General features: G+C 37.1%; 1 protein-coding gene across 1 annotated transcript; it reads left to right on the top strand.

Annotated features, from left to right (window-relative positions):
* Positions 1 to 57,243: 57,243 nt before the first annotated feature.
* On the top strand, positions 57,244 to 140,908 carry LIG6 (DNA LIGASE 6). Its single transcript, XM_090013151.1, has 20 exons — positions 57,244 to 59,935; positions 60,081 to 60,198; positions 60,343 to 60,424; positions 63,815 to 63,917; positions 64,024 to 64,120; positions 65,737 to 65,839; positions 67,999 to 68,115; positions 90,752 to 90,799; positions 92,777 to 92,874; positions 92,975 to 93,040; positions 94,465 to 94,624; positions 95,845 to 95,952; positions 96,362 to 96,411; positions 135,688 to 135,722; positions 135,827 to 135,888; positions 136,020 to 136,181; positions 136,282 to 136,370; positions 136,473 to 136,572; positions 138,897 to 139,014; positions 140,263 to 140,908. The coding sequence occupies exons 1-20, from the start codon at positions 57,244 to 57,246 to the stop codon at positions 140,451 to 140,453; spliced, it is 4,599 nt and encodes a 1,532-aa protein (XP_089869277.1). The 3' UTR covers positions 140,454 to 140,908.
* Positions 140,909 to 144,179: the final 3,271 nt, after the last annotated feature.

Genomic DNA, 144,179 nt, shown 5'->3' with positions numbered 1-144,179 from the left:
ATACTTTGCAATTATATTTAACGGCCAAAAAATCTCATTGTTATAGATCAATAATGATGACAGTTATGTCATCGTTATAGGGTTTTAGTCTATAATGATGATAACTATGTCACCGTTATAGAGTTTACAAAAAGTGTTTGACGAGACCTTTTCATATTTCTCTCGCTCTACGATCTCTCTCTCTCTAACCCTCCACCCGCCTCACCACCGTCAGATCATCGATTGCCTCCACCCGATGCCAGATTTTGGCCACCCTCCATAAAGCCATTGTCAGCCATCCCCTTCCTCTGATCTAGCTGCTCCTTCCCTCACTGAATCCCTCTGTCTCTCTAACCCTCCACTCGTTAGACCATCTTCATAGGTATTTTTTATATTTTTTAATTTCATGCTTGATTTTAGTTAGAATTTTATGGTTTTATTTTTTATAATTAGTATATCTGTGGGTGATGTTTGTTAGAATTTAGGGTTTTAGGTTTTTTGGGGTGTGTTTCAAAATGTAGGATCTCAAATCCAAAATTTTATGGACCAAGCAGAAAATTGTGAAATTAGGCTATTTTGGGGATCTCAAATCTGAGGATATGAGACCTCCCATTCGCCTGAAGGTCAAATATAGAGCAAGCCTTGTTTTTATATGCTTTTGTGCTGCTTAGTGACTAGATTTAGATTGATAGATCTTACTCTTTAATGAAGTGTCAAGGAGGTGGCCACTAGGGGTGGCAATCGTGTCGGGTTGGCGGGTGGACCCGACGGGTTGGCGGGTCAGCATACCTCAACCCGAACCTGACCCGTTTATTAAACGGGTCGGTTGTGGCAAACACAAACCTGACCCATTTAATAAACAGGTAACCGACACGACCTGCCAACCCATTTAATAAATGGGTTGGGTCGGGTTCGCGGGTTCTCAGGTTCGCAGGTTGCGTTGACGGGTCGAGTTGACGATTTGGCAGACGAGTTGGCGGGTTGACCCACCCGCCTAACCCGTTTATTAAATGGGTCAGCCGGGTTGGCATAACCCTAACATGAACCCGACCTGTTTAATAAAAGGGTTAAGCGGATCGACCCGTTTATTAAACGGGTTTGTTTTTTCCAAACCCAAACCCAAACCCGCCTAAGAGGCAGGTTGGCGGGTCAGGTTTTGTCACCCCTAGTGGCCACTAATCTAGTTAGGAGGTATCTCATAACATAACCAATTTAAAGGGTCATTACGAGTTTGAAATCTGCACACATCTCTCACTGCAAGGTTGAAGCTAGATGTACTCCATAGTGGGCAAGGGGGGGCAAGGGTCCTATGTGGAAGGATGCTGAGTCAACCAATTGTCTTCTAAAAACAAAAAGTTCAGTTTTACCCAGCTATTAGAAGAAAAAAAAAGAAATCAAATTTTTTCATTGTGAACACCCCAAATTTTTTAAAATCTTTTAAATATTCCCCTTTTGCCCCTGACCCCATTATTTTGGGTAATTGAGTCACTTTTGAATCTGAATTCCATTTTATTTCTCAAGTTTTATTGAAATTAAATCCATTTTATATATCTGACTCAATTTCGGATCTGTATCCAGATAAGAGATCCAAATTTGAGCTTCGTTGTCCAATTTTAAACCAAATTCTCAAAATTACCAAAATAACCTTTTTAAAAGGGCTCAGACACTTCGTCCGGTATCCGTTTGGATCCATCGCGTTATATTTCTCGATTCGAGGTTTAAAACTCGAATATTTTCTCAAAACTTGGGTCCAAACCCATTTTTTTCCAAAAATAGCTCAGAAAACCCTTCCTTTTTAAATATTTTTAAAAATTTTGCAAAATTATTTTAAACTCCTTAGTTTTTAGAATTTCATTCCAAAAAATACAAATTATATAAAAAATGAAGAAAAGAAGAAAATATATATACATAGAAAAAATAGTTTTTTTAAAGAATCACTTTTCAAAAAAACTCGTAAAGGAACCGCCTCTCTGTAAAAACCTGAAAATAAGAAGGCCCCCTTTGAAAATTGTTTTTTTAGGGTTTTCGGTAAAGACCTTTCGTAAAAGAAGATGGGCCTCTTCTCTCTCTCTCTCTCTTTCGAGAATCCTCTCGAACCCCCTTTCTTCCAGGAAGCTTCCACCGCCTTCTCCCCCCTCTCGCCCAATCATCCATGGTTTTCCCTAAGCCCTCTCGCCCGAACTCCAACATGAGCTTTTCCATAGCTGCCGCCCATCACCAACCGAACCCCCATCAACCCTTGATCCCCAACGGCTCGACCCCTCTCGATTCTGCTTCTTCTTCTTTAAAAAGGGATCGCAAGGGCAGGCTTCAGCACCCGTTTTCACCCTACCACCGCACCTCCTTTTTCACAAATCGTGTTTCACCCCTTCATTTTCTTCACGCTTCTTCTCTGATTCTCCTCAAGTAGCAGTGAAAGACCGATTACCGCAGCCATCGCAGGTAAGTAATCGTGCTTTTCCGTCTTTTGATCCTCTGCAAAGAACCCCCTCTCCTTTTCATTCTTTTATCCATGGATTTCTCTAAGTTTCAACGAATATCCAGACTTTGATTTCCTCTCTGTCCTCTTTCACCATCTATTTATACATCATCCTTCACTTGCTCTTTTAATTTCTAGAGTTTATTTATGTTTCAAGTTTGCAGTGGGTTTTTAGATTTCATCTAATATCTTTTCTTATTGATGACCGGCGATGCCTCGCAATGGCATCGCCGATTCATCTGTTTTAAAAATAAATTTCATTTACCTTACCTTTTCTCCTTTGATTTTCCTCTGATTTACTATAATTTTCTCTTGTCTTCACTCCCAGAAATACACTACTGGTGGCGTTGAGTTGCCTGTGCAACGTCAACCCACCCTGTGCAACAGCAAAAGAATTCCCCAATTCTCACAATCTTGTTCTTTTTCTTTCCTTACTATTGAGTTTCAGAAGTTTATGTGCATTATCATCCTGCGCATTATAGTTTTGATAAGTGTTTTTTTCTTCTTTTTTCTCTTTTCTCCTTTCTTTTCATTTCTTGTGATATTTTGTTCTATGATTCCTATCTCCAAGAGGCCATTCATGGAGTGGCCTGCATCTTAGAAGATCATTAGTCATGTAGCTTATGTTTAGAAGATAATTAGTTATTCACAGGAGGTCGGCTTGACTCCCAGTTTTAAACACCATCCTTATTAATTTGGTTGGGGGGGGGGGTCATCATGAAATCGAAAGTTGATTGTCTCTCACTGGAGTAAATAATCTTCTGGTTATCTGATTAGCGTATCTGGGCATGTAAATAGAGATAGTGGTAAGTCCATTTTCCAATTCGTTGAGTTTTTTTTTTTAGTCGTTAGATGTTTGATGTTTACATTAGAACCAGAATCACTGAAGCTAAGCTCAGTCCAGGTGCCAATCGGATCCATCAGAGTAGAAGTATACATAATGACTACTTGAAATATCATGGACATTCTTTAGATTGAGACCGCATGTTAATAAATAAATTTCCTGCTCGAGACACGACATTTTCAATATACCTAAATGGATAAGATTCCATTAGTGAATATAAGGCTTCTTGGTTTCAATATGGTGCTGCTAGTTCGTGGATGATGGTATGTCTCTAAACCAAGCTGCTTATTTCTTTCTCTTGCTTATGCTTTATTGACAGATCGCCCATCATTTGTCTCCTTTGGGGCCCTGTTTCTGTCAAAAATTCTATGTGTTCTATCCTAACATGATCCATTATGATGGAGTGAATGTTCGATATGTTTTTTTTTTCTGTACATGAAATCCTCCGTCTGATGCACTTAATGCTCATTATATATGTTTTGCATATTGTCTTCATATTTATTTACTTCATTGCACTGTCACTTACTCCCCTTTACCTCACCATAGCACAGTCCAACAAATATCACCATCTGTCACCCTGTATATATACCCATTCATCATGCGTTACAGATTCTGAGATGGGGCATCAGTTAATTTCATTTTCCAGAGATAAATTCATAGCGACGCTTGATGGGCATTGCTATTAACTGTTAGAAAATCTTTTCCTTATGCTTGTAAAACAGGTGATTCCCCATTGCTTAAAAGAATTTGAATGTTTTACTGTGGAATCGTACTCCACATACTTTCGAGTTATCGTAAGCTCGTATCTGTTATAGTATTATCACAACTACATGGTCAGTGCTGTGTGAACTCATTGGGAATCCGACTGTCAATAATGCTGGAATAAGGAGATGCAGGTATGTATCAACTGCGAATTTCAATAAGAAATACATATCCTGGAGGTTTTGCCCCCTTGGAAAGTATGGGTGGAGTTACTGCGATCGATTGTTGGGGATTGTTTGCCCCATTTCTTGTCAATGTTATATGATTATCCGCAGTTATATTCAGGAAATCTTGACAAGTCAGTGTGTAAATGAGAATCTTCAAAATATGTTCCTTATAACTTTCCAATCTCACTGGAGGTGTTCGTCCTGTTAAAAATGTTTATCAGAGTGTTGTATCTGAGGCTGCAAGGAAAATTACTTTGAGGGTTCTTCTCCAAGTCCCATGAAAGGCCCGAACCTTCCTGAGCATTCAATGGCAATTGATGATTGAAAAGGAGGGGCTGCGTACAGGTGGGGATTCGTAAGGCTGGCTCTTTTCCATCCACCTCCTCTGAAATTTAATATGTTCTGTTTATGAATGACTTGATCGATGTAAGGTAAATCCCCACTTTGTGAGATTTTATCTTAAAATTCATTATAATTCATCATGAATATATTAGTAATGTTGCTATATTGAGCCTCATCTGTTGTTTACATTGCTTACCATATTGTCATGCCACGCCAATGTTTCATCTGTGTGTTGGTTTGTCTTTCATATATACATTTTTACATTTAGTTAAACCACATACTTGCATTTTCTGCAAGTTACACAGTTCACTATAGCTATGCATCCACTGTTATCTCTGCATGTCATATGCAGCCCACAGGTTGCCACATCTCTCTCATTTCCCTGCGTATATTGTATCACTACAGCAACACGTACATTCCACTATGTGTCACCTGCTAAAGTCTACCTTGTTGGGGTTGACAAAGCCAGGAGGCCGAGATTAGCATTCAAAGGCCACTCGTTAGGGATAAATGATCCATCACTTACCTGCTAGCTGGCGCTATGAGGGATTGATCTCAGAGTTTGAATGGCCAAGTGGTCTGAAGTCTGATGACTCGAAAAGGTGATGCAAGACAGAATGCTCACATTACATAACTTGCTAGCAAGAAGATCATTGGCTGATAAACTTTGGGACGCTGTGTGTTACTTGCCTATGAATGGACTCACAATACAATGGCATTGATTCATAATCGCATCTATCATGCTCGTTGTTTCTGTTACATTCATCTCCTGTAGGTCACTTTCATGTCAGGATATGCCAAAGTTGCATAATTTTGATAGAAGCAATATGTAGTTTATCCACAATTCTGCAGTAGCACCCACTTCACCTTCATTTACTCATAAATGCTGAAATGATCCCTTTCATTGTACCTTATCCTTACTTGCACACGTCACAACACCATCAACCTTGCATTATTGGCTATTAGTGAATATCTCATAAATATTTATGTTAGACAGGTAGCATTGATATAGCAAAGGAGACTGTCACGCAGCTCAAAGTTTTCCAGCATAAGGGAAACGCATCAAAGGAAGCCTTCCATTAAACATTCGAGATGAGCATCACCTCCAGTACATTATTTTGGGCCTTCTTTAGCTTATTACGTCTTTGATTTCATCTTGGTAGTTCATTACATTCATTGTTTCTATTGATCTGATAAATCACAACTTTGTTCCTTCTTTTGTATAAGTCTCATTCAAATTCTACTTTCCATGTATTTCCTCTCTGTAGGCTGTTATTGTTCATTTTATTTTGTGGGTCTGTTTCTGTTGTGTTCATGTATTTAGGATAAGTATTTATGAATCTGGGATAAACATTATCCGCAATAACTAGTTTGACAGAAAAAAGAGAGTTCAGATTTACAGCTCAAATTTAAAGAAATCGATATCATGATGAATTATGAGGAAAACAGGTTGATGTATCTAGAGGTATTAGCTGACCCACTTCACTCAACCTCCTAGCTGCACGTATGTCTATGTCACTCATTCTCACAGAACCACTTTACATTGTATATCTCCTTCCTTGTTGTATTTCTTCTTCATCAACACCTATTTTGCCTATACATCATGTGTAATATATACATATGTATATATATATATATGATTATACATATATATCTACATATATATATAGATATGTACGTATACATGAATATAAGTATATATATCACTTCCCATCTTCTTCATCATATACATCTTGACATATGAGTATTTTACCATTGACATCTATATACAATTTTCTTCTATTTTCATATTAATCAAGTGTTTTTTTTTGCAGAAGAATATGAGGAAAAGATCATTACTTGGAGTTGTGAATTCAATTTTATGTGTTGTAATAGTTAGATCTTAATAAAAATTCTACATTTACAAGTCTTAGATTAGAATGAATGAGCATTATAAATACCATGAATTACTTGTTCTCGTATTTTTTTTTTTGCCTTTATTTTTCAAAATCTCACAATGGTGAAACACGAATGACACGAGCACCATTTCGTAAGAGGTAATCTATCCTAAGCTGATGATTTACATCAATGGCTTTAGTCAAGATGTAAACAAAACTTAGGATTTTTATCTTTTATAAAATAACATTAGATTCACACTGGATCCTCTTAAAAAATCATCATGTTTTCAAATATTTCCTTCTTTTATCAGATTTTAATTTAAAATTAATTCAATATAGATATCAATGGCCATAGTCGGGATATATTGAGAATTAATTTCATTTTAAACTCTATAAAAGCACTCAAATGTATTTTATTCTTCATTTTGAATTCAGATATGATTATTATATAATACATTCAATGACCATAGTCAAGGATGTATTATATCTTCAATCTTATTTTAATTCATTTAAAGAATGGAATAACTTTTCAAAAATTCAATTTCAAGTTCTTTAAATTCATTCATCATTTAGAATAGAATTGCATCATATTTCAAAAATTCCTTTTTCAAAATTTCAAGTGATTCTTTTCTTCATTTCTCAGATTAAATCTTATTTTCATTTCTCAAGATTCGACATTCGATTTCAAAGTATAATTTGACTTTGAAATTTCAAATTCATTTCAAAAACTTCAAAATTTTCAAATCAAATTTCAAAGTTCCAATCAACTTCGAAATTCCAAATTCAAGTTTCAAATTTGAAGTCCAATTTGACATTCATTTGTATATCCCAAAATTCAAATTCTAAATCAAAATCAAACTTCAAAGTTTAATTTAAACTTTGAAGTTTCTAATCCATCTTCTGATTTCAAAATTCAAAATCAAGTTTATCTCCTTCAAAATCAAAGTTTGAGATTAATTTTGCATCTCAAAGCTTAAACCTTTCCTAAGTTTTAAATTCAATCTGGGTTTTCAAAACCCAGATCCATCTTCAAAAGTCTCATTTGGACTTTCAGAATCCAAATCCAAAGTTAGATCCTAATCCCAACTTGGATCCAGATTTTCAAGTACAATCTCTACTTTTGGATCTCAGACTCCAGATCCAATCCCCATTTAGGATTCTAGATCCAGAATCCAACTTCACCTTGGATCTCAGACTTTAGATCCAAAATTCATTTTAGGATCCAGAATCCAATCTCATCTTGGATCTCAGACTTCAAATCCAATTCCATTTTAGGATCCAGAATCCAATTCCATTTTGGATCTCAGACTTCAGATCTAATTCCATTTTAGGATCTCAGATCTCAGATCCAAATTCCATTTAGGATCCAGAATTCAAATTCCATCTTAAATTCCAGATTTCAAATCCAAATCTACCTTGGATTCCAGATCTTGGATCCAATTCCATTTAAAACTCAAAATTCAACTTCATCATTGGATCTCAGATTTTGGAATCAATTCCCATTTAGGATTCTAAATCCAGAATTAAATTTCATCTTGGATTTCAACTCTATTTAGGATCCAGACTTTGGATTCAAATTACATCCTGATTTCAAATTTTAAATTCAATTCCATTTCAAATTTTATCTCTAAGTTCAAAGTCCATCTTCTGACTTTGAAATTTCCTTCCTTTTCCTTTTTTCAAATCATTCTTTCCCAATTCAAAGATTTATTTTCCTAGCTCTGATTATTTCAAAGACTTAGAACTTCAAATCCGTGATCTATCTCAAGTTCTAAGTTAGATTCAATCATTTCTTCACTCCATTATCAGGTTCATCTCAGAACACTTGAAGATTTTCAAAACAATTTTTTTGAAAAGAGCATACATCCTTGCATTGAACAAGCAAGATTTTGTGTGCACTTAGACTTAGAATAAATTCTTAGATACTATTTAGGCAAAGCAAAAGGCACAAATTCGATCCTTGGTTCGATTACCCCTGGTAAAGGCGCCATGAACGGTCGAACCTTGTACCGACGAGCGAATCCCGTCTCTCCATTTTCCCGCAATATATCTCAAAACGGAGGCGAGTAATTTTTTAAATATTTTTCAAATCAAGGTCAAGTGAGACCCCGCAAAAGAGTTCCTCTTCTCTCTTCTTTTCTTTTCTCTTCTCTCTTCTTTTCTATCTTTTCATTTCTCCCCTCAAAAAGGAGAAATAGAGGTCAGAAAGGAAAAGGAAAAGGAAGAGAGAGAAACCACAAGAGAAGAAAAATTTTGCGATGATCACAGTTTTGGCGATCGTGATGGGACTTATCTTTGTTCGGTCGGATATATGCCTTTGCTTTGCTTTAATATTATCTAAGTCTTTATTCTATAAATGTGAGCTTTATTTCCATGCAAACCTTAGGAGCTTAGACTCTGTCCTAAGCTGACATCATTGCATATAGGATTTAAGTATGGTTTGGTAGGACCATATTGAGGAGATTATTCCATGTTCACATTAGATTTAGTTCTAAAATAAACTCTCCTCAATTTTAGGGATTGAATGTAAACAATGTATGCAAGTGTATGCTTCTTTTTATTTAAATTTTATCTCTTTAGGACTTGCATTAGAGCTTTCTGGTTTTATCTGCATGTTGAACATGTTTTTGAAAACATCCCTACCTATATTTTCCTAGTCTTCACATTGTTGGGTTGTCTCACTGAACCATAGTTCGGGAGAGAGCCTCACAACTGGACCACTTATTTGGGTTCGCGCCCCCCTACCATGTACCGAAGGGCCATAGTCCGAGGTATATCGGTAGGTGCTCAAGGAAGCCTTTACATTAGAACCGGAGAGATATTTTTATGCCACGTACTTCGAGCTTCGACTTGAGTATATCGACATACCTTGATTGGAATCAGATAATATAAATCTTAGAATTAGGATTAAGGTCCTATCAGCCATTTCAAATATTGCATTTATAGTCAGCTTTAGGGAGCGTTGTTTCTGCGTCCTTTTTTGTATATCTGTGATTGTATGATATTTTATATCTTCCTTATATTTTCTAAAACACTAGGTATATATTTCAAAATTTCCTCTTTGTTTTTAAAACCCAGGTGTATTTTCCTTTCTCTTCTTCTTCTAAATTTCTTCAAATTTTTTCTGGTCCTGCCTGCAAGTTCTTCAAATTTTAAATCTTTTCCATTTATTCTCAAATTTCATTTTTTCTCTTATTTTTCTTCTGATTTTATATTCTTGTTTATAGTCTCTTTTCGTCAAGAGATATTCTTTTCAAAATAGCATTTTCTTCGTGTGTTTAGTTGGTTACTCTCCCTCGTAGAGTAAACAACGCAATTGTCACAAATTTCGTGGCGACTCAATCCCTAGTAATGGGATACAAATTTTTTTAACAAGATTTCATCATAATCCTTTCTCTTGTCAAAACTTCTCCAAAAAATTTCTTCGGTCTAAAAACCTCCACTTTCTTCTACAGAGAGCGCTGATATTCAATAATGGTTCAGACCAGAGCTGGAAAAGAAACAGTTCCTCAACACAGCGACAGTGAGACAGAAGGAATAGACTCTCCTAAATCGGTCAGAGGATAGGGTCAGAACAAAGGAGATGACATTGACCCCGCTATGTATGGTATGTTCCAAAAGATGATGGTGAGGATGATATCGGAGCAAGCCGAGGCCAATCTGAAAGAGGTTGTTCCTAAAAGCAAGCTGAGGAAGAAACCTGTAAAAAAGCAAGTCAAAATCATCAGAAAGAAGGTTCAGCCAGACATCACTTCTGAGAAATCAGAGTCAGTCGAGGAAGAATCAGAAGAGGAAGAGCAGATTGTCTACAAATAGTATCCTCTGAGGCAGTCCGTAAAGATAGCTGCAGAAGAGTCTAAATCCGTCAACAAGCTCAAGTCTGGGATTCCAGCAGAGGACTCGATGAGTAAGCAAATGAAGGAAATGAATCGAGCAATCAAGGACATTCAAGCCAAGAGTAAGGGCAAGCAGACCTACACTGGCGAAGATTTTTACGATGGTCTAGATGAGGACGATAACCTGGAGAATCTTCCTCGCAAGTTTCTCAAATTTGACGGGACTGGCAACCCTAAAGCTCACTTAGCCACCTTTTATGCAGAATGTTGCCACTTCAGAAAGGATAACAGGGCTTTATTCATTTGCTTTCCCCGCAGTTCGGAGGGTGTAGCGGTCAGGTGGTATGCTGACCACATCAATCCTATCGAACTACGAGAGTTCGATAAGGTAGTCAATTTATTCATTGAGCGCTTCTTATTCAATACTGAGGCTTCACCTACGCTCAATCACCTTTACAACCTGAAGCAAGGTGAGACTGAAAGAGCAGGAGATTTCATTCATAGGTGGAGAAGCACATGTATTAAGATGAAGGTACCCATTCCCGAGGAACATGCATTGCAAATAATCCTCAACAATTTCTCTCAGCCCCTGAGAAGCCTCATTGCCACTTCTACGGCAAAATCCTTTATCAAATTGATTGAGCGAGCCGAATAGCTCGAGGCAGAAATAGAAAGCGGGCTTTACGAGGGCATGCCTCTGGCCAAAAACATCCAAGACCAGAAGAAGAAAGCGCAATTCACTCATGCAGTTGATACCTCTGACAATGATCATGGCAGCAGTAAAAGAGGCCAGAACCACGGCGCAGCTCAAAGGGAGAAGTCTTCCAAGCAGAATGACAAGCCGTCTCAGTCTAACTTTCCGCAAAAAGAAAAAATAAAGCGCGAAGGTTGGAGTAATGATCGTGAGTTCACTCCTCTGAAGCAAACGCTCAAAGAAGCCCTTGAATTCATGCTTACCAAAGGGTTGGTGAAACTCCCAAAAGTCACAAATCCTCCCATAGTTATGGGAAGATTCATGAATCAGTTCTGTAAGTTCCATCGAGCAGTGGGGCATGACACCAATCACTGCTTCGTCTTCAAAAATATTGTTCAGGATTGCGTTGACAAAAGTCTCTTTATTGAAGACGAAGAGGAAGACGAGCTAGCCGTCATGACCAAGCCTCTCCCGGGCTACTTAGAAGACTGAAGATGCCAGAATTTTTCTACTTTCCTCCCCTTTTGTCAGTCACCTTGTAGAGAGCCAGTCAGCCCAATCCTTTTGTGATCTTTTGGTCAAAGTACTTGTAAATATTTCAGTCCTTTGTTATCAGTTTTGCTCATCAATGGAATGTCAATTTTCCTTCATATCTTTAATATCAAAATACTTCCTTCCTCTGCCACATAGAGGCATTTGTTTTTCAAAATTTATATTTCAAAAATCTCTTCATCGGCTTCTATCAAAACCGCATTTTAATTCCTATTCTTTTCAGAATACAGGACCAATCATGACATCATTCATGAGAGATGATATTACCTATGAGGGTTTTTCAAAAATCATGAAATTTTGAAAGTCTTCATAAACAAAAAGTTCAAATATTCTTTTATCCAACTTTTGTCAAAGATCAGCCCTCATGTTGATCATAGTTTTCAAAAATAGGTTTTGAATCATTGCATTAAAAGATCAACCCTCGTGTTGATCATATTTTCTGAAAAATTGATTTTAAACCATTGCATTCAAAGATCAACCCTTGTGTTGGTCTTATCTTCCAAAATGGGTTTCAAATCATTATATTCAAAGATCAACCCTTGTATTGATATTATTATCAATTTCAAATTGTTATTTTCAGAAATCAAATCTATTGTTGATCTTCTTTTCTCTAAAAAATTGATTTCAAAGCATTTCCTTCAAAAATTGACCCTCATGATGATCTCTCATGTCTGATTCCCTTTCAGAGATTCAGTCCTCGCGCTAATCATTCTTCTTGCGGTTGATTTTTCTTCCCAAAAATGACTTCTCACTTACCTTTTAAATGAACATTTTTTCTTCTTTCAAGATCCTATATGCAGGCAAGATCAAAAAAATTCATTTTTCTCAAATCTTACAAATTTTCAGTTAATTTTGCTATCTTTATCAGTTTCGTTCAATTTGTTCATATTTTTATCAAATTTACATCAATTTTATCAAATTTTATCAAGTTTTATCAATTTTTTTTGAAATTTTATTAAATTTTATCAACTCTGTACCCTTTCAGGTTAAGGGACAAACCTGATGCCTCGTTTCAATGAGGTATTCCTATCTCCTGTTACCCTTTCAGGTTAAGGGATAAAACCTGACCCTTGTTGTCTGAGGTTTTCCCCATTCAGAATAAGGGATAATCCTGACACCCCCCCACAGAAGCAACAAGGCTATCTGTGAGCATTTTTTTCAAAAATAAAATTATCATAAATTTATTCGATTTTCCCCACTTTTCATAAATTTTATTCTTTACCCTTTCAGGTTAAGGGATAAACCTGATGCCTCTTTCCCATGAGGTATTCCTTTCCCCTTTCAGGTTAAGGGATAAACCTGAACCTCGGCCTTCGAGGTATTTTCTTTTTTTCCCTTTCATGTTAAGATGAACCTGAACCTCGTTTATCGAGACACTTCTCCTTCTTCCTTCAGGATAAGGGATAATCCTGAAGTATTTTATCATAAAATTTTCCACCAATTTTACCAAGTTTTCATCAGACTTTCGTCAGTCTTTATCAATTTTTATTCATTGTCAATTTTTGCCAAATTTATTGATTCTTTATCAATTTTTATCAATTTTATTTGATGCTTTGTCAATCTTTTTGAACCTTTTCGTTATTAAATTTTTATTAATTTTATTCTTCATCAACTCTTATCACTTTTTGTCAAAATTTATTTCCTTTTTCCTCTTCAGGATACGGGATAATCCTAAAAACCCCGACAATTATTCTCACTTCAATTTCCAAATGTCTTGAAGATGCCCTCCTCTTCCGACTCTCGGTCAGAAAAGCCAAAGCTCGTGCGGGTATAATTTCAAAATCCAGTACTCATACTGGGGCATTTCTTGAAAAACCCAGTGCTCGCACTGATACATTTAGCGCTCGTGCTAGTGTTTGGCTGACCGATCGATTAGACCCTCAGGTTCAGTCTTTGCACTAACCATTCATCAAAAATCAAAGCTCTAAATCCAATTTTGACCTTCGGATTATTCAAATCTCAATTTCAAACCTTCAGGTTACAATCTTTTCTAAATTTTCCTTAATTTTTGTCAATCTTTTCATTAATTTCTATCCCTTCTCATCAACTCTCCTTTGAGATTCAAGTTTCGACTCGAACTTTTAACTTTTTCCTTAAGATTCGAGCCCTGACTCGAACTTTTCAGCTTTCCTTTAAAGATTTGAGTTTTTAACTCAAGCCTTCTTTTCTTCAAAATCTAAAACTTTTCAGTTTTCCTTAGAGATTCGAGCCCTGACTCAAACTTTCCTGCTTTCCTTCGAAGATTTGAGTTTTTAACTCGAGCCTTCTTTCCTTCAAAATCTAAAACTTTCCAGTTTTCCTTTGAGATTCGAGCCCTGACTCGAACTTTTTTGCTTTCCTTTGAAGATTTGAGTTTTAACTCGAGTTTTCTTTCCTTCAAAATCTAAAACTTCCCAGTTTTCCTTTGAGATTCGAGCCTCGACTCGAACAATCCAGCTTTCCTTTGAATATTTGAGTTTCGACTCGAATTTTCTTTCCTTTAAAAATATGAATTAATCTAGTTTCCTTTGAAGATTTGGGTTTCAACCTGAATTTTCTCTCCTTAGCAATCAAACATCCTAGCTTTCCTTCGAAGGCTCGAGTTTTTAACTCGAATTTTCCTGTTTTCCTTGTAGAATCTGAGTCTTGATTCGAATGGTCTTTCAAAACCAGGCTTCGAGTTAGGCCTACCTTCAAAATCCAGTTTTATGCCAAGCTTGCCTTCAGAACTTTAAATTTATATTTTCAGCCTCGTGTCGGATTTTTCTAGAATCCCACTGATGTGGCAAAATTGGATATTAAGCAAAGGTTTCATCATCAAGGATTTCAAGAAGATCTTGCCAAATTGCCATAAAATAGTTGTTGATCTCAAAGCTTTTATCACATAAAGAATTTCCTCAAATCTCCTTAGTATTCCTTCCAAAAGGGTGAAGCTTTTGTGAAAAAAGGCTCAAACTTCAAATTTTCTGTTGGTCAACCAAGAGGATGAAGAAAAATTCTCGATATGACTGGCGAAGGAAAATTCAATGACGTTGAAAAGCTATAAGTGAGCTGATATTGATCATAACCATGGCACATTCTTAAAGATTATTCTTTGGCAGTAAGACAGTGGAAATATCATGTGCAGTAAAAAGAACCTACCAAATCCATATCTCCTCAGTCATTTGAGTTGTAATCAAATATCCGCAAAAGAGATCTCTCAATTGTCGTCAAGATGAAGACGAATATGCAAGCTAGACCCCCGAGGCCAAAGAAGATTAAGATCATCTTCGAGATGAAGGAGTTTGTGACGAATCCTTCCAGGGAAATTTAGATCACCGTCGAGATGAAGGCGAGTGTGATGAACCTACCGAGAAACTTTAAAAGATATTTGATTTCTGCTATCATCTAAAGACCTTTTTAGAACCGATGTCATCAAACCTAATCCCTGAGAAAGAAAAAAAGAAGGATCGGAACATCTCCAAGATGAAGGAGTTTGTGACGTACCCTTCCCCGAAGAAAGAGAAAAAGTCAGGACATCTCCAAAATGAAAGGATGATGTAAAAAGCCCAAGAAAGCTCCATGACTCAAAAGAGTGCGAAAAGATCATCATGGGAAAATGCCCAGGATATCAAACTGCCCAAACTATCAAGAATCCTCTTTATCTATGTGAAATTATTCTATCAATATCTTTTTCATTCAAACGCTTTTATGAAGCTAAGAATATTCCCTCTCTTTTCATATCAAGGAAATTGATAGCTTCCTTGAAGACAATCAACAACAATAATTTGGCTTTGATTCTGGATTCTATAGAGTTAACCGAGTTGGGGGTAATACTCTAGGTGGAAGAGGAAACACTTTTTCAAGAACGGCTTGCTTTTAAATTACCTTGAATCAACTACAATTAATATCACTTTGGCAATATTTTCCAGCTTTCTTGATAAGAAGTAAGAACTTGACATCCGTTTTGACATATCTTGGTGTTGCCTTCTCTGTCTTTCGCTTTGATCGAAAGATTCGCCTTCTCCTTGATAAAAGGATTGCCTTCTCCGTCTTTCGCTTTGATCGAAAGATTCGCCTTCTCCTTCCTAAAGGATCGCCTTCTCCGTCTTTCGCTTTGATCGAAAGATTTGCCTTCTCCTTGATAACAGGATCATCTTCTCCGTCTTTCGCTTTGATCGAAAGATTCACCTTCTCCTTGATAAAAGGATTGCCTTCTTCATCTTTCGCTTTGATCGAAAGATTCACCTTCTCCTTGATAAAAGGATTGCCTTCTCCGTCTTTTGCTTTGATCGAAAGATTCGCCTTCTGTTATCATCGCAAAATTTTTTTCCTCCCTTGCGAGAGAAACGAATTTGCGAGTTAAACTCGACCAAAGTTTTGAAAATTGTTTTGAAAATTTACTCGCCTCCGTTTTGAAAATTTGCGGGAAAATTCCATGGAATGGGATCCGCCTGTCGGTACGAGGTTCAACCGTTCATGGCGCCTTTACCAGGGGTAATTGAACCAAGGACCAATTATGTGCTTTAACTTGACTCAAATATCTAAATTATGCTCTATTTTTCCTAGAATGCACAAAGAATCAGGCTTGTGCTATGAAATTTTGAAAAATGCAAGTTTGAGAAATTATGATGTTTGCTTTGGAAAATTGAAATGCATTTAGAAAAGGACTGGAAAATGCTTGAAAATGGAATTCCTCGAAAAATCATTGAATTTTATTGAAAATCAGAAATTTGCATTGGAAAGTGATTTCTCAGGAAAATTTGAACTTTAGAAAAACGATTTTGAAATTTGGAATTGCTTTTCTGAGAAAATGGATTTGAGAATTCTGAGAAAATCTAAGAAATTCATTGGAAAATGACTTTTGAAATGGAAAATGAATTCTCAAGAAAACTGGAAAATATGAGAAAATGAATTTCTGAAAACTTGGGATTTTGAAATTTGAGAATTTGAAAACATAGGAAAATCTTGATTTGAACTTGGGAAATGCTTTGAAATGTCATTTGAAAACTTAGGATTTTGAGAAAACTAGATCCTGAGAAAGACTTGGAAATTCTTGAGAAAACTGAATTTTCTGAAATTGAAATTGGAAAATGAGTTTGAAAATAATGCAATTTGAATGATATGAATGAATGAATGAATGAATATGAATTTAAAAAGATAATTTCATTGAGGAATTGGGAAATCTTTTTGAAACTTTGAGAAATGCAGTGCATTTTTGAAGTTAGCCTAAGAGTGTAGGCTGAATGTGGCTAATATGAAGATCATAAATCTTGGTTTTCTTCGTATTATGACTATGGTCATAAATATGAATTCCACCGAGTTTATAAACTCCATAAGAGCTTGTGCACGTGCCATTCGTGTAAACCATAGTGAATTTGAAATAATGTGCATGAATCATACATCACATATTGAAATTTGCATAAATTAAACTATATGCAATGCAACCCTATTCTAAGCAGAAAAGTAACTCTTATTCCAAATTATTACATTTGAGGTTACATTGAATTGAAATAAAATAAAATAAAATAAAAATAAAAGCTAAGTCTTCTTCTTGAATGTTCCTGCAAAACTAGAAAACAAGGTTAGCAAAAAAATGTAGGTTTTTCTGAATTTATCCGAAAATATGGGAAATTATCGGATATTATTCAGATATAAACCCAAATTCATACCCCCTTTGATATAAACATGATAAATAATGAATAAATTTCAAAAATAAACTTGAAAATTCGAAATTGGGGTCAAAATGACCAAAATACCCCTGATGACCATGAAATCAGGGTTTTCTAAAAGAATTTTTGGAATTTTTAAAATCAAATGAAATAAATCAAACATAATATGATGATATACATGAAATTTATGAAATTAGAAATTGAAATTTCGAAATTATGGTCAAAATGACCAAAATACCCCCGACAACAAGACTATGGCCTTGAAACCAGGGTTTTCTGAAATAAATTTTGCAAAAATGGAAAATGTGAAATGCCAATGACATTGAAATTAACCCTAATATGATTCTACATGCTCATGTACATGATAAAAACCCTAAAATGGCGAAAATAACATAAAATATCAAATTTAACCTGATTTTCGCTTGATTTTCGCTTTTGAATTTAAAGATAAACTAGCACATGGAGCAAATGAACTTGGAATTAAGCCAAATTTGGCATGGACACCTAAAATAACCCTAAAAACAGAATGGAGCTCGAAAATCTAATTTTTTTGTATTTTTAAATATGAAAATTCAAATAAAAACCCTAAATTTTGTGATTTTTACCTAAAATGTTGATTCTAAAGGCGATTTAGGATATCAAACTTCCATACAAATTTCCCAAATTTTATGGGGTGACATAGGACAGTAAGGAAAGGATTTTTGCATTTTACACTTTCTGGTTTTGACCTATGGTCGGAGCTGTGCCACTCCGGCAAGTCGGATCGGAATCCGGCGACTAGTAAATGAAGGAAACAGACAGGTTTTGGTAGAAAATGTAGGAAAAATAGTAAACAGATGGGGAAAAGGCTGAAATTGTGGGAAAATGTTCCTGACAAATAGGGTAAAATGTTATCTTTTGACACCATTGGGATTCGAGTTACGGTTTATAAAAGGTCACACTGTTATCAAAGACCTAAATCTCTGGAATTTCGGGATATTGAAATCTGTCAGACAGAAATGTAAATTTTGGGAAAAATACTGAAACAGTTAACAAAATTCCCAAATTTTTAGAAATGACATAACACTATGTGAATAACAACTTTCATTTTGAAAGTTTTTGCAGACGGGCTATAGATTGAACGGATTTGGTGAATTAAGGTCTGTCTATACCCTGACGGAGGAAAATCAAGATTTTCCCAAGTGTCTGAGAAATTCGATTTTTTTCAGAGGTCAAAAATAACTGGAAAAACCTCAAAAATTCCCGATCACTAGTAGATTCAATTATAAATCTATTGTGATTTTTGGAGGATGATCTGAATCTCCCACAAGGGTGGTGCCGGAGGTTTTTGTCTGCTAAAGCGCAAACTGGAAGTTCCAGAAATGCAGAATCCCGGTTTAGGATTTGATTTATTTGAGAAGGTTTTGAAATCCAAATCATACTGGGTTTTTTTCAAGGTATCAACAACAACCATGTAAATCCATGATAAAATTTTCAAGATTTATCATAAAGAATTCTTATGTAAAATAATGGATATACGGATAGAATACTAACTTAACTTTAATGAAATCAGAATAACACCTAAGCAAAACATAAATCTAACTAGCATGATGTTTAAAGTATGTAACTAATCATGGAAAATAACGAAAATAAAACAAAAAGTAAGCAGGGGATATGAACCATTTTTTTTATGTTGGCCGTAGAGATGAGGGATTCCATCCATAGAACGGATGGATCATATCATCCGGTAGCACTTTTATTGAAATATCATATATTTAAACAAATAAATATTGATGAAATGGGAGTCATACCTTGGATTCCACCTTGTAACGGATAGATTGACTGCAGCCTTGAACCTTGCTGGAAGAAAGTATTTTTGAGATGGGTTGTAGCTAATGGAGGGTGTTGTTGGTGCTTTGAAGGAGCTGGATGCTTGCTTGAATTGAAGGTGGGTTGCACCTTGTAGACGTTTCAATGGAGCTAGAACCGGGGTTGAATAATGGTGGTGGCCGGAGTCGTGGCTGCTGCAACCAGATGGAGCTACTTCATAGTTGGAGCCGAAGGGATGGCAGCCATGGCTGAATGGAATGCAAGAGAGAGAGAGAGAGAGAGAGATTAGAAGAGGTGAGTGAGAAAAGAGGCAGCCGTATGAGTCTCCTCTTTTATCTTTTGGACTTAGGGCTTAATTGATTCTATACTTAGGTCTTTCTAGGTTTAATGAAAAGAAAGCTCAAAGAGGTTTACGTGAATGGCTGGGCAAGAGGGAAAGGAAGGGAGGAAGGAAGGGAAGAAGGAAAGAAGAGAGGGAAGAAAAGAAAGGAAAGAAAGAAGAAAAAGAAAAGGAAAGAAAGGAAGAAGAAAGGGAAAGAGAAAGGGAAAAAGAAAAAGGAAAGGAAGGAAAGGAGAGGGGGTTGGAGGTTTGGGTGACCACCTTGTGGGTCCCACCTTAGGAAGAATAACATAATAATAAAAAAAATAAAAAAAATAAAATAAAACAAACAACAAAAAATAAAGAAAAAGATAATTTTTTTTCTTTTCTTATAAATTAAAATAAGAGAATGCAAATGGATGGGCCATCTCAGAGCGGGTCCAAATTTTGATTTTGAAATTCATTTTGACGATTAGAGGGGTAAAATAGTCTTTTCAAAAAGTTTCCAGACGAAACGAGCTATTTTTGGCAGTTTTTGAAACGAGCTCGGATTTTGAAGTTCAATACTCCGTTGCGAAGCAAATTCAGTGTAGAATTTGAAAATTTGATTTTAAAAGAAATCCAGATTGTTTTTCTCGAGAAAATATTTCCAAACGAAACGAGCTATTTTTGGCAGTTTTTGAAACGAGCTCGGATTTTGAAGTTCAATAGCTCATTGCGAAGCAAATCCAGTGTAGAATTTGAAAATTTGATTTTAAAAGAAATCCAGATTATTTTTCTCGAGAAAATATTTCCAAACGAAATGAGCTATTTTTGGCAATTTTTTAAACGAGCTCGGATTTTGAAGTTCAATAGCTCATTGCGAAGCAAATCCAGTGTAAAATTTGAAATTTTGATTTTGAAAGAAATCCACATTATTTTTCTTGAGAAAATATTTCCAAGTTTAGACTCCCGGGGTGAAAATGTCAATTTTGGAAACCCGAGGTTTGAAATTGATTTCTGAAAACTTTTAAAACTCAATCTGGATTGAAATTTATAAAACTGGAGTTCTGGACTTCGAAAATGAAATGAAATGTGATGAAATGTTATGAAATGCTGAGAAATGATATGAAATAATGAGAAATGACATGAAATGTTATGCGAAATGCTAACCTTGAATAAAGAATTTTGGATGTCAGACCCCGATTGACACTTGTATCAGTTTAAAAAGCATTAAAATTGATAAAATTTGCAAAATAGCTCAAGAAATGGTTTTTGGGACTCTACTGGGTCACAATGACACTGAAAATTGGGGTTCGAGCTGGATTGAACTGAGATGAGCTAGATTGAGTTGGGTTTTAGAGTTTCAGAACTCAAATGAACTGACCAGGCACTGACTCAACTGACCTTTCCGACTGAATTTTCAAGAAAAGCTGTCATTTTTAGAGAAATGGTACAGAATGGTCACTGGAGTGAAGTGAATTATGAACTTGAGCTGGCTTTGAGTTGAAACAAAGGTCAGTAATACTGAGGTGAACTAAAATCGATGCTCAAACACTAGCTCAACTGACTAAACTTGGCTCAATTTCAGCTAAAAGAGCTGAAATGGACTAAAATGGGCTCCTGGACACTTAGAAATGATTTCGAACTGAAACTGGAGCGCTTGAACTTTTGGTGAGCTCAAGTTAGACTCTGAGGAATATAACTCACTATGAATGACTGACTCGGAGACAATTGACTTGGATTTGAGTGAGAAATGAGCTCATTTCTGAAGAAATGATCTCATTTTGGCAGGAATGGTCAGAAATGAAAATGGTTTATTCATTATGAGCTCAAATGAGCTTGAGATGACTGATATTCTAACTGTCTTGAACTGACCAATGAGCTTGGTCGACTCCGACTGACTGGGGTCCGGGATGACCTAGGGGTAAAATGGTAATTTTCCTAATAAAAATGGGTAAAATGGTGATTTTCTGAAACTGACTCGGGGTTTGACTCCTACACTGACCTGATAGGGTTGGCACTGCCTGAGGAGGATTGTTTGAGAATGGATGTGGAAAATTTGGGGTGTTTACAGATGCCCCTCTTTGCTACTAAGCCGGCTTGAAGACGAGCTTAGTGGCAAAGAAAACACATCAAATTTGGGCTATAAAAATGCCCCAGTTAGAAGGATCTGACTGGATATGAAAATATTAGCCTTGATGAAAATGGTAGATATGAAATGGAGAATAAAGAAGAAAAAATTTACCGCAAAAGAAGTGAGATTTAGGTTTTTCCCTTAACCTGGATGGGACGGAAAATTCCTCGTGTAGAAACGAAGCTCAGGTTTGACCCTTAACCTGACCGGGGAATGAAATACCTCATTAGAATGAGGCTCAGGTTTGTACCCTTAACCTGACCGGGAAATGAAATACCTCATCAAAATGAGGCTCAGGTTTAACCCTTAACCTGACCGGGAAACGAAATACCTCATCAAAATGAGGCTCAGGTTTAACCCTTAACCTGACCGGGAAATGAAAATGGTAAGTTGGATGGTGAATAAGACAATTTTCTTGAAGAGGAATAAGGTGACTCTTTCAACAACACAAAAGATGAATTCTTTCGACAACGCGAAAGATAACAAGGCGATCCAAAGGAACAAGGCGATTCTTTCAACAACGCGAAAGATGACAAGGCGATCCAAAGGAGTAAGGCGATTCTTTTGACAACGCGAAAGATGGGAAAGGCGATCCAAAGGAACAAGGCGATTCTTTCAACAACGCGGAAGATGACAAAGTGATCCAAAGGAGCAAGGCGATTCTTTTGACAACGCAAAAGATGAATTCTTTCGACAACGCGAAAGATGGGAAAGGCGATCCAAAGGAACAAGGCGATTCTTTCAACAACGCGAAAGATGACAAGGCGATCCAAAGGAGCAAGGCGATTCTTTTGTCAACGCAAAAGATGAATTCTTTCGACAACGCGAAAGATGGAAAAGGCGATCCAAAGGAACAAGGCGATTCTTTCAACAACGCGAAAGATGATAAGGCGATCCAAAGGAGCAAGGCGATTCTTTTGACAACGCAAAAGATGAATTCTTTCGACAACGCGAAAGATGGGAAAGGCGATCCAAAGGAACAAGGCGATTCTTTCAACAACGCGAAAGATGATAAGGCGATCCAAAGGAGCAAGGCGATTCTTTTGACAACGCAAAAGATGAATTCTTTCGACAACGCGAAAGATGGAAAAGGCGATCCAAAGGAACAAGGCGATTCTTTCAACAACGCGAAAGATGATAAGGCGATCCAAAGGAGCAAGGCGATTCTTTTGACAACGCAAAAGATGAATTCTTTCGACAACGCGAAAGATAACAAAGGCGATCCTTTCACAGAAAAGGCTAATCTTTCAACAACGCGAAAGATGATAAAGGTTACTCTCTCAAGGAGGTAAAAGGTGATATCAGGATGTGTCAAGATGGACATCGAGTTCTTCACTTCATGTCAAAATAGTAAGAAAATATTGTCGAAATGTTAAAAATTGTTTGTTGATTCAAAATGCTTGAAATTGATGTATATTGGTATGAAAATCTTTTCGCTTTTCTACCTGAAGTATTACCTCCAACTGGGCTTAACTCCATAGAATCAAGATTCGAATTCAAATTGCTTGCAATTGGCTTTCTTTCAAGGAAGCTATCAATTTCCTTGATATGAGCAGAAAAGAGAGTATTCTTGATATTGTGAGAGCAATTGGTGAAAGAATATTGATAATAGAATTTCACAAAATTAAAGAAGATTCTTTGGCAAATTTGGCAGTCTGATATCCTGGGATTCTTTCCTCATGATGATCTTTCTGCCCACTTTTTTTTCTTTTTTGGCAGAATTAGAGCTCTCTTAGGTTTTTTGGAGATTACATCATCCTTCATTTTGGAGATGTCTTGACTTTTCTCTCTTTTTTTTTTTTTGGAAGGGTACGTCACAAACTCCTTCATCTTGGAGATGTTTCGATCCTTCTTTTTCTCTCAGGGATTATATCGACAGTTATTGGCTCATTGGTTGGAAATCTCTTGATGATAGTGGAAATTAAATATCCTTTAGGGTTTGTCGGGAGGCTCATCGCAGTCGCCTTCATCTTGACGGTGCTCTGAACTTTCCCTGGAAGGATCCGTCACAAACTCCTTTATCTTGGAGATGATCCAAATCTTCTTTGGCCCCGGGGGTCTACTTGCCTAATTCGCCTTCATCTTGACGACAGTTGAGAGATCCCTTTTGCAGATATTTAATTGCAGCTTTAGGTGATTGAGGAGATATAGGGATTGAATGGATTTTTCTGTATCACCCAGGATATTTTGACTGCTTTATTTTCCAAGAATGATCTTGAAAAATGTGTCATTGACTGCGATCAATACCGATCACTTATGGCTTTGCAACAACATTGAATTTCTTTTGCTGGCCATATCGAGGATTTATTCTTCATCCTTTTGGTCGGCCAATAGAAAGATTCTGAATTTTAAATCTTTTTTTGCGAAAGCTTTGTTCTTTCGGAAGTAATACTGAAGGTATTCTGAGGTAATGTTTTTGTGCAATAAAGATTTTGAAATCAACAAATATTTAATGACAAATTGGCAAAATTTTCTTGAAATCCTTTGTGGAAGCGAGTATTTGAAGCACAACGCAACACATCCATGACTAAACTGAATCCTGAAAATACTTTAGTAAGAGATCAACTCGAAAGTTGGGTTTTGTTTTGACTAACCAGCTCGAAAGCAGGATTTATTGATCGACCGACTCGAAAGCAGGATTTGTTGAACTACCAGCTCGAAAGCAGGATTTGTTGAACTACCAGCTCGAAAGCAGGATTTGTTGACCGACCAGCTCGAAAGCAGGATTTGTTGACCGACCAGCTCGAAAGCAGGATTTGTTGAACTACCAGCTCGAAAGCAGGATTTGATGACCGACCAGCTCGAAAGCAGGATTTGTTGACCGACCAGCTCGAAAGCAGGATTTGTTGACCGACCAGCTCGAAAGCAGGATTTGTTGACCGACCAGCTCGAAAGCAGGATTTGTTGACCGACCAGCTAGAAAGCAGGATTTGTTGACCGACCAGCTCGGAAGCAGGATTTGTTGACCGACCAGCTCGAAAGCAGGATTTGTTGACCGACCAGCTCGAAAGCAGGATTTGTTGACCGACCAGCTAGAAAGCAGGATTTGTTGACCGACCAGCTAGAAAGCAGGATTTGTTGACTTACCAGCTCGAAAGCAGGATTTGTTGACCGACCAGCTCGAAAGCAGGATTTGTTGACCGACCAGCTCGAAAGCAGGATTTGTTGACCGTCCAGCTCGAAAGCAGGATTTTGTTGATTTAAAAATGATTGACATTAATGAAATTGTAACCCGAAGGCTTGGAAAGTGATAGATATTGACAAAGTTGTAAACCGAAGGCAGGAGAATGATTGATGTTGGTAAGATCGTAACCCGAAGGCTTGAATTGAGAATCTGATAGAGTGGACGGCCCAGAGGCCTGATTGATCAAATTGGATGACCCGAAGGTCAAGATTTGAGAATTACATGACCCGAAGGTCAAAATTGGGAGTCGAATGACACAAGGGGTCGAAATGGGAAATCAAAGGTTGAGATTGAAGGATTGAATAACCCGAAGGTCGAAATTGAGGATTTGAATGACCCGAAGGTCAAAATTAGAAATTGAGTGACCCGAAGGTTGAAATAGAGAATTGGGTGACCCAGAGGTCGAAATTGGAAATTGGAAATTGGAAATTGGAAATTGGAAATTAAAAATTTAAAATTTGGCATTTGAAATTGGAAATTAGAAATTGGAAATTGGAAATTGGAAATTGGAAATTGGAAATTGGAAATTGGAAATTGGAAATTGGAAATTGGAAATTGGAAATTGGAAATTAGAAATTAGAAATTGGAAATTTGGAAATTGGAAATTGGAAATTTAAAATTTAAAATTTGGTATTTGAAATTGGAAATTGGAAATTGGAAATTGGAAATTGGAAATTGGAAATTGGAAATTGGAAATTGGAAATTTGGTATTTGAAATTGGAAATTGGAAGAAGATTCGAGTCAGAACTCTAATCTTCTAGACCAATTCTAGGACATTTGAATTGGATTTGGAAGAAGATTCGAGTCGGAACTCTAATCTTCTAGACCAATTCTAGGACATTTGAATTGGATTTAGAAGAAGATTCGAGTCAGAACTCTAATCTTCTAGACCAATTCAGAAGGGAAAGAAATTCGAGTTGAAACTCGAATCCCAGAGGAAAGAAAATTCGAGTCGGAACTCGAATCCCGCAAGAAGACTAGATAAGCATGGATTAGGTTTGAAAACATTAACCAGTAAAACCATATTTAGAAAGTTTGACCAATAAAAATTGGATTTTGAAAGATGTACCAGTGTGAATACCGGATTTTGGAAATGAACCAGTATAAGTATTGGATTTTGAAAATAGATCAGTACGAATACTGTTTTTGGAAGAATTACCAGCACGAACACTGGATTTTGAAGATTTACCAACACAAACACTGGATTTAGAAAATTTTACCAGCACGAACACTGGTTTTTGAAAATCTTACCAGCACGAACACTGGATTTTAAAAATTTACCCAACTGATTCTGATAAGAGATTTTCAATCTTCATCCTCACGATGACTTAGACAACTGTCAAGGTCTCAGGATTTATCCCTTATCCTGAATGGGTGGTTCAGGTTTATCCCTTAACCTGAAGGGGAAGTTCAGGTTTATCCCTTAACCTGAAGGGGATGTTCAGGTTTATCCCTTAACCTGAAGGGAAAACTCAGGTTTATCCCCTAACCTGAAGGGGAAATGAATTTGATACATATGGATGCAAATGAATGCGAATGAATGCATGCAAATGCAAATGAATGCAAATGAATGCAAAATGATGTAAATGGATGCACATGCATGCAAAATGAGAGATTTGTTTGATCCTGCCTGCATACAGAATGTTTTGAAGACAAATTTTAAAATAATGCCCCAGTGTAATTGGGAAAGAAAAATTTGACCATTATTGAGGAAAATATATTAAGGAATTACAAATGATGGAATGGAGGATTTAAGTATAGAAAATTTTCAAATGTTGATCATTGATGGGGTCTAATAATTCCACACCATCGGCATTGATGAGCAGATATGAATTGCAGGGTAATGCTTCCTCAACAACATAGGGCCCTTCCCAATTCGACGGCCATTTGCCACCTGGGCGATGCTTGAGATAAGCCATGGATCTGAGTACTAGATCATTGACTCAGAATTTCCTTTCAATGACAAATTTTGCATATTGCCTGACTATCCTCTGACGATATGATTGAGCGTGCTCTGCTGCTTTGAGTCTTCTTTCATCGAGCAAATCAAGTTGTACCAGTCGTTGTTGCTGATACTGATCAAGAGGTAATTCTAAAAGTGATGCAAATTTTAGAGCAGGTTTTTGAACTTGTAGAGGCAGTACTACTTCAGTTTCGTAGACAAGTTCTGACGAAGTAGCATTAGTTGGAGTTCGAATGATGATTCCGTATGCTCACAATGCATCATGGATCTTCTCATGCCAGTCACGAACTGTTTTTAAAGTTCGCTCCAAGATTCTAATAAGAATCTTTACTGGTGGCCTCTGCTTGACCATTCCCTTGAGGATAATAAAGAGCGAAGAAATGATGATGGATTCTGAATTTTGAGCAGAATGTTCTCATTCTCTCATTCTTGAAATAACTGTCATTGTCCAACACAATATCATGTGGTATGCCAAAACGACATACGATATTCTTGTGGATGAATGAGGCCACATGTCGACCTTCTATTGTGCGTAGAGTGACTGCTTCTACCCATTTAGTAAAATATTATGTTGCGGCAAGAAAATTTTTGTTGCCATTTGAAGCAGGAGTGATGGGGCCCACAACATCAAAGGCCCACATAGAAAATAGCCATGGAGAGATGGCGATTCGCAAATATGTTGCTGGCGCATGAATAGAAGGTGCATGTATCTGGCATAGAGCACACTTCTTCACAAAATGGTAGCAATCTTGCTGCATAGTCTTCCAATAATATCATGCCCGGATTATTTGCTTGATAAGAGTTTGGTAGTCGACGCGATCACCGCAAATGCCTTCGTGTACCTCCCGCATGACTTCTTTGGCTTCATCTTCATCTAGGCATCTGGCATATTTAGAACTGAATCCACGATGATAGAGGACATCAGCGAGAATAAAATATTGGGCAGGCACGTGCCGAATCACTTGTTGCTCTTGTCGAGTGGTATTCTAAGAGAAAGAGACAAATGTCTTCTCCTTGATGGGAGCCTTTTTGAGACTGTCTTCAGCTTGCTCAGACATCATCCTAATCATCATTTTCTTGGACATCTAATATGTAGCAGGATCAATGTCATCCCTATTATTCAGACTCTGTCTTCTGACAAATCTTGGAGAATCCATTTCTTCTTGCCTGCTTCTAAAATCACTGATGCACTGACACAATGGTGTCTTCTTGCTTGATCTGATCTGAACCACTTGGGAATACTGATGCTCTTTGTAGAATGGGGTATTAAATTTCGATGATGAAGATTCAGGATAGAAATGAATATAAGAAAAATATTTGATGAGAATTTGATAGATAATTGAAAGAACATCCCATTACTAGGGATTGGGTCGCCGCTGGAGTCACAACAATTATGTTGTCATTCTTTGCAAGGAGAACGAACAACTGCAAATATGCCTTGTCACCTAGGCGAGGTCATCAAACCATGATAGAATGAAAATTGTAGGATTTTTTTTCTTTATTGAAGGAAAAATATGATTGCATCAATAGTGGGCTTGAGAAAGATGGAGTATATAGACAGTCTGTCACCACTCTTAACGATCAACAGAGACACGAGGACCAAGGGAAAGAGTGAGAATGATGAAAGAATCCCAGCCATATATGGCAGAATGGCATGTTTCAGACCACTGCGCTGATGCATGGTTGAACTCTAGCATAACCTCTGATAGTAGCCGAGCTTCTACGCGCTTCTGTCTCTGAGAAAATTGCCTGACGCATCACTCTGGATAGTAGTAGGTACAGGAAAATGGGCCAAGTAGCTTGAACTGCTTTCCATACACATATGTATATTTGGGAAGAGGCCGAGCCCTTCAGTGCACAGAACCATCGCATACTGATTTCTTTCTCGAGTTGTTCTAGATAATGAGCTGACTTCTGCAAATGCCTCATACTGTTGATAGATCTCGATCAGGCTCACGTACTCATTCTCATTTTCTTCAATCAGTGGCTAAGACTTACGCCCTGTCATGCGAGCCACGACATCCTTAGGGTCCAGACCCTTGACATTAATTAGAAACTGTTGCTCTAACGGATCTCCAGGCTGACCGGCTGGCTCAGGTAGTCCCATAATCTTTGAAAACCCATCCATCAGTAGTGTCATCTCACCCCACGGGAACCAGAATGTGCAAGTGTGCAGATTCCACCGCTCTGCCAGTGCATGGATCAGATTGCCATTAACTGTCAACTTCCCCACTGCAGATGCCAATTCCAACCCGCAATCGCTCAAGTGGTCCGGAAACATACGAGAGAAGTTTTTGAACCAGACATAGTACCACCGGGGGAAGAAGGGTCCGGTGCTAAGAGATCAATGCTCAGGAAGACTTTGTCACACCTCGTAGGAGATGTGACCCTCAGGAAAGACAGAGTCGAACTGACTGAATGCCATTAGACTGAAAGATAGGAAGATTGGAATTAGACTTTAAAAAAAAATACAAGAATTTTGAAAATTGCAGGCAGGATAAAAAGCTAAAAATTTGAAGTCCAGAGGAACGAAAGAATGGAAAATCTCCTGGAGTTTTGAAGAAAAGGTGGATAATTTGAAAAAAAATCATCCAAGGTTTTTGAGAAAAAGGAGATATTTTATAAAAGATGAAAAATGAGGTATTTTGGAAAATTGTTTGGTATTTTGGAAAAATTGGGAAAAATATGAGAAAAGAAGGCGAAAATGAATATCATGCATTCAATTACAAACAATTATGCACATACAGCAATCCCTAAGATGCCAACTCTAAATGCATTGATTTTGAAAAAGCTTTAGGACCCTAATCTTGACTCTGGGCTCAGATCAACTATGTCCAATCATGCTATGCCGATATACTCGAGCCGAGGCTCGATGTACGTGGCATAAAACTCATCTTCGGGTCTAGGCTTGTGTTTTCCCAACATCCTTGAGCGCCTGCCGATATACGTTGGACTATGGCCCTTGGTACGTGGCAGGGGGCGTTAGCCCAAATAAGTGGCCCAGTTGTGAGGCTCTGTACCGAACTATGGTTCTGGAAGAGAGCCCAGCAACGTGAAGACCGGGTCGACATAGGTGGGGTGGTTTTCGAAATATGATCACATGCAGGCAAACAGAGGGCTCTAAGTCCTAAAGAGATAGAATTTCGAAAACTTTTGAAGAAGCAAACATTGTTTTCATACCAGTCCTATATTGAGGAGTGTTGTATTTCAGACCTAAGTCTAGGTGAGCATGCATAATTCTCCTCAATATGGTCCTACCAAACCATGCCTAGTCTATATGCAATCCCTGTCATCTGGGTTCAAGTCTAGGCTCCTAGGCTCACATGATATCAGGAATTAAGGCTGACAGTTCATAGAGCATGATTTTGATAATTGAGCTAAGTTAAAGCACATAATTGATCAAGCGAAGACAGATCCCATCACGGTCGCCAAACCTGTTATCATCGCAAAAAAATTTTCCTCCCTTGCGAGAGAGAAACGAATTTGCGAGTCAAACTCGACCAAAGTTTTGAAAATTGTTTTGAAAATTGTTTTGAAAATTTACTCGCCTCCGTTTTGAAAATTTGCGGGAAAATTCCATGGAATGGGATCCGCCTGTCTGTACGAGGTTCAACCGTTCCTGGCGCCTTTACCAGGGGTAATTGAACCAAGGACCAATTATGTGCTTTAACTTGACTCAAATAGCTAAATTATGCTCTATTTTTCCTAGAATGCACAAAGAATCAGGCTTGTGCTATGAAATTTTGAAAAATGCAAGTTTGAGAAATTATGATGTTTTCTTTGGAAAATTGAAATGCATTTAGAAAAGGACTGGAAAATGCTTGAAAATGGAATTCCTGGGAAAATCATTGAATTTTATTGAAAATCAGAAATTTGCATTGGAAAGTGATTTCTCAGGAAAATTTGAACTTTAGAAAAACAATTTTGAAATTTGGAATTGCTTTTCTGAGAAAATGGATTTGAGAATTCTGAGAAAATCTAAGAAATTCATTGGAAAATGACTTTTGAAATGGAAAATGAATTCTCAAGAAAACTGGAAAATATGAGAAAATGAATTTCTGAAAACTTGGGATTTTGAAATTTGAGAATTTGAAAATATAGGAAAATCTTGATTTGAACTTGGAAAATGCTTTGAAATGTCATTTGAAAACTTAGGATTTTGAGAAAACCAGATCCTGAGAAAGACTTGGAAATTCTTGAGAAAACTGAATTTTCTAAAATTGAAATTGGAAAATGAGTTTGAAAATAATGCAATTTGAATGATATGAATGAATGAATATGAATTTAAAAAGATAATTTCATTGAGGAATTGGGAAATATTTTTGAAACTTTGAGAAATGCAGTGCATTTTTTAAATTAGCCTAAGAGTGTAGGCTGAATGTGGCTAATATGAAGATCATAAATCTTGGTTTTCTTCGTATTCTGACTATGGTCATAAATATGAATCCCACCGAGTTTATAAACTCCATAAGAGCTTGTGCACATGTCATTCGTGTAAACCATAGTGAATTTGAAATAATGTGCATGAATCATACATCACATATTGAAATTTGCATAAATTAAACTATATGCAATGCAACCCTATTCTAAGCAGAAAAGTAACTCTTATTCCAAATTATTATATTTGAGGTTACATTGAATTGACATAAAATAAAATAAAATAAAAATAAAAGCTAAGTCTTCTTCTTGAATGTTCCTGCAAAACTAGAAAACAAGGTTAGCAAAAAAATGTAGGTTTTTCTGAATTTATCCGAAAATATGGGAAATTATCGGATATTATTCAGATATAAACCCAAATTCATACCCCCTTTGATATAAACATGATAAATAATGAATAAATTTCAAAAATAAACTTGAAAATTCGAAATTGGGGTCAAAATGACCAAAATACCCCTGATGACCATGAAATCAGGGTTTTCTAAAAGAATTTTTGCAAATTTTGGAATTTTTAAAATCAAATGAAATAAATCAAACATAATATGATGAAATATGATGATATGCATGAAAATTTATGAAATTAGAAATTGAAATTTCGAAATTATGGTCAAAATGACCAAAATACCCCCGACAACAAGACTATGGCCTTGAAACCAGGGTTTTCTGAAATAAATTTTGCAAAAATGGAAAATGTGAAATGCCAATGACATTGAAATTAACCCTAATATGATTCTACATGCTCATGTACATGATAAAAACCCTAAAATGCCGAAAATAACATAAAATATCAAATTTAACCTGATTTTCGCCTGATTTTCGCTTTTGAATTTAAAGATAAACTAGCACATGGAGCAAATGAACTTGGAATTAAGCCAAATTTGGCATGGACACCTAAAATAACCCTAAAAACAGAATGGAGCTCGAAAATCTAATTTTTTTGTATTTTTAAATATGAAAATTCAAATAAAAACCCTAAATTTTGTGATTTTTACCTAAAATGTTGATTCTAAAGGAGATTTAGGATATCAAACTTCCATAAAAATTTCCCAAATTTTATGGGGTGACATAGGACAGTAAGGCAAGGATTTTTGCATTTTACACTTTCTGGTTTTGACCTATGGTCGGAGCTGTGCCACTCCGGCAAGTCGGATCGGAATCCGGCGACTCTAGTAAATGAAGGAAACAAACAGGTTTTGGTAGAAAATGTAGGAAAAATAGTAAACAGATTCGAAAAAGGCTGAAATTGTTGAAAAATGTTTCTAACAAATAGGGTAAAATGTTATCTTTTGACACCATTGGGATTCGGGTTACGGTTTGGAAAAGGTCACACTGTTATCAAAGACCTAAATCTCTGGAATTTCGGGATATTGAAATCTGTCAGACAGAAATGCAAATTTCGGGAAAAATATTGAAACAGTTAACAAAATTCCCAAATTTTTAGCAATGACAGAACACTATGTGATAACAACTTTCATTTTGAAAGTTTTTGCAGACGGGCTATAGATTGTACGGATTTGGTGAATTAAGGTCTGTCTATACCCTGACGGAGGAAAATCGAGATTTTCCCAAGTGTCTGAGAAATTCGATTTTTTTCAGAGGTCAAAAATAACTGGAAAAACCTCAAAAATTCCCGATCACTAGTAGATTCAATTATAAATCTACTGTGATTTTTGTAGGATGATCTGAATCTCCCACAAGGGTGGTGCCGGAGGTTTTTGTCTGCTAAAGCGCAAACTGGAAGTTCCAGAAATGCAGAATCCCAGTTTAGGAATTGATTTATTTGAGAAGGTTTTGAAATCCAAATCATACTGGGTTTTTTTCAAGGTATCAACAACAACCATGTAAATCCATGATAAAATTTTCAAGATTTATCATAAAGAATTCCTATGTAAAATAATGGATATACGGATAGAATACTAACTTAACTTTAATGAAATCAGAATAACACCTAAGCAAAACATAAATCTAACTAGCATGATGTTTAAAGTATGTAACTAATCATGGAAAATAACGAAAATAAAACAAAAAGTAAGCAGGGGATATGAACCATTTTTTTTATGTTGGCCGTAGAGATGAGGGATTCCATCCATAGAACGGATGGATCATATCATCTGGTAGCACTTTTATTGAAATATCATATATTTAAACAAATAAATATTGATGAAATGGGAGTCATACCTTGGATTCCACCTTGTAACATATAGATTGACTGCAGCCTTGAACCTTGCTAGAAGAAAGTATTTTTGAGATGGGTTGTAGCCAATGGAGGGTGTTGTTGGTGCTTTGAAGGAGCTGGATGCTTGCTTGAATTGAAGGTGGGTTGCACCTTGTAGACGTTTCAATGGAGCTAGAACCGGGGTTGAATAATGGTGGTGGCCGGGGTCGTGGCTGCTGCAACCGGATGGAGCTACTTCATAGTTGGAGCCGAAGGGATGGCAGCCATGGCTGAATGGAATGCAAGAGAGAGGGAGAGAGAGAGAGAGAGAGAGAGATTAGAAGAGGTGAGTGAGAAAAGAGGCAGCCGTATGAGTCTCCTCTTTTATCTTTTGGACTTAGGGCTTAATTGATTCTATACTTAGGTCTTTCTAGGTTTAATGAAAAGAAAGCTCAAAGTGGTTTACGTGAATGGCTGGGCAAGAGGGAAAGGAAGGGAGGAAGGAAGGGAAGAAGGAAAGAAGAGAGGGAAGAAAAGAAAGGAAAGAAAGAAGAAAAAGAAAAGGAAAGAAAGGGAAAGAGAAAGGGAAAAAGAAAAAGGAAAGGAAGGAAAGGAGAGGGGGCTGGAGGTTTGGGTGACCACCTTGTGGGTCCCACCTTAGGAAGAATAACATAATAATAAAAATAAATAAATAAAATAAAATAAAACAAACAAAAAAAAATAAAGAAAAAGATAAATTTTTTTCTTTTCTTATAAATTAAAACAAGAGAATGCAAATGGATGGGCCATCTCAGAGCGGGTCCAAATTTTGATTTTGAAATTCATTTTGACGATTAGAGGGGTAAAATAGTCTTTTCAAAAAGTTTTCAGACAAAACGAGCTATTTTTGGCAGTTTTTGAAACGAGCTCGGATTTTGAAGTTCAATACTCCGTTGCGAAGCAAATCCAGTGTAGAATTTGAAAATTTGATTTTAAAAGAAATCCAGATTGTTTTTCTCGAGAAAATATTTCCAAACGAAATGAGCTATTTTTGGCAGTTTTTGAAACGAGCTCGGATTTTGAAGTTCAATAGCTCATTGCGAAGCAAATCTAGTGTAGAATTTGAAAATTTGATTTTAAAAGAAATCCAGATTGTTTTTCTCGAGAAAATATTTCCAAACGAAACGAGCTATTTTTGGCAATTTTTGAAACGAGCTCAGATTTTGAAGTTCAATAGCTCATTGCGAAGCAAATCCAGTGTAAAATTTGAAAATTTGATTTTGAAAGAAATCCAGATTATTTTTCTTGAGAAAATATTTCCAAGTTTAGACTCCCGGGGTGAAAATGTCAATTTTGGAAACCCGAGGTTTGAAATTGATTCCTGAAAACTCTTAAAACTCAATCTGGATTAAAATTTATAAAACTGGAGTTCTGGACTTCGAAAATGAAATGAAATGTGATGAAATGTTATGAAATGCTGAGAAATTATATGAAATAATGAGAAATGACATGAAATGTTATGCGAAATGCTAACCTTGAATAAAGAATTTTGGATGTCAGACCCCGATTGACACTTGTATCAGTTTAAAAAGCATTAAAATTGATAAAATTTGCAAAATAGCTCAAGAAATGGTTTTTGGGACTCTACTGGGTCACAATGACACTGAAAATTGGGGTTCGAGCTAGATTGAACTGAGATGAGCTAGATTGAGTTAGGTTTTAGAGTTTCAGAACTCAAATGAACTGACCAGGCACTGACTCAACTGACCTTTCCGACTGAATTTTCAAGAAAAGCTGTCATTTTTAGAGAAATGGTACAGAATGGTCACTGGAGTGAAGTGAATTATGAACTTGAGCTGGCTTTGAGCTGAAACAAAGGTCAGTAATACTGAGGTGAACTAAAATCGATGCTCAAACACTAGCTCAACTGACTAAACTTGGCTCAATTTCAGCTAAAAGAGCTGAAATGGACTAAAAATGGGCTCGTGGACACTTAGAAATGATTTCGAACTGAAACTGGACCGCTTGAACTTTTGGTGAGCTCAAGTTAGACTCTGAGGAATATGACTCACTATGAATGACTGACTCGGAGACAATTGACTTGGATTTGAGTGAGAAATGAGCTCATTTCTGAAGAAATGATCTCATTTTGGCAGGAATGGTCAGAAATGAAAATGGTTTATTCATTATGAGCTCAAATGAGCTTGAGATGACTGATATTCTAATTGTCTTGAACTGACCAATGAGCTTGGTCGACTCCGACTGACTGGGGTCCGTGATGACCTAGGGGTAAAATGGTAATTTTCCTAATAAAAATGGGTAAAATGGTGATTTTCTGAAACTGACTCGGGGTTTGACTCCTACACTGACCTGACACGGTTGGCACTACCTGAGGAGGATTGTTTGAGAATGGATGTGGAAAATTTGGGGTGTTTACACCTTCTCATTGATAAAAGGAATGTTTTCTCCATCTTTTGCTTTGATCGAAAGATTCGCCTTGTCCTTGATAAAAGGATTGTCTTCTCCATCTTTCACTTTGATCCAAAGATTTGCCTTCTCCTTAATAAAAAGATTGCTTTCTTCATCTTTCGCTTTGATCGAAAGATTCACCTTCTCCTCGATAAAAAGATCGCTTTCTCCGTCTTTCGCATTGATCGAAAGATTCGCCTTCTTCTTGATAAAAGATTGCCTTCTCCATCTTTTGCTTTGATCGAAAGATTTGCCTTTTCCTTGATAAAAGGATTGTCTTTTCCGTCTTTCGCTTTGATCAAAAGATTTGCCTTCTGCTTGCCAAAAGGATTGTCTTATTTGTCTTTCGCTTTGTCAAGAGACTCGCCTTCTCCTTTCTAAAAGGATGGCCTTATTCATCTTTCGCTATGATCGAAAGATTTGCCTTCTTTTTTCCAAAAAAGGATTGCCTTATTCATCTTTCGCTTTGGTCGAAAGATTCGCCTTCTCCTTGCTAAAAGATTGACTTCTCCGTCTTTCGCTTTGATCGAAAGATTTGTCTTCTCCTTGATAAAAAGACCGCCTTCTCTGTCTTTCGCTTTGATCGAAAGATTCGCCTTCTCCATCTTTCGCTTTGATCGAAAGATTCACCTTCTCCTTGATAAAAGGATTGCCTTCTCCGTCTTTCGCTTTGATCGAAAGATTCGCCTTCTCCTTGATTAAAGGATTGCCTTCTCCATCTTTCGCTTTGATCGAAAGATTCGCCTTCTCCTTGATAAAAGGATTGCCTTCTCCATCTTTCGCTTTGATCGGAAGATTTGCCTTCTTCTTGATAAAAGGATTGCCTTCTCTATCTTTCGCTTTGATCGAAAGATTCGCCTTCTCCTCGATAAAAGGATCGCCTTCTTCGTCTTTCGCTTTGATCGAAGGATTCGCCTTCTCTTTGATAAAAGGATTGCCTTCTCCATCTTTCGCTTTGATCGAAAGATTTGCCTTCTCTGTGATAAAAGGATTGCCTTTTCTGTCTTTTGCTTTGATCGAAATATTCACCTTTTCCTTGCAAAAAGAATTGTCTTCTTCGTCTTTCGCTTTGTCGGAAGACTCGCCTTCTCCTTTCTAAAAGGATGGCCTTATTCATCTTTCGCTATGATCAAAAGATTCGCCTTCTCCTTTCCAAAAAAAGATTGTTTTATTCATCTTTCGCTTTGATCGAAAGATTCGCCTTCTCCTTGGTAAAAGGATTGCCTTCTCGGTCTTTCGCTTTGATCGAAAGATTCGCTTTATCTTTGATAAAAGGATCGTCTTTTTCGTCTTTCGCTTTGATCAAAAGATTTGCCTGCTCCTTGATAAAAGGATCACCTTCTGCATCTTTCGCTTTGATCGAAAGATTCGCCTTCTCCTTGATAAAATGATTGCCTTCTCCGTCTTTCGCTTTGATCGAAAGATTCACCTTCTCCTTCCTAAAGGATCGCCTTCTCTGTCTTTCGCTTTGATCGAAAGATTTTCCTTCTCCTTGATAAAAGGATCATCTTCCCCGTCTTTCGCTTTGATCGAAAGATTCGCCTTCTCCTTGATAAAAGGATTGCCTTCTCCATCTTTCAATTTGATTGAAAGGTTCACCTTCTCCTTGATAAAAGGATTGCCTTCTCCGTCTTTCGCTTTGATTGAAAGACTCGCCTTCTCCTTGATAAAAGGATTGTCTTCTTCATCTTTTGCTTTGATCAAAAGATTCGCCTTTTCCTTGATAAAAGGATTGTCTTCTCCATCTTTCACTTTGATCGAAAGATTTGCCTTCTCCTTGATAAAAAGATTGTCTTCTCCATCTTTCACTTTGATTGAAAGATTCGCCTTCTCCTCGATAAAGGGATTGCCTTCTTCGTCTTTCGCTTTGATCGAAAGATTTGCCTTCTTCTTGATAAAAGGATTGCCTTCTTTATCTTTCGCTTTGATCGAAAAATTTGCTTTCTCCTTGATAAAAGGATTGCCTATTTCGTCTTTCGCTTTGATCGAAAGATTCGCCTTCTGCTTGCCAAAAGGATTGTTTTATTCATCTTTCGCTCTATCGAGAGACTCGCCTTCTCTTTTCTAAAAGGATGGCCTTATTCATCTTTCGCTATGATCGAAAGATTTGCCTTCTTCTTTCCAAAAAATGATTGCCTTATTCATCTTTCGCTTTGGTCGAAAGATTCGTCTTCTTCTTGCTAAAGGATCGCCTTCTCCATCTTTCGCTTTGATCGAAAGATTCATCTTCTCCTTGATAAAAGCATCGCCTTCTCCGTCTTTCGCTTTGATCGAAAGATTCACCTTCTCCATCTTTTGCTTTGATTGAAAGATTCACCTTCTCCTTGATAAAAGAATTGCTTTCTCCGTCTTTCGCTTTGATTGAAAGTTTCGCCTTCTCCTAGATAAAATGATTGTCTTCTCCATCTTTCGCTTTGATCGAAAGATTCGCCTTCTCCTTGATAAAATGATTGTCTTCTTCATCTTTCGCTTTGATCGAAAGATTCGCCTTCTCCTTGGTAAAAGGATTGTCTTATCCATCTTTCGCTTTGATCGAAAGATTTGCCTTCTTCTTGATAAAAGGATTGCTTTCTCTATCTTTCGCTTTGATCGAAAGATTCGCCTTCTCCTCGATAAAAGGATCGCCTTCTCCGTCTTTCACTTTGATCGAAAGATTCGCCTTCTCCTTGATAAAAGGATTGCCTTCTCCATCTTTCGCTTTGATCGAAAGATTTGCCTTCTCCTTAATAAAAGGATTGCCTTATCCGTCTTTCGCTTTGATCGAAAGATTCACCTTTTTCTTTCCAAAAGGATTGTCTTTTTTGTCTTTCGCTCTGTCGAGAGACTTGCCTTCTTTTTTCTAAAAGGATGGCCTTATTCATCTTTCGCTATGATCGAAAGATTCGTCTTCTCCTTTCCAAAAAAAGATTGTCTTATTCATCTTTCGCTTTGATCGAAAGATTTGCTTTCTCCTTGGTAAAAGGATTGCCTTCTCGATCTTTCGCTTTGATCGAAAGATTTGCCTTCTCCTTGATAAAAGGATCGCTTTCTTCGTCTTTCACTTTGATCGAAAGATTCGCCTGCTCCTTGATAAAAGGATCGCCTTCTCCATCTTTCGCTTTGATCGAAAGATTCACCTTCTCCTTGGTAAAAGGATTGTCTTCTTCGTCTTTCGCTTTGATCGAAAGATTCGCCTTCTCTTTGATAAAAGGATTGCCTTCTCCATCTTTCGCTTTGATCGAAAGATTTGCCTTCTTCTTGATAAAAGGATTGCCTTCTCTATCTTTTGCTTTGATCGAAAGGTTCGCCTTCTCCTCGATAAAAGGATCGCCTTCTCCGTCTTTCGCTTTGATCAAAAGATTCGCCTTCTCCTTGATAAATGGATTGCCTTCTCCATCTTTCGCTTTGATCACAAGATTTGCCTTCTTCGTCTTTCGCTTTGATCGAGAGATTCACCTTTTTCTTGAAAAAAGGATTGTCTTCTTCGTCTTTCGCTCTGTCGAGAGACTCGCCTTCGCCTTTCTAAAAGGATGGCCTTATTCATCTTTTGCTATGATCGAAAGATTCACCTTCTCCTTTACAAAAAAAGATTGTCTTATTCATCTTTCGCTTTGATCGAAAGATTTGCCTTCTCCTTGGTAAAAGGATTGCTTTCTCGGTCTTTCGCTTTGATCGAAAGATTCACTTTCTCTTTGATAAAAGGATCGCATTTTTCTTCTTTCGCTTTTATCAAAAGATTCGCTTGCTCCTTGATAAAAGGATCACCTTCTGCATCTTTCTATTTGATCAAAAGATTCGCCTTCTCCTTGATAAAAGGATTGCCTTCTCCGTCTTTCGCTTTGATCGAAAGATTCGCCTTCTCCTTGCTAAAGGATCGCCTTCTCTGTCTTTCGCTTTGATTGAAAGATTCGCCTTCTCCTTGATAAAAGGATCACATTCTCCATCTTTCGCTTTGATCGAAAGATTCGCCTTCTCCTTGATAAAAGGATTGCTTTCTCCATCCTTCAATTTGATTGAAAGATTTATCTTCTCCTTGATAAAAAGATTGCCTTCTCCGTCTTTCGCTTTGATTGAAAGATTCGCCTTCTCCTTGATAAAAGGATTGTTTTCTCCATCTTTTGCTTTGATCGAAAGATTCGCCTTCTCCTTGATAAAAGGATTGTCTTCTCCATCTTTCACTTTGATCGATAGATTTGCCTTCTCCTTGATAAAAGGATTGTCTTCTCCATCTTTTGCTTTGATCGAAAGATTCGCCTTCTCCTCGATAAAAGGATCGCCTTCTCCGTCTTTCGCTTTGATCGAAAGATTTGCCTTCTTCTTGATAAAAAGATTGCCTTCTCCATCTTTCGCTTTGATCAAAAGAATTGCTTTCTCCTTGATAAAAAGGATTGCCTTTTCCGTCTTTTGCTTTGATCGAAAGATTCGCCTTCTGCTTGCCAAAAGGATTGTCTTATTCGTCTTTCGCTTTGTCGAGAGACTCGCCTTCTCTTTTCTAAAAGGATGGCCTTATTCATCTTTCGCTATGATCGAAAGATTCGCCTTCTCCTTTCCAAAAAAGGATTGCCTTACTCATCTTTCGCTTTGGTCGAAAGATTCGCCTTTTCCTTGCTAAAGGATCGCCTTCTCTGTCTTTCGCTTTGATCTAAAGATTTGTCTTCTCCTTAATAAAAGGATCGCCTTCTCCGTCTTTCGCTTTGATCGAAAGATTCACTTTCTCCATCTTTCACTTTGATCAAAAGATTCACCTTCTCCTTGATAAAAGAATTGTTTTCTCTGTTTTTCGCTTTGATCGAAAGATTCGCCTTTTCCTTGATAAAATGATTGTTTTCTCCATCTTTTGCTTTGATCGAAAGATTCGCCTTCTCCTTGATAAAATGATTGTCTTCTCCATCTTTCGCTTTGATCGAAAGATTCGCCTTTTCCTTGATAAAAGGATTGTCTTCTCCATCTTTCGCTTTGATCGAAAGATTTGCCTTCTTCTTGATAAAAGGATTGCTTTCTCTATCTTTTGCTTTGATCGAAAGATTCGCCTTCTCCTCGATAAAAGGATCGCCTTCTCCGTCTTTCGCTTTGATCGAAAGATTCGCCTTCTCCTTGATAAAAGGATTGTCTTCTCCATCTTTCGCTTTGATCGAAAGATTTGCCTTCTCCTTAATAAAAGGATTGTCTTCTCCGTCTTTCGCTTTGATCGAAAGATTCACCTTTTTCTTGCCAAAAGAATTGTCTTCTTTGTCTTTCGCTCTGTCGAGAAACTCGCCTTGTTCTTTCTAAAAGGATGGCCTTATTCATCTTTCGCTATGATCGAAAGATTCGTCTTCTCCTTTCCAAAAAAAGATTGTCTTATTCATCTTTCGCTTTGATCGAAAGATTTGCCTTCTCCTTGGTAAAATGATTGCCTTCTCGGTCTTTCGCTTTGATCGAAAGATTCGCCTTCTCCTTGATAAAAGGATCGCTTTCTTCGTCTTTCGCTTTGATCGAAAGATTCGCCTGCTCCTTGATAAAAGGATTGCCTTCTCCATCTTTCGCATTGATCGAAAGATTCACCTTCTCCTTTGTAAAAGGATTGCCTTCTTCGTCTTTCGCTTTGATCGAAAGATTCGCCTTGTCCTTGATAAAAGGATTGGCTTCTCCGTCTTTCGCATTGATCGAAAAATTCGCCTTCATTTTTTGATAAAAGGATCGCCTTCTCCGTCTTTCGCTTCGATCAAAAGATTTGCCTGCTCCTTGATAAAAGAATCGCCTTCTCCATCTTTCGCTTTGATTGAAAGATTCACCTTCTCTTTGATAAAAGGATCACCTTTTTCGTCTTTCGCTTTGATCGAAAGATTTGCCTTCTTCTTGATAAAAGGATCGCCTTCTCTGTCTTTCACTTTGATGGAAAGATTTGTTTGTTTTTTGATAAAAGGATTGCCTTCTTCATCTTTCGCTTTGATCGAAAGATTCGCCTGCTCCTTGATAAAAGGATCGCCTTCTCCGTCTTTCGCTTTGATCGAAAGATTCACCTGCTCCTTGATAAAAGGATCGCCATCTCCGTCTTTCGCTTTGATCGAAAGATTCGTCTTCTTTTTGATAAAAGGATCGTCGTCTCCGTCTTTCGCTTTGATCAAAAGATTCGCCTTCTCCTTTTCAAAAGGATTGCCTTATTTATCTTTCGCTTTGGTCGAAAGATTCGCCTTCTTCTTGCTAAGGGATTGCCTTCTCCTTGATAAAGGGATCGTCTTATCCATCTTTTGCTTTGATCGAGAGATTCACCTTCTCCTGTCCAAAGGATTTCCCTCTTCATCTTTCGCCTTGTCGAGAGATTCATCTCCTTGATTAAAGGATCGCCTTATTATCTTTTACATCATCGAAAGATTCGTTGTCTCCTTGATAAAAGGATTGCCTTCTCCGTCTTTCGCGCTGGTCGAAAGATTCGCCTTCTCTTTGATAAGAGGATTGCCTTATCCGTCTTTTCGCTTTGATCGAAAGATTTGCCTTCTACTTGCTAAAAGGATTGCCATCTTCTTACTTTTTGCCTTCTCCTTGCTAAAAGGATTGTCATCTTCATATTTCACTTTTGCCTTCTCCTCGCTAAAAGGATTGCCATCTTCATATTTCACTTTTGCCTTTTCCTTACTAAAAGGATTGCCTTATTCCATCTTTTACCTTGTCGAGAGATTCATCTCTTGGATAAAAGGATTGCCTTATTCATCTTTCACACCATCGAAAGATTCGCCTCTTGTTACCTTATTCATTGTTCATTTTGTCCAAAGAATTGTCTCACATCTCCTTATTTTCCATCTCTCACATTCCCAGAAGAGTTGCCTCATTCAGCTGAAGTATCTCTCTTGTCCCATCACGGTTTCTCCATGTGAGAATTCTGTATGGTCGTACCCACTCAGGTTAAGGGTCAAACTTGTACTTTCTGCGAGAGGTCCTCAATAGCTAATTTAGTCTCAGCAATGAGACATCCAAGGTCATCCATTTTCCAAGCCTTAGGGAACCCCATTTTTCTTCCTTTCGCAAACCCCTTTCGGATTTGTTCGTCCAAACTCCGAAGGTCCCATCATGGTTTCTTCACTCGAGGATTTCATTTGGTCGTCCTTTTCAGGTTAAGGGTTAAGCCTGAACGTCGTGCCTCAGGGTATCTTCCTTTTTAGGTTTTGGTTTAAAACATGAGTCTCGTTTCAACGAGATTCCTCATTTCGATGAGATTCCTCGTTTCGACGAGGTGTTTTTTTCAGTCCCATCATGGCTCTTCCCATCTAGGAATCCATGCTTTGTATATCCATTCATAATAAAATCCTACTTAAGCTTCATCTCGCAAGGCATTTTCCAAAAATGTCCCATCGAGGTCTATTCATATTCCTTTCCCCATCCAAATCGTCTTGATATATCTTCGTCTCATCCAGGTTCAGGGCTAAACCTGAGTCATTCCAAGAGCTGATCTTGACTTGATCAAAAAAATTTCCTTTCATCACTTCAGGATCTTCACCTAAAAGTCCCATCACGATTTCCTCATTTCTATTATTCAGTCATATTATCTTCGAGGATTTCGTCTCCCCAAAGCCATTCAGGATAAGGTATTAAGCCTAAGAAGCCATGTCTTTCAAAAAAAATCTTCCACACCTAGTTCAGATCTACTGACTGAAGCATTTTCAAAATTTGGAGTGTTATTTTTGCCACTAAGCTCGGCTTTTTGCCGGCTTAGTAGCAAAGAGGGGCATCTGTGAACACCCCAAATTTTTCAAAATCTTTTAAATATTCTCCTTTTGCCTCTGACCCTATTTTTTTGGGTAATTGAGTCACTTTTGAATCTGAATTTCATTTTATTACTCAAGTTTTATTAAAATTAAATCCATTTTATATATCTGACTCGATTTCGGATCCGGATCCAGATAAGAGATCCAAATTTGAGCTTCGTTGTTTAATTTTAAACCAAATTCTCAAAATTACCAAAATAACCTTTTTAAAGGGCTCAGACACTTCATTCGGTATCTGTTTGGATCCATCGCGTTATATTTCTCGATTCGAGGTTTAAAACTTGAATCTTTTCTCAAAACTTGGGTCCAAACCCATTTTTTTCCAAAAGTAGCTCAGAAAACCCTTCCTTTTTAAATATTTTTGAAAATTTGCAAAATTATTTTAAACTCCTTAGCTTTTAGAATTTCATTCCAAAAAATACAAAATATATAGAAAATGAAGAAAAGAACAATATATATATACATAAAAAAATAGTTTTTTTAAAGAATCACTTTTCAGAAAAACTCGTAAAGGAACCGCCTCTTTGTAAAAACCTGAAAATAAGAAGGCCCCCTTTGAAAATTGTTTTTTTAGGGTTTTCGGTAAAGACCTTTCGTAAAAGAAGATGGGCCTCTTCTCTCTCTCTCTCTCTTTCGAGAATCCTCTCGAACCCCCTTTCTTCCAGGAAGCTTCCACCGCCTTCTCCCCCCTCTCTCCCAATCATCCATGGTTTTCCCTAAGCCCTCTCGCCCGAACTCCTCCATGAGCTTTTCCATAGTCGCCGCCCATCACCAACCGAACCCCCATCAACCCTTGATCCCCAACGGCTCGACCCCTCTCGATTCTGCTTCTTCTTCTTTAAAAATGGATCGCAAGGGCAGGCTTCAGCACCCGTTTTCACCCTACCACCGCACCTCCTCTTTCACAAATCATGTTTCACCCCTTCATTTTCTTCACGCTTCTTCTCTAATTCCCCTCAAGTAGCAGTGGAAGACCGATTACCGCAGCCATCGCAGGTAAGTAATCATGCTTTTCCTTCTTTTGATCCCCTGCAAAGAACTCCCTCTCCTTTTCATTCTTTTATCCATGGATTTCTCTAAGTTTCAACGAATATCCAGACTTTGATTTCCTCTATGTCCTCTTTCACCATCTATTTATACATCATCCTTCACTTGCTCTTTTAATTTCTAGAGTTTATTTACGTTTCATTTTCTCCTTTGATTTTCCTCTGATTTACTATAATTTTCTCTTGTCTTCACTCCCAGGAAAGCACTACTGGTGGCGTTGAGTTGCCTGTGCCAACGTCAACCCACCCTGTGCAACAGCAAAAGAATTCCCCAATTCTCACAATCTTGTTCTATTTCTTTCCTTACTATTGAGTTTCAAAAGTTTATGTACATTATCATCCTCCGCATTATAGTTTCAATAAGTGTTTTTTTCTTCTTCTTTTTTCTCTTTTCTCCTTTCTTTTCATTTCTTGTGATATCCTGTTCTATGATTCCTATCTCCAAGAGGCCATTCATGGAGTGGCCTGCATCTTAGAAGATCATTAGTCATGTAGCTTATGTTTAGAAGATAATTAGTTATTCACAGGAGGTCGGTTTGACTCCCAGTTTTAAACACCATCCTTATTAATTTGGTTGTGGGGTGGGGGGGGGGGGGTCATCATGAAATCAAAAGTTGATTGTCTCTCACTGGAGTAAATAATCTTCTTGTTATCTGATTAGCGTATCTGGGCATGTAAATAGAGATAGTGGTAAGTCCATTTTCCAATTCGTTGAGTTTTTTTTTTAGTCGTTAGATGTTTGATGTTTACATTAGAACCAGAATCACTGAAGCCGAGCTCAGTCCAGGTGCCAATCGAATCCATCAGAGTAGAAGTATACATAATGACTACTTGAAATATCATGGACATTCTTTAGATTGAGACCGCATGTTAATCAATAAATTTCCGGCTCGAGACATGACATTTTCAATATACCTGAATGGATCAGATTCCATTAGTGAATATAAGGTTTCTTGGTTTCAATATGGTGCTGCTAGTTCGTTGATGATGATATGTATCTAAACCAAGTTGCTTATTTCTTTCTCTTGCTTATGCTTTATTGACATATCGCCCATCATTTGTCTCCTTTGGGGCCCTGTTTCTGTCAAAAATTCCATGTGTTCTATTCTAACATGATCCATTATGATGGAGTGAATGTTCGATATGTTTTTTTTTTCTGTGTATGAAATCCTCCGTCTGATGCACTTAATGCTCATTATATATGTTTTGCATATTGTCTTCCTTCATATTAATTTACTTCATTGCACTGTCACTTACTCCCCTTTACCTCACCATAGCACAGTCCAACAAATATCACCATCTGTCACCCTGTGTATATACCCATTCATCATGCGTTACAGATTCTGAGATGGGGCATCAGTTAATTTCATTTTCCAGAGATAAATTCATAGCAACGCTTGATGGGCATTGCTATTAACTGTTAGAAACTCTTTTCCTTATGCTTGTAAAACAGGTGATTCCCCATTGCTTAAAAGAATTTGAATGTTTTACTATGGAATCGTACTCCACATACTTTCGAGTTATGGTAAGCTCGTATCTGTTATAGTATTATCACAACTACATGGTCAGTGTTGTGTGAACTCATTGGGAATTCGACTGTCAATAATGTTGGAATAAGGAGCTGCAGGTATGTATCAAATGCGAATTTCAATAAGAAATACATATCCTGGAGGTTTTGCCCCCTTGGAAAGTATGGGTGGAGTTACTGCGATCGATTGTTGGGGATTGTTTGCCCCTTTTCTTGTCAATGTTATACGATTATCCTCAGTTATATTTAGGAAATCTTGACAAGTCAGTGTGTAAATGAAAATCTTCAAAATATGTTCCTTATAACTTTCCAATCTCACTGGAGGTGTTCGTTCTGTTAAAAATGTTTATCAGAGTGTTGTATCTGAGGCTGCAAGGAAAATTACTTTGAGGGTTCTTCTCCAAGTCCCATGAAGGGCCCGAACCTTCCTGAGCATTCAATGGCAATTGATGATTGAAAAGGAGGGGCTGCGTACAGATGGGGATTCGTAAGGCTGGCTCTTTTCCATCCACCTCCTCTGAAATTTAATATGTTATGCTTATGAATGACTTGATCGATCTAAGGTAAATCCCCACTTTGTGAGATTTTATCTTAAAATTCATTATAATTCATCATGAATATATTAGTAATGTTGCTATATTGAGCCTCATCTGTTGTTTACATTGCTTACCATATTGTCATGCCACGCCAATGTTTTATCTGTGTGTTGGTTTGTCTTGCATATATACATTTTCACATTTAGTTAAACCACATGCTTGCATTTTCTGCAAGTTACACTGTTCATATAGCATCCACTGTTATCTCTGCATGTCATATGCAGCCCACAGGTTGCCACATCTCTCTCATTTCCCTGTGTATATTGTATCACTACAGCAACACATACATTCCACTATGTGTCACCTGCTAAAGTCTACCTTGTTGGGGTTGACAAAGCCAGGAGGCCGAGATTAGCATTCAAAGGCCACTCGTTGGGGATAAATGATCCATCGCCTACCTGCTAGCTGGCGCTATGAGGGATTGATCTGAGAGTTTGAATGGCCAAGTGGTCTGAAGTCTGATGACTCAGAAAGGTGATGCAAGACAGAATGCTGATATTACATAACTTGCTAGCAGGAAGATCGTTGGCTGATAAACTTTGGGACGTTGTGTGTTACTTGCCTATGAATGGACTCACAATACAATGGCATTGATTCATAATCGCATCTATCATGCTCGTTGTTTCTGTTACATTCATCTCCTGTAGGTCACTTTCATGTCAGGATATGCCACTATTGCATAATTTCCATAGAAGCAATATGTAGTTTATCCACAATTCTGCAGTAGCACCCACTTCACCTTCATTTACTCATAAATGCTGAAATGATCCCTTTCATTGTACCTTATCCTTACTTGCACACATCACAGCACCATCAACCTTGCATCATTGGCTATTAGTGAATATCTCATAAATATTTATGTTAGACAGGTAGCATTGATATAGCAAAGGAGACTGTCAGGCAGCTCAAAGTTTTCCAGCATAAGGGAAACGCATCAAAGGAAGCCTTCCATTAAACATTCGAGATGAGCATCACCTCCAGTACATTATTTTGGGCCTTCTTTAGCTTATTACGTCTTTGATTTCATCTTGGTAGTTCATTACATTCATTGTTTCTATTGATCTGATGCATCACAACTTTGTTCCTTCTTTTGTATAAGTCTCATTCAAATTCTACTTTCCATGTATTTCCTCTCTGTAGGCTGTTATTGTTCATTTTATTTTGTGGGTCTGTTTCAGTTGTGTTCATGTATTTAGGATAAGTATTTATGAATTTGGGATAAACATTATCTGCAATAACTAGTTTGACAACTAAAAGAGAGTTCAGATTTACAGCTCAAATTTAAAGAAATCGATATCATGATGAATTATGAGGAAAACAGGTTGATGTATCTAGATGTATTAGCTTACCCACTTCACTCAACCTTCTAGCTGCACGTATGGCTATGTCACTCATTCTCACAGAACCACTTTACATTGTATATCTCCTTGTTGTATTTCTTCTTCATCAACACCTATGTTGCCTGTACATCATGTGTAATATATGCACATGTATATATATATATATATATATATATATGATTATACATATATATATAGATATGTACGTATACATGAATATAAGTATATATATATCACTTCCCATCTTCTTCATCATATACATATTGACATATGAGTATTTTACCATTGACATCTATATACAATTTTCTTCTATTTTCATATTAATCAAGTGTTTTTTTTTTGCACGAGAATATGAGGAAAAGATCATTACTTGGAGTTGTGAATTCAATTTTATGTGTTGTAATAGTTAGATCTTAAAAAAAAATCTACATTTCCAAGTCTTAAATTAGAATGAATGAGCATTATAAATACCATGAATTACTTGTTCTCATATTTTTTTTTTTGCCTTTATTTTTCAAAATCTCACAATGGTGAAACATGAATGACACGTGCAACATTTCGTAAGAGATAATCTATCCTAAGTTGATGATTTACATCAATGGTCATAGTCAGGATGTAAACAAAACTTAAGATTTTTTTTTTATATAAAATAACATTGGATTCACACTGGATCCTCTTAAAAAATCATTATGTTTTCAAATATTTCCTTCTTTTATCAGAGTTTAATTTAAAATTAATTCAATATATATATCAATGGCCATAGTCAGGATATATTGAGAATTAATTTCATTTTAAACTCTATAAAAACACTAAAATGTATTTTATTCTTCATTTTGAATTCAGATATGATTATTATATAATACATTCAATGACCATAGTCAAGGATGTATTATATCTTCAATCTTATTTTAATTCATTTAAAAAATAAAATAACTTTTCAAAAATCTAATTTCAAGTTCTTTAAATTCATTCATCATTTAACATAGAATTGCATCATATTTTTAAAAATTCCTTTTTCAAAATTTCAAGTGATTCTTTTCTTATTTCTCAAACTAAATCTTATTTATAGACTCAAATTCAATTTTATCTCATTTTCAAGATTCAAAATTCGATTTCAAAGTATAATTTGACTTTGAAATTTCAAATTCATTTCAAAAACTTCAAAATTTTCAAATCGAATTTCAAAGTTCCAATCAACTTCGAAATTCCAAATTCAAGTTTCAAATTTGAAGTCCAATTTGACTTTGAAATTCATTTGTATATCCCAAAATTCAAATTCTAAATCAAAATCAAACTTCAAAGTTTAATTTAAACTTTGAAGTTTCTGATCCATCTTCTGATTTCAAAATTCAAAATCAAGTTTATCACCTTCAAAATCAAAGTTTGAGATTAATTCTGCATCTCAAAGCTTAAACCTTTCCTAAGTTTTAAATTCAATCTGGGTTTTCAAAACCCAGATCCATCTTCAAAAGTCTCATTTGAACTTTCAGAATCCAAATCCAAAGTTAGATCCTAATCCCAACTTGGATCCAGATTTTCAATTACAATCTCTACTTTTGGATCTCGAACTCCAGATCCAATCCCCATTTAGGATTCTAGATCCAGAATCCAACTTCACCTTGGATTTCAGACTTTAGATCCAAAATCCATTTTAGGATCCATAATCCAATCTCATCTTGGATCTCAGACTTCAGATCCAAATCCATTTTAGGATCCAGAATCCAATTCCATTTTGGATCTCAGACTTCAGATCTAATTCCATTTTTGGATCTCAGATCCAAATTCCATTTAGGATCCAGAATTCAAATTCCATCTTAAATTCTAGATTTCAAATCCAAATCTACCTTGGATTCCAGATCTTGGATCCAATTCCATTTAAAACTCAAAATTCAACTTCATCATTGGATCTCAGATTTCGGAATCAATTCCCATTTACGATTCTAAATCCAAAATTAAATTTCATCTTGGATTTCAACTCTATTTAAGATCCAGACTTTGGATTCAAATTTCATCCTGATTTCAAATTTTAAATTCAATTCCATTTCAAATTTTATCTCTAAGTTCAAAGTCCATCTTCTGACTTTGAAATTTCCTTCCTTTTTCCTTTTTCAAATCATTCTTTCCCAATTCAAAGATTTATTTTCCCAGCTCTGATTATTTCAAAGACTTAGAACTTCAAATCCCTGATCTATCTCAAGTTCTAAGTTAGATTCAATCATTTCTTCACTCCATTATCAAGCTCATCTCAGAACACTTGGAGATTTCCAAAACCATTTTTTTGAAAAGAGCATACATCCTTGCATTGCACAAGCATGATTTTGTGTGCACTTAGACTTAGAATAAATTCTTAGATACTATTTAGGCAAAGCAAAAGGCACAAATTCGATCCTTGGTTCGATTACCCTTGGTAAAGGCGCCATGAACAGTTGAACCTTGTACCGACGAGCGAATCCCGTCTCTCCATTTTCCCGCAATATATCTCAAAACGGAGGTGAGTAATTTTTTAAATATTTTTCAAATCAAGGTTAAGTGAGACCCCGCAAAAGAGTTCATCTTCTCTCTTCTTTTATTTTCTTTTCTCTCTTCTTTTGTGTCTTTTCATTTCTCCCCTAAAAAAGGAGAAATAGAGGTTAAAAAGGAAAAAGAGAAGGAAGAGAGAGAAACCGCAAGAGAGGAAAAATTTTGCGATGATCACATTCATGCCTAGCAATTTTTAAATGTCACGATTGTGTTTTTGTTTTGGATAGCCTGAATGTGTTTGTTTGATGGGTGCACTACAAAGTTGAATTATAAAAGGGGTTTGGTGATGGAAATGCTTTTCCTAGTCATGGTCGTGTTCTACTATGGATAACATGAATGTGGTTGTTTAATAGGTGCACTATAAAGTTGACTTGTAAAGAGGGGTTGTTTATGGAAGTGTAATCTATCAGTTTTGATGATTTAACTCTTTGTAATGCTTTAGTTGTTTTAGTAACTTCTTATAACTTTAGAACTTATTCTTTTTCTTCAATAAACGTTTTACCTCACTTAAAAAAAATTATATACATACATATATATATATATATATACATATATATATATAGAGAGAGAGAGAGCGAAAATAAAGATTATACTGACCCTTTTTTGTTATTACACCATAAAGACCCACTACGAATGTTTGATTTTGTTAGAATATTGATGTATTTTAGGGTTTAAGTTATTGGTTTTTTTAATAAACTAATTAAATGCTTAAGTTTTTTATTATTTTTTATGTCACTGATCAAAGGTTCTCTTATTGAATATAGTCGGGTCACCGTATATGAATATGGATCAATCATAGATATACAATCATGATGAAAGTTCTGAAACTTATACATATAGAATTGATCGATTCCTTGAAGTGTCACTTGCACATGTTGATTACGCCGGTAGGATACGATGCCCATATTGGGTCTGCAAGAATAAAAAATATAAAGTTCTACCACTGATTGAACTACACTTGATTGAACATGGTTCTACAACAAAATATATTTAGTCTCATGTGAGTGTGACCCAAACCTACATAGATGCAATGCATGTATATCATGATGAAAGTGAGGATACCACAGGGGTTCATTATCAGGTTGAAGAAATGTTGGACGACGTTATTATGAGACAACATTGGATCTAGTTGTTGATGGTGAACACATGCCTCTTCAAAACTTAATGGGTGATGCCCAAAGTGAGATAGTGAGATATTCAGGTTGTATAAAGTTCACAAAACCAACTTTTATTTAAAGATGATACATATCAAAACAATGAACAATTTGAGTAACAGATCGTTCAACATGCTTATTAATTTTTTGAAGGAGGCATTGCCCGAATATAAAAGATTGTTAAACTCTTACTCTGAGGCAAATAAATGTGTGAGTTGCATCGACTTTGATTGTGTAAAGATAGATGCATACATGAATGATTGTGTGCTTTTCTAAGAGGAGCATGAGAAGAACATAACATGCCCAAAGTGAAATGCTTAAAGATATGAACCACACAAAGGTGAAAGAATGAAAGTTTCTCGAAAGGTGTTATGATGTTTTTTTTGTAAAATCGAGGTTGCAGTGCTTATCATGACAATGAAAACAACATATAATATGAGGTGGCACAAGACCCAATGTGCAAATAATGAGAACATACTAATTCATTCATCAGATTCGGCAGTGTGAAAAAAGTTTAACAAATAACATATATCATTCATAGTAGAACCTTGCAATGTTTGTCTCGGCTTGAAAAGCAACAATTTCAATCCATTAAAAAATATGAGCCAATCATACAACACATGACCTGTAGTATTATTGCCATATAATATGCCTCTATGGATGTATATGAAAGATCTCTTTATATAACTTTCTCTACTCATCCCTCAACCAAAGACACCTGAAAATGAAATAGATGTTTACACACAACCGCTAATCAAAAATTTGCAAGCGTTATAGGATGAAGGCATTAGCACGTACTACACATTAACCAAAAAGATATTTCAGATGTGAACGACAACAATGTGAACTATCAATGATTTTTTAGCATATGGCGACTTATCAGGGTGGTCTACGAAGGGAAATCTTGCTTGTTCAATTTGCAACCTTGATACAATTTTATAGGTCACATCGTTGATTCTTACTAGAAGATCGCCCATGGCGTTATTAAAAAAAAATAGTTTGACGGTAAAGTGGAGCTTAAAGGGCTACCAAATGAATTATCTGAATGTGAAATGGAGGTATAGTTAAGTAATGTTACTGTTGATTTAAAAAAAGTATGGGTTTGTAGAAAAAAAAGAACATGCTGGCAATCAACGATATCTCAATTTGACATAAAAACATATTTTTCTAACTACCAAGTTGGTCATCATTAAAGCTAAGACATAACTTAGATGTGATGCATGTTAAGAAGAACACATGTGACAATATCTTATATACACCGCTCAATGTGAAGAGAAAAACAAGGGACAACAAAAAATTATAAAAAAATTTAATACTAAAAAAAATGTGTCGTCACCTGCACTTAGACAGAAGCGGTGCAACACCAAGAAAACCACATACACAATACATATTTTTGAGTAAGCATAAGAAGTTTTTTAATTTATTGAAGGATGTAATTTTTTTTATAGCTATGCATCTAACATTGGGAAATGCACAAACATAAATGATACTAAAATTTCAAGAATAAAGAGTCATGATAGTGATGTCTTCTTCTAGTTCCTACTTCCTATTATAGTTCATGGATGTATAAAGAAGACAATCAACATACCTTTAATCCGTCAGAGCGATATGTTGAGAATGTTGTATGCAAGAGTGTTGAGAAGAGACATTTTAATAAAGATTAAGGAAAATATTTTAGTAATCTTATGCACTTTGGAGAATATATTTTTACTCACATTTTTACCATTATAGTGCACTTAGCCATTCATCTCGTGAGGTCAAACTTGTTGGACCAATACAATATTGTTGGATGTATCCGATTGAGAGATTCTTCGGTAAAATAAAGCAAACTGTAAAGAACAAAGCACGATCAAAAGCTTTTATTGCTGAAGCATATATTTCAACAGAATGTGTGATCTTTTGCTTAATGTATTTTAGCGGTATTAATGTTATATTTAATAGTTGAGATGAATACAATGATAAGCCTACCACAACAATGACACATGGTTTGTCTATATTCTCACATGACATTCGCGTGAAAGCCGGAGGCAGTTTACCAATTATACTTTCATAATGGGATTGTACAAAATCTTATAGGTATGTACTGAACAATTATTTTAAATTTGAGTTGTATTTAAGAGAACACAATAGATAATCCATAGCTTGTACAATAATGTTTAGGAAGCTATAATACGACATGCTCAAGAGTTTGCAAGTTAGTTTCTACAAAATCACGTGAATGCTTCTCTAGAATTACGAAGTCTTAAAAGAGGACCTAAGCACTAATCACAGTCATATCGAACTTGTGATCTAAATGAAATCGGGTTTTATACATAGTCTCGAGGTTAAGACCATAGTTTTCAAAATAGTGAGGTAATGGTTACGTGTGAAGCTGATGTAGGGAAGCCTGATTTAGATTATTACAGTGTTCTAAAGGATATTATCAAATTTAAATATATAGGACGACATTGGGTGTATACATTTAGATGTTATTTGTTTGATAATATGCACATATGTAAGAATGAATACTTTACATGTATCAACATGTCTCACCGACCATACCAAGAGGATTTCTTTATTTTAGCCTTTCAAGCTATGTTAGTATTTTATATTAGAGATCTCACAAATAGCGAAATGCATGTAGCACAAAAGATAATACCGAGAAATATATACGAGATCATCTTCGATAGAACAAAATGAATAACAGGACAATTATGCATATCAGGAGGCTGATTGCAGAGGGGTTGGTTCATTATCTTCCACACCATCGATGAAGATCCCATGTCGTTACACTGAGCTGATTTAGGGAATGATTAATAAATATTTTGATGCATAATTTCGTGGAAAATAAATGTTGATTCTGTTACGCAATGCAACATAACAACATCCTCTCAAGGGAGTTGACTCTAAAGTGTGAAAAAGTTTGGTGAATAAAGCAAAACAAACAGTTTAACATACCGGTAGATCATCTTCATAGCTCCAAAGGTATCAAAAGAGGGTAAGTTTTTTATTTTCTAAGTTTATTTTTTTATATAGTATTGTGCTAAATATGTTTGATCTAATAGATTCTAAATTTGTTATTTGTAGACTAAAATAGATGAGCAGAAACCAACGGCGAGTGTGTTCTACAAACAAGGGCAAGATTCTTATTCTCTTAGTTTTGATTTCTAAACTCTTTGATATAATTGCTATAATTAGATTTTGATTTATGTAAATTATAGAAGTATATATGTTTGTTGCATAGTTGAAGATGCTGTAGGGAGTGTAAGGGGTTTGTATTTAAAGTATGTTTATTGCAGTCTTGGAGATTATATAGTGGGTTTGAAGTTGAATGTTTAAGGATGTATGTTTGGAGTGTATATTTGAAGTTTTCATTGAAAGTATGTGTGTATATATATATATATATATATATATATATATATATATATATATATATATATATATATATATATATATTTGAAGTATATTAAAAGTGTATGCATTTAAAGTGTAAATGTGAATTAAAAAAAATTAAACCAATTTTTTGTTTTAAATTTGCAGATTTATAGCTTATAACAATGACATTTATGTGTAGCGAAGGAGAAGACAACTTTGTAAGTAACTCACACTTTGTAAAGTATATGTTTTAATTTCTAAACTTTTTGTTACAATTGCTACAATTAAATTTTGATTTATGTAAATTATGGAAGTGTATATGTTTGTTGCAGTCTTAAAGACAATGAAAGGAGTGTAAGGGGTTTGTATTTAAAGTGTGTTTGTTGTAAGCTTGGAGAGGATGTAGTGAGTTTGAAGTTGAATGTCTGAGAATGTATGTTTGAAATGTATTTGAAGTTTTTGTTGAATATATGTTTCAGTTGTTATTTTAATATAATTAAAGTTTTTGTTGAAATATATATTTAAAGTGTATTGGAAGTGTATGCATTTGAAGTGTAAATGTGAATATAAAAAAAAATAAGAACTAATTTTTAGTTTTAAATTTATAGGTTTATAACCTATAACAGTGACATTCCTATCTCACAATTATAGGCGAGATCCCTGTTTCGCTGTTATAGCTATCCTATAACAATGAGTTAATTCTTCGTGTTATAGCCTACAATTGTGAGTTAATGCTCACCATTATAGGCTATAATGGCAAAACAAAATTGTTATAACTTATATGTACCCTATAACAATGAGCCAGAAATCTCATTGTTATAGGATATATAGCCATTGAAACAATCTCGCCGTTATTATTGCTCTCAATTCCAGCGATTAATCTCGTTAGTGTTGGGTCACCTTTAATGGCTACCTATAAATATCAATGTTACTGGTCAACAATGACCATTTATTTTCGATAACTTATCAATGAGAATTCTTGTCATTATAGGTCAATAGTGGTAAGAAATAAAGCAATAATGGTGAGAAAAATCATCGCTATTAACCTTGTGGGAGACCTCAATTAGAAAAAAGAGAGTGAGGTGCACCTATCTTCCAATATTGGTGACCCTCTCAAGATAAGTTGCCTCTTTTTTTATTTTTCTTTATTAATTCTGTTGAAGAAGAGTGGGGGACGATCCACTCTCCTTTCTCTCTTATTTCAAATAGGTCGATTCCACTTAAGGTGGGCCCCCTATTATGTAAGAGGGGCCCACCTAGGAGGGTGAGTCCCTCCACATGCCTATTTTATAGGATTTATATTTCCCCTTATGTCTCTTTTAATTTTGTAGAATATTTTTAAATTATCTTTTTCAATTAAAACAATATCTTAGGTAGATAAGGTTTTTTTTATGAAAATTTCTATCCAAGTAAGAGGGCCTACAAGGGGGGCGAGCCACCCTTGGATCCTACTTATCATAAAAGATTTTAAATATTTAATTTTTTAAATTAGATTCTTAACCTAAGTTTCCTATTTAAACTCAAATCCGAATTGAATCCAATTCAATTTGGGTTAGACACATATCCATATCCAACTCAAAAAAAATTTTCAAAACTATATAAGATCCAAATCCAAATGCTAGATCCAATTTTTAATTTAAACTTAATTAGATCCAAATTTACATTCTCATGAAATTAATTCTAAATTCTACTCAAATTCTAATTTCACGTGGAGTTTAATTTCAAGTGGAGTTTAATTTCAAGTTAAATGCAATATATATTTAAATTAACTTGAAATTCAATTTTAAAATATCATTCACTTTTATTTTTTATTTAGAAATTAAATTGGAAATTGAGACAAAAATTTCTCTTTATTAATTTAAATAAATTCTGAAAAATTCAGAGGTATTACACAAAAAGTTGTTTATTTTACAAATCACAAACGATTCGATTCTATTCTTAGTTTTTTTAAAGAAACCGATTTACGTAGTGAACCGATTTTAACTATGCATTGCAAGTGGGTCCCACAACATGATTCGGATCAGGTGCAATCATATGACTCAAAATTTATGTCTGTCCCCACAACTGACAGGCCTGTGTCCCCACGATGGATGGCGATCAGGTGCTTAATGGACAAATGTTTGTGTGTCTCATCTTTTCACCCCCACAACATGCATTTTTTAAGGCATTCTTTAAAACATGAAATAAAATGTTATAATAGCATTTGCCGTACGTGTCGTCTCAGTGTCTATGTGTCCAGTGTATCACAGGCCACACCATTTTGGGTCCCATCATGTACAATTGCCAAGTGGCAAGCGCGGGAAGCGCAACCATTCCGTCCCTGTAAAAGACCCGCCACCTTCTCTCTGCAGCTCTCTCTCTCTCTCTAGAATGTGAAACCCTAATCCCACCATGGCCACCCTCTCCCATCCCGAGGCCGAAGCCCAAGAAATCGACTCCTCCTCCCTCTTCCTCCACCGCTTCTCCCTGTCCTCTGCCCTCCGCCCTCTCCACAACTCCTCTCCACCGATCTCCTTCAAACTCCTCTCAGAGAGCTCCCCTCTCCCTCCTTTCCCTCCCAACTTCCCGGCTTCCAAGCGGATCCCCGGCACCCGCTTCGTCGTCGACGGATTCCGCTCCTCCGGCCCCTTCTCCGTCGCTTACTTCCTCTCCCACTTTCACGCTGACCACTACGCCGGCCTCAGCCCCAACTGGTCCAGGGGACTCGTCTTCTGCTCGCCCGTCACCGCCCGCCTCTGTGCCGCCTGCCTCAACATGCTCGACTGCTTTGTCGTCCCCGTCGAACTCGGCCGCCCGGTTCGGATCGACGGGTGCGAGGTCACGTTCGTTGACGCGAATCACTGCCCCGGTGCCGTTCAGATTCTGATCAAGGTTTGCGAGCCTGGAGGCCGGGAGGAGAGGTATGTTCACACCGGAGATATGAGGTTTTCTAATTCAATGCTAAACGATCGTTTTCTGAATGAATTTGTTGGCTCTGATGCTGTTTTCCTGGATACTACTTACTGCAATCCTCGATTTGTTTTTCCGTCGCAAGGCGACTCGATTGAATATGTAGTGAAAACCATAGAAAGGATCAGGAATAGGGCCTGTAATGAGAATAATGAAGTGGGCAAGAGAAATTCTGTTCTTTTCCTTGTTTCGACTTATGTTATTGGGAAGGAAAAGATCTTGCTGGAGATTTCTCGTCGCATTGGGTGCCCCGTGTTCGTTGATGCTAGGAAAATGGTGATATTGAATGAATTGGGGTTGGGAGGGAGTGGGGAATTCACGGTTGATGCTTCTGCCAGTGATGTTCACGTGGTTGGTTGGAGCGAACTGGGTGAGACTTGGCCTTGCTTTCGGCCTAATTTCTTGAACATGAAGAAAATATTGGATGCGAGAAAGTATTCGAGAGCGGTCGGTTTCGTTCCGACGGGATGGGTTTTTTGTGCAAAACGCGACGACTTTATTGTGAGAGTTAAGGATTCGTGTGAGATTCATCTTGTTCCGTACAGTGAACATTCTAGTTATGACGAGCTTAGGCAGTATATGAGTTTCTTGAGACCGAAGGGCGTTGTTCCGACTGTAGGTGTGGGAAATGGGAAGAAATCAGATAGTGCATATCATCGTGATGTCTCCAAGCATTTTTCTGGATTGATGGATGAGATGGCCAATAAATTAGGCTTCTTGAAGGCGTTCCATTCGAAGTCCCTGAGTAGGCCTGAGCCCCAGAAGCTGGAAACTGGTTTTGTGAACGAAGATGATGGTGTTGGTCTGGAACTACATATGGAGGATCATCTGGAAAATCAAGAGTCAGAAGTGGAATCTGCTCAGTGTGAACTGCAGTTGGATTCTCCAAAGGAAAATGAAAGGGAGCTAAATTCTCGTTCCAGCACTGTGTTGGAAGTGAGTGGAGAAGCTGCTGCATGTTCCCCTTTGGTAGCTGGGGTGGTGATTTCAGACTCTGCAAGTACAGAATCGAATGTGGAAGCAAGCATACAAGAACTTCGAGATTGTTTGCCCGAGTGGGTAACAATGTCTCAGATGGTAAGTCTACTCGGTGAATCAAGAGGGGATATTATTGAAGCAGTATCCCTTTTCTATGAATGTGAAAGGGAACTACACGAGCAGGTTGTTTCTCAAAGTAGAACCGGTTCCAGGCAGATGCTTGATACAAAGTCTGTTGGTGGGCCTTCAGAAAGTTCAGTTTCTGCTTCAAGTTCACTTCCCATGTTAGGATCAATGGTTCTTTCTTGTAAAACAGAGGAACAAACGAGTAGCATGTTCTCGATGAGCAGCTCAAGTCAACCAACAAAATCTCTTTCTTGTAAAACAGAGGAACAAACGAGTAGCATGTTCTCGATGAGCAGCTCAAGTCAACCAACAAAATCTCTTTCTTGTAAAACAGAGGAACAAACGAGTAGCGTGTTCTCAATGAGCAGCTCAAGTCAACCAACGACATCTCTTTCTTGTAAAACAGAGGAACAAAAGAGTAGCATGTTCTCAATGAGCCGCTTAAGTCAGCCAACAAAATCTCCCCTGCCAAAACTTCCCTGTTCTAGAAAAAGGGATGCATTTGGGACAAATAAATCAAAGAAAAAAGCAAGAGCATCCGTGAATTTGAAGTCAGACAATTACAAACAAGTTACAATTACGAAGTTCTTTGGTAAAATGCAAAATAATGTTCCTCTAGATGGTGGTTTGGATGGTGCAGCTGATCAGCAGGTAAAGGATGAGCTTATTCATGAAGCAACCAGCATAGACGGAGGAAAACTATCTCAGCTTCTTCATATACTGGATAGCAATATAACTGTAGATCAAGCTACAATCTTATTGGTGAAGGGAAAAGGTGATGTTAGTCTTGCTTTGGATCTTTTCTACAATGAATCCACTGGCTCGGTTGAGGATGTTGACAGTAAAGTGGGTTCTTGCAGCATGCCGTTTAAATGTCACACCGTTCTGAGTGATGCCAGCCCCACAAAAGAAAACATTTGTCAGGAGAAAGTGATATATATGCCTAGTTTATGTGGTAAAGGAGATCAACTCAACACATCAGCAAATTTTGGGTCGTTACCTCCTGAAATGTATTCACCTCTTGAGCATGGTGGGTGGCTCTAGCGTGTTTTACATATTCCAATTGTTTTATCAAAAATCCACTTAGGGGTGGGCTGGATCTTTCAGATTTTGCACATTTTTGTTGTTTGAGCAATAATATTTTGTATCTTAAAGAATGATGAATTCCTTTGCAGCATGCTGGAGTGTGGGGCAACCTGCACCTTATTTGCATCTTGCACGCACTTTTGAGTTGGTAGAACATGAAAGAGGGAGGTTAAAAGTCACTGCCATGCTATGCAACATGTTCAGAAGGTTTATTTGGCTTTTTCTTCCAATCCTCCTCCCCAAAGTTTGTTGTATGCCTTCATTGCTTTTCAGCAGACATGCTGCCTTGTTTAGAATTTTTTACATGCTTAATGTGCTTCTGACCAGTGCTTGTTCACTTATGTCTTGCAGCTTGCTTGCCTTATCACCTGAGGATGTGCTCCCTGCCATGTATCTGTGCACTAATAGGATTGCTCCCGACTATCAGAATGTGGTTAGTTAATTTAGGCTCTCCATTTTTTAGATAGGCATTTCTTTACTATGCATTCTGTTTCTCTAATATGGGTGAATTAAAATGTCTGCTTCCTCGTCTATTAGACAACTAAGAAAAGTATTCACTTTGTATGGGGGATATCTGTGCCATCAAAGCACATCTTGTTGTCTCTGACATCTTGGGTCATTTTATAGGTCCAAATGGACTTTCTTGTATAGGCATATGGTAGCTAGTAAAGCTATTCATGAAATTCATGTCCTTGAAAGTATCAATTAGTACAAAAAGATGTATGTGAGCAAATTCTATCTTATGGGAATTAATCTATGTCACATGGGTGCGGGTGCGGGAGCGGGTGCGGGGATTCGGCACTTCCAAAAAACCCGGGTGCGGGGGTGCGGCAGGGGCAAAAATGTAATATATATATATATATATATATATATATATATATATATATATATATATATATATATATATATATATATATATATATATATACCCCCGGCGCAGGTCGGGGTTTAGTTTTTTTTGCTGGTGTGTTTGTTTGAAGACTTGTTACTCACGTTTTGCTTGTTGTGTACTTTAGCTCAACAAGACAAAATTGATGAACCGAAAGGATTGGCAATATGATCGACCCAGCCTGCTGCGTTCTGCTGACTGTCATGATTCAATCATGTCTGAAACTCCCTGGTCTTCACGAAAAAAAATATAAGTGAAAGGTTTGACGTGGTTTGTTGGAGAGAGCGTCTTCACGAGGCCTACGATGCCACTGCCACGCCACTGCCTAGGGTTCTTCAAATTTTATTTTATATACAGTCGCATACAGATGACAACTAAAAGAAATTTATTGGATTTGACATGTGGAAAAGAGAGGTCTACACAAGGCTACGGCTAGAGCACCCATCTCGTCAGGAGAAAAGTGAATACAAATAGCCACCAAGGCTCTACCACCACCATTATCATTTATTATGGAGAGAGAAAATCCTTGACGAAAAAGGATCTCGTTGGTTGAAGCATAAAGACTTCAAAAGGCTCTTGAATTTTGGTTTTAATTTTTGAGGAAGATGGATCATCATTTCCAAGTTAACAGTATGTTTTCCAACGCTGTGAATTAATTGTTTGGAGCAGAGTTACCAGTCGAGGAAGCGGGAGCGGGAAGCGATACGGGAAGCGGGAGCGGGAAGCGAGGCACTTTCAAAAATTTAGGAAGCGGGGAAGCGTGGGACCACTTAGAAGAAAATTCCGAACCGTCTCGGAAACGACCTAGGAAGCGAACCGGAAGCGACCTAGGAAGCGAACCGGAAGCGAGGGGGAAGCGAAAAAATGAAAAAAATGGGGAAGCGAGGGGGAAGCGTGGGGGAAACGTGGGGGAAGCGTGGGGGAAGCGTGGGGGAAGCGCGTTTCCCATAAAAGGGGGACGCGCTTCCCATAAAAGGGAAGCGCGCTTCCCAAAAAAGGGGGACGCTTCCCCTCACGCTTCGGAAGCGCGACGTTTCGCGCTTCCGAAGCGCGCTTCGGGGAAGCGCGCTTCCCCTTTTGCCTAGGCGCTTCCGGTAACTCTGGTTTGGAGGCAGGAATAGCATGGGATGCCAACAAAGCTCGTCAGATGTTGTGGACACAAGTGCCCCTTTATAAAACAAGAGTAGCACAATTGTCCAATTTTTTTTTTTTAAATTCTGCAGCCCATTTCATAGGGCAATTTTTTTTAAAAAAAAATCCAAACAAAAATGGATCGAAATGACCCTGGGTGCGGTCAACGCACCCAGGATCGGGTTGACCGCACTCGGTGCCGCACCCGCACCCACGTCGAGTCGCGTCGACGCGGGTGCGGCACCCTGCTAGCCGAATCCCTGTGACATAGGAAATAATTTGATAAGGCAAATGCTAAATTGAACCCATAAGCTTCCGCTTATATCCTTCTAGCACAACATGCACTGAAGATGTAAATTTCTTTGTTCAACAAAAATTTAGATTTCGCTGCCTTTTACTACCAAGAAAAAAGGTGACCAAATTGAAGAAAAGCCTTTCCATTTTTCCCTTGTGTTTGTGTGTGTATGTTTGTGTTTTGGGGTGTGTGTGTGTGTGGGGGGGGGGTCGGTTTGTTAGGTGGGTTCATGCACATGTGTGTGTGTGTGTGTGTGTGTGATGTTCAATTAAAAAATGTATAAGTATAATTAAAAAAAGTAAGCAAGGTTCTTCTCCATGTGAGATGAATACAAATGTGTGGTGTGTAATGAAGTATGCAGAAAAATAAAGAATGCTAAAAGCATTCACAATGACCAACAATGGACCAATACACAAGAGAGATAATAGCCAAGTCCACTATGAGACAACATAAACAAGCCTTGAGAAAGGCACAAACTAAAAATAAATACTCTTTATTGAAAGAGAGAGCTCTAGAGCTCATTGAATACAAAGGGGTTCACCCCTATTTATACACCCACAATGGGTCTCAAAAGAAGAGCCAAAAGGGGGCTCCCATAGAGTCGTTGGGAGCCCCCAACGCTCACAAATGTGACCGTTGGGGGCCCCAACGACTCTATGTGGGACCCTTTTGGGGTTGGGTTTTGAGACAAAAAAAAACGAAAAAAAGAAATAGTTGTTTACTAAAACAACTATGTGAAAAGTTGATAATACCCCTATCGGGTATTATACACATATATATAGACATATATATAGTTTAGTTACATATATTTTAACAGTATGCAACTCTCTGTATTTTTATACGTATGACATGGTGACTCGACCCTATTGACTTGTGGCTTGGTTCAATCCAATTACTTGGACAAGAGAGTCCTACAAGTCTTGGCAGTGAGGTTGACCCATCAAGTTTTTAAACAATGGTAAATAATTTAGAAACATAACATGCATATGTCCTCTAGCATGTTTCGTATGCATGACCAAATTTTTTGCATGTTTACAACTTCTGATTTGGATAAGTTTCTGATCTAGATGAGCTCTGGCTAATCAATGATTTCATCCACGGTATTTGTTTCCTGGTTCTCTACTTGTTTAGAAGGTTTGTGTCTATTGGTTCTTAACTTCTTTTGTGTTATGTTCAAGTTAGAACGATTCTTTAGAATTAAGGGCACGATTTCTCCAAAAGTAGCATGCTAATATAAAATTTCTTAAGTTTAATAGAAGGCCTAATTATGTTGATAGTACTTTCTAATTATATTTGAATTGCTGATGTTTGCTATGGTATTGGTTATAAGTTATTCCCGCAGTCAGTGTTTTAGATACTTAATTGTTGGACTGGGCAGGAGGGGTGGGGTGAGGTGGGGTTGGGGGTGGTGGTGGTGGAAGGATATGCTGTGGACCTTTCTTTTCGTAAAACTTTTCTTCAGATTAAGATGCCTGTGTAATTATTTCATGATTTTTATACCTTATCAGGAGTTAAATGTTGGTTCCAGTCTTGTAGCTTCAGCAATAGAAGAGGCATGTGGAACAAACAGGTCCAAAATAAGAGAAATGTACAATAGCTTAGGAGATCTTGGTAGGACCTTGTATGACTGCTCTAATTGTTGTTCTATTACTGCCTTTTTTTGTCCATGATATTAACAATCTCATGGTATAATTATCTTCTTGTATGACTTGTATAGGTGATGTAGCACAAGCTTGCCGACAGACACAGTCACTTCTTTCACTCCCACGCCCAGTTTATGTCCGTGAGTTATTTTCTGTGCTTCAGCAAATAAGGTATATTTTCTTTTGTTGAAACATTTTTTGCAGTTTGACTGGTTTTAACACTTTTCCTGTTAACATGTTTTGTTTTTTTGCCAAATTTTTGAAAGGCATGTGTTTGAAACTTTGAATTTAGTAGGAAAAGAAGCTGTTCTGTCCAGATCCTTGTTTTGAAAAAGAACTAAAGCATATTATGCATTTGTAAGAGGTTATTTCTTATAGAACATAGATGCTACATTTGATCATGTTACAAAGTTGTAGCATATCTACCTAGTGTTTCCAGTGTAACCTTTTTTGTTAATTCTTTTTGTTGGATAATAAGCACCTGAGAAAAATTAAAGGATCAAAGCAAAAAATAAAAAAAGGAACATGTATAGCCTTCATACTAGATCTTGATAGCTGTGAGAAGGTAACAAAAAATGAATCATAATCAAGTTGATAGCAGAGAAACTAAAGTAAAAAATGTGTGTGTGTATGGGGCAAATTTTTGGTACTAATGAAGGTAAGGAACCATTGAGTAGAACAAGGTTATAAGTGTCGTATTGTTACTTGTATCGGTCGGGCCCAAAGTAACACCGTATAGTAAAATTTTAATAAATTTTTTTAAAAAAATCCCAAAAAATTAACAAAAATTCTAAAAAAGTCATATCACATGAAACAATGCTTAATTGCACAAAATACAACTATAAAATCACATAACATTTATATCTCTATGAGCCGCATAAGACATCATCAAACATCAATTAATATAGAATCATAGCTAATATTGCATGCATATCTCACACGAACAATGCCAAATATTAAATATCTTGCAATTAAGAACATGCCACAAGATTCATACTTTCATATTACATAAACAAAAATATTATGGCAATAGTTGCACTCGATTTTCAATCAATTTCCACTTATTACTTGAGTGCGCCATTGCCATGCCGGATCATCTTATGCCATCTTTGTTGGAGGAATGTGGAGCCTGATTTTTACGTTGGTGGGGGGTCATAGACCCAAGGCGATTTTTTTTAAAGAGTAGCTTTATAATTTTACTCATAATAATTTTTTTTTATCTTAACCCATATGAAGAACTCGCCCCTCAAGAGGCCTTTTAAGCCCAAAATAAAAAAATCGAGTTTCAGGTCCTTTTTAAGTGTGCCACACTCATATTGTACGATACGACACGATACAAACAAACAACCTTGGAGTAGAACTCACTCTTCAAAATTTTTCAATTGTTTGTACATCAAATGTGATCTACGTGGTTTGTTTAGTAGGAAACATGTTTGAATCACGTGATTATGACAAGCATGGTTTTAAAGGGATTAAAAAATCATTGGCCCACAATGTGCCAAAACTCCATAACTCAAGAAATCGTGCTTTTACATAAGGGTTTGATCCTTGGTAAACAAACCATGCTGAGCACATCTATGTCTAGATTGAGTTGATACAACTTGCACCTATGATTTCTAGCTCAATAGTTTTGTACCTTCATTAGTGCCAAATATTTCCCTATGTATGGAACTTATACTCACATGTTGATATTAGGTATTAGTAAGACTTGTATGCTATAATTTTCATTCATGTGATTTATCATTAATATGTTTGCTAATGAAATATTATTTTATGGCACTCACAAGTACTGAAGCAGGCAGTGGAAGCACTATTCGGAAAAAGAATCTTATTGTGAACCTTATGAGGTCTTGTCGTGAAAAGGAAATGAAATTTCTTGTTCGAACATTGGTATGAGACACAATTTTTTTTTTCAGTATCCATAATTTAATAGATTTGATTTGTGTTTCTTGTTTTCATTTTCCATCATCAGTTATTTGTCTTTGATATTCTACATTTTGGATTTCATTTGTTCTTTTTTTATATTTTGTTGTTTACTTTCATCAATATTGAATATCCCTTACATTGGTCTTATAAAATTTTGCATCTAGTTTTTTATTTTAAAATCTTATATAATAGTAAAAATTGTGGCATTAACATTACTGCTAATTGAGTGTTTCATGAGTTCAATTGTTCATTGTCGTGCTGTTTTTAGAGCCAAGTCTGTTATTCAAATTTCCTTTTCCAACCAGTTATGTGACTCTTTCATCTGTAAGACTAAGCGTCCAGGTGGTATTTTTGTTATCTTTGTAATATTGCTTGGCATTAAATGTATATTCACCTAAGTATTAGACAGGGCATGGTGGTAATTCTGGCATAGCAGTTATATGCAATAAGAGAGATGTGTCAGCAGTCTCTTAATGGGCTGGACACAAGAGGTTCTCTATTCTACCTTTTCTTCTACTTCTTTCTTCTTTCATGCTTTGTCCCTTCTCTAGTATGTACCAGTCATATACAATAAGAAGTGTTTCAGCCTCTTCCAGTAGGCTTGGCATGAGGTGTTCTGTTTTAGTTCTTCTTCCTCTGTTTCTTTCTTTCATTTTTTCTTCTCTGCTATTTCTTTATTAAGAATAACATGGTATCATAGTGCTCAAACTCCTATGTGCATTCGACATGATCCTGAGAAGATCCAAGCACTTTATGCTCTTTCAAACCTGCATCTGAATCAAGGATTAGTTCTTCTCTTTTTTAATTTTTGTCTTCTTACTTCTTTCATACTTTATCATTGTTCTTTGGTTTTGGTTTAAGATTAGGGATATGGTTAGGGTTAGTCAAGCAAAGCAATCACGAAACGAGCATCAACCAATATTTGGATCCGAAACCCTGACATTAATCAACCGGATTGGCAGATGTAAAAGTAGCTGACTGAATACGATTTGTGGACTTTATCTTGATTCTTGACTGACTCAACAACTAATCGGCTATGTCTGATGGATACTTCATTTTGGTCCCTGCATCGTGTCCCTTTTTATGCTAATCCATATTAAATACTTCATAAAAATGGCTGTATCTGCGTATTTGCAGCCGTATCCATGTGATGTAGCTAATCAGTCTTTGATGTCTGGTGCTGGGAAAGACAGCAAACAAAATGCAAAGAATGATGAAAGGAAGTCGGGAACGATGCTAGGTCTCGGAAAACATGTAGGCAATTTGGGAGAGGTACAATGTGCAGGAAAATAGGACAGCAGGGATTGCTGCAAACCGCTGATGAGATGTAGATCACAGAATGCAAAAGAGAAGACGGTTTTGCTGATATATTTCCTATCAAATAATAGGGATGGTATTGCAGACATTACACTAACTTAATTGCAATCAGTTTCTCGCCATGGTTAAGTGAATGATACTTGAAGAAAGACCATTTGTCCTAATGGAAAAAGAGGTTATTTTTTAAGAATAGTAATAAGAGGACTTCTTTGATATATCCCAGATATTTGGGATTGCTGTGGAATATACACATCTGTGTGTGTATGTCCGTGCTTTCATTATGACAAAATGCCTTTTACCCTTAAGTGCATGCCATTATGTAAAGTATATGTAGGGCATATAGCTTGTTATGCCTGTTACTTAGATACAGTTATTAAGATCCTTTGCATATATGGACTTCTTATTGAAATAAAAGCTTATCTGGAGCAAGTCTTTAGTGAGAAATGCACATTTGGATACAAAGGCATATCAGAAATGGGTCAGTTTTCAATATTGAGGCTAGAGGATAATATTCCTAAAAACGTTAAGGCAGCATTGTTTTTGGAAATGAATCCATCACGATTATCATTTTATTGTGATATTTTATTAAGGAAATTCTTTCGAAAAAATAAATTTCTTTTTCTTTTAATTTTTTTATGAAAAGCTATTAAAATGTTTATAGTATTTTTAGAAAAGAAATAAATCATTTAAGTTACCCTAAAGCACTGTGCTGCATATCTTAATATTGTAGTGGTTGCTATATTTTTTGGTGGTATTTGTTTCCAGACCTTGTTTGAGTAGGCTATATCTGTTCAATTGATTTATAGGTGAGGAATATGCGTATTGGTGCCATGATGGGGACAGTTCTACCAGCACTTGCACAAGCTGTGGCGATGAATTTGCAGCCAAATTTGTCTCAAGAGTCCCTTAAAACACAACTTCAGGTTATTTCTACATAATGCCTTGAAAATCTATTGAAGGAAATGTTTTTTTCTTGGTTCAATTTTGTCTGGAGTAATTTACATCCTTTGCACATAGTTTTATGGAGTGGTCTGTGCCCACTTTCAGACTTCAATCTTGGAGTTTGTATTATCTATTGTGGTAATTTAAAATACAAGAGTAAGTCTTTGTTTTCTACTTATTCATGTTAATTATCTGCTTTGCAAGTTCTGTCTTTTCTGTGTTTCTCAACTAATTAGAAGTTTTGCAAAAGGTGTATGGACGGGACTTTTCCTCCCCTCTCTTTTATCATCATCACTGAACTTTCCTTTAATATGATTTCTCTCTCTCTCTCTCTCTCTATCTATCTATATATATATATATTATATGTGCATATATTTGGTACAATCATTTGTATTTACAATCTAGTCGGGATATGATGATGCACATTATTTTTTATTCAGTCTGAAAGTTATTACACACATATATAAAGGACACCCACATGTTCATAAGAAATAAGAGCTTTAGCAGCGGTTGCGACTGCTGCTAAAGCTCTTTTTTCCGCCCAGACTTTTAGAGGCGGTCAAAGACCACCACTAAAAGTGTTTTTACGCAACACTTGTCACATGCCGGGCGTGTCCGTCGAAAGGAGGTTCGACGTTACCCCCTTTCGTATATATAATGTCATGTTTGATGATGATTGCTGAGTTCACCGTGTTGGTGAGTTCTGAGTGGAACACTTAATCTAAGTTATTAGAGCCTAATAAACATTTGATTGGTTCTTGATAATGTCTGGGTGTCATGCGCATAAGGTTCTGGATGGATCTTAAAATTCTGAACCATCAATATAATTTTGCTGATCTGGTGAGGTTGTTGGTGAATGGCCCTGCCAGATGTATCTGGAGGTGTCACAGCATGTGGGAACAGGACACAGGTCTCAAACTGCTGTACGTTGTATCCATACTCTTGGATGGCTGCTGTGCTTGCCATCTGATATCAGCAAGGGACTGATTTATGAGTGATAGATCATTGAGATGTTGAATCAGATACTTGTGGGAATGCAATTAAAAATGCTTGCCTTGTGACTGTGGCAGGGGAGTAGTCCAGCTTGTATGTTCCTGGTGAATGGATTGTCAATGCTGTGCCATGGACACTCCATTTTGATTCTCACTTTGTGTCCTTTCATATGCCAGTCATCTTGAAAACTTTATAAAATTGGCTGTGTCAGGGAGCCTAAATGTAATTCCATGATGTGCTATATCATACAGACGCTGCATTTTGATTCTCACTTCGTGTCCCCCTTATATGCTAGTCATATTGAAAGCTTTATAAAATTGGCCATGTCCCCGTATCCACTGCCGTCTCCAGGTGCAACTGCTTGCTGTGAACGCCCCAATTTTTTCAAAAAAATCCAAAAAAACCCCTTTTGCCCATGGCCTTTCTCTGAATAAACTGGGCCAATTTCTGATTAAATCCATTCATTTCTCAGATTCACTGGAATCCAGATTCAGTTTTTATTTCTTATCCAAATCGGATATCCAGATCCAATTCTGATCCCAGATCTCTTATTGTTCAAAAAATCAAAAAAATCAAGTCTGAATTTTCTCAGATGTTTTATCTAGATCCGATCTCAATTTGAGATCCAAAATCAATATTTTCTGAAAATTCTGGATCCAGATCCACTTTGGAGTTCATTTTTTTTGAAATAAACCTGGTATTTTCCAAAAACCTCATTTTCAGAAAATCTTAAATATTTCAAAATAAATATTTTACAAAAATCTTTCAAAAGACCTCATTTGGGTCCCCTTTTTGTAAAAAATCCCTCGTATTTTCTCATATCTTTAGATCTTTTTATCAAAAACCTAAAAAAATTCCGGAAAATATAGCTTTTTACACCATTTTTTTTAAGAAACACTTGTAAATGAACCCTCTTTTTGAAAATCCCTAAAAATAAAAGATCATTTTGAAAAATGGTGTAACGCCCCAAAATCGTGGACTTAAAACCTTTTATGAAAAATGTTGAAAGCTTTGAAATCAATCATTCATCAGAGTTTGAAACAAAAGTTCGGCGGAAGATCAGGTTCAAAATAGCAAGTCCCTAGACTTTGGACGCATTACAATACAAATGCAATCTTCCCCTTATAAACCGTTTTGCAACTCGAATATATATTTTATTGAAATGAAAAGAAGAACCACGTTTTGGTAATACAGTTTTAGAACTCAAGAGTTCTAATCATAATAGATGGTTTCAAAGGAACTTTATACTACATTTACCAAAAGTGTTCCAAGGAGCGCAACATCAGGAAAGGAGTCTCGCCTTGAACGCATCACGTCATTGTGCCATCGCAAGCAGTATAACATGTTCACCACCTGCCCATGTAATGAGTCAGTCTCACAACAGACTAGTAGGGGTGCAAAAGACAAGAAAGAACAAAGGCTACAATAAGCAAGATAATCGCTAGATCAAGCAGGAAAAAACAAGACTAGCAGATCTAAAAGTACTCTGGAATAAGCAAAACTCTAATAAAGCAAACAACTACGTACAAGAGCAGTAAGAACCATAGTGCTAAATAAGCAACTATAGCAATCCAAAAGATAATATAGGTGAAGAGTAAGTAACTCTATCCAACAGTCAAGCAAAGCAATTGCATAAGACAATCATTCATAATAATGCTCGTAATATGTATACAAGTACTATTGGGTGACTCAATCCATCGGCAAGTAGCTACATTAATTGTAAGGCACAAGCTATTGCCTATGTCACATGGGTGCGGGTGCGGGTGCAGGGGTGCGGCAGGGGCAAAAATGTAATATATATATACATACCGTAGGTTCCCCCGGCGCGGGTCGGGGTCCAGTTATCGACCAAGCCTGCTGCGTTCTGCTGACTGTCATGATTCAATCATGTCTGAAATTCACTGGTCTTCACGAAAAAAAATATTAGCAAAGGTTTGATGTGGTTTGTTGGAGAGAGTCTTTACGAGGCCTACGGCTCCACTGCCACGCCACCGCCTAGGGTTCTTCAAATTTCATTTTATATACAGCTGCACACAGATGACAGCTAAAAGAAATTTATTCGATTTGACATGTGGAAAAGAGAGGTCTACACAAGGCTACAACATCTCGTCAGGAGAAAAGTGAATACTAATAGCCACCAAGGCTACCACCATCATTATCATTTATTATGGAGAGTGAAAATCCTTGACGAAGAAGGATCTGGATTGTTGAAGCCTTGAAGGATAAAGACTTCAAAAGGCTCTTGAATTTTTGTTTTAATTTTTGAGGAAGATGGATCATCATTTCCAAGTTAGCAATGTGTTTTCCAACGCTGCGAATTAATTGTTTGGAGGTAGGAATAACATGGGAATCTGGGATGCCAACAAAGCTCGTGAGATGTTGTGGACACAAGTGCCCCTTTATAAAACAAGAGCAACATCAAGCAACTGTCAACAAATTTCTTTTTTAAATTCCGCAGCCCATTTCGTAGGGCAATTTTTTTTAAAAAAAATCCAAAAAATGGACCGAAATGACCCTGGGTACGGTCAACGTACCCAGGATCGGGTTGACCGCACCCGGTGCCGCACCCGCACCTGAACCCGCGTCGCGTCGCGTCGATGCGGGTATGACACCCTGCTAGCCGAATCCCTGTGACATAGGTTATTGCATTACAAGCAATTCATAAGCTATTCATGATAATATATCATACAGTAGCAGTTATATCACAAAATGTAATAACTAACATAATGTTAATAGTATAAGTAATTGACTAGTATGAGAAGGTAGTTAGTATTTAGCAAATAATTGCGTAAGCAGTTTAACCAATTAGAGTAACGCCTCAACAGACATACATAGCTCAACGAGTAGCGTATCGAACTACAGAGCTAACAAGCAAGCAAGCAATGCACGTCACAACACGCATATCTCATAATCATGTGTGTAAGTTATATCTTGTCTTATTCGCCGTTGTGGGTACGCATAAGGCAAACGTAGAAACAGTCGGAATCGATTTGGGGGTTCATTATGCTATGTATTTTATTATACCCCGAATGACTGACTGAGTCCGCTCCTAAGGGGATGGCCAGTGACCAAGAGAGTAAATCCCCAAAGGCAAACAAAGGCCCAATGGATGCGCATCCGATCTTCTGCAGAAGTGGCCTGAAGGATTTCTCCTAACCTTTGATGACTGGGGAAGTCGGATCTTTGCTCGAAATTGCCATTAATGACTGTCCATCAGAGTTTTGTACCATCCATCCTCTCTCTTGATGAACCATCCCGAATGAGCACGATGGGGGGTTTCTTAACCGCCGTCCCATTATACATGCTCTGGTCTTTCAACCCAATTGGGCATTTTGCCTGTGAAGGCGCATGATTATCATTTATGTAAATTATACACGCCATTGCGCGTTCGAGGCAACCATACACCTCTCATCCTACTCACCGCAGTACGCAACGTACCTGTTCAAAAGTACAACCACGATGAGAGGGGTCAACTCATAGCGAGGGTAGAAACATCACTCTTGTGATCTCAAACACATGCCATTGCATGTTCGAGGTAAACATAGACCTCTCATCCTACTCATCGTAGTACGCAACGTACCTGTTCAAAAATATAACCATGATGAGAGGGGCATGAATCTCTCGCAGAAAATCCCCCAACGCATCTGCTTTAAAGAAGTCCACAGTGAACTCATTCAAGTTTCAACCTATCGTGCTCGGGTCCTTTAGACAATCACAAGCATTCTGCCTATTAGGCGAAATCAACATAACATGATTAAATTAATGTGTCAATACACGCTACAGACCTTTCGTCCTGCTCTTCGTAGCCCAAACATATCGTACATGACTAAGAGTGCAACTACAAGAGGAGGTACATGGATTCCTCGTAAGAAATCCAACAATACCTTCACGAAGAAAGGAAGGCACTACTATCTTGGTTGAACCAGAAAGCCTAGAAAATAGGTCTCGCATCAAAAGTGATGTAACGCCGATTTAGCGATGACGCAAGTACCTCGCTAGGATCCCCGCCCTACTCGTGCATAGGCTCCTAAACAAGGTTATTTGAGTCGTATCGGATAGGCGAACTGAGGTTGTAACACACCTCTCCCAAATACATCGATTTGGGAGATCCGGCCGCTATCTCTACTTTACAAGCTATACATTCTTGAAAATAGGTTTGCACCTAAGACCATCATCTTTGGAGAACCGAAGTGCATAAGTGTGTGCATCGTGGCCTTTAAGACAAGTGAAACGATATACACTATACACTCAAAGTTGCACTCAGAGAGTGCAAGCTGACAAGGGGCAAACTCGTGCACATACTAATACAATGGCAAATCGAAGGGCAAGACTCGATGGGCGAAGCTGCACCGCGAGGGTAGAACGCTAGGGCTACACACGAGGTATGAAATCATACCTCGATCATCGAAACACACAAGCAGGCAACTACGCACGCAACTCACGAGGTATGAGATCCTATACTGACTAAGCAAGTGTAAAGGACGACTCACGAGGCATGGGGGTTGCACCTCGATTAAACGATAAACATAAGCAAGTAAAAGAGCATACGACAGAGATAAGAATACATGCATGAGCAAAGCATATGCACGAAATGCAGCAGCAAGGTAAAGACGAACACATACGAAAGTAAGTGCAACAACCAATATCACAACAATAAGAAAGTAAGGTTCGAAGAGTAAAACAAGTAGCAAGGCCATGACGCATAAAGCGCGGGGCACAAGTAAATGCAAGAAAGTAAAGTGCGAGAACGTAAAGGAGGACCAAGATTGCATCCTGGAGAACAAGGCAGACATATACAAGTAAATGCCATGGCGCAAAGGGCGGGGCAGCAAGAAAGTAAAGTACGAAAAAGTAAAGAGGACAAGGATCGCGAAACCGCGTCCTTGAGTTAAAAGACATGAAATGTAAAGACATGAATGAAAAGCCTAGGTACATATAGCGCGGCGGCAACATAAAGGAAAATGCGAGAAAGTAAAGAGGACAAGAATCGCGAAACCGCGTCCTTGAAGGTAAAAACATACGTATATATATTATACGTATACATATATCATCCTCTTTTAGTTATCTTTTCTTATTTTAGCATTTATCCGCTCATTGTCCTTTCACGCAAGAATCTCCTACCTTAAGGGGTTGCGGGTCCTCATACGCCAGCGGCGTAGGTAAGCACAAGCTCGAGCCACGAAGGCGAGCTGGATCCACCGTTCAACCTGGGATGCTTAGAACATTAGTATCCGTCGTAATATAAACGAGAAGCAACAGACGCAGCAAGGCCTCCTGCCTGCAGGAGGCAGATGCAGGAACTCTGCATCCTGCAGACAAGGGTGCCAGAGGTAGGGGCCTCAGCCTTGCCTGACAACAGCAGCAGAGGCAGGGAGTAGGAGCTCCTTGTCTGCCAGCACAAAGAAAGGCAGGGGAGGGAGCAGAAGCTCTCCGCCACAACAAGGCATGCCACAACAAGACGGGGGGGAAACACTCCCTGTCAGAACAGGATCTCGGACAGGGGCACCGCCCTGCTGGGAACAGGCAGGGGCGACCGACAGCAAGAACAAGGCAAGGGGGCAAAGCCTCTTGCCGGAGAACAAATGAAATGCAGGGGGCAAGCCCCTGCTCGAAAACAGGAAAGCAGGGGGGCTTCGCCCCCTGCCGACAAAACGCAGGAGGCAGGGGGGCAGAACCCCCTGCCGAGGAGCAATAGAGGGTGCAGGGGGGCTTCGCCCCCTGCAAGGAAAACGACTGAAGGCAGGGGGGCCTTGCCCCCTGCCGACAAACAAAAGAAGGTAGGGGGGCGAAGCCCCCTGTCGAGAAGCAACACAAAGGCAGGGGGACCTCACCCCCTACCCCAAAACAACAGGAGAGCAGGGGGGCTCCGCCCCCTGCCGGGACAACAACATAAGGTTGGGGGGCGAAGCCCCCTGCCGAAAAACAAGAGCAACGACAGGGGGGCCTCGCCCCCTGTCAGGAAACAAAAGAAGGCAGGGGGCTTGTCCCCTACCGAACACAGGTTAGGGTAGGGAGGCAAAGCCCCCTGACAGAGGACCCCAAGAGGTAGGGGGCGAAACCCCTGCCGAAAAACAATAAAGCGACAGGGGGTGGAGCCCACTGCCGACAAGCGGCGACGACAGGGGGCTCAGCCCCCCTGTCGACCGACTACAAAAAGGCAGGGGGTAACCCCCTGCTGACAAGAGGTGACAACAGGGGGCTCAGCCCCTTGTCGACCAACTCCTCACAAAGGAGAAGAAAAGGAGGGGAGGGTTTTTCACCTTGAAAGGTCGCAACAACGGGGCTGTCGGGGTTGCTTGCTGACAACGGCGATCATCGGGAACCACGACAACCACAACAGAGAGGGGACAGTGACGGTGCTGTTGCCGACAGTTGTAGACGTCAGGTGGCTGGAAGAAACGAGGCCGCCGATGTCACATGGAGAGAGGCTGAGTGGAAGGGGCGTCGACTTTCTCGGCGTCGGGGTTCTGGCGCAGCCGATCGCCAGTCAGGAGGTCGTCGTTGATGTCGCAGGTGGCCGTCGAGAGGTCTGCCGAACTCAGAGAGGGGGAGGCGAAGAGGCTCGGAGGTCGGCAACAACGAGGGACACAAGCGACGAAGGTGGGGGATCATCAGAGCTTGGAGGCTGTCGTCGGCTTCGATTGCCGACGTCCTGCGACACAGGGGACAAAGAGGGGGTTCATCGCGTCGTCGGGGGGTCTGCCGGACTGAGAGAGGAGGCGAACAGGTGGCCGGCGGCGAGTCGCCGACGCTCGGTGGCCGCAGGGAGGAGCGAGACGAGAATGGGCGAGGAGAGAGAAGGGGCGAGGGTTTCTACCCCTCGCTCGAGGTGCCTGCATCTTTTAAAAGACGCAGGTTCTCGAGGCTTCGAGAATTCGGGATCGGGTTAGGCTCGGGTCCGGTTCAGACCTGGATCCGGGCCCGACACAACAGACCAAACCCCGACACGTGTCCGACACATGCAGGGCACTTGTCTGACACGAGTCGGACGCGGTTTTTTTTAACGGGCGTTACAAATGGCCTAACGACCTTCTCCTATAAAAAACGACTGTCGGGGTCCCCGAAACTCATCGCTTCTTCACCTCTGCATTGCATCTTCTTCTCGATCCTTCCTTCCTTCGTCTTCCTCTTAACATTTTTTTTTCTTTTTCTTCTCTCTGATTCTCTTAAGGGAATTCGACAACAGAGCTTCTTCTCTCTTTCGAAGAGATTATTCCAGAACCTCTGCAAACCACGGTAAGTTCTCTCTGCTGTTCTTTTTTTTATCGATCTATGTAAATATGCAATATCAAAAGGAATGAATAGGTTCCAACATTTCTATGTTTTGTAATTTATTCATTCTCGTCGTGTTTATGTTATCAGATTCGATGCTTTTATGTAGTTCTTTTGAATCTGAATCTGATTTTCCTGTTGATTCACGACTTTTATCTATATCTCGATTTGCCCTTTTAAATTTAGATTTCATGTTTGTATGGTGCTCTCTTATTTTGAGGTCAGATTTCTTGTTTTCATGTTGTTTACCACCGTCGCTTCATCTTAATCATTTTCATTCCTCACCCCAATCCAACATCAACATTTCTTGTTGGTATTTTCTATCGGCGCCAATCACGTTAGATCCATGCCGATCGAGCTCTGCCTATCATGCTATGCATTGTATCCTGTAAATGAATCTCAGTTTGTTTTGCATTACTTCTTTCCAACATGAAGCTCAGCATCGATTTCTAGTGTAATCGGTGTTAGAGTTCTGGGTAATATCACCCCCCCCCCCCCCCCCCCCCCCACACACACACACACACACACAATCAGTATGTTACCTGTGGTTATTCTTTGAGTCCATTTGGTGATGATCGGTTTGTGGTGAGCGATTTACTGTAGGCAAGCCAACCACCACAAGCCAATTTGTTGACGATCTGCTCATTATTTCACTGATACTGAAAGGGGAACCTCCTTATCTGTTAATTCAAGTTTGAACTGCTGGAAAATACCAAGAGATTTGTACAAATTACATCCCACTGAAGATCCTGGGTTTGGGAGGGAATCGTTCTAGTGGATCATTGAGTTCAAGAATTGGTGAGCTTGTGAATGTCACAACCTTCAGGGTAGGATCAAATTCGTCAAACGGGAGAGATCCCAAAGGAGATGAGAAATTAAAAAAAAATCCATGGTGGCCTTAACATCCCGTGATAATACAATTTGTGCTGCATTTGTAATGCTGTGGATGTCTTATAAACTCCTGTAAAAGTTTGGCTCTGCCTCTGTCAGATACTTACATCGATCTATTGAAATAATGAGCAGATCATTATCATTTGGGGTGTAAATAATTGCACTATCATAGTTAAGGCTTGATTTGACTCGTGGATTATTCCAAATCGGTTCTTACACGTGACGTTGCTTAATATTTCATGTTGTGTTTGTTGCATAATAAGACTTTTTGGTATAAATGACTTCATTTTGAAGAATTAATTATGTTAAGCATGATCCGTGTTTATGTAAAATTGTTGTCATGAGGCATATTGTTGTGCATATGATTGATTATCTACTATTATTGGATCTTTGATTTGATCGTCTCTCTTTATAAAATCACCTATGTGGAAAATGATTTCCATAAGTGTTTGTTGCCTTCTTATGACATTTATATTGTCCATCACAAACTTTAATTTATGCATTAATTTTCTTGGCCTTGTTATTATTACAGAGATGTTTGTTGGGGTGAGTTATGTGCACCCTCATATTATGTCATTTTAGGTTGTCAACTTGTAGTTTGACTCTAAATGACATGTTATGTGATCTCTGATTATGAGTGTGTGACATCACTCGTTTGTTCTTTGGCTATTGACTTTGTTATGGATGCTCTTAATTATGTATACTTGTGATGGATGTCTAACTTTTTGAAACCCTAGTGTTTCTAGATATATTGAAAAATTAATATTTGTTTTTAATTGTATTTCCATTACAAGCTTTCTTGCCTCAAGTATTTTTCTCCTTTTATGCCTCTTATCTAAGTGTCATTATATGTAGACAAGAAATGTTATTCACACCTTCGTGTGTGTTTTTAGCCCATGGTTGGCTTTGTACTTTTGTTCTAGTCGCTGAACATACTTGATTTTGGGTGTCATTATATATAGACAAGATATGTTTGTTCATACATTTGTGTGTGATTTTTAGCCCATGGTTGTCTGTTGTATTTTTGTTCTAGTCGTTGATACACTCATTTCAAGTATCATTATATGTAGACAAGAGGTGTTTATACACACCTTCGTGTGTGTTTTTGACTCTTTAGTGGCATTATATTTATGTTCTTGTTCTAGTCGCTTATACACTTGATTTGTGGGTTTTGGAGGTCTAATGAGGTGACCGTTTGTAATGGATGAACTATTGTTGAGATTTGCAATATTTCATATTTATGAGAATTTATATTTTGGTTTTGATTTGCATTTTATCGTGTGAGATTTCTTTTTAATTCAGTAATAATTTTTTGATCCTTACTACTTGTTTTTTCCCTTGCATAGAAAATATTTGTCGATAAAAGTTCATATCATTGATAATATATATGCATATTTGAAAATCACTTGATTTTACCTTTTTGGCATTTACACTATAATGGATGTGTATCTTACACATTAAGGGCTTGTGGTGTTTGACCTTCTAGCGGGCTTCTGTACTTTTCAAATATCCCATCCTTCAATGTGTGAGGTTCTCTATTTAAAATAACATTCATTCTTGACTCTGGGGTGAGTGTTTTGGTTTATTCAATCAAGTGTTATACTTGATTGAAGTGTGTTCTTTCAAGTTCATACATGACATTTGTTGACATTGATTTCTTTTCATTCTAAGGAGTGTGAGAAATTATTAAAATCATCTTTTGTTGATAAAATTAATTGTCTCTTCATTATTGATTTATGTGTATTAAATATGCTTTCTTTTCGTGTGTCCTTGTGCACATCTCTTTGTGAGGAATTAGTTCTTGAATGAACATTGTCTCATTGAAGACATTTCTAATGCATGCAGCTTTTCTTAAAGCTCTTTAGGGTTGAGTCAATAAGAAGAGATATTTTTTATGCCTTTGTGCAAATTGAACTCCTTTGTAAGTATTTCTTGTGCCTTTGCGCATATATCTTTCCTTAAGAATATAGTGAGTTTATCATGTGTTTGAGTTTAATCCTCTTAATCTATGTCACATGGGTGCGGGTGCGGGGATTCGGCACTTCCAAAAAACCCGGGTGCATGGGTGCGGCAGGGGCAAAAATGTAATATATATATAAGGGGGTCTTGGGGTTCCCCCCCCCCCCCGGCGCGGGTCCATTTCATAGGGCACCCGCACTCTTCCCACATTCCCCCACCAAACAATAATTCTTTGTCAAAGAATATCTTACTGATGTAATCTCCTCCCCACCCCTACTGCTTTACCTTACTACTATTATTATATTATTCATGTCCCTTAATTTAATAATAACCAATTTTTATTTTTCCTTGTAATACTTTATACATAAAAGGTTAATGTTGGTCTTTCTGTAACTACAGGAGAGGGCTAAGGGCTAAGGCCTAAGGGCTGTTTTGCATGTTTATCAAGTTGTGGAGGCAAAAGCGACCTTACAATGTGCTTGGGATGCCCGTCAATCATGAATGCGCCCTTGGGTCTCGGACCGTTCAAGTCAAATCCCTCATCTGTCCCACCTCCTCCTCGCCAACATAGAGCCCTTCACGGAAGGCCCTCGATTAAATGGTCACGTGAACATGATCGCTATTTTGAAGGGGCTTTCAGTTGCCCATGTGACTGGGGGCCCACACCTCTGCAGAAACCATTATTATAAAACTCCTTGGGGTTTCCCATGCACTTATTAGGGTGTCAGATTTATGTTGACGTATCTGCATTCGATTGAGAAGCTTGATGAAGAGTCGTCTTATGTGGCGCGCAATGATTCAGTTAAGATTTTTTTTTTTAAAATTTCGCAGCCCATTTCATAGGGAAAAATTTAAAAAAATAAATAAAAAATAGACCAAAATGACCCTGGGTGCGTTGACCGCACCTAGGGTCGCGTCGATGCGGGTGCAACACATGTCTGGCCGAATCCCTGTGACACAACTCTTAATGATATTTTCACATAGTGCTCGATTGAAATACGTAGAATATCTTTTATATCATTGTCTTGATGAATCATATGTTTCTCTTGATCAATGTTATGGTCTCTTGGTTCATCTTGTTTGAAATATTCTATTTGATTGAAATGCAAAGATATTTTTTACTTGGAGCTCTTTGGTTTGTTCCACAAGATCTTGAAGATGAGATTAAAGAAGTACCCATGATACATCATGGAAGGTACAACAAAAACAACTACGCCTTCATCCCAAAACAATTGCGGTCCGCAATATGAACAAAAAAAAATTCATTTTGGGTCTTCCACATGAATCATTTTCCTCCAATCATTTCTATCCAATGCCATGACCTCGATGAGGTTCAAAGCATTCATATCCTTTCCTATCATCTCCATCCAAGTCTTCCTAGGCCTACCCCGACCTCTTTTAACTAATATATTTTCCCATTTCTCCAACCTTCTAATTGGAGCATCATTAGGCCTTCGTCGAATATGTCTAAACCACCGTAAACGATTCTCTCGCATCTTATTTTCAATGGGTGCAACACCTACCTTCTTACGTATCTCCTCGTTTCGAATCTTATCTTTTATTGTATTTCCACACATCCATCTAAGCATCCGCATCTCAGCTACACTCATTTTTTGAATATGATGTCTCTTGGCAGCCCAACATTCCGTACCATATAGTAAAGCGGGCCTAATAGTCGTCCTATAAAACTTTCCCTTCAACCACAATGGCATTCTACGATCGCACAACACTCCAGTTGCACTTTTCCATTTCATCCACCCAACCTTTATCCTATGATTTACATCTCCATCAATTTCTCCATACTTTTGAATGATGGATCCCAAATATTTGAAATAATCCTTCACCGGTATTTCTTGCTCACCAAGCTTCACTACACTCCCATCACTACTTCGTTGCTTACTAAACCGACATTCCATATATTCAGTCTTACTCTTACTCAACTTAAAACCTCTAGCTTCCAATGTCTGTCTCCATAATTCTAACTTAGCATTAACCCCAGCTTTAGACTCATCAATCAAAACAATATCATCAGCAAACAACATACACCACGGTACATTTTCTTGAATTGATCTCGTAAGCTCATCCATCACTATCACAAATAGAAAAGGGCTTAAAGCAGATCCTTGATGTAACCCAACCGTTATCGGAAAATTGGTTGTCACCCCTCCACAAGTGCGGACATTGGTTACTACTCTTTCATACATATCTTTAATTATACTAATGTACTTGAGAGAAACATCTTTCTTCATCATTGTCCACCAGAGAACGTCCCTAGGTACTCTATCGTATGCCTTGTCTAAATCAATAAAAACCATATGCAAATCTTTGTTCCTCTCTCTATATCTTTCAATAAGTTGTCTAAGAAGATGTATAGCTTCCATAGTTGATCTTCCAGGCATAAAACCAAATTGATTCTCCGATATCATGACAACCTTCCTCAACCTAGACTCAATCACCCTCTCCCAAAGTTTCATAGTATGACTCATGAGTTTTATACCACGATAGTTTGTGCAATCTTGTATATCACCCTTATTCTTATATAAAGGCACCAAAGTACTCTTCCTCCACTCATTAGGCATCTTATTTGTTCGCCAAATCAAGTTAAAAAGATTTGTCAACCATTCTAAACCTTTCTCTCCCAAGCATTTCCAAGCCTCAATAGGTATACCATCTGTGCCAACTGCCCTTTTTTATTTCATTTTCTTCAAAGCCTCTGCAATTTCTTTCTTTTGAATCTTGCGCATGAAGTCACGATTTATCTCATGAAAAGGAATGGAGAAGTCTCCAAGATCTTGAGCATGACTATCATTAAATAGCTTATCAAAATAATCTTTCCATCTCTCCTTAATCTCCTCATCTTTGACTAAAACCCTTTGCGTTTCATCTTTGATACATCTAACCATACCCAAATCCTTCGATTTCCCATCTCTTATCTTTGCAAGCCTATAAATATCATTCTCGCCTTCTTTGGTATCCAACTTGTCATAAACCTCCTTATATACCTTAGCCCTCGCGTTTTAAACTACTTTTTTAGCTTCCTTCTTTGCTATCATATACTTCTCCAAATTCTCATTATCACGACTCTTACTTAGATTTCTATAACACTCTCTTTTAACCTTAATAGCTAATTTGACATCCTCGTTCCACCATGATGTATCCTTACCTAGTGGTGCACCGCCTTTAGACTCACCCAATACCTCCTTAGCCACTTTTCTCATGCCACCCGCTATCTTATTCCACATTGATTCTGAATCCTCCTCGAGACACCAATCAACTTCCTTAACTACCTGCTCTACAAACATTCCTTGTTTAGCTCCTTTCAGTGCCCACCACTTAATTCTAGGATCTATCCTATGTCTATCCCTTGTGCGGCATTGTCTAATTCTAAGATCTAAAATTAAGACTCTATGTTGTGTAGCTACACTTTCTCCCGGTATAACCTTACAATCGATGCAACAACCCCTATCTCTCTTTCTAAGTAGGAAAAAATCTATCTGACTCGTATTAACCTCACTTTTAAATGTTTCTAGGTGAGACTCCCTCTTCCTAAACCAAGTGTTTGCTAAGATCATATCATAGGACAAACAAAAATCTAAAATCCTTTCTCCACTTTCATTTCTTTCTCCTATATCATAGCCTCCATGGATACTCTCAAATCCATCCCTACTAATGCCTACATGTCCATTAAGGTCACCGCCGATGAAAAGCTTTTCTCCATAAGATATCCCTTGTACTACTCCATCTAAATCTTCCCAAAATTGATGCTTAATGGAATCATCTAAACCTACTTGAGGTGCTAAACACTAATAATATTAATAATATCCGTACTTAATACTAATTTAATAAGTAAAATTCTATCACCCTTCCTACGGACCTCAACTACATTATCTATAAACTGACGACTCATAACAATCCCTACTCCATTCCTATTCCTATTCCTATTTATTTCTGTATACCAAATCTTATATCCCCAAGGTTCTATTACTTTAGCTTTCTCACCTACCCATTTGGTCTCTTGTAGACATAAAATATCAATCTTTCTCCTACACATAACATCTACTAACTCTACCAACTTACTAGTTAAAGACCCTATGTTCCAAGTGGCTAACCTAATTTTTGTTAAAACATATGTAATAATACCATAATACCCGATAGGGGTATTATGGTCATTTCACAAAGTACCCCATAGGGGTACTTATTTTGTTTCTCGTATTTCACTATTTTTTATTTTTCTTTTTAATTTTATTTTTGTATTTTTTGGATACCGAAAAAGGGGCCCCACAATGGAGTCGTTGGGGCCCCCAACGGTCACATATGTGACCGTTGGGGGCTCCCAACTACTCTATTGGGAGCCCCTTTGGTCTCCTCTTCTTATAAATAGGGGGAACCCCCCATGTATGTGGTATTGCTCTTGAGAGCTCCTCTTCAATAATAGTGATATTATTTTTCATGTGTGTAGCCTTTTTATAAGGCCCTTTGTATATCCCTTAGTGGATTTTCTCTCTTGTGCTTGTTGCACTTGTCCGTGTGGGACATAGTGAATGCTTTAGCATTCTTCGTTACTTCCGCTTATTTCATTACATGGTATCAGAGCCATAAGATCTTCTAAAGGTAAAATCTTGTCTCTCTCTACTTCCTTTCTTTCTCACATCTTCCTTGTGTAGCAATGGAAGTCAAGATCGATCTATCATTCAAACTCAATGGAAAAAATTACATGATGTGGGCATCCGCAATGGAGAATAATCTCAAAGGCAAGAAGCTTTGGGGTTATGTAATGGGAACCGTTCCGGAACCCCAACTTAAGCTCACAAAGATGAAAGGAGATCAAGAGAAAGCACTTGAAGGCGATGCTCGTCTCAAGGCCATTGAAGATTATAATCATCAAATGGAAGATTGGGAGAGCAACCATGCAAAAATCCTAGCATGGTTTATGAATAATGTCGAACTTAAGGTATGTGCAAATATTGCAAAATTCCGCCGGGCAAATGAAGTTTGGTTTTTTATGAAGGGTATGTTTACCCAAAAGGATCTTGCAAGAGCTTATTTCTTGCAAGAAAAAGTAAGAACCACAAAACAAGGAGACATGAGCATACAAGATTACTATAGTGCTCTAAATCCTTTGTGGGATGAATTGGCTCTTTTAGAGCCTAAATGGGTATCTATGGAGGATGTGGTTCTAAGACAAAAACAAATGGAACAAGATAGATTGTTTCAATTTTTATTTGGGCTTCGTCCCGAATTTGAACAAGTGAGATCCTCACTTCTCCATAGATCCACGTTTCCTCCCTTAGAAGAAGCTATTGCCGAGATTACTCAAGAAGAGACTAGGCATAGCATGGGTAAAAACATAGAGGAAGTTCTTGCCGTATCTAAACCCGGCAATCATGTTAAAACATACAAACCACCTCATTTTGGTAAGCAAGGGAGTGGTGGAAGAAAAATGATTATATGTCACCATTGTTATGAGCCGGGACATATTAAACCCGTTTGCCTAAAGCTAAATGGAGCATTCAAGCCAAAGGTGGCTTCCGTTGAAGAATCCACCACCAAAGAAGATGACGGCAAGAACGGGGATCTCAAAGATACTCTTGGACAAATCTCCTTGGCTCTTCAACAAATTTTAAAGGTCACTTCTTCCACCTCCGGTGCCGCCATTGCCTCATCATCACCTCCCGATACGTACTCTTGGATTTTAGATTCCGGAGCTTCTTTTCACATGACCCCTCATGAAAATGCATTAACCAATGTGCACACCAATTCAAAAATGTCTTGTGTCTCTACGGCCGATGGAACTTTTCTCAAAATAAGTGGTGTTGGAACTCTTGATTCTAAAAATGTTCAAAATTTCCTTGTTCCAAAAGTTAGAATAGTTCCAAAATTAAATCTTAACCTCTTTTCCGTTTCTCAAATAGCCGACCATGGATGTGAAATATCTTTCTCATCCCAATGGTGCTTTGTGCAGGATCTCCGGTCCGGGAAGCGGATTGGGCAAGGCCATAGGAAGGGAGACCTTTATTTTATGGATAACTTAATGCTTTCCAAATACCTCATTTTGTACTTATGTCCAAGACAAAAATATTGAAACTTGACATAAAAGGCTTGGACATCCACGTTACTCTAAAATGTATCTTTTTCCTTTTGGACACAAGTTTTGTAAAGAAAAAGATATCAATTGCAAAGATTGCATTTTTGGCAAAATGAAGTCTACTCCTTTTCCTATTAGATCCTTTGTGACAACAAGACCTTTTGAATTGGTGCATTCCGATGTTTGGTGGCCATCTCCGGTTCTATCTAAAGGTGGTTATTCATATTATGTTACTTTTATTGATGATTATACTAGATATGTATGGATTTATTTTCTTAACTTTAAATCGGAAGTTTTTAACTTCTTTAAAGAATTCCATGCAAAAATTCAAAATCAATTTCAAAGTCAAATATCCATTCTTAGATCCGATTCGGGTGGAGAGTACTTATCAAATGATTTTCAAGCATATCTAAAACAACATGGCATTTGTCATCAAAAATCTTGCCCAAGAACTCCTCAACAAAACGGTCTAGCGGAAAGAAAACATAGGCATATTTTGGAAACCACTAGATCCTTACTCATTTCTAAAAATATTCCTAAAAATTTTTGGGCCGAAGCCGTGTTAACCTCCACCTATTTAATCAATAGGATGCCATCTTCAAAATTGAATAATATCTCTCATTATGAAAAACTTTTTAATACGACACCCGACTACAATCGTCTTCGGATTTTTGGGTGTAAATGCTTTGTTCTTTTACATAAAAGAGATAAATTGTCACCTAAAGCAATAGAATGTGTATTTTTAGGATATGGTGAAAATAAAAAAAGCTATAGATGCTTTGATCATAAAAACAATAAGTTATTTGTCTCAAAAAATGTAACCTTTTTAGAAGATGAAAATGGATTTGACATATTGGAAAAATCAAATGAAATTGATTATATGTTTATCAATGATCTTTTAGAAGATTCAAATGATGACTCTTTGAGTCATCCGGAAATTTTAGAAAATACTCATGATTCTCGTGATGATGATGTATCACCAACTAATGGTGACAATCTCCAAGTATACACTCCGCGTGAGGAAGCCCAACCTATTAGTGCTTTAGAAAAATTCTTGCGGCTTATTGAACCCCTAGAAGAAACCTCCCTTAGGCGTTCTTCTAGAGAATCAATTCCACCTAATAGGTTTGTCTCATATGAAACTCTTTCACCTAAATATAGAGCTTGTCTAATAGCCTTGCATTCTTACTATGAACCCTCCCATTATAATCAAGCAAAAAGTATACCTCATTGGGTTGAAGCAATGAAAGTTGAACTAGATGCTTTAAATAAAGCTAAAACTTGGGAAATAGTTCACCTTCCTCCAAATAAGAAAGCTATAGGATGTCGATGGGTCTACAAAGTCAAAACAAAAAGTGATGGTTCCCTAGAGCTCTATAAAGCTAGATTAGTTGCTAAGGGATACTCACAAGAATATGGCATCGATTATGAGGAGACTTTTGCTCCCGTGGCTCGCATCACAAGCGTTAGAACTTTAATTGCGGTAGCATCATCTAAGAAATGACCTATATTCCAATTAGATGTTAAAAATGCCTTTCTTAATGGTCAGTTGAATGAAGAAGTATATATGGACCCTCCGCCGGGAATCAGTGTTAACCAAGGTCAAACCCTTCGGTTATTAAAAGCCTTATATGGTCTTAAACAAGCCCCTAAGGCTTGGTATGATAGATTTAGTGCTATCATGTTACAATTGGGATTTCGCTCATGTTATACTGACACTGCTCTTTTTGTTAAATGTTAAAAATGCAGGTAATAGTATCATCATCCTTCTGCTTTATGTTGATGATATGATCATCACTGGCAATGATGAAAGCGGTATTCTTAAAGTTAAAAATATGTTAAAACATAATTTTGATATGTCTGATCTGGGTTTTCTCAGGTACTTTCTTGGTATAGAAGTTGCATACTCTCCTCGAGGGTATATACTGTCACAGATGAAGCTTGCTGCCGACATATGTTCCAAATCTGGGATTTCAGATGATAAAAAGGTGGAGACTCCCGAGGTTATCAATGCTAAACTACGACTGGAGGATGGAGTTCTGCTGGACGATCCTACGCCCTACAGGCAACTCATAGGCTCCCTCACCTATCTGACTATCACCAGGCCCGATATTGCTCATGCTGTGCACTCTGCAAGCCAATTTCAGCATGCTCCTACATCTGTGCATATGAGTGCTGTGCTTCGGATCATTCGATATATTAAAAATACTTTGACTAAAGGGCTATTCCTATCCTCAATCTCTTCCTTAGATTTACTAGCTTATACTGATGCTGACTGGTGAGGAAACCCAAATGATCGAATCTCAACTACTGGCTTTTGTGTGTTCCTAGGAGATTCGCTAATTGCTTGGAGGTGCAAGAAACAGCAGAAAGTCTCATTGTCTTCTACTGAAGCAGAATACAGGGCTATGACAACCACTACAATGGAGCTGGTGTGGCTTCGAAGTCTTCTTCAAGATATGGGAGTCGAAATTACCGGGGCTTCGAAGCTTTGTTGCGACAACAAAAGTGCTATCTACATTGCCAGCAACCACACTTTCCATGAGAGGACGAAACATATTGAAATGGACTGTCATTATGTACGTGATGAATATCTTCGTGGGACAGTAACACTGCCATATGTCACTTCAGAATATCAACTTGCCGATTTCTTCACCAAAGCCCTGCCTGCTCCTCGCTTCTTGTTCCTCCTTGGCAAACTTTCGGTCATTCCCCCGTAAAGTTTGAGGGGGGGGGTGTTAAAACATATGTAATAATACCATAATACCCGATAGGGGTATTATGGTCATTTCACAAAGTACCCCGTAGGGGTACTTATTTTGTTTCTCGTATTTCACTATTTTTTATTTTTCTTTTTAATTTTATTTTTGTATTTTTTGGATACCGAAAAAGGGGCCCCACATATGTGACCGTTGGGGCCCCCAACGGTCACATATGTGACCGTTGGGGGCTCTCAACGACTCTATTGGGAGCCCCTTTGGTCTCCTCTTCTTATAAATAGGGGGAACCCCCCATGTATGTGGTATTGCTCTTGAGAGCTCCTCTTCAATAATAGTGATATTATTTTTCATGTGTGTAGCCTTTTTATAAGGCCCTTTGTATATCCCTTAGTGGATTTTCTCTCTTGTGCTTGTTGCACTTGTCCGTGTGGGACATAGTGAATGCTTTAGCATTCTTGGTTACTTCCGCTTATTTCATTACAATTTTATGGTCTTGGACTAACCTCTTTACCCCCACCCGTCCAACAAAGTGAGGGAACCCTTGCCTATTTGACACCACACCCGGGCGCCGGTGTGACGCGTCGCTTCTGGGCGACGACCTAGCAACCCTTGCCCATTTATCACTGCCTCCGGGCCTAGAGAGTACAACGCGTCGCTCAGTAGGGAACGCCCCAACGAAATTCTCATATTGGTTCATTTTCATAGGGTATGACTAAGTTTTTATGCTGGCTGTCACATGCCTACCGCAACTCTCCTCCTTTATCCGGGCTTGGGACCGGCAGTGTATAACTAAACAGTTATATACAGGCAGAGTTGAAGGCTGACATTTGCAAAATTCCTTAATGTGTTATAAAGATGATGACTTCCATTGAAGACTCTTGAAGACTTGGAATCCTTTCTTTGTATCGTCAAACTTTCCGTCCTCCCCTCGTAAAGTTTGGGGTGGTGGTGTTAAAATATATGTACTCACACACACACACACACACACATATATATATATATATATATATATATATATATATATAAACTCCTGATAGGGGTATTTTTTTTATTTCACATAGTTGTTTTAGAAACAACTATTTTCATTAAATAAGATATTTTTATCTATTTAATTTTTATCTTTTTTATTTTTTAATTTGCTTTTTTATCTAAGCATTGGGGGTCCCACATGTAGTCGTTAGACCCCCAACGATCATAAATATGATCGTTGGGGGCTCCAACGACCATATGTGGGAGCCCTCAATGGCTCCCACTTCTTCTTCTTTTTTGTATAAATAGGGGGTTCCCTCCCTCCTGTATTTTATGGATTTTCAAGCCCTCATTTAATAAAGTTCATATTTTTTATGTGTTGCCTCTTTGAAGGTTTCTTGTGTTGTCCCTTAGTGGACTATTTATATATTCCCCATTGTGGGTTTGTGTTTGTCCATTCATTGGACTGTATGAATGCATTAAGCATTCTTGTTATACTTTTCCGCATACTTTCTAACACAAATGTGATAGTTGGAGCCATTGAGTTTAAATCCAAGAGAGAAATGAGACTCTTTTTCACCCATTAGAGAGGAAAGATGAAAGAAGAAATACGTACCACAATAAGACTTATAAGTCTTACTTGTTGAAAGACCCTTCTAAAATATTGAAGGAAGTGAAGCCCTCACTCCAATCTCTAAGAATCCAAAGGCACGATTTTCGAGGGACCCAAAAAGCGAAGAAACATACGATCTCCAATCTTTAACAAAGCTCTGATACCATGTAAAAATGTCTTAAAAAAGAATAATACGCATATAAGCAGTAATTTCTCACAAGAGATGTGCACAAATGCACTCAAAGAATACTTGAACATATATGCATAAAAGCATAGAGCAATACAAACATGCACAATGGCACTAAATGTCACAATATATTAGAAAAGAGGAAGAGCTTGAGCTCACAATCTTGAAGAAATACTAGGGGAAGTCCCCTATTTATACACCACAGGAGGAGCCACCTAGGGGGCTCGCAAAGGAGTTGTTGGGAGCCCCCAACGACTCTTTGGGGAGCATTCCCTAGGTGGCACAAACCACAAAAAAAGAAAAAGAAAAGAAAAGAAAAGAAAAGAAAAAAAAGAAAAATAAAAGAATAAAAAACTACAAACATATTTCAAATGGAATTTGTGTAAAATAGGAAATTACAGAAATACCCTTTTCGGGTTATTATGAGTAAAAGATATATATATATATATATATATAGATATGTATATATATATATATATATAGATATGTATACATATATACATTGTATATATGAATATATATACGTACATGTAACGAGATTGAGGATTACATTTTAACAAGCTTGTCCTGTTGCTAGCTATGATCATCAATTACTATCAGCTGTATGAAATTTATTGTCCTAGGAGAATTCTCCTTCGATAATAAATTCCTTTGGAAAGGCTCCACTGTCAGTGCCTTGAGTGCCAGTCTAATAATATTACTTCGGAAGCTTCACCTTCTCTCTTCCGTGCATTGGTGTGTCCTAAAAATTTATGCTGGGATGCCTTGCCAATACATATTGTTTTACTTGCTTATGTTTATAAGACTTCTTAAAATGCATCTTGCTTATCTAAGGAAGTTGGTATCTTTTTTACATAAGTAGGCCATAGACTGTGATATTATATATCTATAGTTTGGTGTTGAACAGGCTGATTTTGTTTATTCCCAGTGTGTATCTGTAGCGGTTGTTGAGGCGTACAGCATACTCCCCAATCTGGTATTTATTGTGTATACTTTTTTTAAAGCTTGTTCAACACTCAGCATACATTTATGTTTACTTGCATACACTTATATTTACTATTTTACTCTTTGTTATGGTAACTTCCTCTATGCAGAGCAGGACATGTTCTGATCTTTTTTGGCATTGAAGTTGTGCATCTTTAACAGATTCAGTTACTTTTTGTGACAAATATCTATAGTGGTAAATCAATATGCAAAGTTGGATCAGTTCTTGCTATTTGTGGTTTTGAAGTTGCACATATTGGATGTGGTCATGTTTTCATGATACAGATATCTAACAAGGTGTAGTACATGCTTATGACTATCTTTTCATGATATTCACTAAGGACTTTGTTTTCCGGCAAATTTCTAGATTTTCTTTGAAAGAAAACAGAAGTTTACTAATGAGCAACCCTAGTGACGAGGTGTCATACAGGGAAGAGAATACAAAAGGTCAAGAAAAGACAAAAATCAAATGGGAGGAAAACTGAACAACCAACTTGTCTCAGAATCAGGCAATTTGAAGCTCACCCAAGTTGTCACCTCACACTAGAACAACAGATGAAAATACCCTCAAAATTCTGTGGTTATGTCCTAGTCAAATCATCCACCAAGTTTAAAGGAGCCACCACCTCCAAAACTTTACAACTTCTTTCCTCTCCTTATCATTTTCGTGGTTGAAAAGAGCGATCACAGATCCATCGGAGACCTGATGTCCCCTATGGTATCACTCTGAGACATCCTTAGCAATTGCTCAAAGAAGGCATACAAATCAAAAAGATGTCGAGTGGTCTCCACCTGGTTCCAGCAAAGAACACACCTAGAATCCATTTGCTTTGAATCCTCTTTAGATTCTTCTCCCCGTATCATCATTGCGGATCAGCCAGCCAAAGGCCTTATTCCCTTGGAGATGTCCCTTAACTCCATGTCAAACAAGAGGGAAAGGCACAATATGAAGCGGCTGAAGAGAAAAATAAGAAACTTTTAACAGGCAAAGTACTATCAAGCGATATCTTCCAACATTAGTTACTGGCCCCTTGACAAGGTTTCAGTGGTAATATTAGTTGCCGCATCTCCCGCTGCACTTGAAGTTCACTATCACATAAGTGTCTTGTAGTCCCAACCAGATGAGGACGACCAACAGTCAGCCACATGGGCCTCTTTGAACCCTCTGCTACTCAAAGACCCGAGAGAAGTAATCAATCAAGGGATGAGACAGGCCCAAGGAACCACACAAAAAGGGATTAAACTATGTTCTCTTGATATTAGGATTTTGAAAAGGATAACTAAACTATTTTTTAGAGTATAAGCTTAAGTAGGTGTGCATGTGTTTGTGCTTGTCATGTTGTAATCTTGATTTCTTTCTTGACACTTTTTTGACGTAATGCTGTTTGCAGTTCCTTTCATATTATGTTGTTTCTATCAAGTAGGCAATGACAAAAGGTCACCATTGCTATCCTTTCTCTTGTCATAATAATAAAAGTAAAATATGATGTAAAAGGGATAATGTGTCATACGGTAACTTACAATACTTGTACTAAGAAGTTCCAATGTAATGTTAATCCTAAAACTAGTCTCCTAAGTGTTGTAACAGTCTTGTATTTTGCATGTTGTACATTACCATTGAGGTGTATTGTATGATACACCGACATATTGGAAGCACAAGTTGTTTATCTTTTTTAATATTTTGAGCAGCAACATTTGTGGATCTCTTAGGGGGTTTCAATCATTGATTGACATGAATTTATTTATTTTCATGTTGCTAATTTATTGACAATAATTTCTTTAAGCTCAATGTTATGAATTTTTTAACATTTCAAAACTCGTGAGGATGCCAATTTAGGGATGTCTGATAACTTCTTGCTACAAAAGCTTAATTAGCTTTGCTGAATCATCTTGGCAATGATTACTTATTTTCAGCTGATTTCATTTTGACAAATGCTTACTTTTTTTCTTTTAAATTTGAATTTGGTAGGATTTGCTTGTTCCTTCACTCATGAGCACAGGTATCCAGTTTTCTTCATCGACTCTTTCTATGATTCCTGGGACACCTATTAGACCAATGCTTGCCAAGTAAGCCACAAAGTTTGTGATTTTGTATTTCTCAATCGACATTGTAGACTTGAATTTATCTTATGGTTATACTAACATATTTTGATTACTTCCATGGCAGAGTTACTAATGGAGTTTCACAGGCATTGAAACGGTTTCAAGGAAGAGCTTTCTCTTGTGAATATAAGTGTGTTCCACTGTTTTTCCTTTCATTTGTTTTTTTTGCCAGTATTACCTATTCCTTTCTTAAACACATCCTGATCTTTAATAATTTGTTCTGGTGTGCTTCCAAGAACTCTTAATGAAACTGATAATCTAAGTTTGTGTTCGCTCTTTTTTCTGTAAAATTTTCTCATTTGGCGCATTTGTATTATTCTTTAACTTGATGGTTGAGGCTTCTACTTGCTACAGAATCTGTCTACTTGGACAACTTTAAGTACTTGTAGGATTTGGGATATTTGTTGATCTTTAGGGATCAACAGTTTATCATTTATTTGAGCATTATTGCTTACATTTTTCTACTTTTCATTTTTTTGATTGATACATTGATGCAGTGCCTTTTTTTCCTTTTAGAAAGGGCAAAAGATTGGTTGATTTCTTTATGGAAGTTTTCAAAGCAAAAATGAAGAGATTAATTTCTGCTAATATCCGCTGTATGTATTTCACATATTAGATGCGACCTAGTCCAAGTAACCCTCTTTCTTTTGGAGATATACTATTTTACCATTTCTTTTGATTCTCATATCCAAATTTGGATTTGCAAAATGAATTGTATTGTCATTTGCCTAAAAGGAAATGGCATTTGGATCATCCTTGATATACATTTTAAGATTTGGATGCTAATTGATACGAGTTTGTGTAAAGATAATATTGGAGTTGAAACGAGGAAGTTTATTCATGACTTATTGTTAGACATGTTTTTGCCTACAGCCTTGGAGAATTGGTTGACAAAACTTTTTTAATTAATCTTTCTTCTCAAGAGATATCAGATGAGTTTTCCAGCCACAATATAGATGAGAGGATGGTAAATATATAGATACACATGCAAGCAGCTCAAGTTTGGCTTCTTCTTTGCTTGTTTAAGTTTGGAAATAGGCTCTGCAGATGAGCTTCAACAACATTGGCCTTACTTTTGTTCAAGACCGAGAGGAACTCAATCGCATATGTATGTATTACTCAGTGAATCTGTGCTATTAGGCAGAAGCATTCTTAAGAATTCTCCTGCGTGAATACTAAACCCAGCCTAAATTCTGTCTAAATCCTCAGTTTTCAAAGTTGTAGAGCTCCTATGTTTCTGTAAACTAAGCTTGAGATCCTTGCTTCTTAAGCATGGTTCTTGACTAACTCCTGCTAATCAGAGAAGGTATTTGATTTTGTCCAAAATTTTCTGTTATATTTGTTGCTTCTTTTAGGTTTCACATTTTGTAGCTTCAAACTTTTACATGTTCATCTTGTTTATGGAATCTATGCGTGATTTTATTCCTGCTGTAATTATTTCTATGAGCATAGTACCTTATTGCACTACAATGCGATTGTCCTGCATGCTTCTGTCAAGCATTTGTTTGACCATATGCTAAGAGTTTCATGCATAATTTTACATATGCACTGTAGGTATGATGGACAGCGTGCTCAAATCCACAAATTAATGGATGGTTCCATAAAAGTCTTCTCTCGAAATGGGAAAGAAACAACTCCTAGATTCCCAGATTTGGTTAACATAATCAAAGAGTCATCTAAACCGACAGCAGAGACTTTCATTTTGGATGCAGAGGTGATAAGTTATGATGGCTGGAATGTTCTCATAGATCTAATCTTTTTTTTTGTTTCATTTGTTTAAAGACAAATTACTTTCTTGGTTGTTCGTCTTCTCACTCTTTCTGTTCAAGTTTCTTGTATAGTCATGGTTTTAAAAGGCTATAGTTGGGGCTTTTAGGCTTATGCCTTTATGCTCATGTGTGTGCTTCCCTCAAAAGGCTTAAGCCTCTTTGGTAGGTAAAGTGGTCTACACTTGTTACTCAAAAGAGGCTTAAGCCTCTGCGTGAATCTTGAGCCTCTATGAAAATGCTTAATCCTCTCAAAAGTTTCTTTATTGAAAGTCATGGTGTAATCTTGTTAATTGAGAAGTTTATTTTCACTTGAAATTAAAGTCCTCTAAAAACAAAAATTGTTGTTGTAAGCCCGAATTTGAGTATAAAAATTAGCTGTGTACATTATAATTAAAATAAACAAAATATATTTAGACTCTAGTTCAATAGATAATTCTTGTAACCATTGACAACTTTCATTCTTTTAGAAATTCGGCTAGACAGCTTCAATGCACTAACTAGAGTGAAGAAGCAAATAACCAAAGGATATTCATAATATTATTATTTTATATCAAGTAATTTTTTATTGACAAAGAACATAATTTCTTAGCTTTTCCAGTGTAATTATAAAATAGCATGGTTATTTAGTTTTATGTCCTAAAAAAATAAAAAAGAATTATAAAACTAAAAAAAGATGAAAATAAGTAAATGTAGAAGGCATAATTGATAAATAACAAAAATGTTCCCTCCAATTACACTACTGATCTCATTCTTTCGTTAATGACATTAACTTACAAGAATTCACTAATGTTGGGTTAAATTTCCATGTAAAAATCCTCCTGAATTTAATAATAACGTGTAATAGTGTCTAATCATTATGTTGACATGATAAATTCAAGAAATTTTGTTTTTAATAAAAAAATTGAAACGTTTAGGAGTGAGAGTCTAATGTTTGTTTGGTTTATTTTTATTTTTTTATTATATCTTATAGGTATAAACTATTTTTTAGTAATTATTTTTTAATATTTTAAAATTTCGCGCATTAAAAAAATTTGAGGCCCACAGCTTGTTTATAAACTTATTATACTTTCTGCCTTTAAAAATCTTGTGTATAGTCTGGTTTAAGAAGTGGAACTTTTGTACCTTGTGTATGGTCTGGTTTAAGAAGAGGAACTTTTGTTGCTAGGTAGTTGCAGTTGACAGGAAAAGTGGGAACAAGCTCATGCCCTTTCAGCAGTTGTGTTCACGAGAGAGTGGCGGCAGAGTTTCTTCAGTTAAGCTTGATAACATCAAGGTGGCTCCTCGGACTATGGAAGACAATTTGAGCAATATATGAGTTATTTTGTGATTGCATGTGAAATATGTTAGTATTTCCATTTATTATTTTATGTTTGAGTTGTTGCCCTTCAGCTTGGCTCAAACTCTTGCGAACTTGAGTAAGCCTCTGCTCAAGCAAGCCAAACCTGAACCAGGCTTTTGTTTAAAAGAAAAAAACAGTTATAATGAACCTTTGAGAGGTTTGGATTCTTACCTGCCACCTCTCCTATAGGGTAGGGTGTTTTTTTTTTGGTATGCAATCCTGATGCTATATACAGAAAGCCGAGCTTAGTCCAGCTTTTACTGAGCTTGCTTGAGCTCAGTAGCTGATCAAGCTGGCTCGGTAGATAAAATTGGATTTTATCTGATTTCTTCTTTTTTTATAGGTTGATATTTGTGCCCTTGTGTTCGACATCATGTTTGCAAATGGAGAACGGTAATCTCCTGCAATTGAACTTGGATTAATGTCAATTTCTTGAAAAGATTATCTGGGCTTGCTTTTCTTTTTGGCGAGTCCTACAGACGTAAATTTGGTTGGCTTTATGTCTAAAGTTGGTTGGCTTGTGTATTGAAATCTTGAACATATTTTATTGGCTATTTGGTGGGACAAGAAGGCGTTCATTTTTCTTTGTACTTGATTTTGCTTACGGGTTCTTCAAAGTTTTGCATAGGTTGAAAGCGGTTTGGTTATTTCGAGCATAGTCACCAATATCGTTTTCAGCAAGTTTCTTCTCTCTGTAGTTTTTAGAAAGTTGTTTTTCTTTGGAAAATATTAGAAGTTTTAAGAATTGAAAAACATAAAGAATAATAAAGGTAAGAAAGACAATAAGAAACATTTTTAAAATATAAAAGAAACAACAAATATAAATCATATACTAAAATATATAAGATCTTTTTTGAGAATTTTGGAATGATATTTTGAACATATCGTGATAATATTGGATGACCTTGAAATTCAATAAATATGCAATATTTTCAGAATATCACCAAGTTCGTTGACTGTGATTTGGTGCCATCTATTATTATTTAGTTATACCTTAAAAATGTGCAGTTTTCTTAGATACATCTTTAGGGTCCTTTTATCTGCATATTTGAGTTATCTGTGCTTGTATTTGAAGGAATCTATATTGGTTTAATTAACCATATTGGAGTATAAATGAGCCTAGGAGGCCTTAGTTTTGGGTTGCTGAGGCTTGACTTGGTAAACATAAGACCTGTTTGAATGCATTTCCTTTTTTTTTTGGATGCATTTCTGTTTTGAGAATTTTAACAAAAAAAGAAGAAGGCCAATATTGTTTCTTAGAGAAAAGGTTGTAACTGTTTTTATGACCAGTTAGTTCTGTAGAATCAACAAAAATTCAGTGAGCTTGCTGTAAGAAAACAAGTTCCTCCAAAGATGTTCACCAAATCATCAAAGTGGACACTCAAAAGAGTTCCACCAAAGCACCAAAGGAATACACAAAAGCCACACAATGGGTACACCAAATCCACCAAAGGTGGTTAACATAAGAATTAAAAAATAATATTTTATTGATAATGAACAAATGAAAGAAGCATACATAAGAGAGGGGGTTTCACCCCTATATATACATCTGCAACAGCCTCCATAGAGATGGTGGGAGATGTTAAAATGTAAACATGTAAATCGTGTAATATATTTTTATATATATATATAATATAATATTATATATATTTATTTTTATTTTTATTTCCTTTTTCTTTTATTTATTTTAGGGTTTTTTGGTATCTAGTTCAAATCGAACTAGAATACCTTAGTTAGGTCAAGTCTTAGTTAAGACTTGACCAAACTAAGAGCCGTTGGACTAGGTCCAACAACTCATAATAGACGACTCTTAGAGTCTCTCTCTCTCAACTCTCTCACTTGTGTATATATAGGGGTGCATCCCCCTCTTGTATTTTTCACTCAATGCTTCTTAAGCATTTTATCAATTTTCAATAAAGATTATTTCTATTTTATTTTTGTTCCCATTATACCCTTTTTAAGGGTTATGTTCAAGTGTCTCTCTAGACACTCTCTCTTACGGATCTAAGTACTCTTGTGGAAGATCCTTACTTCATTTCATGGTATCAGAGCAAGGTTCATCCTATATTGTGAAGATTTTTTGCCTCGTTTTTCGTGCCAAGCTTGCAAAGGTGTTTCATCACCTTGGTTGTGGCTCTTGAAGCTTCTTTTGAAGGACGAAGAGAAAGGAAGACTCGTTGCAACAAAAATATTGTGTTTGCTTTCTTCTACTCTCTCTTTCTTCTCTTTACTTTCTCTTTATTGTTTCTCTTCCTTATTTTATCTTCCTTGTAAGAGATGGATGACCCTGACAAAATCACCATCATACCTATGAAGCTAAAAGACACAAATTATGTGATGTGGGCTTTGATAATGAGGCGCCACATATGGGGAAAAGGGCTATGGGGGCATAGTAGATGGTTCTGATTCGGAACCTAAACTTGCTCTCACCAAAATGGAAGGTGACAAAGAGGTTCCTTTAACCGAAGGAGTGAAAAACAAAGCCTTAGCCAACTATGAGAAAAGTTGGAAGGAATGGAGGATAGGGCATGCTAAAATCATGTCATGATTAATCAATAGCGTTGACATCAAAAAATGCTCTAGTCTCTCCAAATTTGAGCATGCCGATAAGGCATGAGAAACAACAACAACAACAACAACAACTACGCCTTCATCCCAAAACAATTGGGGTCAGCGATATGAACCAAAAAAGAAATTCATTTTGGGTCTTCCACCTGAATCCTTTTCCTCCAATCATTTCTATCCAACGCCATGTCCTCGGTGAGGTTCAAAGCATTCATATCCTTTCCTATCATCTCCATCCAAGTCTTCCTAGGCCTACCCCGACCTCTTTTAACTAATGTATTTTCCCATTTCTCCAACCTTCTAACTGGAGCATCATTAGGCCTTCGCCGAATATGTCCAAACCACCGTAAACGATTCTCTCGCATCTTATTTTCAATGGGTGCAACACCTACCTTCTTACGTATCTCTTGGTTCCGAATCTTATCTTTTATTGTATTTCCACACATCCATCTAAGCATCCGCATCTCAGCTACACTCATTTTTTGAATATGATGTCTCTTGGCAGCCCAACATTCCGTACCATATAGTAAAGCGGGTCTAATAGTCGTCCTATAAAACTTTCCCTTCAACCGCAATGGCATTCTACGATCGCACAGCACTCCAGTAGCACTTTTCCATTTCATCCACCCAACCTTTATCCTATGATTTACATCTCCATCAATTTCTCCATACTTTTGAATGATGGATCCCAAATATTTGAAATAATCATTCACCGGTATATCTTGCTCACCAAGCTTCACTACACTCCCATCACTACTTCGTTGCTTACTAAACCGACATTCCATATATTCAGTCTTACTCTTACTCAACTTAAAACCTCTAGCTTCCAATGTCTGTCTCCATAATTCTAACTTAGCATTAACCCCAGCTTTAGACTCATCAATCAAAACAATATCATCAGCAAACAACATACACCACGGTACATTTTCTTGAATTGATCTCGTAAGCTCATCCATCACTATCGCAAATAGGAAAGGGCTTAAAGCAGATCCTTGATGTAACCCAACCGTTATCGGGAAATTGGTTGTCACCCCTCCACAAGTGCGGACATTGGTTACTACTCCTTCATACATATCTTTAATTATACTAATGTACTTGAGAGAAACACCTTTCTTCATCATTGTCCACCAGAGAACGTCCCTAGGTACTCTATCGTATGCCTTGTCTAAATCAATAAAAACCATATGCAAATCTTTGTTCCTCTCTCTATATCTTTCAATAAGTTGTCTAAGAAGATGTATAGCTTCCATAGTTGATCTTCCAGGCATAAAACCAAATTGATTCTCCGATATCATGACAACCTTCCTCAACCTAGACTCAATCACCCTCTCCCAAAGTTTCATAGTATGACTCATGAGTTTTATACCACGATAGTTTGTGCAATCTTGTATATCACCCTTATTCTTATATAAAGGCACCAAAGTACTCTTCCTCCACTCATTAGGCATCTTATTTGTTCGCCAAATCAAGTTAAAAAGATTTGTCAACCATTCTAAACCTTTATCTCCCAAGCATTTCCAAGCCTCGATAGGTATACCATCTGGGCCAACTGCCCTTCTTGATTTCATTTTCTTCAAAGCCTCTGCAATTTCTTTCTTTTGAATCTTGCGCATGAAGTCACGATTTATCTCATGAAAAGGAATGGAGAAGTCTCCAAGATCTTGAGCATGACTATCATTAAATAGCTTATCAAAATAATCTTTCCATCTCTCCTTAATCTCCTCATCTTTGACTAAAACCCTTTGCGTTTCATCTTTGATACATCTAACCATACCCAAATCCTTCGATTTCCCATCTCTCATCTTTGCAAGCCTATAAATATCCTTCTCGCCTTCTTTGGTATCCAACTTGTCATAAACCTCCTTATATACCTTAGCCCTCGCGTTTCGAACAACTTTTTTAGCTTCCTTCTTTGCTATCATATACTTCTCCAAATTCTCATTATCACGACTCTTACTTAGATTTCTATAACACTCTCTTTTAACCTTAATAGCTAATTTGACATCCTCGTTCCACCATGATGTATCCTTACCTAGTGGTGCACCGCCTTTAGACTCACCCAATACCTCCTTAGCTACTTTTCTCATACCACCCGCTATCTTATTCCACATTGATTCTGAATCCTCCTCGAGACACCAATCAACTTCCTTAACTACCTGCTCTACAAACATTCCTTGTTTAGCTCCTTTCAGTGCCCACCACTTAATTCTAGGATCTATCCTATGTCTATCCCTTTTGCTGCATTGTCTATCTCATGAGAATATCTCAAAAATATGTATTCTCTCAGAGATATTGCACATGCGTGCAATCTTCAAGAAAAAGTTAGATCAATGACCCAGAGTGACAAAACTATACGAGAATACTACAATGAATTGTTCAAACTTTGGGGAGAATTGACTATTTTAAAGCCAAAATGGCAGTTCCGAGGACATTGAGCTTCGTCAAAAGCAACTTGATATGGAGTATTTTTATCAATCTGTAAATGGTCTAAGACCGGAATTCGAGTCTACTAAATTGGCTCTTCTTCATCAGGGAAAAGTTTCTTCTATTGTTGATACTATAGAAGAACTAACTATGGAAGAAAACAGAATCAAGAAGAATACTCCAAAGTTTGAAGATGATTCCGTTCTAGCTGTATCTAGACCGGGTAATCATGTACGATCCTATAGACCACCTTATTTTAATCGACAAAATGGTGACTATGACAAAAAAAGAGTTATTTGCCACCATTGCCATGAACCAGGACACTATAGGCCCCAATGTTCTAAGCTTAAAGAGTTAAGAGAAAAGAGAGTTGCGACTGCTGGATCAGAGCTCAAAGATCAAAATGCCCCAGTTTCTATAGCACAACTAATGGAGATTCTACAACCTCTCATCAAATGAGCTTCTTTTTCATCAAAAGCTTCGACTAGGGTAGTTGCTTTATCTTTTTTCGATCCAGGTAACTTTCCTTGGCTCCTTGACTCTGGTGCTTCATTTCATGACTCCCAATGATAAAAGTTAATCCGAATGTATTAAAAATAAAACAAGTGTGTCGTAAGTTTTCACAGTTGATGGAACTTCTCTTGAAATAGAAGGAATAGGAAACTTTGAAAAGGTTCACAAAACAGAGAAATTTTTTATTCCAGAAGTTAGATATATTCCCAAATTAAATCTAAATCTTTTATCTGTTTCTCAAATATCTGACTGTGGTTGTAATGTCTCCTTTTCTTCTCATGGTTGTTGGGTACAGGATCACCGGAAAGCTGATTGGGGAAGGTCATAGAGAAGGAGAACTCTATCACATGGATTTTTTGAAAATGCCGAAGAATGCTTTTTGTTATAACATTCAGAAAATTGAGTTGGAGTTGTGACACAAAAGACTCTGTCATTCTCATATGACCAAAATCCAACACTTTCCAAATATAGAAAAATTTTGCAATTTTGAAAAATTTACTTGTAAAGATTTCTTGGCAAAATGAAAAGATTACCGTTTTAAGTTAGAACTTTTGTTTCCTCAAGACCACTTGAATTAGTACACTCTGATGTTTGGGGCAGTGTTTTAAAAGTCGCCGAGTCAACTCGTTTACTCGGCTGATTCGGCTCGGTTCGACCTTTCAGCGAGTCAACCTGGCAAGGCAAACTCGTTTTGCCAAAACTCGGGCTTGACTCGGCCGAGTTCTGGGATGTTTGAAATTTGATTTTTATTTCAGAATAAAAAAATTTGTTTCTTGCATCAATAAGGAATAATTAATTGGCTTGTATAATTTGATCAGTTGTCTTGAGAATTTCTTCTTTGATTTTGTTATGGATTTTCTCACACAGTATGTAACCCATACTTTCTCTCAAATATCTTTCTATTTTTCAAATTACTGAAATGGCTATAATGTTAATTTATTTTTTATGACTGAATAGGATCATGACTTTGAAAATAACTTGTCTTTAGCTATGTGTAGTTGGAAGTGTACACTACATGAGCAAGTTTCATGTGCTTGTTATACAAGAGATTCTTGAGCCTATAGCATGGCTGAATTTCTCTTACAAAGCACATTGGATATCCTTCATAGTTTCATCTCAAAAACTATAAGCCTCGGCCCCTCATTCTGCTGTTCCATATTGTCTTTTATTAGATGATTTCCTTGTGGGTCTATTCTGCATAATCAGATACTGTGGCCAATTTTTTCTGGCTGTCATCCTAATGCAGCTTAAAAGTGTAATTCTATATTGTACATGGTTACTTTTGATATGTGGGTATGTTTCATAAAGCACAAGTCCAATATTTTCTAAGCCAGGATCAAACTCTGATTTTGAAGTGGATTGGGCCTACAAAAGGTAGAACCTGGTGAACTGGTACAACATTTATGAGTTGGTCAGGTCTCATCAACTTCAGTACGACCAATCATGGACCATTTTAAAAAGTCCCAACTACAGACATATTTTGCTTAACATGAGCCCCTGTATATGAGTTTATCATCTCTTGTTTATTGAAAAACATGGCTTGAGACAAATTATATATTATTTTCTTTTAAAATCAAAAGTTAACAAAACCCGGTCCGAGTCACCGAGTTGACCCACCGAGTCACGAGTCAATAAAGAATGAGTCGAGTCCCGAGTCACGGGTTTTAAAACCTTGGTTTGGGGTCTTGCACCAATAATCTCTAAAGGTGAATTTGCCTACTATGTCATCTTTGTCGATGATTTTTTCAGACATACTTGGATTTATTTTCTTAAACATAAGTCTGAAGTATTTTCATACTTTTAGACATTTCATAATATGGTTAAAAATAAGATTCAAAATGACATTTCTATTTTTCGCACAGATTCAGGGGGAGAATTTTTGTCCAAAGACTTTAAAGATTATCTTAACTTACATGGCATTACGCATCAAATATCTTGCCCATATACCCCTCAACAAAACGGATTGACCGAACGTAAACATCGCCATATTATAGAAACCACTAGAACTCTATTAATAGCAAATCAAGTTCCAAAAGATTTTTGGGCAAAAGTTGCTCTAAGAGCTACTTATCTAATTAATTGAATGCCATCATCTTCTTTACAAAATACAACTCCAATTGAAAAACTTTTAAATCTCTCTCTAGATTACTCTAGGTTGAGAGTATTTGGATGAAAATGTTTTATATTTACGAAAAAAATGATAAACTCTCCCCTCGTGCGATTTCCTGTGCCTTTTTATGTTATGCTGAAAATTAAAAAGGATATAGGTGCTTTGATTCAAAAAAATATAAAATTATATGTATCCAGAAATGTATCCACAATGTTGGGGATACAATATTCAAGAGGAAGAGAGCCTAATCTTCCATGTGCACTTGATAAATATTCTGACATACCAACCAGAAGGTCCTCCCAAATCTCCAAGCCTCCAGGAAAGTTTGTGTCATACGAATCTTTTTCACTCACTGTCTATTACCATACCAGACATAGCACATGTTGTGCACACAACAAGTCAGTTTCAACATGCTCCCACATCTGTTCACATGGGAGCAGTTATGCGTATCATCTGATACATCAAGACTTCTCTTTTGAGAGGACTTTTCTTGTCTTCTACTTCCTCACTTGATTTAATTCCATACATGCTGATTGGGGAGGTGATCTCAACAACAGACACTCAACCACTGGTTTTTTTTGTTTTTTAGGAGAATCTTTGATATCGTAGAGATGCAAAAAACAGCAAAAGGTCTCTCTCTCATCCACCAAAGCCGAATATCGAGTCATGGCGACCACGACCATGAAAGTAGTTTGGCTCAGACGCCTGCTTGCCGATATGGGAGCTGAAGCGACACAAGCTTCACGTATGTGCTGCGACAACAAAAGTGCGATCTACATTGCGAGCAACCGAACATTTCATGAACACACCAAACATATCGAAATGGATTGCCACTACGTCCAAGAGGAATATCTACGTGGAACAATTGATCTGCCATATGTTACATCCGAATATCAGTTATCAGATTTCTTCACTAAGCCTCTTGCTACTCCAAGGTTTCACTTTCTCTTAGACAAACTTTCTCTCATTGTACCGTAAGTTTGAGGGGGAGTGTTAAAATGTAAACATGTAAATCGTGTAATATATTTATATATATATATATAATAATATAATATATTATTATATATATTTATTTATTTATTTGTATTTCCTTTTTCTTTTATTTATTTCAGGGCTTTTTAGTATCTAGTTCAAATCGAACTAGAATACCTTAGTTAGGTCAAGTCTTAGTTAAGACTTGACCAAACTAAGAGCCGTGACTCTAAATAGAGTCGTTGGAGCTAGTCCAACGACTCTTAGAGTCTTTCTCTCTCACTTGTGTATATATAGGGGTGCATCCCCCTCTTGTATTTTTCACTCAATGCTTCTTAAGCATTTTATCATTTTTCAATAAAGATTATTTCTATTTTATTTTTGTTCCCATTATACCCTTTTTAAGGGTTATGTTCAAGTCTCTCTAGACACTCTCACTTGCGGATCTAAGTACTTTTGTGGAAGATCCTCACTTCAGTCCAGGAGAGGCCCCAACAGCTCTAAATAGAATCGGTGGGCCTTTCTCAACGTCTCTTTGGTTTTGGACTAGTCAATATAATTGACTAGTTTGCTTCTAACCAAAAAATAAAAGAGACTAACTTAGTTACTAAAGCTAGTTATATATATATATATATATATATATATATATATATATATATATATATATATATATATATATATATATATATATATATATATATATATATATATATATATATATATATATATATATATATATATAACACTCCTCAAACTTACGGTTGGATAGCCAAAAGTTTGTCTAAGAGAAAGTGAAATCTAGGAGCAACGAGAGGTTTGGTGAAGAAATCTGCCAATTGATATTCAGAAGTGACATATGACCTATGTCACACGGACTCGGCTCCAAGGTCGCCGCACCAGCGTCGACACGCACCGACACGGGTGCGGACACGGGTGCGGCTCGGACTCGGTCAACCCGACCCTGGGTGTGGTCAACGCACCCAGGGTCATTTTGGTTCATTTTTTGATTTTTTTTTTATTTTTTTTTAATTTTCTGGGCTACTGTAAGGAAAAAACCCATCACAACTAAAAAACCTGTACACTTTCAAGTTTTAAGTACAGAATGGGCACAACTCAAGTTTTTGTGGTTTTTTCCTGTATGAAGAAAGTGAATTATTATAGTGTATGAAGAAAGTGCCCAAAAGTGAATTATTCCTGTATGAAGAAAGTGTACAGAATGCCTTCACAACTCATCACCTGTCCCCTAATGGGCACAACTTTGACCGAGTCTTATATATATATATATATTTTTTTTTAATATATATATATAGCCGAGTCCCCGTGTCCAAAATTTTTGAAATTGCGCCGCACCCGTGTCGCACCCGCACCCATGTGACATAGCATATGACAGATCAATAGTGTCATGTAGATACTCCACTCGTACATAGTGACAATCCATCTCTATGTGCTTAGTACGTTCTTGAAAGGTTCAGTTGTTGGCAATGTAGATGAAACTTTTATTGTCACAACATATTTGCGATGCTCTTGTAATCTGGACTCTCATGTTCACCAACAATCTTCTTAACCAGACCACTTTCATAGTGGTTGTAGCCATGACCCAATATTCTGCTTCAGTCGAAGAGAGAAAAACTTTTTGCTACTTCTTACACTTCTATGAGATCAACAAGTCACCTAAAAACACAAAAAAATCGCTGGTTGAGTGTCGGTTATTGGGTTCACCTCTCCAGTCATCTTTAATATAAGTAGTTAAATCTAATGATGAAGAAGCAACCAAAAAAAGTCTTTAAAAAATAGAAGTTTTGATATATCTAATAATACACAAAACTGCTCCCATATGAATAAAGGTGAGATCATGCTGAATCTGGCTTGTTGTGTGAACTGCATGCATTATGTCAGGTCTCGTAATTGAGAGATAAAATAATGCCCTGATAAGTTGTCTGTACGGTGTTGGATTTTCAAGTGGTTCTCCATCATCAATCCTCATTTTCACATTGATAACTTCGGGAGTGTGAACCTTCTTATCATTTGAGATACCAGACTTAGCAACAATATCTAGAGCAAATTTAGATTGAGTCAGCAGATAACATCTAGAATAATAAGCAACTTCTATACGAAGAAAATATTTAAAAAACCACAAATAAGTCATTTCAAAATGTGTTTTGATAAGTTTCTTAATGTGTTCTACTCCCTGTTTGTCCCTTCCTGTGATGATCATGTCGCCCACGTAGAAAAAATAATACCTGCATTAGAAATCTTAACAAACGAAGTTGTGTTAATCAGACAAGATTGAAATCCAACATCAAGCATAACTTGACTAAACCGATCATACGAAGCCTTTGGGTCTTGTTTAAGACCATACAAAGCTTTATTTAAATGAAGAGTCTTTCCTTTATGAATAATTATACCAAACGGTGCTTCCATATAGACTTCTTAAACCAATTTCTCATTAAGAAATACATTCTTAACATCCATTGGATATATAGGCTATTTCGTAGGCAAGGGCTACTAAGGTCCTAACTATGGTCATCCTAGCAATTGGGACAAAAAATTTCTCATAATCTATTCCATACTTTTGGGAATATCTCTTGACAACTAATTTGGCTTTGTACCTTTCAATAATTCCACCACTCTTGGTTTTTACCTTATATGCCCATTGACAACCTATGGGTTTCTTTTATAGGGGAATATCTTGGAGAATCTAAGTTTTTGCCTTTTCTAAGACATCTAATTATGCCCTCATGACTTTTGCCCATTCAGGATGTTCTTTTGCTTCAACATAGTTCGAGGATTCTATATAGGAATGTATTAACACAATGTAAGCTTGATACTTAGTGAAAAAGACTCGTAAGGCACAATTTTTTCAAGGGGTTTTGATACTGTAGATGACCTTCTAGTTTGTATTTCTACGTGGTTTTCATCGTTCATATATTTGTCAAGGGCACATGGATTTTCAAAATTGCTATGCCTAGAATATGGATACGCTTTTTATCCTTATGAGGTTGTTCTTCACTCATCTCATTATCATAAGATTTTTCTTCACTTATTATATCATTTTTGACTTCCTGATCTTCATCAAGATCACCATCACTAAACTTTGGAATTAGATCTAGCAAGAAAGAATACTCAGTTATTTCCTTAGGATTTTCAAATTCAATTTTTTTTCTAAGAAAGATACATTTCTTGAAACAAACAATTTTTTATTTTTAAAATCAAAGCATCTATAGCCTTTTTGGTTATTTGTATATCCCCAAAAGACAAAAGGAATAACATGGGGAGAAAGTTTATCATTTTTATCAGCGAAAACAAAACATTTACACCAAAAAACTCTTAATCTAAGATAATCAGGGATAAATTTAAAAAGTTTTTCAACTGGTAATACACTTTTCAATGAGGCAGATGACATTCTATTAATGAAATAAACCACAGTTAACGTGGCTTCAACCCGAAAATCTTTAGGTACTTGGTTTGAAATAAGCAAAGTTTTTTGTGATTTCTATAATATGCTTATGTTTTATTTTGGCTAAACCATTTTGTTGTTGAGTGTAGAGACAAGATTTTTGATGTGTGATACCATTTAATTCTGGGTAATCTTTAAATTCTTTTGATAAATTTTTTCCCCTTAATCAGTGCAAAAAATAGATATATCATTTTTAAACTTATTTTTGACCAAATTGTGAAATATTTGGAAGTAAAAAAAAATTTCAGATTTGTGTTTAAGGAAATAAATCCAAGTATGTCTCATCAACAAAGATTACATAATATGCAAACTCACTGTTAGATATAACAACTGCTGGGCCCTAAACATTCAAATGTATTAATTCAAGCGGTTGTGTAGAGACAAAGGTTCTTTCTTGAAATGAAAATCTATTCATTTTTGTCAAGAATACAATCTTTCAATGGGTTTTGCAAAAGAGGCTTCAACTTTTTCAAATCTTGAGTAGCACCCTTCTCAATGCACCGAAAATGTTTGAAAATAAGTTCCTCCAAAGATGTTCATCAAATCATCAAAGTGGACACTCAAAAGAGCTCCACCAAGCACCAAAGGAATACACAAAAGCCATACAATGAGCTTACACTTAACACAAGAATTAAAAAATAGTATTTTATTGATAATGAACCAATGCAAGAAGCATACATAAGAGAGAGGGTTTCACTCCTATATATACATAAGCAACAACCTCCATAGAGACGTTGGGAGAGGCCCCTACTGCTCTAAATAGCGCCGTTGGGTCTTTCCCAACGTCTCTTTGATTTTGGATTTTGACTAGTCAACATAGTTGACTAGTTTGTTTCTAACCAAAAAAACAAAAGACTAACCTATATATATACATTTTTAACACTTACTGCTACTGCTGCTGCTTTTTATTTTGTATGCATGTGTATTATGTGCATGCATTCATAACAAGCAATTAGGTTATAAGTTGGGCTTTCAATGCCAGAGGTCAATTCATTTGCATTACACACTCACAACCAACATCCTTGTTAGATTTTCAAAGTATGAAAGCAGTTGGTTGGGCTCGATTTCCTTCGTGGCTCATTAGGCTTGGATCATTTCTTGTAAAGAGTATTCTTAGGAGGTTTTTGAAAAATATTTTACATGGATGCAGATGCAGGTACTGGATACAATGTGGATTCTCTTGGTATGATACTGCAATTTTAAAAAATTAGGATTTGAGGACACTGCCATACATATATTATATATATATAATTATATAATAATAATATATTATTCATTGTTTTTTTAAAATTATATATACTTATAGGTATATTTTTATTGTGTCGGACACCGTTTCCAATGTGTCAGACAACGTGTCTATGTGCCGGATTTGTGTCATATGTCGTTATCAACTTGTCAGACATTGTCTTGACCGTCCCCTTTACGTGTCTGAATCTGTATCGCATCGTATCACGCACAATTCGCTCCTTGAGGGGCGTGTTTCTGTGACATAGCTTAAAAGGTATTTTTTCTTTGAAAAATCTCACAACTCATAAAAAATAAAAAAGTATAAAAATAATGAGAAAAAGATTATGAAGTAATAGTTCTAGTCATTTTAACATATAAGCAGGTTTTTTAAGGGCTTCAAAATCAACTACCCACAATGTATCAAAATTTAATGACTCAGAAAATCTTGTTCTTACATCAGCAAATTACAATTGGAGGCCTGATCCTTAGCGAACAAGCCATGCTGAGTACACCTATGCGGTCAGAGTGAGTTGATACAACTTGCGCCTGTGATTTCCAGCCCATTAGTTTCAATACCTTCATTAGTATCAAATGTTTAGCACCCCAACTCCCCACAACACACGTATGTGTGTGCATATATTTATATATTATAGTCACCTATTTTGTTCAAGGTATTTTCTCGGCAAGGGTATTTCTCGGGGAGATTTTCAAAAGTTGGAAAATCTCGGGGAGTTTTAAAAATACAAAAAATATGAAAATAATAAGAAATATAAGAAAATAATAGGTATTCTTGGAAAAGTATAACGAAATAACTTTGAAAAGATTTTAAAATACAACAAAAAACCCAAAAAATACAAAAAATGGGCTTAAATTATATAAAATCAGTTTTTTTCAAAAATATCGCTTTAATATCATGATACTTTTGTTCCTGGAAATATTTTGAAAATATTGCGATATTTTCCAGCATTATTGACTGTCCTGTATTTGCCAATAATATCGCGATATTTTCAAAATATTGGCGATATTGGTGACAGTGATATCTATATTTGTATCTATCTATATATCTATATACATACATACATACATTTATATATATGTGTGTGTGTGCATCTACTTGTTAAAACATATGTAATAATATGTAATAATACATATATATATATATAAATATAGATGTATATTCACCATAATACCCGATAGGGGTACTTGTTTTATTTCTTTTATTTTGCTGTTTTTTATTTTTGTTTTTTTATTTTTTAAAATGTATTTTGGATACCGAAAAGGGGCCCCACAATGGAGTCGTTGGGGCCCCCAACGGTCACAATTGTGACCGTTGGGGGCTCCCAACGACTCTATTGGGAGCCCCTTTGGTCTCCTTTTCTTATAAATAGGGGGAACTCCCCTTGTATGTGGTATTGCTCTTGAGAGCTCCTCTTCAATAATAGTGATATTATTTTTCATGTGTGTAGCCTTTTTTATAAGGCCCTTCGTATATCCCTTAGTGGATTTCCTCTCTTATGCTTGTTGCATTTGTCCGTGTGGGACATAGTGAATGCTTTAGCATTCTTGGATTCTTTCGTATATTTCATTACATGGTATAAGAGCCATACGATCTTCTAAGGTAAAATCGTGTATCTCTCTACTTCCTTTTTTTTTCTCACACCTCCATTTTGTAGCAATGGAAGTCAAGATCGATCTATCATTCAAGCTCAATGGGAAAAATTACATGATGTGGGCATCCGCAATGGAGAATAATCTCAAAGGTAAGAAGCTTTGGGGTTATGTAATGGGAACCGTTCCGGAACCCCAACTTAAGCTCACAAAGATGGAAGAAGATCAAGAGAAAGCACTTGAAGGCGATGCTCGTCTCAAGGCTATTGAAGATTATCATCACCAAATGGAAGATTGGGAGAGCAACCATGCAAAAATCCTAGCATGGTTTATGAATAATGTTGAACTTAAGGTATGTGCAAATATTGCAAAATTCCGCCGAGCAAATGAAGCTTGGTTTTTTATGAAAGGTATGTTTACCCAAAAGGATCTTGCAAGAGCTTATTTTTTGCAAGAAAAAGTGAGAACCACAAAACAAGGTGACATGAGCATACAAGACTATTATAGTGCTCTAAATACTTTGTGGGATGAATTGGCTCTTTTAGAGCCTAAATGGGTGTCTATGGAGGATGTGGTACTAAGACAAAAACAAATGGAATAAGATAGATTGTTTCAATTTTTATTTGGGCTTCGTCCCGAATTTGAACAAGTTAGATCCTCACTTCTCCATAGATGTACGTTTCCTCCCTTAGAAGAGGCTATTGCCGAGATTACTCAAGAAGAGACTAGGCATAATATGGGTAAAAGCATTGATGAAGTTCTTGCCGTATCTAAACCCGACAATCATGTCAAAACATACAAACCACCTCATTTTGGTAAGCAAGGGAGTGGTGGAAGAAAAATGATTATATGTCATCATTGTTATGAGCCGGGGCATATTAAACCCGTTTGCCCAAAGCTAAATAGAGCATTCAAGCCAAAGGTGGCTTCCGTTGAAGAATCATCCACCAAAGAAGATGAAGGCAAGAACGGGGATCTCAAAGATACTCTTGGACAAATTTCCTTGGCTCTCCAACAAATTTTAAAGGCTATTTCTTCCACCTCCGGTGCCGCTATTGCCTCATCATCACCTCCCGGTACGTACTCTTGGATTTTAGATTCCGGAGCTTCTTTTCACATGACTCCTCATGAAAATGCATTAACCAATGTGCACACCAATTCAAAAATATCTTGTGTCTCCACGACCGATGGAACTTTTCTCAAAATAAATGGTGTTGGAACTCTTGATTCTAAAAATGTTCAAAATTTTCTTGTTCTAAAAGTTAGAATAGTTCCAAAATTAAATCTTAACCTCTTTTCCGTTTCTCAAATAGCCGACCATGGATGTGAAATATCTTTCTCATCCCAAGGGTGCTTTGTGCAGGATCTCCGGTCCGGGAAGCGGATTGGGCAAGGCCATAGGAAGGGAGACCTTTATTTTATGGATAACTTAATGCTTTCCAAATACCTCATTTTGTACTTATGTCCAAGACAAAAATATTGAAACTTGGCATAAAAGACTTGGACATCCAAGTTACTCTAAAATGTATCTTTTTCCTTTTGGACACAAGTTTTGTAAAGAAAAAGATATCAATTGCAAAGATTGCATTTTTGGAAAAATGAAGTCTACTCCTTTTCCTATTAGAACCTTTGTGACAACCAGACCTTTTGAATTGGTGCATTCCGATGTTTGGGGACCATCTCCGGTTCTATCCAAAGGTGGTTATTCGTATTATGTTACTTTTATTGATGATTATACTAGATATGTATGGATTTATTTTCTTAATTTTAAATCGGAAGTTTTTAACTTCTTTAAAGAATTTCATGCAAAAGTTCAAAATCAATTTCAAAGTCAAATATCCATTCTTAGATCCGATTCGGGTGGAGAGTACTTATCAAATGATTTTCAATCATATCTAAAACAACATGGCATTTGTCATCAAAAATCTTGTCCAAGAACTCCTCAACAAAACGGTCTAGCGGAAAGAAAACATAGACATATTTTGGAAACCACTAGATCCTTACTCATTTCTAAAAATATTCCTAAAACCGTGTTAACCTCCACCTATTTAATCAATAGGATGCCATCTTCAAAATTGAACAATATCTCTCCTTATGAAAAACTTTTCAATATGACACCCGACTACAACCGTCTTCGTATTTTTGGGTGTAAATGCTTTGTTCTTTTACATAAAAGAGATAAATTGTCACCTAAAGCAATAGAATGTGTATTTTTAGGATATGGTGAAAATCAAAAGGGCTATAGATGCTTTGACCATAAAAACAATAAATTATTTGTCTCCAAAGATGTGACCTTTTTAGAAGATGAAAATAGATTTGAAATATTGGAAAAACCAAATGAAATTGATTATATGTTTATCAATGATCTTTTAGAAGATTCAAATGATGACTCTTTGAGTCATCCAGAAGTTTTAGAAAATTCTCATGATTCTCATGATAATGATGTATCACCAACTAATGGTGACAATCTCCAAGTTTACACTCGGCGTGAGGAAGCCCAACCTATTAGTGCTTTAGAAAAATTCTTGCGGCTTAATGAACCCCTAGAAGAAACCTCTCTTAGGCGTTCTTCTAGAACATCAATTCCACCTAATAGGTTTGTCTCATATGAAACTCTTTCACCTAACTATAGAGCTTGTCTAATAGCCTTGCATTCTTACTATGAACCTTTCCATTATAATCAAGCAAAAAATATACCTCATTGGGTTGAAGCAATGAAAGTTGAACTAGATGCTTTAAATAAGGCTAAAACTTGGGAAATAGTTCTTCTTCCTCCAAATAAGAAAGCTATAGGATGTCGATGGGTCTACAAAGTCAAAACTAAAAGTGATGGTTCCCTAGAACGTTATAAAGCTAGATTAGTTGCTAAGGGATACTCACAAGAGTATGACATCGATTATGAGGAGACTTTTGCTCCTGTGGCTCGCATGACAAGCGTTAGAACTTTAATGGCGGTAGCATCATCTAAGAAATGGCCTATATTTCAATTAGATGTTAAAAATGCCTTTCTTAATGGTCAGTTGAATGAAGAAGTATATATGGACCCTCCGCCGGGAATTAGCGTTAACCAAGGTCAAACTCTTCGGTTATTAAAAGCTTTATATGGTCTTAAACAAGCCCCTAAGGCTTGGTATGATAGATTTAGTGCTATCATGTTAAAATTGGGATTTCGCTCATGTTATACCGACACTGCTCTTTTTGTTAAACGTGCAGGTAATAGTATCATCATCCTTCTGCTTTATGTTGATGATATGATCATCACTGGCAATGATGAAAGTGGTATTCTTAATGTTAAAAATATGTTAAAACATAATTTTGATATGTCTGATCTCGGTTTTCTCAGGTACTTTCTTGGTATAGAAGTAGCATACTCTCCTCGAGGGTATATATTGTCACAGATGAAGCTTGTTGCAGACATTTGTTCCAAATCTGGGATTTCAGATGACAAAAAGGTGGAGACTCCCGAGGTTATCAATGCTAAACTACGACTGGAGGATGGAGTTCTGCTGGATGATCCTACGCCCTACAGGCAACTCATAGGCTCCCTCACCTATCTGACTATCACCAGGCCGGATATTGCTCATGCGGTGCACTCTGCAAGCCAATTTCAGCATGCTCCTACATCTGTGCATATGAGTGCTGTGCTCCGGATCATTCGATACATCAAAAATACTTTGACTAAAGGGCTATTCCTATCCTCACTCTCTTCTTTAGACTTACTGGCTTATACTGATGCTGACTGGGGAGGAAACCCAAATGATCGAATCTCAACTACTGGCTTTTGTGTTTTTTTAGGAGATTCGGTAATTGCTTGGAGGTGCAAGAAACAACAGAAAGTCTCATTATCTTCTACTGAAGCAGAATACAGGGCTATGACAACTACTACAATGGAGCTTGTGTGGCTTCAAAGTCTTCTTCAAGATATGAGAGTCGAAATTACCGGTGCTTCGAAGCTTTGTTGCGACAACAAAAGTGCCATCTACATTGCTAGCAACCACACCTTTCATGAGAGGACTAAACATATTGAAATGGACTGTCATTATGTACGTGATGAATATCTTCGTGGGACAGTTACACTGCCATATGTCACTTCAGAATATCAACTTGCAGATTTCTTTACCAAAGCCCTGCCTGCTCCTCGCTTCTTGTTCCTTCTTGGCAAACTTTCGATCATTCCCCCGTAAAGTTTGAGGGGGGGGGGTGTTAAAACATATGTAATAATATGTAATAATACATCTATATATATAAATATAGATGTATATTCACCATAATACCCAATAGGGGTATTATGGTCTTTTCACAAGTACCCAATAGGGGTACTTGTTTTATTTCTTTTATTTTGCTGTTTTTTATTTTTGTTTTTTTATTTTTTAAAATGTATTTTGGATACCGAAAAGGGGCCCTACAATGGAGTCGTTGGGGCCCCCAACGGTCACAATTGTCACCGTTGGGGGCTCCCAACGACTCTATTGGGAGCCCCTTTGGTCTCCTTTTCTTATAAATAGGGGGAACCCCCCTTGTATGTGGTATTGCTCTTGAGAGCTCCTCTTCAATAATAGTGATATTATTTTTCATGTGTGTAGCCTTTTTTATAAGGCCCTTCGTATATCCCTTAGTGGATTTCCTCTCTTATGCTTGTTGCATTTGTCCGTGTGGGACATAGTGAATGCTTTAGCATTCTTGGATTCTTCCGCATATTTCATTACACTACTGTGGTACTGAATTACCATAAACACTCTTGAACTAGGGAATACTCTTACCATTTGTTGAGACATCATTATCAGTTTTTGAGTCCATGTGGACTAAATAGGCAGTGGGTGAACGAACTTGATAATACTCAACAGATGTGCAATTAACTTGCTACATGAAATACTCAAAATATGTGAAGGGCGAGGTATATTGGTAAGTTGAGGTGACTCAAGAGTTCAAACTTCAAACCAATTGCTATATGACTCCGGAAAAGTCTCCCCCAACTTGGAACCAAGTTATGAACTTGAATAATAAAAGATATCAGGAACTTTATTGATACAAATATTATGTCAAAATCTTATGCAACAATAAGGAGCAATTTTTATAAATAACTAGAAAAGCTCCCCCTCCTGTATATATGCTTGCCTATTTGGACAAAGTTTGATCTGGCTTATCTGTGGAGTTTGAATGAAGATCATTAGACAAAATACGTTCTACACCTATTATTAGAAAATCATGTAACAAATTAAAGAATGTTACGTTATAAATTGCTAGAAAAAATTGCCCTCCTTTTCGTATTCTTTCCAAGTTGGGTTCGGTTTGATATGAGGATAACTGCAGAGTTCAACATAAGGTCACCACCGATGTTGTCAGTATTGGAATTGGACCTGTATCGTTTTTTCAAAAATGCCTGAATCAGGCTGTATCATATCAGATCCGTCTCGATTGGTATCAGTCTATTTAAAATTTGTTTTTTAATTAAAAAATCACAAAAAATAGAAAAAACTTTAAAAAATCAGAAAAATTTGAAAAACAGAAAAAATTAAAAATCATAATAACTAAAAAAAATACAAACCTTAAATTCAACAATAATATAATTTCACAGCGTATCAGAATAATATAAAGCCTGGAGCAATGACAATAACATAAAATAAAGAAAGTCTGGAACAAATCACAATAACATAAAGTTTAAAGCACATCACGATAACATAAGTTTAGATTCTAGAAGACACACCACAAACTAAAAATGGTCTCACAAAAATAAAAAACAAAGTACTGATTTCACAAGTTGACAATAATGTTTAAGTTATGTCAAGAATCACCCATCCATCACTTGAACTTCAAACAAACTAGTATTCATCTCTGATATTCTTCCAAACATCACCCAAAAATATTTCAAACATATCTTCACTTGGAACCCGTGGTCGAGCTTGAGCAACTCGAGCCAGTGCATTAGCAGGTGGTGCTCTTGATGATGAAATTGCTTTCTTTCTTGTTCCATGGTAAAAAAGGCTCTCATTTCTTCTACCACTTCTTGTGGTGCAGACCTACATGGATAAATACTTTGAGCAAATAAACCACATGCCAAATGCTGCTTGAGACTGCGTATATTGGTGCCATGCATTTTTCTTATGACAAAACTTGCATGATTGCATCTTATATTTTTAGATTCATATTTACTTGTTGGCTCTAATGCATAAAACCAAGCAGGTTCATTTCACCCTCCCATAATGTCTATAAATAAAAAAAAATCATTATTATACATTCAAAACCGCAATCACATAGACAAAATTGAATCACATAAAGGAGTGTATATAATTAACCATACAACTACATGATGTAGAACAATATATTAGTAACCAATACTTAAATATTCAAAACTGAATATCTTATAGAGGCAAACCATTCAAACTTAACAACTAGCAAGTGATAGCATCACCATGTCAGAACAAAGTTCAACATAATTAAAAGTTCAAAAAATAAACATATTTTGCACTTTTGCATCCACTAAATTTTCATGTGATGCAAAAGGTAGAATACCATACTACATAAGCTAAAAGTTCTTTAGTACAAATTCAATAGTCATATTAATCACAAACAAAAGTTTAACAATGTAGTCACAATTCATGCCATGAACTATTTGTTGTAGTGGGATCATATGTTGCATTCATGTCAAACCAATTTGTGTCTAGATCCACCCTCATATTTTCATTATCTTGGACATCATCGGAGCTTGGTACATAAACATTAGATGGGTCTTCAAGATTATTTGCTTCCGTAAGAGTACTCGATTCCACATAAGGTCCATCATCAACACATAAATCTACAAAATAAACATACATAATTTCCATTTTATCTTTGTATAAAGTAAAAGATAAAAAAATAATCAATGATCATTATATATTATATATTATACAACGTGTCATACTAAGTTACATGACAAATTCATACCTTTATCAACATATGGTTGAACTTCATCAACCTCATCCGCACCATCAACCAACTCAAGCTGAGTGACATCATCCTCGGTTAATACTCCTTCAACAACCCATTCTTTAGCCAGATCCATGCATCCATACTTATGGGATCCAAGTAAGACTTCTCCCTTCTACCTTTCATTGCCATTGCTTGACTAATATATATATATATATATATATATAATCTTAAAATAATACTTCATTAATTATAATCAATTATCTACCAAAATTAAGTTATTAAAAGTAACCTTTCTTTGAGCTTCAAATTGTAATAGATGAATGTGAGATCATTGAGCCTGTCTATTCCTTTTCTTTGTATGTATATGCTCAAACACACTCCAATTCCTTTCACAACCAGAAGAGCTACATGTTTGGCTCAATGTCCTAATTACAAATTGTTGAAGAGGCAATAGAGAATATTTTCCCTTACCAAACTGTGTCCACCAATCAACTGTATACAAAAGAAACATCCATGTCAAAAAAGTTAAAATGTCATGTGTAATAAATTTTACAATAAATGAATAATTGCTAAAAAAGAATACCTGGAGACATTTTATATCGGTTGCACTTTGTTGTTTCCCTTCAAAAATCAGCTTTTGCCCCCTCGTAAATATATAGCTTTCCACTGATCTTGTCTTGTAATTGCAGATATGGGCCAATCTTTCAATGCAATCAAAGTCCAGATCTCACTTCTATATGCAATTCATATTTTTTATCATAAAACTAGCTGGGATTCAAATGAAATCATGCAGCATGAAGGGGAGAATGAAGTTGTGACTTCCACCTTTCATCTATTCTCTTTACGATATGTACAAAATATCTTTTTCTCAACACAACATGTGCAATCTTGTTCCTGGCCCTCCACATACCGTCATAAATATAATCCATGGTTGGTCGTTGTTCACTATCGGCCAAACACAACACACATACAAGAGGTTCACAAATATCTATGATCTCTTCACACTTATCCTAAAATGAATTACTCAAAACCATAGCCTGCAATTCTTTTTCAATTGTAGTGGAATAATTTGCCTTTAGACATTCAGAAGAAGCAAACATTTGCATCAACCCTTCCCTTTGTTCAAGAATACTGTGCCAGATTAAAATTTTCTTTGTTGTATGCTTCCTCATCAATTTTAGAACCCATGTATGATTATAAATAAATTTTGTTAAATAAATTTTGTCAATCTATTTGCATCTTTCAATAGCCAATCAACTTATTCTATTTTTCCAATATCTTACAACATTAGGTCAATACAATGAACAGCACAAGGAGACCAAAAAATTGTTTTGTAATGATGTTCCAACATCTTACCAATTGCAATATTTTTCTGCTCAACTTTTTCTACAATTTTAAATAATTGGAACAAATTTTTGGTTGTCTTAATTATCTCTGTTGCATCCACAGATTCAAGTAATGTAGTTACTGTTAAAATACATTATATATATGTATGTAAAATACCCGATAAGGGTATTTTAGTCCTTTTATATAGTTGTTTCTAGAAACAACTATTTGTTAATTAGGTTAGTTTATTATTTGTAATATTTTTATTTTTTTATTTTTTTTATCCATTTTATTTCACACAAAAGGGGGCCCCACATAGAGCCATTGGGACCCCCAACGGTTACAAATGTGACCGTTGGGGGCTCCCAACGTCTCTATGGGGAGCCCTTAATGGCCCTCCTTTTGCTTTTGTTTTTTCATTTTGTGTATAAATAGGGGTGAATCCCCCTTGAATTCCTTAAGCCTTAGAGCTCCTTTCTAATAAATCTCTTATTATTTTTTATGTGTTGCCTTTAAAGGCTTGTGGTATTGTCCCATAGTGGACTTCTCTCTTATTCTCTCTTGTATTTGTCCATTGTAGGACAGTGTGAATGCTTTAAGCATTCTTTGTATTTTCGTATACTTAATTACATGGTATCAGAGTCCTACGATTCTTGAAAATTGAAAGCACGATATTCTTCTCCATTATTCTTTTAGAAAATGGTATCCGAAGGCACGATTTTCGAGGCACTCGAAAAAAGGAGAATCCCACGATCCTTAATCACCAACCGTGCTTTGATACCATGTGAAATTGTCTAATACAGGATCGCCGGTCCGTGAAATTGATTGGGGAAGGCTTTAGAAAAGGAGACCTATACTATATGAAATCTCTCCAAGTTCCAAAATCTTTTTGTAATGTTGCCCGGAACAAAGATATAAATGTGGCACAAGAGACTTGGTCATCCTAATATCACCAAGTTATCTTATTTACATTTTGCGAAGGATCTATGTAAAAGTTCTTTTTCTTGTAATGATTGTATTCTTGGAAAAATGCAAAGTTTACCTTTTGAGCAAAGAACTATGTTCTCATCTAAAACCTTCGAAATTGTTCATTCCGATGTTTGGGGACCCGCACCTGTTGTTTCAAAAGGAGGCTTTTCTTATTATGTTATTTTTGTGGATGATTTCTCCAGATATTCATGGATCTATTTTCTTAAGTTCAAACATGAAGTTTTTACGTGTTTTAAAGCCTTCTATTCAATGATCAAGAATCAATTCAACAGTAATATAAAGATTTTTAGAAGTGATTCTGGAGGAGAATATCTCTCCAACCAATTTAAAGTATATCTTGAAGATCACAAAATTATTCACCAAAGGTCTTGTCCTAAAACCCCTCAACAGAATGGGTTGGCCGAAAGAAAACACAGACACAAGGGCGTAGCTAGGGGGGGGCAGGACTGGGCTGTAGCCCAGTCCTGCCTCCCGAAACAGTTAATTTTTTTTGTTTTTTTTTTAAAAAGCCCAGTCCTAGCCCAACCCTGATTCCATATGAAATAGATTTTTATCCATTTTTGTAGCGCAGTCCAGTCCTAGCCCAACCCTGACTGCAGCAAATAGTTTGATTTGTCCATATGAAATAGATTTTTATTAATAATTGTAGCCATTTTTTATTTTATCTCAAATTTTTTTTTTCGAGGGCGCTGCCCCCGAAACCCCGACTATCACAATTTTTTTTTACTACACCCCTGTTTGCCCCCCCCCTCACATGAATCCTAGCTACGCCCCTGCACAGACACATCATTGAAACCACTAGGACTCTTCTTATTTCCCAAAACATTCCTAAAATTTTTTGGGCTGAAGCAGCTCTTGTTTTTGTTTATCTGATAAATCGTTTACCATCTAGGATATTAAGGAAAATATCCCCCTTTGAGATCTTATATAAACTTGAACCTGATTATAATCGGTTACGAGTTTTTGAGTGCAAGTGCTTTATACTTACGGATAAAAATGACAAGCTCTCTCCCAAAGCTATCCCCTACGCCTTTCTTCGCTATTCCGAAACTCAAAAAGGGTTTCATTGCTATGATCTTCGAGATGATAAGTTATATGTTTCTAGAAATGTAACGTTTTTAGAAAATGAAAGCTATCCCCTACGCCTTTCTTCGCTATTCCGAAACTCAAAAAGGGTTTCATTGCTATGATCTTCGAGATGATAAGTTATATGTTTCTAGAAATGTAATGTTTTTAGAAAATGAAAGTGGATTTGAAAAAAATGTTTCTCAACAAGAAAATTTTGACTACTCATTCCTTTTTTACTTATTGACTAGTAATGATGATATATCTAGTGATGATGATGTATCATCAAACCATGATGAGGAAAATGATGGTGATGTTGAAGAACATAACCCTCTCAATGAACAAAAAAACTGGATTTCAAGTGACCCCATAACCTACTCACGTAGAAACCAAGACACCTTTAGAAGTGCCATTGACCAATATAGTGAGCTTGTTCCTGCTCTCGATCACCGAAGATATGAGAGGAATAGGGGACCTCCAACTCGTTTTGTTTCTTTTGATTCCTTTTCACCCCGGTATAGGGCTTGTCTTAGTGCCATTCACTCTTACTTTGAGCCAAGGAATTTTGAAGAAGCTAAAAAATGTATAGAATGACAAGAAGCCATGCAAAATGAACTCAATGCTCTTAAAAGGGCTGAAACTTGGGATTTCCAAACTCTACCCATAGGAAAGAAAACTATAGGTTGTCGATGGGTTTTCAAGGTTAAAACTAAGAGCGACGGATCCCTGGAAAAGTATAAAGCTCGCTTAGTTGCAAAATGGTATGGGCAGGAGTATGCGATTGATTATAAAGAAACTTTTGCTCATGTAGCCCGAATGGTTACAGTTAGATGTCTTATTACCATTGCATCTATTAAAAATTAGAACATTTTTCAAATGGATGTGAAAATGCTTTTTTAAATGGTGATCTTAACGAAGTGGTGTATATGGATGCTCCACCAGGCATGAAGATTCCTAAAGATAAAGTTCTTCGTCTTCGAAAGGCCCTCTATGGCTTGAAACAGGCTCCCAAAGCCTGGTATGACAGATTTACCAGTGTAATGTTGGAAAATGGTTTCTCCTCATGTTATACTGACACTGCTTTATTTACTAGAAAATCTAATGCAGGGATTGTAATATTATTACTCTATGTTGATGACATGTTAATTACATGTGATGATGTTCAAGGAGTCAAGGGTATTAAATCCGTCTTGACTTCAAAATTTGAGATGTCAGACTTGGGTTTTCTGACATACTTTCTTGGAATTGAGGTTGTCTATTCACAACGTGGTTATTTTCTATCCCAGTCTAAACTTGCTTGTGAGATTATTGACAGATCAGGGATTTCTGATGACAAAGTATGCGAAACTCCTGAAGTTGTGGGAGCAAAAATGAAGATTGATGATGGTGTTCCTTTAACCGATCCTACTCTTTACAGGCAGTTGGTAGGTTCTTTAATGCATCCTATCATTACTCGACTTGATTTGTCACATGCTATACACATCGCCAGTCAGTTTCAGCACGGTCCTACAACCGTTCATATGAGTGTTGTGCTTCGCATCATCAGATATTTGAAGGGAACTGTGAATAAGGGAGTATTTCTATCCTCTTCTTCTGAATTGAAATTACTTGCTTATACCATGGTTGCCAGTTGAGGAAGCGGGAGCGGGAAGCGATACGGGAAGCGGGAGCGGGAAGCGAGGCATTTTCAAAATTTTAGGAAGCGGGGAAGCGTGGGTCCACTTAGGACCGATTCGAGAAGTGTCTCGGAAGCGACCTAGGAAGCGTCTCGGAAGCGACCCAGGAAGCGTCTCGGAAGCGAGGGGGAAGCGAAAAAAAATAAAAATAAAAATAAAAAATACAAAAAAATGAAAAAAACAGGGGAAGCGAGGGGGAAGCGTGGGGGAAGCGTGATAGGAAGTCCGCTTCCCATTAAAGGGAAGCGCGTCCCCCATTAAAGGGAAACACGTCCCCCATTAAAGGGAAGCGCGCTTCCCAAAAAAGGGGGACGCTTCCCCCCACGCTTCGGAAACGCGACGTTTCGCGCTTCGGGGAAGCGCGCTTCCCCTTTTAGCTAGGCGCTTCCGGTAACCCTGGCTTATACTGACTCAGATTGGGGAGGTGACCCTAGTAACCGTCACTCCATCACTGGTTTTTGTGTCTTTTTAGGTGAGTCCTTGATCTCATGGCGATGTAAAAAGCAACAGAAGGTCTCTCTGTCATCCACTGAAGCCGAATACAGAGCCATGACATCCACTACCATGGAAATTGTATGGATTCGACGCCTTTTGAAAGATATGGGTGTGATTATCAGAGAGCCAACAAAGCTATGCTGTGACAATAAAAGTGCAATCTATATTGCCAAAAATCACACCTTTCACGAGCGAACAAAGCATATAAAGATAGACTCCCATTATGTCAGGGAAGAATACTTGAAGAAGGTCATTGACTTACCATACGTGACGTCTGAGTATCAACTTGCGGACTTCTTCACCAAAACTTTTTGTTCGCCCAGATTTCATTTCCTTCTTGACAAACTTGCGGTTATTGCACCGTAAGTTTGAGGGGGGTGTTAAAATGTATACTCAAAAACATTATTGTAAGTATAAATATATATACTTATATACATAGAGATACATATACATATATTATATGTATACGTATCTCTATATATAAGTATATATATTTATATATTTTTCCCTTTTTCTCTTTTACCCAAAAGGGTATTTCTGTCATTTCACATTTTGCGCATATTCCATTTGGAATATGTTGTATTTCTTTTCTTATTTTTTTTAATCTTTTCTTTTTAATTTTTGTTTTTTTATTTTTTGTAAAAGGTGTATTGGGGTCCCCCCAATAGAGTCGTTGGGGGCTCCCCAACGACTCCTTTGGGGAGCCCCCCTTTGCACCCCATTGCTCTTGTATAAATAGGGGTGTTCCTCCTTGTTGTCAAACAAGCTTGAGAGTCTCAAGCATTTGCTTCCATTTTATGAAATACATGCATTATTGCATGTTTATTATTTATACGTTTTTTGCGTATTTTGTTCAAGTGTTGTGAGAGTGCTTTCGTGCACTTCTTTTATAAAGTATTTATGCTTGTATGCGTATTGTCTCTTCGTAGACAATTTCACATATTCCTCTCATACTTTGTTGGTACAATGAAATCCAAAACCGACCTATCTTTCAAGCCCAATGGCAAGAACTACATGATGTGGGCATCCGTAATGGAGAATAATCTCAAAGGTAAGAAACTTTGGGGATATGTAATGGGTTCTATTTCGGAACCCCAACTAAAGATCATCAAGATCGAAGGAGATCAAGAAACTGCTCTTGAGGGAGATGCTCGCCTCAAAGCAATTGAATAACATCAAAGAAAGGTGGAGGATTGGGAGAGCAATTATGCAAAAAACCTTGTGTGGTTTATGAATAACGTTGAACTCAAGATGTAACGACCCCAACTCATATCCCTTAAAAATGTTATTTTTTTTAAATCAATTGCAGAAATATTCTCAGAGACCCGAGGCCTTTACAGTTTCACTCCCAATTGGATAACCAACACACCATAAAAGCTCTTACATTTATCATGCATACCAAACCAAAACAAACTTTTATTGAATAATAAGTGATAAGTCTCGAGACAATTGCATAAATGAAATTCAGAGTGCATAAACACTTATATGAAAAAGGAAAGTAAAGAAGACTGAGTCATGCTGTCCCTCTGTGAACTGTCTAGCAAAAACGTGACACCCGTAGTTCTCCCAGAAGCTAGTCGCTTCACTAATCTCCTGCGGTTGTGAAAAACCACAAAAAGAGGGTGTCAGAAATTTGAGGAATTCTGCGTATGAGTTTCTCTAATGAAATAAATGAGCATAAAGAACACATACAAGATTTCGTGTAATAATTTATAAAGAACACAGACAAGATTTCATGTAATAATTTAGAGGAATACAATTATGGCATTTACGTAATTCAATTTAAGCATTTATTCAGTAGAAAACAATTATTAAGCATGAGAGCACATTAATAAATAACAGTGATCATAATTTAAGTAACCAGGACATTTAACATGCATTAGGAATCAAACAACATGCATCCACTAACATGTAACAATTAAGGGAACAAGTAAACATGCATGTTCTAATGCATAACAGGAATATGCATGACTTCAGTGAAATGCATGAGTAATTTATTATCTTTCATTATAGTTTCCTTTATATGCGTATCCATATTAAATGCACACAATTTAAGTTTCTTTTTTTAATTATCGTTGCCCGTGGATACACCAAACGGGTACAATTTTCTGAGATTAAGTAGGGTTTTCAAGGTAACTTAGCACACAAGTTGTATTTTATTACTGAGTTCCAAACTTAGCTCTTGACCGAATCACCTTCGGAACATTAGACCTCCACATCTAACGTCGGGACACTAACGACCTCCACATTCAATAGTGCAACTTTCTTGGTGTATAAAACAACAACTGTGTCAAACACACCACCCCCAGGTAAAGTGACAGACTATCCCTAAAACCGTGACTAGGAGAAAACCTCAATATCGAGTTTAGGGGTAAATATTAGTCCATACGGAGTTTTTGTATCCTCTTGGTCCCCCAAAACCGAATCTCTAAGATTCTCATTCTTTCGATGGGAGATCCCAGAACGTATATTACACGGTTCTTATTCATTATTTTTTTATTAAAAGCCAATTATTAAGTTCTGCAATTTAGCATGCAAAAGCAAGGCAAAAGTTCGCATCTACCTCTGCGAGAGTCATCACGAGACTCTCACTCGTGGAAACACATAGAACAATGCAATATAGTGGAATCAAAATAAATGAGATTTTTGCGATGCATTAAAAATACATAAAGAAAGAGCAAACCAAAGCTCAAGGCCCACCCGACCCACGATGATTTGTTTTGATCATCGATGCACCGTATGCAAAAACCTTGAATAACATACCACAATGCATTACCTTTGAATGCTTCACAATGCACATTCATGTATGCTAACTAAAGATGCACATAGAACAATGATAAACATATATACGTGCATGAGTTCACCATTTTGTATTCATTGCATGCCTTCATTTGATTCGCACATTCATGTCAAAGGCATGATTCCATTGCATGTACATATATGTTGCGTGCATTCATTCACTATTCAAATTCATGTTAATGCATACTTCCTTTGAATGTGCATGTTCATATAAAAGCATATTCCCAACCAGTGTGCATTATCCTGCCAATTGCATGATCAATGCTTATACTCATTTAATTCTGCACAACATAGTAACATGTATGACCAAATCATATTATGCATAACACAGCAACATACATGACTAAATTAAATTCTGCATAACACACTGTTAAATACTCTCTTTTTTTGTCTGAAGATTGCACCCAGCCGACCCAGTCGGCTGGGGTTCCAAACAGGCCCAGCTGACCTTAGTCAGCTGGTTCGGGTTTGGTCAGCTCCGGGCCGGACTGCCTGCCAGGCCGGATTAGCCAAGTCAGCCCATAGGCTTCTTTTTGTTTTTTTTACAAGAAACTGCCCAGCCGAGTGGACTCGGCTGGCCTGGCAAGCCAGGCCAACTGAACCCAGTTCAGCCTGGCCTGTCAGGCCGGCCAACACAAGAAGTTGGCCTGGTCGGTTGGCCGGCCGAGCAGGGCTCGACTGGTCTACCGACCAGACCACTTAATGGAGCCCAGCTGAAAAACAGGTTCCTGTTTTATTATTTTTTTTCAAGCTATGTGTGGACCGTGCATAGTTATTTGAATGCATACATAAAAAAAACATGCTGTAAACGTAATCTCATTGACATATGCCTGCAAAGCGAAATAAAACCTATACCTACTCAGCAATATCACATGAACAGTATGCCTTCATGAAGATACACATTCGATAATGCATATAAAACCAATGGGTTCACTAAGCACCCCATCGCACATGCGTTTTATGCGAAATACATGCATACTACGTGATTTCAACCTATACTATCACACACAACCCAGTCCACATCAAAATCCCACCGTAAAAATCGATGTTCACCCACTAGGGATCTAAAAGAACCACTTCTTCCTCAATAAAAATTCAGTTATGATATGTACAGAATTTTTTTTAATGAAAAAGATGAAAGAACCACCGGAGATCAGCCATGGAGGAAGATCTTCTTCCATGCGTTTTTTAGGGAACAACCATAAAACGCTTTTTCCATGGATTTCATTCAAGGGATTACATGAAATGGAACCGACATTCGATTTCTCACTTATTTTCAAAAGAAAAGACCCGTACCTTTGTGTGGATTGAGAAAAGAACAAGGTTGAATGGTGGAAAATCATTGGATGATAGAAGAAGATGACCTTCTTCTTCTTCTCCTTCCTCCTTCCTCTCATTTCCTTTTTCTTTCTCTTTTCCTTCTTTTTTTTTCACTTTAAATAATGAGTGGGAGAAAGGGTGACCCCCCCCCCCTCTCCAGCCCTCTCTAAGAGAGTTTCCAAAAAATGGAAATCTCTCTCTTTTAGTTTCCTAATTTTTTTGAAACACTATTAAATGTTGACTTTTCAAAAAAAAGAACTTTCAATCCTTTTAAAACTCTTTCTTAACCTCTCTTAAGCGGGAATAAAGAGTCTTTTGAAGAGTCCTACTCAGCCCCAAAAATAAAATTTGGAATTAGTATTAATTAATCAATTAATAGCCAAATTAACTCAGAAGGTTCCCTAACCTTATTAAACACCAAAATAAAGCTTTATATTCGATTTAAAATTAGAAAAATGTGAGGCTTGGATTTGGATTCGGATCCAAAAATCCAAACCCATACCCAAAACGAAAATGGATCAAGATCTGGATTAAATCCAGATTAAAGTGGGTCTTAAATAATATCCAAATCCATAACAATTCGGATCTTATGCATTGGATCCAATTCGATCCAACTTCGGATCCACTTCGACAAACTGCTTATTTTTCAGAAAAATGCGATTTTCAGGCAAACCAGAACTCAAATTCAGGAAAACAAGATATTTTTGCACTCAAAATTTCGAGACGCATCCAACGATATATTACATGACTACCATTTTTCGAATTTCGCCCGAAAATAACCCGAATTTTGCTTAAATTTAAAAGTCAAAATTAAAACTCTTTCTCACGCTTCGATTGGCTCGCCTCGACCTTGTCGATAAGACCTGGGTTAAGCCCACACTCAAAGGCATCAGCCTAAGAATTGAGCCTCAAACGATTTTTCTCCCAGACTGCCAATTTTTTGACAAAAAATATAAAATAACTAAGCACCAAAATACGCGATATTACACAAGGTATGTGCAAATATTGCTAAATTTTGCCAAGCCAATGAGGGTTGGTTCTTTATGAAGGGTATGTATACCAAAAAAGACCTTGCAAGAGCCTACTTCTTGTAAGAAAAAGTAAGAACCACTGAAAAAGGGGATTTGAGCATTTAAGACTATTATAGTGCTCTAAATCCTTTATGGGATGAGTTGGCTCTTTTAGAGCCTAAGTGGGTGGCTATGGAGGATGTTAAACTTACACAAAAACAAATGAAACAAGAAAGATTGTTTCAATTTTTTTTTTTGGCTTTGACCCGAATTTGAATAAGTAGGATCCTCACTCCTTCATAGATCCACTCTTCCTCTTTTAGAAGATGTCATTGCCGAAATTACTCAAGAAGAAACACGGCTTGACATGAGTAAAAGTGTAGATGAAGTCCTTGTCGTGTCTAAACCTGGCAATAATGTTAAAACATACAAACCACCACATTTTGGAAAACAAGAAAACTATAATGGAGGTAGAAAGATGATTGTATCATTATTGTTGCTATGAGCCGGGTCATATTAAACCCGCTTGCCCAAAATTAAGTGAAACTTTCAAGCCTAAGGTGGATTTCGTTGAAGAATCCATCACCAAAAAAGAAGATAAAGGCAAGAGCAGAGATCTCAAAGAAACTCTTGACAAATATCCATGGCTCTTCAACAAATACTCAAGGTTACCTTCTCTATATTGGGTGCCACCATTGCATCTACATCACCACCTGGTACATATTCTTGGATTCTAGATTTTGGAGCCTCTTTTCATATGAGCCGGGTCATATTAAACCCGCTTGCCCAAAATTAAGTGAAACTTTCAAGCCTAAGGTGGCTTCCATTGAAGAATCCATCACCAAAAAAGAAGATAAAGGCAAGAACGGGGATCTCAAAAAATTTCTTGACAAATATCCATGGCTCTTCAACAAATACTCAAGGTTACCTCCTCTATATTGGGTGCCACCATTGCATCTACATCACCACCTGGTACATATTCTTGGATTCTAGATTTTGGAGCATCTTTTCATATGATCTCTCATGAAAATGCTTTAATCGATGTATGTACCAATTCAAAAATATATTGTCTCTACGGCCGTTGGAACTTTTCTAAAAATAAAAAGTATAGGAACACTAGATTCTAAAAATTTTCAAAACTTTTTTGTTCAAAAAATAAGAGTAGTTCTAAAATTAAAACTAAATCTTTTTTCGGTCTCTCAAATTGCCGACCATGGATGTGAAATTTCTTTCTTATCTAAGTGTTGCTTTGTGCCGAATCTCTAGTCCGGGAAGCAGATTGGGCAAGGCCATATGAAAGGAGACCATCTATTGTATGAATCATTTGACTCTTCCTACAAACTCTTTTTGTACTTATGTTCAAGATAAAAGTATTGAAACTTGACATAAAAGACTTGGACATCCAAGTTACTCTAAAATGTATCTTTTTTCTATTGAAAACAAATTTTGTAAAGAAAAAGATATGAATTGCAAAGATTGCATTTTTGGGAAAATGGAGTCTATTCTATTTCCAACTAGAACTTTTATCTCAATAAGACCTTTTGAATTGGTGCACTCGGATGTTTTGGGTCTATCTCCAATTATATCTAAAGGTGGTTATTTATATTGCGTAACATTCATTGATGACTTTACTAGATATGTGTGGATTTATTTCTTTAATGTTAAATCAAAATTTTGTTCTTTCTTTGAAGATTTTTGCATGAAAATTCAAAACCAATTTCAAAGTAGCACATCCATTCTTAGATCCAATTTGGGTGGAGAATACCTATCCAATGATTTTCAGGATTACTTAAAGCAAAATAAAATTTATCATCAAAGATCATGTCCTAGAAGTCCACAACAAAATGGGCTAACAGAAAGAAAATATAGGCATATTATAGAAACCGCTAGAACTTTGCTTATTTTCAAAAATATTCCTAAGAATTTTTGGGCCGAAGCCATTTTAACTTTCACATATTTAATAAATCGAATGTCATCATCGAATTTGAAAAATATCTCTCCTTATGAAAAACTTTTTAAATTTATACCCGATTTCAATCGCCTTCGTATTTTTGGTTGCAAGTGCTTTGTCCTCTTGCATAAAAGCGATTGAATGTGTTTTCTTTGGATATGGTGAAAATAAAAAAAGATATAGATGCTTTGATTATAAAAATAATGAACTTTATGTTTCAAAAGATGTGACCTTAGAAGATGAAAATGGTTTTGAAAAACTTGATAAGAAAGATAAAATTGATTATATGTTCTTGTATGATCTTTCCTCAACGGAAGATATGTATGATGATTCTTTGAATCATTTTGAAATTATAGATGATACACATCATGAAGTATCTAATATTGAAACTTCACCAAGTAGTGATGACATCATTGATAAAAATCTCCATGTTTATACCCGGCATGAACAAGATAAACCTATTAGTGCTCTAGAAAAATATTCTCAAAATAATGAATCTATAGAAAAAGCCTCCCTTAGATGATCTTCTAGAGAATCCATTCTACCAAATAGGTTTGTGTCATATGAATCACTTACACCGAATTATAGGGCTTGTTTAATAACTTTGCATTCATATCATGAGCCCGCACATTATCATTCAAACAAAAAATATACCTCATTGGTTTGAAGCCATGAAAATTGAATTAGATGCTCTCAAGAAGGCTAACACTTGAGAAATAATTAAACTTCCTAAAAAAAAACCTATTGGATTTCGGTGAATTTTTAAAGTTAAAACTAAGAGCGATGGATCTTTAGAATGATACAAAGCAAGATTATTTGCTAAAAGATATTCACAAGAATATGGTATTGATTATAAGGAAACCTTTGCGCCTGTAGCAAGAATGACTAGTGTTATAACCTTAATGACTGTAGCATCAACTAAAAAATGGCATATATATCAATTAGAAGTGAAAAATGCTTTCCTTAATGAAAAACTAAACGAAGAAGTATATATGGATCCTCCGCTGGAGTTTAACATTGAACAAGGTCAAATTCTTAAACTTTTAAAAGCATTATATGGTCTTAAGCAAACTCTTAAGGCTTGGTATGATAGATTTAATGATGTCATGATTAAACTGGTTTTTCGTTCATGCTATACTGATATTGCTTTTTTTTGTGAAAAGGGAAAGAACTAGTATTGTTGTTCTTTTGCTTTATGTCGTTGATATGATTATTACAGGAAATGATTAAGTTGGTATTTGTAATGTTAAAAATATGTTAAAAGATAGTTTTGATATGTCTGATTTAGAATTTCTAAGATATTTTCTAGGAATTGAAGTTGCATATTCTCTTTGAGAATATATACTTTTACAAATGAAGCTTGCTGGAGATATATGTTCCAAATCTGAAATTTCAGATGACAAGAAGGTGGAGACTCCTGAAGTGATCAATGCAAAATTAAAATCGGAGGATGGGGGTTCTTCTAGAAGATCCCATACCCTATAGACAACTTATTGGTTTTCTCACTTATCTATCCATTGCCAGACCAGATATTGCACATGTTGTTCACTCTGCTTGTCAGTTTCAACATGCTCCTACAACTGTCCATATGAGTGTTGTGCTACAGATCGTCAGATACATAAAAAATACCATCACTAAAGGGCTATTTCTATCATCATCCTTCTCATTAAATTTATTTGCTTATACTGATGCTGATTGATGAGGTAACCCTAATGACAGAATCTCAACTACTGATTTTTGTGTCTTTTTAGGAGATTTCTTAATTGCATGGAGATGCAAGAAGCAATAGAAAGTTTTGTTGTCCTCTACTGAAGTTGAATACAGGGCTATGGAAACTACTACAATGGAACTTGTTTGGATACGAAGCATTATCAAAGATATAGGTGTAGACATCTCTGGTCCTTTGAAACTATGATGCCACAACAAAAGTGTGATTTATATTGCCAGCAATCACACCTTCCATAAGCGCACCAAGCATATCTAGATGGATTGTCACTATGTTTGTGATGAATATCGGAGAGGCATAATTACCCTATCATATGTCACATCAGAATATCAGTTGGCGGACTTCTTCACTAAAGCTCTCCCTACTCTCCGTTTTATTTTTTTACTTAGCAAACTTTTGGTCATCTCTCCGTAAAGTTTGAGGGGGAGTGTTAAAATACATGAATATATATAATACCCGATAGGGGTATTTTAGTTCTTTTATATAGTTGTTTCTAGTAACAACTATTTGTTAATTAGGCTAGTTTATTATTTGTAATAATTTTCTTTTTTTTATCCATTTTATTTCACGCAAAAGGGGGCCCCACATAAAGCTGTTGGGACTTTGTGACCGTTGGGGGCTCCCAACGTCTCTTGTTTTGCTTTTTCATTTTGTGTATAAATAGAGGTGAATCCCCCTTGTATTCCTTAAGCCTTAGAGCTCCTCTCTGATAAATCTCTTATTATTTTTTATGTGTTGCCTTTTAAAGGCTCGTGGTATTGTCTCATAGTGGACTTCTCTCTTATTCTTTCTCTTGTATTTGTCCATTGTAGGACATTCTGAATGCTTTAAGCATTCTTTGTATTTCCGCATACTTCATTACAGTTCCTTTAGGACAATAAACTAGAAAATTAATAAGTGATCTTCCCATAACATCAGTTCACTCATCAGCCATAAGTGTGCACCCAAATTGCTTCCAATCTTGCTTGAACTGATCACAAAAACTTCTAAACTCTGCCACACTTAATTGCAACAAACAACAATGCAAGTCATGATACGATGACAACATCTTATAGCCTGTCCCAATATTAGCTTTAGTGTCTACCATAGCTTGAAAAGAAAATGAATTTGCAACATTGAAAGCAATAACATTCTCATAAATGAAATGAGCAACACACAAATCTGCTTCTTCTATTTGTTTCTTTGAAGCCATAGCATAACAAATGCCAGTTTGGGAGCCAGGAGTTGTTCTTGGAGCAAAAAATGATGTAATACCTCTTTTTTCGCTAGTTCGTGGAACTTTACTATTACTAATACCAGTTTGTGAATTCATAGGAGCCTTTCCCTTATATTTGGTTCAAATTCATCACCATCATTAACATTATAATCTCCAACACTAGAAAATGTGAGACTTTCTCTCTGTGATTTATCCTTTCTTTCCTTATCTAACGAATCCAAACATTTCTTTTGCTCGATGTATTTTGTTTTCACCCGCTTCCTTACAATTTGAAACATCCCCTTTTTTTGTGCTATATGTTGTTTTAATCTAGTGACACCACCACTTTTTTTTTTACCACAGTAGTTGCATTGAACCTTGTTCTTGTCTGGAGGGTCATACATAAACCCAAATTCCCACCTAGATCATTTGATGCTGCCATTTGCAAACTGCACAATCTCCCTTAAGCAACATACAATTATTCAATTTCACATGCATTCACAAACTCCCAATTGCATTTCACAACAAGCAAAACATAATCTAATAAGTATTCTCCAACATGGTCACATAGTTATATAAACAAAAACACAACTCAAAATTTCACAAATATCTCAAAAATTTGCAACAAATAAACCAAATGAGAACTCCAATTGCACATGCATTTCATGGCCTATGGTCCTCTCCTCATTGGTGAGGCCAAGACAAAAACAAAGAGAAGAGATGGAGGTAGGGTGAAGGCAACCTCTAGTCCTTTGCTCATTGGCAGCACCTCGCCACCAGTGAGAGTGAGATAGAGGCTCGTCGCCGCCAACAAGAGCTATCACCTGAGAGAGAGAGAGAGAGAGAGAGAGAGAGAGAGAGAGAGAGAGAGAGAGAGAGAGAGAGAGAGAGAGAGAGAGAGAGAGAGAGGTCGAGCCTCGCCGGCCACCGGCAAGAGTCAACACCAAAGAGGGAGAGAGAGAGAGAGAGGGAACAACACCTGTAGCGGTGGAGTGATGGAGAGTGGGGGCTGATGAAGGAGCCAAAAAGGCGAAACGAAGAAGGGGGAAGTGGGTGTGCGATTTGGGGTTAGGAAGCAAAGAAAAATCACCTGATTCAGATGGTACCGATTCACTGTATGAATCAGGCGATTTTTGGAAGGGGTGATTTTTGCCGTTGTAGTGTATCGATTTTCCAGCGATACGATTCAGGCCGATTCACACCGATATTGATAACATTGGTCACCACTCAATGCAGGTAGCAAGCAACTTCAATTGAACCTTGAGAGAAGAAATACATCATACAACTTGTCCATTTACAATGAATATGCTTTCTATATATCTCTAGGCTAAAGTTGCTCTTGGCAAATGGGTGTGAACCAAGGTTGCCAGACTAGGAAGCGAGAAGCGGGAAGTAGAAGTGAGAAACAATGCATTTTAAAATGTATAGGAAGCGGGAAGTGAGGAATAAAAAAAGCAATATAAGAATTAAATGAAAATCAAAATGGAACACAAATAAAAACTAAAATAAAAGAGACTATTCTTAAATTTCATGATTTTTTAGTGTAAAAAATAATTTTTTAACAAAATCTAAAAATGATTGCCAATTTAGAGAAAACACATGGAAGTGAGTGAGAAGAGTGAGAAAAAACACAAAAAGCATGAAAAGTAGAGTGAGAGAACATATAAGAAGAATAGATGAAGTGTGTGGAAAGCATAAGAGAAGCGTGAAAGAATCGATATTCTTTTCAAGTTTCAGAAGCGAGGAGTAGGGCTTTCGAAGCGAGCTTCCCACCTATCTAAGAAGTTTCCAGCAACTCTGGTGTGAACCATGATATTCTGCCAACAATAGACCTTTTTCTTCTAATTAACATCATGTGTTTTAGATGGCTCAGAGATGAGCTATCATTCCCCCGGTTTGCAATCTTCCCATTATAGAACAGTGTGTTTTTCGATCAAACACCATGGCACTCTCTCTGAGTCATTGCAGCATATGCATTTGTTACTAACTTATGTCCAGTCTGATCTTCAATTAAAAGGTCAGATCAAATTTTGACTGTTTCTAAAAGCAGACACTAACTTATGAGACTTGAGGTTAAAATTTTCATCACAGAACGTGGAAATATAATATTTCACATCCTGTCATATATTTTTGGGTTTGCAAATCTTTGGTATGGTTGATTACCAAAATAAATTGTTAAGCTGTCTATTTGGTGGTATTTTCTTCATATTCAGATTCACATTTTCCTCAAACATAGTATTGTTTTAAAGTATACACAGTAAGATTTATGTATTTCTTTTCTGACCTGGTCATATTGAATTTGATACGTTCTGATCAAGAAAGGCTTGATTTCAGGTTGTTGGGATTTCCTCTGCGTCAGAGACAAAGTTGTATGTGCTTTACTTTTAATGATTTCTATTGCAGTGCCTCAGTTTAATATTTAAGATCTCTGCATCAAAAATCACAACTGCTCTTTTGCCAAATAAATTAACAGATTTGAAGGACTTGTTCCATGATGCAAAAGTCGGATACTTTGAATTTGTTCGGGAAATAACAGTAAATGATCAATCTTGGACCTATTGAAAGCTTTTGTTCTTCACATAATTACCTGTGTTATTAAGGGGCAGTTTTTGTTTGTTTTGCACAAGATACCTCTAGGTAGCCATCTAAAATCTTGTTATATGTAGGTGGAAGCAGATGATGCATGTGTTGAGTCGCCAGAAACGTTGGCCAGGATAAACTCTTTTCTTGAAGATGCATTTCACCAGTCATGTGAAGGAATCATGGTCAAGTCTCTTGACATAGATGCTGAATATGCTCCATCAAAGCGTACTGACACATGGCTGAAGGTTGACATAATTTGTTTAGATTTTCTAGTGTAGAGTGCATGTATTCTTTCTGTTTATATCTCCATCTCAACAACTAATTCCTGATAGTCACACTTTTTAGGTTAAAAAGGATTATATAGAAGGTCTGGGTGACTCCTTTGATTTGGTACCTATTGGAGCTTGGCATGGTAATGGGCGAAAGGCTGGATGGTCAGTTGCTTCACTTGATTTCATGTTCTTATCCTATTGTTTTATTTCTTCCTGAACCTTTCATCTTTTGAAAGGTAATGAAATTTATTCTGGTTGCTTCAGGTTTAGTCCTTTTCTTATGGCTTGTTACAATGTTGATTCTGAAGAGTTCCAGAGTGTGTGCCGCGTCATGTCTGGATTTTCAGATTCATTCTATGCAGAGGTAAATCATTTACTGTCTGATGGTTCCCAAGATGTGCTTGTTAACTTTTTAGCTCTAAAATTTTCAAGGTTCACAAGCCCAGTGACTTGGGACTCAACTGGCCCATCTCTGCCGTGATTTGGTTGTCATGTCACACACACACACACACAGACTTAGGTGAGTCAACCCAATGACTTAGCTGAGTTAAATGAGACTTTCAAAAACATGGTTAAGCACTGGGTTCACCAGTTTTAGTGCCGTTCTAGGTTAACTGGGCGTCATTGGGTTGACTAGCCTTTAAATAAAACATTGGGTTACCTTTTATTGGATGCATCCGTATTGATGTTCAGTAGGAATTACATTTACCTTTATGTATATTGTGCATTAATTGTGATTCCCTAGAACTGTACATTCCATAAGTAGTTAAGTGCCTATACTTCATGTTATTATGAATTGTTGTGATGACTGTTTTGTAGTTATCTATTTGTCACCTTTTGAACATATTTTTAAACTTTAGGCATCTGATGTGTAGATTTGCAATGATATCCATTGTGATTAGATTCTAATGTGTTGAAGATGTGATGTTATAGCAGGCACTTATTTTCTTTGAAGATGGAGGTAAGTCTGAAAATGTTATAGCTTTATAGCACATGAAAATGGTCCACGGTCAAAGTGTTTTATGTTTATCATCTTCAGGTGATGCAAGTGATGTTCCTGTAGTAAATGTGTGCCACTTGTGGACAACAAAATATCAATTTGAAGTTAAGGGAAGGTTACACTATTGATGAGGACAAATGGATAGTGGATTATCTAGGAAAATTGTTTATTCTAAAACAACGGGCTAAAGTATTAACTAATCAGAACAGTTTCTTGTCCTTTATGTTTTTATACAAATAGACTTTTCTTTGTGATGCTTTCCAATGAATAACCATGAATCTTTTAAAAGGGTTTGTTGGAAGTAGGAGAAACAACTGCATGCTGCAAGCATCCTTTTGCATTTTGCTGTAGGTTAGGTTGATGAGTGCCTTGTTGCTGGTATGAAAGTTTGATCTAAGCATTGAGTGTTACGGTTCTCTTCCTGCAACAAATGTTGTTCTTGGATGAAGTAGCAAGTGTAGGTAATGCTGGAAAGTGGAAAGTGGTTTGATATGGGTTGGTAAGGGTGAGAAGTGTTACGGTTCTCTTCCTGCAGCAAATGGTGTTCTTGGATGATCTAGCAAGTGTAGGTAATGCTGGGAAGTGGTTTGATATGGGTTGGCAAGGGGTTTCTCATATATTCATGTACTACCATGGTAGTTACAAAATCCATGTTCCATATGCATACAGGGTTCAGCTTCGTCAATCCATATCCATCTTGCTTAAAAGCCGGGCTTGGGTATGTCGGTTGTAACAGTGTGTGCAGGTGTAGGATCAGAAATCTGTCTTTGGATGGAAGTTAGAGGTGAGCACTTTTCCCTTTTCTCTTGAAAGGAAGGTGGACCCGAAATTATCAGTATTAGCGGTGATAAAACTAGGATGATTATTTAATTATTCAATCTCATTATTTTCATGAGAACTGCTTGCAGGCTAATATTTGAACGTTGTCTATTTTTTAGTTGACCTTGCACTTGCTTCACTTTTTTGTCCCTAGTTGAGGAGACCTTGTTCCTCATACACTAGCTCTGTTATGAAATATTCTAACTTTGCCTGCTTGTAGACCTCAGGTAAATATTCGATTTTGTTTAATTTGTTTTAACGGGAACTTTTGTGTTATTTTTTCCTGTCGATTTCCATGTACCCATTAACATCTTGTTGCTGGATTCTTTAGCACTTGTCTGTGCCTGCTATTAAAACAGCCAGTTACCCATCCCTGTTCTGCTTACAACTTTCTCTTGCACCATTTTTCATATTTCTGATTCCCTCGTTCATTTTATTTCCTTTTTTCCTTTTGGTCAAATTATTGTTGCTACATAAGACCTGCATTATTTTATGCTAAATTTACTCTAGTTCTGTAAAGTTGTCTGCCAGATATAAGTTTCTGCTACAACCTAATTTCAGTTGTTTTAACCACTGAAGTTATTTTGTTCAATTTGATGGTCAATTAAGGCATCTTAACCATCACAATTTCCAGAAGGATTTCATCCAATTCTTCACTGCATTAGTAAAATATCTATCTGATAACCTTGTTGGTCATATTAAACTTCTTAATGTAAAAAAAGTAAATTATTTTGTACAATTCTTCTAATTTATATGATTTTTTATTCCATATTTTTAGGATTCTAGATTTTTTTATTCTTATAGGGTTGTTGCATTATTACTAGGAATGCATCTTTTAGCTCTCACTCTAGTTGATGATGAACTTGCAGATGAAGGGATTTTTTTCTGATGAAAAGATCTCATGCAAAAAACCTCCTTACTATCACACACTGGAGGTGCCTGACGTATGGTTTTTACCGGAGCTTGTTTGGGAGATAAGAGGTGCAGGTGAGATGGACTGGGGGCATGTGTGTGTGTGTGTGTTATGTGTTTTGTCACTTCGAGGCATTTTTATTATTCGCAAACTGACTCATGCTCGGTTGAATATATAGATCAGTCTGACTCGGCTAATATGTTAGATTCTAAGAAATGGAGGCATTTTTTATTATTTGAAACCAACTCATGCCTTAGCTGAATAATATTCAGTGAACATGTAGAAGATTAGTCTAACTCACAGCTCTGGATCGAAGAACCTCTTCTTCATCATAGCAATTGTGCCTGAAGTCCTTATGTGAAAAAAAAAAACATTCTTTTAGATTATGCTGGACTTTGGTGCAAATTATTTTAGTTAACTTGTTAACCTTGGCTTGATCCCTCCGACTCCATTAGTCATTTCTAGCCAAAGCTATTCTTTACATTGTGAATGCACTACTTTAGCTTGACATCTATGTCACCTGGGTACGGGTGTGGGTACGGAGGGTACGACACAGCAAATCCAAAAAATGTGGGTATGGGAACACGGCTATATATATATATATCACATAAATTCAAAATAAACTGAATATAATCTAAATATATATGCTATATCTAAAATATATATTATATACTGAAAATATAAAGTTATGAATTATAAATTGAATACAAACTTGTATGTACGGAGGGTAAAATGACATGTCCAGGTGTCGACGCTTGTTGACACGGGTACGGAGGGCAAAATGGAGTGTCGGTGTAACATAGCTTGACATAGAACTATTTGAGTTTGTGTTTAAATCCCTTGGATCTCATTTCTGAGGGATCTTGACCAGAAATCATCACCTCCCAAGGATTTTCAGAGGTTTTGGCCTGTGGTAAGGATCTCAGATAGTCTGATTCCCCACTTGACTGAGGGTTGGATCTACCTTGATTTGTGTGTTCATCTATCTCCTCAGAGATCTATGACATTCAAACACCCCTGACTGTTTTTTTCCCAATCGTAATTGCACTCGCCCTCAATAAATTCTCAAGATTTGTTGATACTCGTTGGAGCTTGGTCCATGACAAATCCGTGAAGTTTGATTACTTTTCCTTAGGATTTTTGATAAATTGTCAGTCGACTTCTGACTTCAAGCCTATGCATTTGATGAAGTTGTTGCCCGGAACGTGTATATTGCCAGGCAGTGGGTTGGGCATGTGTATCTTAAATGAATCTATTTACTTCCGTTTGTTTCCATGTGTAGTCAATTCGTTCATATGACTGTTGCCTTTGTGTTTTTACAGATTTAACACTATCTCCAGTTCACCAAGCTGCAGTTGGATTGGTCCATCCATCACGGGGCATCTCTTTCAGATTCCCGAGGTACACACGTACTGTTGCGGACAAAAGACCGGAAGACTGTAGCACAGCGTCGGATATAGCTGATGCCTTTCACTCTCAGACGAGAAAAGTAGATGTTGATGTCATCAAGTAAAACTCGGGGGCTGCATGGGATTGATCCCAAGATTGTGGGGCCGTGAGTAATTTTGTACAGTTTGCTGGATGGATCCTATGGTTGTAGGGCAGTGGGCAGGTTCCTTGATTGTGAGCAGTTGACAGTTTTGTATAGTTTGTTTGACTGATCCCATGGTTGCAGGGCAGTGACCAGCTTTCTATAATTGGTTAGGACAGATCCCATGATTGCAGGGCAGTGGCAACTTCATGTAATTTATTGGGATTAATCCCATGGTTGTGAGGCAGTGGGACAATTTTGCATAATTTGCTGGGATTAATCCCATGGTTGCAGGCCAGTTGACGGTTTTGTAGGATTATTTAGGATTGATCCTGTTGTTGTAGGGCAACAACAATTTTGTATGATTTAGTTAGGATTGATCCCATGGTTGGTAGGCAGTGGGCAATTTTGTATATAGCAGCAGCCCCTCCCATTCAATTCTCGGAAAAGATGTTGGCCAGACCTTTCACAATTCTGATTTGATGAATGTCAACCTTTTTCTTTCCTTTTTTTTATTGGTAGAATAAGGTTATTGTTGATTTGATAATTGTCAGATATTTATCTATTTGAGCAAGGAAAATTCCAAGTTTAATCCGGTTTTAGTAATGTTGGAGCTCATGAACTTGGTCATGTTTAGAGTGATTTGGATTTCTCTTCATTCTTCTAGCATGTGTGTGGATTCAGCTATTGCTGTTTTTTTGATCTACCTATTGGTCAAGGAAGCTTCCATGGTATGCCTCTAAGAATATATGGTACTTTCAACTTCCTGATTGTATTTCAGGCTGAACACAACATCCTTATGCATCATTTTACATGTTAGGCGTGGTTGGTGTATTTGGTCGCTCTTTATTTAGAACTATGCATGGTTCTTTGGTAACCTCTAGTTGATCAGGGAAACTACTGAAAATGAGTATGCTTATGCAGGTTACAGATTCTGTCAAGAATGAGAAACCTATAATACCGTAGCTGTTCATGGAGGTAGATATTTTCGAAGTAGCTTATTTGCAATGGACCAACCTGAACCAGTTATTTTTGGAGATCTGAAAATCTATGTTCTTGGATATTTAAAATTTTGTTTTATAATTTCTTGTTTCAAGTACGAACAATCGTCAAAAACTGTATAGGGGCTATTTTCTGAATCATCTTACCTTGTTAGAATTTCGTTGGATGTCTTGTACGAAAGTCTCTCTCTCTCTCTCTCATTTGAAATTTGAACCTTTGGTTAAGGGTGAAGAGAGAAGCTAAGACACTGCACCAGGTTCAGCATAGAAATGGTGTTAGGAAATGCTGTAATTAGGGATGCAAATAAGGTCCCATTTGGTTGAGACAGTGGCCACGTGTGGTGAATCATTGATATGGACTTTGCAATGCTTCTGGTCTTGGTAGGCTTGCTGGACAAAACTAGGCCTGCTAATATCTAGTCGCATGTGGTGGGGGATTCAATGCATCGAGGGTCTTAATCAGGGTTGGGCATTGGGCCCGTCTGGTCCAGCCTGATCCGGGTTTGTTAGGGGCCTACCTCAAGCGTTGGCCTGCTGAAAGCTGACCTGGAACTTATTGGGTTTGGTCCTTGCACAAGACCTACTGGGTTGGGTTTGGGTCAAGTTGTATCATACCATTTGAAAACCCCTCGTTATTCGAGGTTCATCTAACTATTCTAGTCAACAATTCATATTACCCAATCTGGAAGGTATCATATCCATTGGGGGATGAGTGGAAGACGGCATGCCAGACTAGGGATGGAGTATTAACATGAGCGAGAGGAAGGGCAGTAGGGACAAACAAAAAAAAAGGAAGCTTTCTTTGCTCCCTTTGCCGATCTACAAGGTCGGGGTGTATGTTCTCCTCGATGAAAAACTACACGATATAGACTATTAACGTAACGAATATGTATTGTATTCCGATCCATATGCCTTTTCTCTTCATAAAGACATTAGAAACATTAACCATATGCCAGGAACCAGATAGATTGGCACTGGTGACATGAGGATTTTCAATCCTCTGCTCGAGGACATGGATCTATGTCAATTCATTTAAATAAAGGTACTAAAGAAGCATTACAAATACGTCTTGGGATTTCTTTTTCTTTGGATTTCAAAAAAAGAGGTCAGGATGGGCCACTCCAAAGTTGTAGATTCCCTTTGCATTTACCTAGAACCCAAACTGTTTTCTAATCGGGCCAGGTTAGGCCCACAATTATCAGGCCTTTGGGTTTTTGTGGAAGCCCGAACCCAACTCATCTTGGGTCGGGTACTCAACTAACCATTAGGTAACCAATCGGTTGTCCATCCCTAGTCTTAATGCAAAGAAACATCTTTCTGATTAATGAAAAATTACTTTCTATGATCTTTTTTTTTCTATAGCATTTTCAAAAGTCTCATCTTATTTTCATGGCTCCTAAGCAGGGGTGAGCAACGGGCCCAAGCCGACCCGGCCCGCCATGGGGCTAGGTTTGGGCCAAGGTTTTAGGCTCAGGCCCGTTAGGTACCAGGCCAAAACCCGGCCCATTATATAAGTGGGCCGGGCTTGAGTCAGCCCGTGGTCTACCGGCCCGGCCCGATGGGCTTGAATTATTTATTAATTTTTTAATAATATAAAAATTATAAAATTTAATTATTGCATAGTAACTTGGTAACTATTACTATTTACCAAATTAGTTACATTAATTTTATGAAAACTAGAAAGATAATTAATTGTGTAAATTAAAAGTTGAAAAGTTGTTAATTATTACTATTTACAAATAGATTTGGATTGGGCTTGCTTCACATTGGCCCGTGGTTATGAACTGCTCTTTAAACCTGAGCCCGTTAAGAACTGGGTCAAAACCTCACCCATTATTAAATGGGTCGAACTATCTGCTGGCCGGCCCGATGCCCACCCTTACTCCTAAGTAGGGATGCACAACTAACTGAGTAGGCACGAGCTCGGCTCATGTCGTAAATGAGCTGAGTTTGTACTAGCTTTGAGGCTCAAACGAAACAAACGAGACGAGCTTGATAAGGCTTGATAGGCCCGATAAGCCTCTAACTCACCCTTTCTTGAGCCCCACCCCAACTCGCCCCTTTTCAATCCCCACTCCCGTCCTGCCCCATCTCTCTCTTGCTCGGGGAGGAGGATTATGAAGAAGAAGAAAAAGCAAGGCAGTGCCGGTGGCTGGTGGGAATGATCTCTCTCTCTCTCTCTCTCTCTCTCTCTCTCTCTCTCTCTCTCTCTCTCTCTCTCTGCCTCCTGAGTCCAAGCCAGCTTGGTCTATTGTGCTCAGTGTGAAACATTGACCTGGGTTTAGTATGTACAAGCTTAACTCAACTCGGTTCAAGCTTGGAATGAGCCTGCACATCTTTTTTTTTGGTGAGCCGAGCTTGTACATGCCAAGCTCGGCTCGAGCCTCGCCGTATGCATTCTGCAAAACACTGATCCTGGATGAGCTTGAGCTGAACCGAGCCTGAACACCAATGGCTCAGTCTCAACCGAGCTCGAGCTGAGCCTATGCACATTCTTGCTTGAGCAAGCCGAGCTTGTAGATGCCAAGTTTAGCTCGTGTGCATCCCTACTCCTAAGAACTGCTTCTGAAAAGTATGAGCTTGCTGCAAGTCCCTGGAAAGCACCTTTGACTTGTTGGTACAAGGAGGTTCTTTGATGCTCTCAATCCTGAAATATGCTTTTTTTTTTCAAGTTTCCTTTTTTTTACATAGAGCATGTATTACGTGA

The sequence above is a fragment of the Nuphar pumila genome, chromosome 7, assembly GCF_984573655.1.
Source record: "Nuphar pumila chromosome 7, dmNupPumi1.hap1.1, whole genome shotgun sequence".
NCBI lineage: Eukaryota > Viridiplantae > Streptophyta > Magnoliopsida > Nymphaeales > Nymphaeaceae > Nuphar > Nuphar pumila.
This window is presented reverse-complemented; position numbering and strand designations above follow the sequence as displayed.

Excerpts from the sequence above, each read along its gene's own strand:
- LIG6 (XM_090013151.1), top strand. The coding sequence starts at position 57,244 with ATGGCCACCCTCTCCCATCCCGAGGCCGAAGCCCAAGAAATCGACTCC. Across the intron at positions 63,918-64,023 it reads CAATAGCTTAGGAGATCTTG|GTGATGTAGCACAAGCTTGC; the intron begins GTAGGACCTTGT and ends TGACTTGTATAG. Across the intron at positions 136,371-136,472 it reads AATGGGCGAAAGGCTGGATG|GTTTAGTCCTTTTCTTATGG; the intron begins GTCAGTTGCTTC and ends TGGTTGCTTCAG.